This window comes from Malaclemys terrapin, chromosome 13 (assembly GCF_027887155.1).
Source record: "Malaclemys terrapin pileata isolate rMalTer1 chromosome 13, rMalTer1.hap1, whole genome shotgun sequence".
In the NCBI taxonomy this organism is placed as follows: Eukaryota; Metazoa; Chordata; order Testudines; family Emydidae; genus Malaclemys; species Malaclemys terrapin.
In genome coordinates, this window is record NC_071517.1 from 36,693,972 (window position 1) to 36,838,150 (window position 144,179).

Genomic DNA, 144,179 nt, shown 5'->3' on the forward strand with positions numbered 1-144,179 from the left:
CAGACCGACGCCTCCGGCGTAGGATTAGGGGCAGTCCTGTCCCAAGAAGTGGAGGGAAAGGACCACCCCGTAGTATATCTCAGCCGGAAGCTGTTCCCCCGGGAGAGGAATTACGCCGTGGTGGAAAAAGAGGCCCTCGCGGTGAAGTGGGCCTGCGATGCCCTGCGCTTCTACCTCCTCGGGGCCCCGTTCACCCTCGTCACAGACCACGCCCCCCTCCGGTGGCTAATGCGGATGAAAGATAATAATGCCCGCATTATGCGGTGGTACCTCGCCTTACAACCCTACGCATTTACGGTCCAGCATCGAGCAGGTAAGGACCATACGAATGCGGACTTCCTATCCCGCATGGGGGAGATGGCAGGACCTGGCCCCGACAGGCGGGAGCCAGTCTTAAGGGGGGGGGTGTGTAGTGAGTCGGTGTGGCTCCCCTCCTGCCCAGAAGAGGGAGCCCACGTGCCGGCACCAGAGTGGGTGGGACCACCACCGCCTGTCCCCGCCCCCCGGAAGTCAAGGGGCGGGACAGGAAGTATAAAGGCCGGCCGCCAGAGCTCAGTTGGCGGCCAGCCACCACAGGGAGCAGACGTGCGGCCGGGAGCTCCCGGCCAGGAGACCGTCGAAGACCCTAGCTGGCCTGAGCTACCCCGGGCCCGCTACGAGGAGGAGCCGCCGGAGCCCGTTCACGCCCGCCACTGGGAGAACCCCTGGGAACCGAACCCCGCTAACCCTGAGGGTGAGACTGGACCCGAACCCCTAAGCCCCTGCTGCTATCCAGAGGAGCCGCCTGAGGACCATTGGCCGGACTTCCCGGCAGAGCTACCAGACTTGCCGCCGAGCCCGGGCAGAGAGGAGCCCATGCAGGTGGACTGGCCCGATCCCGGCGCAACGACCGAGGTAGGCTGTGAGGGGGATCACGGAAGTAGCCCGGGGGTAGCCGACCCCGGTCCGGCTGCAACTGAGTGTGAGCCTATGTCAGTGTGTTGCGGTCTGGATACCCCACTGACCAGCAGCGGCAGCAACCGCTGTTAGGGCCCCGGGCTGGAACGCAGTGGAGTGGGTGGGCCTGCGTTCCCCCCTGCCACCCTCCGTACGGGTGGCAGGCTTCCCCCTCACCCAACGCTCGGCTACAGAAGCCTGGGCCTTGAACTATTTGCCTGCTCAGCCCCTGCAACAAGGGCCTGAGCCTAACTGTGTTTGCCCCGCCCTGATCCAGGGCCTGGCCTCTGAACTATTTGCTCGCTCAGCCCCTGCAACAAGGGCCTGAGCTAACTGTGTTTGCCCCGCCCTGATCCAGGGCCTGGGCTCTGAACTATTTGCTCGCTCAGCTCCCTGCAACAAGGGCCTGAGCTTAACTGTGTTTGCCCCGCCCTGATCCAGGGCCTGGCCTCTGAACTATTTGCTCGCTCAGCTCCCTGCAACAAGGGCCTGAGCTTAACTGTGTTTGCCCCGCCCTGATCCAGGGCCTGGCCTCTGAACTATTTGCTCGCTCAGCCCCTGCAAACAAGGGCCTGAGCTTAACTGTGTTTGCCCCGCCCTGATCCAGGGCCTGGGCTTTGAACTGTTTGCTCGCTCAGCCCCTGCAACAAGGGCCTGAGCCTAACAGTGTTTGCCCCGCCCTGATCCAGGGCCTGGGCTTGGAACTATTTGCTCGCTCAGCCCCTGCAACCAGGGCCTGAGCTAACTGTGTTTGCCCCGCCCTGATCCAGGGCCCGGGCTTTGAACTATTCACTCGCTCAGCTCCCTGCAAACAAGGGCCTGAGCTAACTGTGTTTGCCCCGCCCTGATCCAGGGCCTGGGCTCTGAACTGTCTGCTCGCTCAGCCCCTGCAACCAAGGGCCTGAGCCTAACTGTGTTTGCCCCGCCCTGATCCAGGGCCTGGGCTTTGAACTCTTTGCTCGCTCAGCCCCTGCAAACAAGGGCCTGAGCCTAACTGTGTTTGCCCCGCCCTGATCCAGGGCCTGGGCTCTGAACTATTTGCTCGCTCAGCCCCTGCAGTAAAGGGCCTGAACTTTAACTGTGGTTGCTCCGACTCTGCACTAAAGAGCCGGAGTTCCGGGACTAACTGACTACTTGTTCCCACAGTAGTGAGTCGGTGTGGCTCCCCTCCTGTCCGGAAGGGTCGAGCCCCGGCTAGGACCTACTACAGGGCCATTTGATCATAGTCTGACCTCCTGCGCAACTAGACTTGGGAGGATTTGATTTTTATCAATAAATATCAGTAAACATCAATTTTGCCACACAAATACAAACTGAGAAAAAAACATTTTAATTGATAATTATATATAGGCAAAGTAAGAAAAATGCTGCTTAAAAATTTTTAGTCAAAATCCAGTGATTGAGACTTGTGAATTAGGCTCATTACAAGCAAACAAATTGTAAAAATAGGTATGATTTGTTGATTTAAGGATATTCATTATATATTTTGACATGGGATGTTGACAATTTGTGTTTTAATGGTTTATAAACTTTAGCTCTTTGAACCTCAATGTCTATTGTCATTAAATACTTTCCCCCATAATTTCACACAACCATGAAAATTTAAATCAATAAAGCTAAAAAAAGCATTGATATTATCCATCAAAATTATTTGGAAAAATGAATTTTGCCAACCCTATGCACAGCACAGGCCAGAGATTCTCACCCCATGATTCCTGCATTAAGCATATCGCTTCTAGTTGTATCTTCTAGGAAGAAATGTCCAGTCTTGACTTAAAGACTCCAAGTGATGGAGAATTGTTCCCATGGTTACCTACTCTTCCTCTCCATCTCTTGTGACCTGGGCAGAGGAGAATGACTGACTCAGTGAAACACTCCTATGCAAACCTTTCACCCTGGCCCAATCAAAGGTTGCCAACTGGCCTACTGTAGTGGAACTTTGTTAATGGTGATGTAGAAAGGGGATACATATTCTTGGTCCCACAGAACCATGGCTCAAGATTTTTCCCGATGCACTTTTCTTTCACCCAATATTTTCATAAGTATTTTATTGTCTAAATTTCAGGAAGCTCATCCTTTCTTCGGTGGAGGTTGATGGGTGTGCAAATAAAATAAAATAAATAAAATATTCAATTGCAAGTTTTCCACTTTTGCACATTTGATTTCATGCATATTTATTTCCTCCCAGAATGGGGACCAAGACATAGCTCATATTAATTATTAGTATTAAAGGTGGAATAGAAATAAAATTGGGTTTGAATCCTTTCTGTGTGTGTGTGTGTGTGTGTGTGTGTGTGTGTGTGTGTGTGTGTGTGAGTAAAGATGGGGAAGATGTTGAAGGGGGATGTGTTATATACAGAAACCCTGGAAGATTTATTGTTGCTTTCCCTTTGAGAAAAGTTTTAGTTTAGTTTATTAATATATACTTTAGAAATTTGATAACAAGGTGTAAAGGCAAATCTTTCTTTTTTTGTTAGAGATCCCTTACTGGATCCAGAGATGTGCACTGTGAGCTTTCTCAACCCTTATTTGAAAGTTTTTGAATACTTAACAGAGAGAGCTTTCCTCCACAGTGTGCTTGGGCATTTGAGCTAAAACTAAGAGTCACGATTATAGGGCCAGCTGCACAGTTATCCACTTTCCAGTTTTTTTGAGAGCACCCTTGTAAGTGATGGGTCTGTTGGCCTTACTTTTCTGGGGGTGAAATTTCCCAATTTTTCCATTTTTATATGAGAACCTGGGAATACTACTCCACACTTTTGGGTTTTGGGTACCTGTGTTTTCTCCCTTCTGAAATCTGTAACTAGTGATATAGTGACCAAATGCTTACTTTTACTTAACAGTTGGACCAAAGCATTAGGATAAAAGGATTTAAAAACAGCAAACTGTCTACATACATAGTTAATTTTCCATTTTTCTTAGAAAGCTCACAAAGATTTGTGAGGTTGCAATCATAACAGAAAAGAATTTTGATTAGCAAAAGGGGCACATTGACTTGAAGACTACTTCAAACATTTTTTGTGCTTTTGCCATTGCTGAGTGTGACCATATGGGTCTGTTCTATTTTTTTTTTTTTCTATTCTAATTAGAATAGGTGGGTCCATTCTAGTCTATTAACTAGAACAGAAAGGTCTAGTCTAGTCTAGAACAGATTATATTCTATTCTAACCTAGAACACATGGATCTATTCAATCACAAACCCATGTCATTGTTTATCATTTAGAAGAGAAAGTGAACCTCCCTAGGCACCTCTGATGATTGGCATTGTAAATCAATGAGAGGGGAAAGTTAATAGCATATTTATTTTTAGACCATATGAACAATGGTGTTAAATAGAGTCAAACTTCTAACCCTCCCTCCCCCCCAAATGGCCAAAATCAAAAAACATTTTAATTTGGAAATGCTACCATGGATGCCTCATGGGAGCTGTAGTTTAGTTGCCTTATGACTCCATTCCTCTCTAAGTTTTGGGCTCCATAGGTGGACTACAGCTGCCATGCTGCACCAGCTCCTCTAAACAGGAGAGAGACCGTGGTGAATCATGGGAGATGTAGTCTGTCCAGAGAGTGTAACCCATGCAGTAGAATGGGTGAATGAAGCACCTGAGCCTCAACTCCCATGAGGCACTATGGCAACATTTCTGAACTGAACTGTTTTGGTTTTCAGACAAAAAGTTTCAGTTTCTGATTTTTCACGAAAAAGTCAAAATTTTCCATTGAGGAAAAATATATTTCCAACCAGCTCTACAAACAAAATGGCAGAAGGCAATTGTGGAATAACATGAGCTATTCAGTGATATGAGTCAACAGTGTGACTTTGTTGTCAAGAAGGCTAACGGTATTTTGGGCTGTATAAGTAGGAACATTGCCAGCAGATCAAGGACATGATCATTCCTCTCTATTCGACATTGGTGAGGCCTCATCTGGAGTACTGAGTCCAGTTTTGAGCCCCACACTACAAGAAGGATGTGGAAAAATTGGAAAGAGTCCTGCAGAGGGCAACAAAAATGGTTAGGGGGCTGGAGCACATGATTTATGAGGAGAGGTTGAGGGAACTGGGATTATTTTGTCTGCAGAATCTCCTTCCTTAGGGATTTTTAAGGTCAGGCTTGACAAAGCCCTGGCTGGGATGATTTAGTTAGGGATTGGTCCTGCTTTGAGCAGGGGGTTGGACTAGATGACCTCCTGAGCTCCCTTCCAACCCTGATATTCTATGCAGAAAATCCCCATTCACCCCGTATGGTAAGAAGTTGGTTTAATATGGGATGAGTGCTCAGAAACATTATTAACTGATCATTTGGAGCAGTAGGGATCAGAAGATATTAGCTATATTCCTCTCACCCAAATCGTCCATTGTCCAAGACTGGTGAGGAATTATTTACTATAATTTGGTACCCAATGTTACTCATGAGCTGGAAGGTCTAAGGCCAGATTTTTAAAGGCATTTAGGCATCTAGTGGTATTTTCAAAAGGACCTCCCATTGAAATCAGTGAGTTTTAGGAGTCCAGGTGCTTTTGAAAATCTCACTTGGCACTTAAATACCTTTAAAAATCTGGCCCCAGTGGCCTCACTAGAGTGTTTGGAAGGGAGGAAATGTCTGAGTTGGATTCCCATCTCTTCTTTTGAATTACCTTAATAATATTTTTCACTCCTCTCAGGGCCTCAAATATAATGGAGATAGTTTTATAGAAGGGGTATAACACTTGCCTAACATTGTACAGCTCTACACACAGAAGCAGGAATATTGCTATCCCTAGTTCTCTGATGAGGAACCTTAAACAGTAACTTTTCCACACCTTTGGGTGCTAAGCATTGGCACTTAAATAGCTGCTGAAAGGCCTAAATAAACAGAGTCTGATTTTCAAAGGTATCAAGCTCCTCAGCATTCATTTATGAAGTCTGCACATTTTGGCTATAAACTTTACGCCCTAGTTCTCCACTTCTGTAATGCGATGACTATTTCCCCCTATGACCTCTGAATTTATCTATTTGATACTCACTGAGGTTGTAGTTTTTGAAGGGGCTTAGGGGAGGTAGGTGCCAATTCCCTTTGGAAGTCTGAGCACTGGGCATATAACTCACATAGAACCCTATGGAAATCTCAGCGGGAGTGACCAATTCTGGTAATAACACAGAGGCAGCAGTAGGGGTTGATATGGACTGAGCTCTTGGGGGCATTGAGTCTCAATAGGGAAGTCCACATAATAAACTTCACCGTGCAATGCTCTATAATCATGTGGGCTCATTCCCTTCTCATCACCTCGGTGCAAATCAGGAGTAAAACAACTGGAATCAGTGGGGCTCATTCCCCTCTTACTCATCATGGTGTAAATTAGGAATAACTCCGTTGGTGTCGGTGGGGCTGATTCCCCTCTTGCTCACCCAACTATCAATCAGGAGTAACTCCATTGAAGTCAAAGGGCCAAATCTACTTCTCACTTATGCTGGAGTAAATTGAGTAACTCCAGTGAAGTCCTCAGTTACACTTGTGTAAAACTGTTGTAAGTAAGAGGAGCACCAGACCATCTCATAGAACTGGAAGGGACCCTAAAAGGTCATTGAGTCCAGCCCCCTGCCTTCACTAGCAGTACCAAGTACTGATCCCCCTCAAGGATTGAACTCTCAACACAGGATTTAGCAGGCCAATGCTCAAACCTCTGAGCTATCCCTCCCACTCATGGTGTGTGGGGTGGAAACTGCTTCTTCTTGACTCCTGTGAACAATTTCCTTACACCATGAAGGTTCATTACCTGGATAATGTTGTTATATGGTCTGATTCTCCTCCCACTTACTCTACTGTTGCATTGATTATCTCCACATTAGCACCAGTGTAATTCTACTGACTCAGTGTCCTTACCCTGGACTCCAGTGGGTGTAGTTGAAATATTCTCCATTCATGAGGAAAGGAAGATGCTCATATAATACCAACTCTAGATTTATTTCCAGCTATGCAGCTGCTACCAATCATATTACTTTTACACACCTTCATACAGTGAGCACAAATCATAACTGTTTGTGATTTTATACTGATGTAACCCCACTAAAATCTTTGCAGCAAGGTGTTGACTCATGGCCAGTAAGCTCAAAGTCCACTCTGTCTCATTATTTGTCATGACTCAGTCTCTCACAGATGAGATGGCAGGTGTCATGTATGTATCAGGAAGATGTAAGTCTGAGCTTCATAGGTCAGATACAGATTTTTAAAACAGTGGGTGTGTAGATCTCAGATATAGAAATTAGATGTATGAGCGCGGGGATGGTCAGATCTGGGGACCTGTCACAGACCTTAGTAAGTGCTCCTGCCAGCCAGCCACTAGGACTGCTGTTAGGCTCATCCGAGCCTCTGCTGTGCCGGATCCCTTGGACTGTGTTAAGCATCTAGATCCTCAGCAATCTGCAGCATTGGTTCCTCCCTTGGCCTCTCTAGAATATTTCCTGGATGCCAACTCTCAGTGGGGTCCTCAGCCCACCTGCCCTAGGCCTCCAGGACCAGTGCTGATCCCCAAGATACCTCAGTTACGTAAACACACCCCTCTCCCAGCACACCTTCCCAAAGGGGTGAAGCTTCTGATTTACACTTTAGATCTCTTAGGGGCACACAGCATTGGTGAAACAGTCAGTGCTCACACACTTGGTATAGAGTCTGACACCTTTATGCTCTTTTATACTTAATCATGTCAAAGCACAGTGAGTACAGCTCATACAAAACAATAAACACTAAATGCACAGTTTCCTCACCACTCCAGGCCATTCTTTGGGCTGGGGTCGGAGTCCCTTGGGTTGTCCACAGCTCTTGGGGCCATCTGGGCTCAGCAAAGTGGGCACGACCCCTCCCCCCCTTCCCCATGAGGCTGCTCCATGCTGAGTGACCTCTCCCTCTTGCAGTCTCTCACCCTGATTCTTTGACCTTGCTTTCCCGTGGCCCACGTTTCCATTTCCTGCTGCCTATTAATTTCATTGGGTGACCCCTGGTATTTGTATTGAGGGAAAGGATAAATAACACTTTATTCACTTTTTCCACACCATTCATGATTTTACACATCTGTCCTTTTCCCATTTTGTCTCTTTTCTAAGCTGAAAAGCCCTAATCTTTTTAGTCTCTCCTCATATGGAAGCTGTTCCATACCCTTGATCATCTTTGTTGCCCTTCTCTTAACTTTTCCAGTTGTAACATATCCTTTTTTTTTTTTTGAGATGGGTTCACCAGTATTCAAGGTGTGGGTGTATCATGGATTTATAAAATGGCATTATGATATTTTCTGTCTAATTCTCTCTTTTCTAATAGGTCCTAACGTTCTGTTAGCCTTCTTGACCACTGTTGATCATTGAGCTGAATTTTTCAGATAACTATCCATTGTGATTCCAAAATCTCTTTCTTGAGTGGTAAGAACAAATTTAGACCCATCATTTATATATGTGTAGTTGGGATTACCTTTTCCAATGTGCCTTACTTTGCTTTTATCAATGTTGAATTTCATCTTCCGTGTTCTTGCCCAGTCACCGCGTTTTGTGAGATACCTTTGTATCTCTTCAGTCATCTTTGGACTTATTTATCTTTGGTAATTTTGTATAGTCTGTAAATTTTGCCACCTCATTGTTTACCCCTTTTCCCAGATCATTTATGAATGTGTTGAACAGCATAGATCCCAGCACAGATCCTTGGGGGACCCCGCTATTTACCTCTCCATTCTGAAAATTGACCATTTATTTCTACCCTTTGTTTCCTGTCTTTTAACCAATTACTGATCCATGAGAGGACCTTCCCTGTTATCCTATTTCACATATATATGAAAGAGAAAGAAAATTAGATGTCCAAATCCCATGGAGCTGGGCACCTAACTCCCTTAGCCAGCACTGAAATTCCAAGCCTTAAGTGTAAAAACTTGCTCTCATTAAAATCAGTGGCAAAACTTCCCTTTAGTGGGTGAAGAATGTGTTAGGGCAACACAATTTTTTAGGTCTATAACCACCTGGGAAAGGTGTAATTTGAAAGGTATGAAATCCAGTTAATTACACTGCATTGCCAGTTAAATTTATGTTTTTGAAAGTATATTACAGAATTTGTTTTACTTAATTTGGGTAATTCCCATGGAAAAGACAGAACAGGGAAATCAAATGTTCATCATGGAATTTGCAGTTCTCATCCATGTCAATAGCAGTAGTTTGTTCAATGTGGATCCCTTACATTGGCTCTAAACCATTGCTACGCCATCTGTCTCCAAAGAGTTGTGTACTCTTGATTCACACTAGTGCAGATGAGAGGAAGATAACCCTCATTTGTTTACAGTGTCATTACTCAGTTTCACACTAGAATAATTGAAAGGTGAATCAACCCCATTGACCAATGGAATTACCCCTGATTTACACTGGGATGAGTGAGAAGATAATCAGCCCCATTGGTTTCAATGGAATTACTTCTAATCTATTCCAGTGTAATTGAGGTCAATATCAGGGCCTCAGAATTTACTCGGGCAAAACTCCCATTAAAATCAATGTGGTAAATCCTAAACGAATAACTCTGTTTTTTTTATTCGCAGCCCTTATAATACATTGGCTGCCTGTGTCAATCTTCCTCTATAGCCCTGAGCTATAAAGAGAATTCTAGAGAGGTCAGGAGGTCTGCTAATGCTATCAGTTAATGACACTACTTCTTTAACTAGACAAATTCAAGCTGGAAATAAGGCCTAAATTGTTAACGATGAGCATAATTAACCATTGGAACAATTTGCCAAAGGTCATGGTGGATTTTCTATCAGTGACAATTTTGAAATCAAGGTTGGACTTTTTCTAAAAGATCTTCTCTAGGAATTATGTTGGGGACATTCTCTGGTCTGTGTTAAACAGGAGGTCAGACTAGATGATCACAGTGTTCCCTTCTGGCCTTAGAATCTATGAATCTATGAACTAGAATGGTAGAAGTAAGAACATAAGAATGGCCATACTGGGTCAGAACAATGGTCCATTTAGACACATCCTGTCAATGCCAGATTCTTCAGAGGGAATGAAGAGAACAAGGCAATTTTGAGTGAGCCATCCCCTGTCTTCCAGTCCCAACTTTTGGCAGTTGGAGGTTTAGGGACAGCCAGAGCTTGGGGTTGCATCACTGACCATCTGGCTAATAGCCTTTGATGAACCTATCTTCCATGAACTTATCCAATTCTTTTTTTAAACAAGTTATATTACTGGCCTTTACAACTCATCCCATGGTTGAGTTCCACAGACTGATTGTGTTCTGTGGAAAAGTACTTCCTTTTGTTTGTTTAAATCCACAGCCTATTAATGACAGGTTTCAGAGTAGCAGCCGTGTTAGTCTGTATCTACAAAAAGAACAGGAGTACTTGTGGCACCTTAGAGACTAACAAATTTATTTGAGCATAAGCTTTTGTGGGCCACAAAAGCTTATGCTCAAATAAATTTGTTAGTCTCTAAGGTACCACAAGTACTCCTGTTCTTTTTACACCCTACTAACTTCATTGAGTGACCCCTAGTTCTTGTGTTATGTGAAGGAGTAAATCAGACTTCCTTACTCACTTTCTCCATGCCATTCATGATTTTATATACCTCTATCATACCCCCCTTAGTCATCTCTTTTCTAAATTGAACAGTTCCAGTCTTTTTAATCTCTCCTTGTATGGAAACTGTTCCATACCCCTAATCATTTTTGTTGCCCTTCTCTGCACCTTTTCTGATTCTAATATATATATTTTTTGACATGAGGCAATCAGAACTTTCTGAGCTATTCAAGATGTGGGCATACCATGGATTTATATAGTAGCATTATGATATTTTCTGTCTTATCATCTATCCTTTTCCTAATGGTTTCTAACATTCTGTTGGCTTTTTTGACTGATACTGCACACTGAGTGGATATTTTATTGGAACTATCCACAATGACTTCAAGATCCCTTTCTTGAGTGGAAACAGCTAATGTAGACCCCATCATTTTGGAAATATAGGTGGGATTATTTTTTTCCAGCGTGCATTACTTTGCATTTATCAACACTGAATTTCATTTGACACTTTGTCTCCCAGTCACCCAGTTTAATGAAATCCTTTTGCAGTCAGCTTTGGACTTAACAATCTTGGGTTCTTTTGTATCATCTTCAAGTTTTGCAATCTCACTGTAGATTAAATGACTAAAAATAAGAACACCATATCGCCCATTGGCAAACACTTTTCACAAACAATCATTCCATATCTGACCTTTCAGTCCTCATCCTCAAAGGAAAGCTGCACAGCACCTTCAAAAGAGAAGCCTGGGAGCTTAAATTCTTTACTTGGCTAGACACTAAAAATCATAGTCTTAATAAAGACACTGGATTTATGGCTTATTACGACAATTTGCAACACACTAGCCCCCCGCATTTGTCCTATTACTGCAGACGTGTTAATGGGACACTTCACCTTGAATAGCCCCTTTGAATGTGTGTTATCTACTTAAACTAAAAAATCTGTTGCACCTTGTATTTAGCTGTGACACTCTGAGCACCTTTTCCAGATCTGAACAAGTGCTCTGTGTAGCTCGAAAGTTTGTCGGTCATCAACAGAAGTTCATCCACTACAAAATATTACCTCACCCACCTTGTCTTTCTAATATCCTGGAACAGCTACAACAACACTGCAAGCAACAATCAAAGATATCAAATTTAGTTCTGCAGTCAGCTTAAAAGTGGGATCAACATAGTGGGGAAAAATGTATCTCTTAGATGTATCTCTGGTGCCCAACACCTTGGTATCTAAGTACCTTGATCGCTACCTGATCTACTGCCCATATGGATTTTGTAGTGGGCCGGCTGCCAGTAGTGTAGCTAGGGGGGTGCAGGGGAAGCAGCCGCTTCCCCTCAGCACATTTTCCAAAAGTGGGGCTTTAGTTAGGGTTTACCATGCCGCCAACAGGTGGGCCCCACGCTCCGCTCTGAAGCTTGGCCTGCTGGGCCGGCGCTGGGCTCCTGCAGGCAAGGGGGGGTGGTACAGCAAGAGAAGCTGGGGGGGCACGGCTGGAGCAGCCATGGGGAGGGATCGCGGCACGGCCGGAGGAGCCAGTCAAGGGGGGGAGTGTGGAGTGGCTGGAGGAGGAGCCAAGGGGACGTGGCCAGAGGAGGAGCCAAGGGGGGTGCCTTTTTAATGTTTGCTCCCCCTGCTCTTAGAACCTGGCTACACCACTGGTGGCTGCTCCACTTCAGCAGAATAGGGGTTAAAAGCAGCCCTGGAGAGGGAGTAAGAGTGAGAGCAGCTGAGGGAGTAGCTGACCACAGGTGTGGCCAGCTCAGTTATGGCCTAACTGGCCCTGATAAGAGGGCTGGGAGGCCAGGAGCTGAAAGGAGACTCATTCCAGCTCTGGAGTGAGAAAGGCCTATCTCCCTGGTAGCACAGGGTACCAGAAGCAGAGCAGTGCTGGGGAGCTCCAGCCTGGCAACTCCCCAGGCTGAGGCCTTGGTAAAGGCCTAAGCAGGCACTGGGGCTGCAGAGGTGCAGCCTGGGGATAGGCAGAGGCAGCTGGTCCAATCCCCTTGCGGATGATGAGTGGCCAATTACAGACTGCAGTCTACCCCAGAGAAAGGGGGCTAGATGATGACTGGCAGTAGCCACTGAGGCAAGGTGGGCATAGGGGGAGGAGGTTCCCCTGGGAAGGGAGCCCCAGAGGGAAAGGGGCACTGAGGTCTGGGAGGGATACAGAGGCCTGTAGCAGATGAGACACCGGCCAGCAGGAGGCGCTCTGGGGCTGGAAAAGAGCTAATTCCCGACTGACCTGCAGGAGGCTTCGTGGTGGGGAGTCAGCGATCTGCTACAACTTTTATTATAATAATGTTATTGAGCTATAACTTCTATCAATTTATCCCTTCAAAATTAAGCACTGCTCAGTAGTGAATAATGAAAGGATGTTACTATTAATGGGTCCCACTGGGCATTATTAAAAAGTCTTTGCCATGATCATGAAAAAGAGTTTCAACTTCAAACAGGCTGCAGAGAGGATTGTTAAAATTCAGTGGGCAGATTTGGTGTAGCACCATTGGAATTGACAGCATTACATTCAGGATGAATTTGGCCCATTTCATTCAATGCCTAGAGATGGGAGGTGCTTAAGGACTTCTCAGTGGTGGTTAAGGCTAATATGAAATTAATGTTAAATTATAACAACTAAAGGAGACCTTGCAGGATGGACCAAACAGGAGGAACAAAACTTGCTGGGCCATATCCTCAGCTGGTGTAAATTGGCATTGACTCACGCAAATCAATAGAACTATTTTATTTTTCACCAGCTGGGGATCTGGTCCCATTATGTGCAGCAGAATTGATGCATGACTTCATTCTCACAAGAGGAATATCCTCCAACACTCATCCCCCTTGGGTCCCAGAGTGGCAAGTAATGGAAATGTCTTTGGGGCCAAGGCAATTCTTCCTCAGTAGAAACAAAACAGCTATTAATTCCAAAGGGCAACAAGGGCAATCCAGCTAGCTCTGTGTAAACATCAGGGGGCCAGATTTGTTCCTGGACGAACTCCACTCTAGGCAGTGGAATTACACCATGGGTAAGTATGGTCTACATGCTATTATCAGAACCATCAGAACAATTATGTGCTGCACAGCTCAGGGATGCAGATTATTTTTCAAGTCTATGTCACACTGGTTAAAATCTGCCATCTCGGGTCCTAGTGACCAGTTCTGGGTGCTAACTGAGGATCCTTTTATGAACCCCTTGGTCACATTAGTGAATAATCGCACACACGAATAGTTCCACTGAAGTCAATAAATCTATGAGTGACTAATTGTTTACCAGTACGAGTGAAGGATTCACAATGTTGCCTTTACTTAGCACTCAAACCTCTGAGAATTTAAAGGGCCAATTCTTCCTTCCTCACTCACATGGAGTAGTACATATCAGAGGGGTAGCCGTGTTAGTCTGGATCTGTAAAAGCAGCAAAGAGTCCTGTGGCACCTTATAGACTAACAGACGTCTGTTAGTCTATAAGGTGCCACAGGACTCTTTGCTGCTTTTATGGAGTAGTACCTTACTCTGTGACTAGTCCCACTGATTTCAATAGATCTATTCAAATTTTTTTGACCAGCTCAATTTATGACATGAAGAGGCACAGTTAGGGCTGTCAATTAACCGCAGTTAACTCAAGCACTCTACACTTTGTATTCTGCATTGTAATTGAAATCAATATATTTGAAAATGTTGAAAAATATCCAAAAATATTTATAATAAATTTGAATTGGTATTCCATTATTTAACAGTGCGACTAAAACTGCGATTAATCGTAATTCATTTTTTTAAATCTTGCGATTAATTTTTTTAATCGTTTGACAGCCCTAGTCACAATCTTCCTTGTGGGTTGATCCTTGTTCCAAGGGGGACCATCCCTGTGCCAAGTCTATACCTGATACAATGTACTTCGCTTGGAGTGATGGAATAGCTGTGGTAGCCAGATCCTACCACTTACCCAGGGGACATATTGAATGTAGCAGCCCCACTAAGGTTGTGTTCCCTTTACCCCATGACCTGAAGTGTACCTCCCCCTTTCTCCCTTACACCACTGTGTAATCATGACACAAGCTGGCCCAGGGAAACGGCCTCTTGGCTTCAGTAGGACATTTTCCAGACTAAAGTTATGCTGAGTAAAACCTATCTTAGAACAATCTTATAACCCCCATTACCTTTCAGAAATGGAGGTTGAGAATTTCCAAGCTGTGTTCCCTTCCCTTGAGTTCTTTTCTGCCCACTGTTTCTTTCCTCCTATCTTGTCTCATTCTCTTGGCTTGTAATTGAATCCTGAAGTCAATCATATTGCATCTATCCAAACCTGCCTGGTCTAAAGAGAAATGATCCAACCAGATGATGGCCCGGACTGGATCATAACTAACCAGGGTCCAAGCATCAGGTGTCATGGTCAGCTTGCCAGTCAAAGCACCCACTAGTAACTAACCAGAGGTCCAGGGTTCCAAAAACATCAACAAAAGCCATATTTTACCCATCTTTTCTGTCCCATGTCTCCTCCACCTTCTGTCTGTTTGTTTGTTAAGAATAGGATAAGGGAATGCTCTTCACATCAGGACTGAGAGTAAAATTAACCTTTTCCTTTTTATCAAAGAAAGGTTGTTCTGAAAATAAGGAACTCTGGTATTTTGACTTCAAAAGGAGAGAGACTTTGATCAGGTTTGACCAAGTTTGTTTTGCATAATCACTCAACCACAGTTTTAATATAAAGGCTAGTTTTAATTTCTTGTTCTTTCTCATATTTAATCAATAAACTTTCAATTTGAAAGAATGCTTTTGGGAGTTTGCCAAGTAATGAAGTAAAACCAAGGCTTTTGTTTAAAAATAACCCTGAATCCGCCTATTACTGTTTAATGTTGGACAGTGAAAGAATTTATAAACATGGTTAGCTCTTTATGCCTTTATGGTCAATATCCATAAAACAGGGCCTTTCAATCTCTCATGTTGATGCTGTTCCAAAATGTATAAATAAATAAAGAGCCCTTGAAACAGGGACATGAACTTGAGTTGACTTTCCCAGCTCCCAAGCTTAACCACCAGGCTATAGCATCCCCCTCACCCAATGACTATTCAAGTATTTTGTCAAATTCACAACTAGTTTCAGGTTGACTGAAGCTTCATGTTTTGACAAATAAACTATTTGTCCCCCAAAAATTGCCCAGCTCTAATAATCAATTAAATAACTAACCAATGCAACACCAACAATTAAACATTCCCTCCCTTAATTACTCAGAAGACATAGTTACAAGACTGCACCTGAAGTGTCCCCACAGCCTGTAGCTGTTGAACTTCCATCTGCACCAAAGAGCTAAAGCCTGTGGGGAGACTTTTGAGTGTATTCTTGTTACTACTGTCCCTCCAAATTTACCCTAGTGCATCTCCTAGAGATGGACAGGAATCTGACAACAAAACTTTCTGTCAGAATATGCCTATTTATTAAAACCAAAACTGTTTTCAGGGAAGGGGTAGTTTTGACAGAACTCCTGATTCAAACAAACTTGAAAGAAAAGTTTTAAAAATGTCAGAATGTCCCATTTTGACATTTTTTAAATGAAACCTTCATTTTCTGCTTCAAAAATACTTCTTTTTATTTAGAAACTTTAGTTAATTTATACAAAAATAGCAGTTAAAAACATAAAAATGTCAAAATCAAAATATATATTTTTTGAATTTATCAAAATGAAATGTTTTAACTAATACAATCAATTTTACTTTTATTATTATTTAGTAGTAGTAGTTCACAAAATCTAAGGTGCCACAAGTACTCCTGTTCTTTTTGCAGATACAGACTAACACGGCTGCTACTCTGAAACCTGAAAAAAGAATAAGGATCATTGCGTTCGATTGAGTTATTGAGCTGATTTACTTTGGGATGAATGAGCATAGCAGCACGCCTTTTGACGTTAATTAAGTTATTCCTGATTCTCACCCAACTGAGTGTGAGACGAATCAGGTCCACTGATTCCATTGTAGTTACTCCTGATTCACATTGGGATGAGGAGAGGGAAATTAGCTCCATTGATCCCTGCAGAGTTTCCTTGGTTTACAATGCAGATTTTGCTGGGGCCAAATCCTCAGCTCCACTCTGAGGAACGCATGAAGAACACTTGCCTCACTTGTTGTGACTTTAAGCCCAGGAAAGGGTTCCAAAGCAGACAATGTGTAGGGATGTCGAGATATTGGAGTTTTGGTTTGGATCTTGTCAACCTACCTAAGGCCAAGACTACTTAGATCAATAGGAAGCCAGAACAATCAGCTTCTTGCAGTATTGGGACCTTTGTATGCAGCTGTGGAAGAATTTTTCTCTTTGCTAGGATGCAGATGGTTACATTTTCCTTCTTTCAGAGTAGCAGCCATGTTAGTCTGTATCCGCAAAAAGGAACAGGAGTACTTGTGGCACCTTAGATTTTGTTAGTCTCTAAGGCCTGGTGTACACTACGACTTTAATTCAGGTTTAGCAGCATTAAATCGAATTAACCCTGCACCCGTCCACACAATGAAGCCATTTAATTCGAAATAAACGGATCTTTAAATTGATTTCTGTACTCCACCCCGATGAGTGGAATAGCGCCAAAATCGATTTTATCATTTCGTTTTAGGGTTAGTGTGGCCGCAATTCGATGGTATTGGCCTCCGGGAGGTATCCCATTGTGACCACTCTGGACAGCAATCTGAACTCGGATGCACTGGCCAGGTAGACAGGAAAAGCCCCGTGAACATTTGAATTTCATTTTCTGTTTGCCCAGCATGGAGAGCACAGGTGACCACAGATAGCTCATCAGCACAGGTAACCATGCAGGCCAATAATCGAAAAAGAGCACCAGCATGGACCGTACAGGAGGTACTGGATCTGATCGCTATATGGGGAGAGGATTCAGTGCTAGCAGAACTTCTTTCAAAAAGACGAAATGCAAAAACTTTTGAAAAAATCTCCAAGGCCATGATGGAAAGAGGCCACAATAGGGACTCAGATCAGTGCCACGTGAAAGTCAAGGAGCTCAGACAAGCCTATCAAAAAACAAAGGAGGCAAATGGTCGCTCCGGGTCAGAGCCACGGACATGCCGCTTCTACGACGAGCTGCATGCAATTCTAGGGGGGGCCGCCACCACTACCCCACCTCTGACCGTGGATTCCGAGGTGGGGATAATCTCATCAGCTACACCTGAGGATTCTGCAGACGGGGAAGAGGAGGAGGACGAGCTTGCAGAGAGCACCCAGCACTCCGTTCTCCCCAACTGCCAGGATCTTTTTCTCAGCCTGATTGAAGTACCCTCCCAACCCTCCCAAGCCAGTATCCAAGACCACGACCCCATGGAAGGGACCTCAGGTGAGTTTACCTTTTAAAATATAAAACTTGTTTTAAAAGCAAGGGTTTTTAATGATTACTTTGCCCTGAGGACTTGGGATGCATTTGCAGCCAGTACAGCTACTGGAAAAGTCTGTTAACGTATCTGGGGATGGAGCAGAAATCCTCCAGGGACGTCTCTATGAAGCTCTCCTGGAGGTACTCCAAAAGCCTTGCCACAAGGTTTCTGGGCAGTGCAGCCTTATTCCGTCATCCATGGCAGGACACTTGACCGCGCCAAGCTTGCAGCAAGTAATCTGGTATCATTGCATGACAAAGCCTGGCAGCGTATGGTCCCGGTGTTTGCTGGCATTCAAGCAACATCCGTTCTTTATCTTGCTGTGTAATCCTCAGGAGAGTGATATCGCTCATGGTAACCTGGTTGAAATACAGGAATTTAATTAAGGGGACAGAGGTGGCAGTTCCTACTGGGCTGTTTGCCTGTGGCTGAAAAGAAATCCTTTCCTGCAGTTAGCCAAGTGCGGGGGGGTGGGGGGGAGGAATTGGCCCAGAGCTTTTCGCATTTGGCTAGCAGGGATCTTCCCTGATACCAGCCACGTGGTGGGGGGAGATGTAAAGCGATCATCCCAGAGAATTCATGGCGGGGTGGGGGGTGTTAGTTTGTTTTCTGCTGCTGAATGTTAACAGGAAAACCGCAGCACTCAACAGGCTTTGCTTGGTATGTGGGAAAGGAGGGCGCAGAAGCTGAAAGACAATGGCTTACCATGGCCGCATGCAAACCGAATTCTGTTGCCCGGACCTGCGTCTGTGATCTCTAGCAGCAAAGCCACAGGCACTGAATATTAAGAGGCAAAATGCGACCTTGCACAGAAATCACATGTGCTATGTAATGTGAATAGTGTTGGTCACCGTGAAAGAGTATAAGCATTGTTCTGCAAAATGTATCTTTTTAAAAAATTCTCTCTTTTTTCCCCTCCCTCCAGCAGCTGCAAATTCTTCAAGCCTCCCTCCTCCATCCCGAAGGCTATCACAGATAAGGCGTTGGAAAAAGAAAACGCGAGACGAGATGTTCGCAGAAATCATGGAATCCACCCGCAGTGACAGAGCTCATCTGAATGAGTGGAAGGACACAGTTTCAAAGTATAGGAAAGAAGCCAGTGAACATGAGGACAGGAGGGACCAACATGAGGAGAGGAGAGATGCTCGAGATGAGAGGCGGCAGCAGGAAGATCAGAGGAGGCAGGATGCAATGCTGGGGCTGCTGCGTGAGCAAACAGACATGCTCCGGCATCTGGTGGAGCTTCAGGAACGGCAGCAGGATAACAGAGTGCCGCTACAGCCCCTGTATAACCCCCCTCACCATGTTCCATAGCCTCCTCATCCAGATGTGTAAGAACGCGGGGAGGGAGGCTCCGTACACCTTTCCATTCCACCGCAGTGAACAGCCCAAGCAAAAGGCTGTCATTTTTTTAACCTTTTTTTAAGTGGCCTTTTCCTTCCCACCGATTCTCCTCCCAAACCCCACCCGGGTTCCTTCCCTCTTTTTATAATCTATTAATAAAGAATAAATGATTTTTAAATGATAGTGACTTTATTTGGTTTGAAAGCAAGGTGGGGGAAGGGGGAGGGTGGGTTCCTTACAGAGAATGAGTCAATAAAGGGGGCGGGTTTTCATGAAGGAGAAACAAACATATATTTCACACTGTAGCCTGGCCAGTCATGAAACTAGTTTTCAAAGCTTCTCTGATGCACAGCGCTTCCTGGTGTGCTCTTCTACTCGCCCTGGTGTCTGGCTGCGCGTAATCAGCAGCCAGGCGATTTGCCTCAGCCTCCCACCCCGCCATAAAGGTCTCCCCCTTACTTTCACAGAGATTGTGGAGCACACAGCAAGCAGAAATAACAATGGGGAGATTGGTTTGGCTGAGGTCTGAGCGAGTCAGTAACGATCGCCAGCGACCTTTTAAATGGCCAAATGCACATTCTACCACCATTCGGCACTTGCTCAGCCTGTAGTTGAACAGCTCCTGACTCCTGTCCAGGCTGCCTGTTTATGGCTTCATGAGCCATGGCATTAAGGGGTAGGCTGGGTCCCCAAGAATAACTATTGGCATTTCAACATCCCCAACGGTTATTTTCTGGTCCGGAAAGTAAGTCCCTTGCTGCAGCCCTTTAAACAGAGCAGTGTTTCTGAAGATGCGAGCGTCATGAACCCTTCCCGGCCAGCCCACGTTGATGTTGGTGAAACGTCCCTTGTGATCCACAAGTGCTTGCAGCACCATTGAAAAGTACCCCTTGTGCTTTATGTACTGGGTACCCTGGTGCTCCAGTGCCAAGATAGGGATATGGGTTCCATCTATCGCCCCACCACAGTTAGGGAATCCCATTGCAGTAAAGCCATCCACTATGGCCAGCACATTTCCCAGAGTCACTAACTTTCTTAGCAGCACCTGAGTGATTGCTTTGGCTACTTGCATCACAGCAGCCCCCACAGTAGATTTGCCCACTCCAAATTGATTCCCGACTGACCGGTAGCTGTCTGGCGTTGCAAGCTTCCACAGGGCTATCGCCACTCGCTTCTCAACTGTGAGGGCTGCTCTCATCTTGGTATTCTGGCGTTTCAGGGCAGGGGACAGCAAGTCACAAAGTTCCATGAAAGTGCCCTTACGCAGGCGAAAGTTCCGCAGCCACTGGGAATCATCCCACACCTGCAACACTATGCGGTCCCACCAGTCTGTGCTTGTTTCCCTTGCCCAGAATCGGCGTTCCATGGATAGAACCTGCCCCATTAACAACATGATCTCCAAAGCACCGGCGCACGCGGTTTAACACAATTCTGTGTCCATGTCCATGTCCATGTCCTCATCACGCTTGTCGCTGCGCTGCCACCACTGCTGTCTCCTCGCCTCGTTTTTCTGGTCCTGGCTCAGCATAAACTCCACGAGAATGCACAAGGTGTTTTCAATGTTCATGACTGCTGTCTTGAGCTGAGCGGGCTCCATGCTTGCCGTGGTATGGAGTCTGCAGTGTTCACGCAGGAAAAAAGGCACAAAATGGTTGTCTGCCGTCCGTTGCTTTCATGCAGGGAGGGAGGGAGGGGTGAGGCTGTACCCAGAACCACCTGCGACAATGTTTTTTGTCCCATCAGGCACTGGGATCTCACCCAGAATTCCAATGGGTGGGGGAGACTGCGGGAACTATGGGATAGCTATGGGACAGCTACCCACAGTGCAATGCTCCAGAAATCGACACTAGCCCCGGAACATGGACACACACCGCCGAATTAATGTGCTTAGCGTGGCCGCATACATTCGACTTTATACAATCTGTTTCCCAAATTCGAATTATATAAATTCGGATTAATCCTGTAGTGTAGACATACCCTGAGGTGCCACAAGTACTCCTGCTCCTTTTTCCTTCTTTGACCATTATCAGAGGGGTAGCCGTGTTATTCTGGATCTGTAAAAGCAGCAAAGAGTCCTGTGACACCTTATAGACTAACAGACATATTGGAGCATGAGCTTTCGTGGGTGAATACCCACTTTGTTGGATGCATGTAGTGGAAATTTCCAGAGGCAGGTATAAATATGCAAGCAAGAGTGAGTCAGGCTAGAGATAACGAGGTTAGTTCAATCAGGGAGGATGAGGCTCTCTTCTAGCAGTTGAGGTGTGAACACCAAGGGAGGAGAAACTGCTTTTGTAGTTGGCTAGCCATTCACAGTCTTTGTTTAATCCTGAGTTGATGGTGTCAAATTTGCAGATGAACTGAAGCTCATCAGTTTCTCTTTGAAGTCTGGTCCTGAAGTTTTTTTGCTGCAGGATGGCTACCTTTAAGTCTGCTATTGTGTGTCCAGGGAGATTGAAGTGTTTTCCTACAGGTTTTTGTATATTGCCATTCCTATTATCTGATTTGTGTCCATTTATCCTTTTACGTAGTGACTGTCCAGTTTGGCCGATGTACATAGCAGAGGGGAATTGCTGGCATATAATGGTGTATATTACATTGGTGGACGTGCAGGTGAATGACCCGGTGATGGTGTGGCTGATCTGGTTAGGTCCTGTGATGGTGTCGCTGGTGTAGATATGTGGGCAGAGTTGGTATCAAGGTTTGTTGCATGGATTGGTTCCTGAGTTAGGGTTATTATGGTGTGGTGTGTAGTTACTGGTGAGAATATGCTTCAGGTTGGTGGGTTGTCTGTGGGCGAGGACTGGCCTGCCACCCAAGGCCTGTGAAAGTGAGGGATCATTGTCCAGGATGGGTTGTAGATCACTGCTGATGCATTGGAGAGGTTTTAGCTGGGGACTGTATATGATGGCCAGTGGAGTTCTGTTGGTTTCTTTCTTGGGCTTGTCTTGCAGTAGGAGGCTTCTGGGTACACATCTGACTCTGTTGATCTGTTTCCTTATTTCCTCATGCGGGCATCGTAGTTTTGAGAATGCTATGTGAAGATTTTGTAGGTGTTGGTCTCTGTCTGAGGGGCTGGAGCAGATACGATTGTATCTCAGTGCTTGGTTGTAGACAATGGATCATGTGGTGTGTCCGGGATGGAAGCTGGAGGCATGGAGGTAAGCATAGCAGTCGGATCGGTGGGTTTTCGGTATAGGGTGGTATTAACGTGACCGTCACTTATTTGCAACGTGTTGTCTAGGAAGTGGACCTCCCATGTAGATTGGTCCAGGCTGAGGTTGATGATGGGGTGAAAGCTGTTGAAATCGTGGTGGAATTTTTCCAGAGTCTCCTTCCCATGGGTCCAGATGATGAAGATGTCATCAATGTAGCGTAGGTAGAGAAGGGGCAAGAGTGGACGAGAGCTGAGGAAGCGTTGTTCCAGGTCAGTCATAAAAATGTTGGCATATTGTGGGGCCATCCGGGTACCCATAGCGGTGCCACTGGTCTGGAGATATATATTGTCATCAAATTTGAAATAGTTGTGTGTGAGAATAAAGTCACAGAACTCAGCAACCAGTCGTACTGTGGCATCATCAGGGATACTGTTCCTGACAGCTTGTATTCCATCTGTGTGTGGGATGTTTGTGTAGAGAGCCTCTACATCCATGGTGGCTAGGATGGTGTTTTCTGGAAGGTCACCAATTCATTGTAGTTTTCTCTGGAAATCAGTGGTGTCACAGAGATAGCTGGGAGTGCTGGTGGTGTAGGGTCTGAGTAGAGAGTCCACATATCCAGACAGTCCTTCAGTGAGAGTGCCAATGCCCTAGATGATGGGGCGTCCAGGATTTCTGGGCTTGTGGGTCTTGGGTAGTAGATAGAATAACCCCGGTCGGGGCTTTAAGGTATGTTGATTTGTTCCTGTGTTAGTGTAGGGAGTGTCCTGAGTAGATGGTGCAGTTTCTTAGTGTATTCCTCAGTGGGATCTGAGGGAAGTGGCCTGTAGAATTTGGTATTGGAGAGATGTCTGGCAGCCTCCTTTTGGTAGTCAGACCTGTTCATGATGACAACAGCACCTCCTTTATCAGCCTCTTTGATTATAATGTCAGAGTGGTTTCTGAGACTGTGGATGGCATTGCGTTCTGCACGACTTAGGTTATGAGGCAAGCGATGTTGTTTGTCCACAATTTCTGCCTGTGCACATCAGCAGAAGCATTCTATGTATAGGTCCAGACTGTCATTTCGACCCTCAGGGGGAGTTCATGTGGAGTTCTTCTTGTGCTGTTGGTGGGAGGACACAGTATCAGTGTGCTGTTCAGTGTTATCTTGAAAGTATTCTTTGAGTCGGAGACGGCAACAGTAGGCTTCCAGATCACCGCAGAACTGTATCATGTTTGTGGGGGTGGCAGGGCAGAAAAAGTCCCTGAGATAGGACAGACTCTTCTGCCAGGTTGAGTGTGTAGTTGGATAGATTGACGATATTGCTGGATGGGTTGGGGTACCACTGTTGTGGCCCCATGTGGCAGGTAGGATTTTAGACACCTTACAGTCCTTTTTCCTTTGTAGAGAGGTGAAGTGTGTAATGTAGATCTCCTGTCTTATTTTAGTGAAGTCCGTTTGTATGGAAGTTTGGTTATTTATGAGATTCTCAAAGTTGGAGAGCTCTTTTTTGATGTTTTCCTGTTTGTTGTATAGGATGCTGATCAGATGGTTCCTCAGTTTCTTTGATAGAGTATGGCATAATCTCTCACTGTGGTCTGTGTAGTATGTAGATAGCAATGGATTTTTCACCTTCTGTCCATTTGGTATGATGTCCATCCATTTGTATTTGGAAAGGAAGCTGATATCTGTCTGTACTTGTGCAAGTTTCTTCATGAGGTTGATGGATTTCCACTCCATACGGCTAAATGCAGTGCCTTGCATGGTGTCAAGCTTACATGCATGATACAGTTCTGCGGTGATCAGAGGGGTAGCTGTGTTACTCTGGATCTGTAAAAGCAGCAAAGAGTCCTGTGGCACCTTATAGGCATATTGGAGCATGAGCTTTCGTGGGTGAATACCCACTTTGTCGGATGCATGTAGTGGAAATTTCCAGAAGCAGGTATAAATATGCAAGCAAGAGTGAGTCAGGCTAGAGATAACGAGGTTAGTTCCATCAGGGAGGATGAGGCACTCTTCTAGCAGTTGAGGTGTGAACCATGTGGTTCTCCTGATGTATAAAAATTGGTTCTAGAGAATAGTTTGGGAAAGGGGAATTATGAGAGATACTTACTCTTTCCGAGACTCTGCTGTTGCTTGTACTTTGTTTGGGTAGAAGGTAAAGACATATAAACCTGGACTGGATGAAATTTTCTATGATAAATCATGTATAACCTTAACTCTGCCCCCTTGTGTGATAGAATGTGATCCCTTATGTGATAAGGAATATGTAGCCTTAACTCTGACTTAGGCAAGGCACTATGTGCAACTTTAACTCTGCACTCATGTTGCTACAGTGATAAGTAGAGAAGAGACAGGGATCAGGGGTAATGGATATAAAACTGAATATTAAGTGTGTCTGCTGGACACGGATCCTGTGGTTCTCTAAGTCTCTCTAGGTCCCAGACCAACTCTCAAAACCTGTGCAGCCAAATTTCACCCCACAGGGTCTCCTTGAATCTTGGGATGGAGTACATATTAATGGGAAGGAGTGACCTCTGGTGGTGTGCACAATGCTGCATCTCCAGAATTAATGGATTCCCTCTTTTTGTCTCTCCAACTTAATCTTTAATGTGGTTTCATCACTATCCAGCTTTCACATCAACAGCTATGGTGTCACACCAGATTTACCCCACTTTCACTAATTGACTTCAGTGGCCTTACTCCAGAATTGTACAAGTCTACATAAGCTCAGAAGATGGACCAGAAAGGAAGTGTGGTGCAAGGGTTATGGTGTTAGCCTGGGACTCGGAAGACATGCATTCAACTCCCTGTTCTGCCACAGATATCTTGTGTGACAAATACTGTAGGCACAGGTTTTGAAAGGTATTCAGATATTGAAATCAATGGGTTTTACGTGCCCAGGGGCTTTTGAAAATCCCACTAGGCACCTAAATACCTTTAAAAATTTTGACCCTTGAGAAAAATTTTAAAAGGATATCAGGCCCTGGTTTTTAAAAGTATTTAGGCGTTGCATGCTCAGAATTGCAACACCTAACTGATTTAGGAGTCTCTCATTTTCAAAAGAGATTTAGGCACTTAGGAGACAAAATCTCATTTACAGTCAGAGGGATTTAGGCTCCTAAGTGCCTTACTCCATTTTGAAAATGAGACTTAGACTCCTAAATCAGTTAGGCTGACCACAGCATCATCCATACCTTTAACAATCTTAGGGACAGATTTTCAAAGGTATTTATTTAGGTACCTAAGGATGCAGATAGATGCCTACTGGGATTCACAAATGTAGCTAGGTCAATGGGAGTTAGGTGTCCAAACTGCTTAAACATTTCTGAAAGTCCCATTAAGCCATCTAATCTGGCCATTGTACCTCATTGCTCCTGGGACATTGCACCCCATAATGCTTTATGGGAATATGCTTATGAATGTATATATGACATAACTGGGATATGTTTTAAGCTACATATGCCATGTAACATATCTCTGCAAAGCTTATGATCTACTGAATACATCCATCCTATTTGTATGCATGTATCATATTTGTATTCAAAGTTATGAATATTGGCTGTGTACTTGTTTGATTTTAAGTACCCTTAGTAAGGCATTTGGGCAGCTTCTTTAGAAAGGAATTTGCAAGTTAAGAGCCCAATCAAGAAACACTTAATGGACAATGGATTTTGGAAGGCTCCAATCCACATAAGAAGTCTACCTGAAGACGTTCAAGGTAGCATGTTAACAATGGCCGCTACCTGTAAGTTCTGAGGCCTTGGCTACACTTGCAAGTTACAGCGCTGTAAAGCCTCCCCCAGCGCTGTAACTCACTCCCCGTCCACACTGGCAGGGCACTTACAGTGATATATCTCCCTGGGTACACCGCTGCAGGTACTCCACATCTCCAAGAGGAATAACAACTCCAGCGGAGTGGCTACGACTCACAGGTGTGAGTGTAAACGCTTGCAGCACTGTACTAATCACCTTGACAAGTGGCCAATCCTCTCCATTGTTGTGACCGGCTGCAGGAATGCAGAAGTGCCGGTTTCAAAGCTTGTACCACAGAGAAAAGCAAACAGTTTGCAGCTTGCTTTGAGTGAGTGAATGAATGAGCAGGGGGCCAGGAGTTCGGAACTTTCAAAATAGAGAGCCGACATGCTCCAAAAAGCACTCTCTCTCCCCCCACACTCCCTGTCACAATCCACCCCCCCTTTTGAAAAGCACGTTGCAGCCACATGAATGCTGGGATAGCTGCCCATAATGCATCACTCCCAACACAGCTGCAAATGTTGCAAGTGTGGCCACACCACTGCGCTGGCAGCTGTCAGTGTGGACAGACTGCAGCACTTTTCCCTACTCAGCTGTACGAACACAGGTTTACCTCACAGCGCTGTACAGCTGCAAGTGTAGCCAAGGCCTGAGTCATGCATGGACATGTGACTTGCCCATGTGTCTCTAAAATTCCATCTTGGAGCTGAATTCTGGATAGGAGAGAGGAGGGGGACCACCCATGAGAGAAAGTCTATTTAAGCCCCTGGAAACTCCTCCATTTTGTCTTCAGCTGGCTCAAGAGATAGCCTCTCCACCCCCAAAGGATACCTGAAAGAAACTGGAACAAAGGACAGTAACCACAAGGGGTGTGAGTGATTTCTGGACCCAGACTAGAAGTAGGCTAGTCTGTAAAAGAAGCTTACTGGGACATCTCTGAGGGTGAGATTTCATCTGTAATCATTTTCTTACTGTATTAGGCATAGACTTTTTTATTTTATTTTGCTTTGTAATTCACTTTTTTCTGTCTGTTATTACTTGGAACCAAGTAAATCCTACTTTTTGTATTTAATAAATCATTTTTATACTTATTAATTAACCCAGAGTATGTATTAATACCTGGGGCGGGGGAGGCAAACAGCTGTGCATATCTCTCTATCAGTGTTATAGAGGGCGAACAATTTATGATTTTACCATGTATAAGCTTTTACAGGGTAAAATGGATTTATTTAGGGTTTGGATCCCATTGGGAGTTGGGCATCTGAGTGTTGGAGACAGGAACACTTCTTAAGCTGTTTTCAATTAAGCCTGCTTTTCGGGGATATTGTTTAGATCTGGGTCTCTGTTTGCAGCAGGCAAGCGTGTCTGGCTCAAACCAGGCAGCGCACTGAAGTTCTTAGCTGCCAGGGGAAACAGGCACGGGATAGTCTCATCACATGTGGTGGCAGTCCCCAAGGGGGTTTCTGTGATCCAACCCATCACAGCTCCATCTTTAAAACTTAAATTATAGCATTTTCCTACTGCACAGAGGTAGTATGAGGTTAAGTCCATTAAAGATTGTGAGGTGCTCAGTTACCATGGTAATGGGGCCAGATAAGGTCCTAACATAGATATAAAGCCCTTAAAAGAATTGAGCTGGAGACAGTTACAGTCAATCAAATTCCTTTATTCAATGGAACATTCTTCTCCGCACCATTCTCCAAAATGCGCCCTTCACCTCCTTGTTCCTCAGGCTGTAGATGATGGGGTTTAGCATGGGCGTGATGACTGTGTAGAACAGAGAGAGAAACTTGTCTGTGTCTGGTGAGTAGGAGGAATTAGGCTTCAGATACATAATACAAGCGGCGCCATAGAACAGTGTCACTACCATGAGGTGTGAGGAGCAGGTGGAGAAGGACTTCCTCCTGCCCTCCCCCGATGGCATCCTCAGGATGGTGGAGATGATGCAGACGTAGGACATGAGGATTAGCATGAAGGGGAAGATGACAAAGAACAGAGCCATGATGAAGACAGCCATTTCATAGCGGGAGATGTCTCTACACGCCAGCTTCAGCAGTGGAGGGATGTCACAGAAGAAATGATTAATCTCATGGGATCTGCAGAAGGGTAGGGTGAATACCATGCTGGTGTGACCGAAGGACATGAGGAGACCACTGAGCCAGGATCCAGCAGCCAGTCCAATGGACACCTTCCTGTTCATAACCACGGGGTAATGCAGAGGCTTGCATATTGCAACATAGCGATCATAGGCCATGAACGCCAAGAGAAGACACTCTGACCCACCAAGGAAAAAAGAGAAATAGGTTTGCATAGCACAGCCAATGAAAGATATGGCTTTATCCCCAGAGAACAGATTCCCAAGCATCTTGGGGACATTGACTGATGTGTAGCACATCTCCAAGAAGGACAGGTTCCTGAGGAAGAAGTACATGGGGATGTGAAGGGCTGGGTCAGCCAATGTGAGGACAATGATTAGAAGGTTTCCAGCCAAGGTGACTATGTAGGTCACCAGAAACACTGAAAAAAATAAATGCTGCAGGCTGGGAATGTCAGAAAAGCCCAGGAGAATGAATCCAGTGATTGTCGTGCTGTTTCTTCCCACTGTTTCTTGGCTATTTTTCATCCTGAAAAAGAAAAGGAAAGAATAAGTTGGCACAAAATACTTTCCCCCACTCCGCCGCCCTCCACTGTCAAACAATTTCTCCAGATAATCTGAGTCTTCCAGTGAATTTTAGGAAGCTAAGAATTTTGTCTTTTTTACAATTTGCTGCAACCTGTGTCTCTAATTCACTAATGCTCAGAGCAACAGAGGGTCCTGTGGCACCTTTAAGACTTGTGTTGATGTTTTAGCAGCTACAACATCACCGGCTCATTCACCTGCACGTCCACCAATGTTATATATGCCATTATGTGCCAGCAATACCACTCTGCTATGTACATTGGCCAAACTGGACAGTCACTACGCAAGAGGATAAATGGACACAAGTCAGATATCAGGAATGGCAATATACAAAAACCTGTAGGAGAACACTTCAACCTCCCTGGACACACAAGAGCAGATGTAAAGGTAGCCATCTTACAGAAAAAAAAACTTCAGGACCAGAGTCCAAAGAGAAACTACTGAGCTCCAGTTCATTTGCAAATTTGACACCGTCAGATCAGAATTAAACAAAGACTGTGAATGGCTATCCAACTACAGAAGCAGTTTCTCCTCCCTAGGTGTTCACACCTCAACCGCTAGCAGAGCACCTCACCCTCCCTGATTGAACTAACCTCTTTATCTCCATACTGATTTATACCTGCCTCTGGAAATTTCCATTACTTGAAGAAGTGAGGTTCTTACCCACGAAAGCTTATGCTCCCAATACTTCTGTTAGTCTTAAAGGTGCCACAGGACCCTCTGTTTCTTTTTACAGATTCAGACTAACACAGCAACCCCTCTGATACTTAATGCTCAGAGCTGTCCTGTGCAACATTTCTTGGAACCTGAATGAATATCTCATAAAGTTTGAATTTCTGGGTACTCTGTGCTGGATCTTAGAGCAGTTCAGTGATGGATGTTTTATGTGGCTTTTACCCATGGATCTCTCCCCCCCCCCAGTTTTGTGACTAAAATGTGTTATGAGATGCAGCAAATTTTCAAACAAGGTTAATTTGGGAGTGAGCGGGGATGTATCTCATGAATCCTTTAACCAAATGACTCCAGTTTTAGAACACTATTTCTAACCTAGTCCATCCAATTTTCAAGTGGGTCTGCCTATGCATGTGGACTTTGGGCACTTTGAAAACTCACCTTTTAAACAGACAGCTCTATGTAATGTTAACTTTGGCGCAGTCCCATAAGGCCAAAACTGTAAAAGTGACCAGTGATTTTGTGTGATTCTTCACTTTCTCACGAGCTCAATGCAAATGTAATTGCTTTGGGTCTGATTCACCACTGAGTTTCTATAGCATTATGCCCATGTAGCTCCAATGGGCCAGAATCATCTGGTGTAAATCAGTTGATGGAGCTATGTGGATTTACACCACTCCTGAATTTCAAAGGAGCTACAATGGTCCTAAAACTGGTGTAGTGGAAAGTAATCAAGTAATCAAGACCTATAGGATGTCTGAAAATTAAGCTAAGTTGTCACAAGTTGGTCATCCAAAATTGGAGGCACTCAATATCAATACATTAGAAGCAAGAGGAAGACCAAAGACAGGGTAGGCCCACTGCTTAGTGAAGAGGGAGAAACAGTAACAGGAAACTTGGAAATGGCAGAGATGCTTAATGACTTCTTTGTTTTGGTCTTCACCGAGAAGTCTGAAGGAATGCTTACCATAGTGAATGCTAATGGGAAGGGGTTAGGTTTAGCAGATAAAATAAAAAAAGAACAAGTTAAAAATCACTTAGAAAAGTTAGATACCTGCAAGTCACCAGGGCCTGATGAAATGCATCCTAGAATACTCAAGGAGCTAATAGAGGAGGTATCTGAACCTCTAGCTATTATCTTTGGAAAATCATGGGAGACGGGAGAGATTCCAGAAGACTGGACAAGGGCAAATATAGTGCCCATCTATAAAAAGGGAAATAAAAACAACCCAGGAAACTACAGACCAGTTAGTTTAACTTCTGTGCCAGGGAAGATAATGGAGCAAGTAATTAAGGAAATCATCTGCAAACACTTGGAAGGTGGTAAGGTGATAGGGAACAGCCAGCATGGATTTGTAAAGAACAAATCATGTCAAACCAATCTGATAGCTTTCTTTGCTAGGATAACGAGCCTTGTGGATAAGGGTGAAGCTGTGGATGTGGTATACCTGGAATTTAGTAAGGCATTTGATACGGTCTCGCATGATATTCTTATCGATAAACTAGGCAAATACAATTTAGATGGGGCTACTATAAGGTGGGTGCATAACTGGCTGGATAACCGTACTCAGAGAGTTGTTATTAATGGTTCCCAATCCTGCTGGAAAGGCATAACGAGTGGGGTTCTGCAGGGGTCTGTTTTGGGACCGGCTCTGTTCAATATCTTCATCAACGACTTAGATATTGGCATAGAAAGTACGCTTATTAAGTTTGCGGATGATACCAAACTGGGAGGGATTGCAACTGCTTTGGAGGACAGGGTCATAATTCAAAATGGTCTGGACAAATTGGAGAAATGGTCTGAGTTAAACAGGATGAAGTTTAACAAAGGCAAATGCAAAGTGCTTCACTTAGGAAGAAAAAATCAGTTTCACACATGCAGAATGGGAAGAGACTGTCTAGGAAGGAGTACGGCAGAAAGGGATCTAGGGGTTATAGTGGACCACAAGCTAAATATGAGTCAACAGTGTGATGCTGTTGCAAAAAAAGCAAACATGATTCTGGGATGTATTAACAGGTGTGTTGTGAGCAAGACAGGAGAAGTCATTCTTCCGCTCTACTCTGCTCTGGTTAGGCCTCAGGTGAAGTATTGTGTCCAGTTCTGGGCACCGCATTTTAAAAAAGATGCGGAGAAATTGGAAAGGGTCCAGAGAAGAGCAACAAGAATGATTAAAGGTCTTGAGAACATGACCTATGAAGGAAGGCTGAAAGAATTGGGTTTGTTTAGTTTGGAAAAGAGAAGACTGAGAGGGGACATGATAGCAGTTTTCAGGTATTTAAAAGGGTGTCATAAGGAGGAGGGAGAAAACTTGTTCACCTTAGCCTCTAAGTATAGAACAAGAAGCAATGGGTTTAAACTGCAGCAAGGGAGGTCTAGGTTGGACATTAGGAAAAAGTTCCTAACTGTCAGGGTGGTTAAACACTGGAATAGATTGCCTAGGGAGGTTGTGGAATCTCCATCTCTGGAGATATTTAAGAGTAGGTTAGATAAATGTCTATCAGGGATGGTCTAGACAGTATTTGGTCCTGCCATGCGGGCAGGGGACTGGACTCGATGACCTCTCGAGGTCCCTTCCAGTCCTAGAATCTATGAATCTATGAATCTGTGGTAATTTGGGTCAGGGCTCATAAAGCATGGATTGCACAATGCATAGTAACTAATATATAGTAAAGGGAAATTACCACTGACCTGAATAGAAAAGGATGTGAATCAAACCCTGGATTGCAAAAAGCCCAAGATAAGATGAGTTTGAAATGATTTCTAATTCATTTTGTCCCCGTCTATACCCAAGATCCTACCACCCCCATATTTGAGGTGTCTGAAATTCAAATCCAACTTAAGTTCAAAATTTTGCAACTGCCCTCTATCTTCAAATGGCTGAAAAAGCAGCAATTTTGTTATGGAAAAATGACCTGCTAATATGGACATTCTTATTATTTATATATGTATTTGTTAAGGACCAACAATATGCTTGGTGCTGTGCACAACTAAATTACCGATATATGAATCACTGGAAGAACAACTCAAAAACAGCAACAATCCAGATGCCTACAGACCTCTGCATGGAATGATCACATTTGCAAACTCCTCACCATAGAGACATGTGCAAAGCTAAGGCAGACTTCTCACCAAATACAGAATTGGGGATCACAAACTAGAAGTGGAAACTGGGAGGCACAAAAAAGTTTAAATACAAAGATTAGTGATGAAAATTGGGGGAGGGGCAATTGGATTGACAGAAAACAAACAAAAAAACAATTTTTTTTCAGTGAAATGAAAAAGTCAAAAACATTCATTTTAGGTCAAACAAAACATTTAGTTTCAACCAAAATGAAACATTTCATTTCATTTTTGAGGAATCTTCTTTACTGTTTTAAAAACACAAATTGGAAGTAAAATTTGAAATTAAAAGTCATTCCAAATTGAAAAATCAAAATTTTTCATTTAGAAAATGTCAAAACAAAATGTTTTCAATTTTTCAGGATTTTTTTCAGCTACAAAAATTTGCTGAACTCAATATGAATTCATTAACAGTTTTGCTTGACCTGAATACACAGTTTTTAGTGGGAAGAAGTTCCATCTGAAAAAAATTCACCCAGCTCTGGCAGTGATTATGCAGCCAATGTGACAGAGGAAAGATTGTGATGGAGAGACACTTTCATCTCCAATGCACCAAATATGAGAGAGAGCAAGAGATTCTGCAAATTATCAAGAACTATAAAAGACATCCTATCAAAAGCAAGGTGGAAAAAGTGTTCCCGAACTCTGGGAGAAAGGCAGAGACAATATCATGCCACCTACCCAAGGAGCCGTGGGTCCGGAGCAGATGATTATGAGAAAGGGACACAGCGGATCATACTCCAAATCAAAGCTAATATGAAGATTTTTTTCCCCCGGTGGAAAATTTAGATAAAAACAAAGACACTTTTATTCCAGAATAAGAGCATCCACACCAGGAGTTAATCAGGAAAAACTATTCCAGAATAACCTTCTCCGTACACAACTGTGTAAATCTTTATGGGAGTGTGTGAATGAATAATCCCAGTGAAGGTTTCTTGTGCCAGTAAGCACTGCCCTCTGAAGTAAGGGATCGCAGGACTTGCTGCTTAAATGCTCCTAGAAGTAAGTGGCATTAAACAGTTGGAAGAAGAGCATGAACTTAAAATTGGAGAGTTTTGCACTTACTGAAATTCAGATCGTTTCTGTACAGTCCTCACCAACTAGCTACACCAAGGACCACTTCCTCATGCACATGGAACAGAGGGTGGTGATCTCTTCACACACTCCAAAGGATGCATTGCTTCATCAGGCACGATGGCAGTTTTTATTATTTATCTGCACTGTCCCCTTTGGGAGCTGATCTCCCGACCATTCCGTAGTCTGAATAGCTCCATGATGATGATAATGATTTGTAATGCAGTAGTATAAACACATAACAAAAAGACAGTCACTTTCCCAAAGACCTTACAACCTAATGCTTTGATTCAGTATGCAAGGGAACTCTCACAACAGAGCATGTGTATACTACTATATATTATTAATTCAAATTGTTTATTAATCATTAACTATTACTGATTTGCTGATTGCCACAAAATGAACGAGATCAGAACTCAGTTAGTTTTCTGGGAAGTGCTAGTGATGAGATAAGAACAGACCCAAAACCCCATTGCTGGTCAGTTTGGGGATTTGAAGATAAGTTTGTTTGACTTTTCTTGGGCCTTATTTAACATACTGTAGAACAGTAAATTGACTCCTTTGCTCCTGATTTACATTAGCGTAAGATGAAGGGCCCCAAGATTAGTGTCCCATTGTGCTAGGCACTGTACAGACACCCTGGAAGAGACACTTACAGTTCTCAAAGGTTTAAAATCTAAAGATGCAAGACAGACAAAAGTGGAGTGCGGGGAGGGGAGGTGGAGAAACAGATCAGTCGCTGGATAGATGAGTATGTATGGGGATAGATAGATAATCCATGAAAATTTTGTTCCAATTTTTCTGTTCATGATTGCCTATATCCAGATTAGAGGTGGTCAGATCATGCTGATACAGCAGAGCTGAAGCTATCTGTAGGAATGTGTCAATTCAGTCAAAACACTAAATGGAAACCAGGCTGGGAGGCAGACTGCCTGGCCAGCATGTCTCCCCCTGGCATCCTGCCAGTCCATCTGCCAGCCAGCTAGCCATCAGGCGGGCTCCCCAGGCCCCACAGCAGCCTACCTGGCTGGCTGCCAGGTTCCCAGGCTCACGGTTCCTCAGAAGCTCACCTGTTAGGGAGCTTGGTAGATGGGTCCTCCAGGCTCCACAGATCACCACACAGCTGCCTCCCCGGACTGCCCAACTGTCCAGCTAGCTGGGATTTGGATAGCCCAGGGAGGCAGCTGCCTGGGAAAAGCTGATCAGCAATTTTTCAAATAAACTTTTTTTTGTCCAAAAATGCTGATTCATTGAAACTGTACCTTTTCCCAGGAACAATTAAACTTTGATCGAGAATGTTTCTCAGGTGCAGGATAGAATTTCTGGTCAAAATTAGAAAAAGAGAGAGATGACCCCCCAAGTAGCGAATAGCCTAGGTGTTAGGGTACTCAACTGGGTTTCTCTGAATTAGGCAGAGCAGGGACTTGAACCTGTGTCTCCCCCAGTCTCGTTGAGTGTCCTACCCATTGGGTCAGAGTCACTGACTTTGGCCCAATGTATATTTAATAATTTATATCAAAAGGAACAGCTCCAACAGGACAAACCGAAAGAGAGAACTGTCTCTTTACAGGTTGCTTTTTAGGATACTCACCTAAAATGTGGGAGAGCCAGGTTCAAAGCCCTGCTCTGAATTACACATGACTGAAAATTATTTGCACCCTTGTGGTCTGTTGCTATCGAGTGATCCCGGGGCATGGAGAAGGAGAGTTCCTTTCATCTACAGAAAGGGTCCCTCCAGGGCAGGATAAAGACTCATACCCAGGGAGTTGTGAGTAGGGGAAGATTGCACAGCTGCCACCTGGACTTCTATTGAAAAATGTAAGACTACAGACCCTTGGGCTAATGATCTGGTCACACAGGATTATGGTGATGCAAATAAAAATAGGAAACAAAGGAACACAATAAAAAGCCTTGGGTATTATGGATGGGTTACTCAAAGAGGTCTAAGGGAGTAAAGTGCCTAACACCCATTGTTCAGTCAGAGGAGTGGAGCATCTAATTCCTTTCAGATGCTCTGAAAATCCCAGTGATAGCTAACATCCTGGATCAAAAATAGCCTGGATTGTTCCAGATTCTGCAGCATGCACACACCCCTTGCTCCTGCTCTAATTGCACCGAATGCTGCAGAATCAGCTATAGGTCCCTCCACAGGGCCAAACGCATGGAAATCAGTGGATTTGTACCCAGAATACATTGGACCCATTCTGTTGAGCTGTTTTCTATTCACTCCCCTGCTAATGCCCACTGGGAATAATCACAGCTCCGTGGCTCTCAAGGGGGTGTCCTAGGAGACTCCCCACACATTCTTATTGTAGTGGTTCCTATCACTACATGAATCCAGGGGCTGATTTTATGTTCTTGCAAACCGTGCTGAACTTAACATTGTGGCAGTGTCTGGGAATAGATTTTGTCCCAATAAGATTTCTGAGACAGCAGGACAGTCCCTGGCCTTAGCTCCCACTGGATGTTTGAAAGAAGAGGAGGGCTCAGTTCCATGTGGATGCTACAGACATCTCAGAGCAGGACAGGAAAGGCTGGCTGAGGAGATTAGAGATGAAGTAGCTGCTTTCATCTCTGTCACCTGTTCAAACTCAGGCCCAGTGAGTAGTGGCCCCATGTCCTCCCGCTTCTGACCTCTGTGAAATGGTTGGTTTTGTGCTTCAGCTGCTTGGAGATATCATGACAGCACCCACCAACCATCCCATCCATCCAAACTGGAACCACTTTACACGCTACAAGCAGCGTCAGCAGAGACCAAAGACCAGTCTTGACCTGAAGAGACCACCTCTACAGAGGGAAAGGGTAGTTCATTCTCCCAGTACTATTCACTTCATGGCTTCTCCATGGAGATTGTGATAGCCATCCAAGTCGACAATTGTTATCAATCAAAATAATAGGGTGTTCTGTAGGGATGGGCCGTGGGCCAAAACCAGAATCTCAGATCCTACGCCCCCTCACCCTCCTTCATTCATTTTATTAGCATGTGCCCCTGTAGCAGAGAGGGAATATTAACCTATACACATATGTTAAGAAGAAAATCTTCTCTTGCTGAAAACTATCTTATCTAAAATTTTGTTCAAAGCTTCTTTTATTTCCTTGTTTCTCAGATTATAAATGAGCAGATTTATTACTGGGGACACTGCAGAATATAACATAGTGGCCAGGATGCAGGGAAGACTTAGTATAAAATATCATTCCCTCGGTGAACTCGAGAGCCATGAAGAGCTGCTGTAACAAGGGCGTTTTGGAGGGAGCAGCTGCAGACTCCATGCTTGGAGGAAGCGGGACTTGGAGAATGATGTGTTTGGTCTTTTCTCTGGGTTCGCTGGTTGACTGTTTGTTTGTTCTCTGTGTGCAGGTTGAGTAGCTGACTCATGGGCCCCTGAATAAGCAGGATGCCTTGCTGAAGGCCACAAGACTCTAACCCTTGGAGCTTTGATCAGCTCAATAGGAACTGAAAAAGGTTGAGAGAAGGGCAACCAAGATGATCCAGATTGTGGAACAGCTTCCAAACGAGGAGAGACAAAAAAAGTTGAGGGCTGTTCAGCTTAGAAAAGAGATGACTAATGGGGGATAGGATAGATGTCTATAAGATTATGAATGGTATGGAAAAAGGGGAACATTATATATAGAACAAATGGAAGAAAAGGAAAGTTGATATTAATGAATATATATCAGAAGTTAGGAATTGCAGAAAATTGATAAGGGAAGTGAAGGGACACAAGGAGAAATCTATGGCTAGTAGAGGTGAAGACATTAAGATGGAGTTTTTTAAATATATTAGGCATAGGGCTCTGCCCCCTTGACCATGTGCCCCACGTGGAGTGTCAGTGGCGGGGGGACCCCTCAAAGAGAGGATGGGACAGTGGCATGGGACTCCTGCTCCCTCCCGGAAGATGCAGTAGGTGACTCACCCCTACCTCTTGGGATCAGCATGGTGCCCACATAGAGGCAGGGGGCAGTCGTGGTCCCCCCAGTCCTTACCTCCCCTCCCCCTGCACACAGAGCCCCCTGCTGGGGCAGAGTTGGTGGGGTCCTCCAAAGCAGTGGGCGGGAGTTCAAACCCCATGGAGTTACCTGGGGCAGTTTCCCTCTCCCAGAGCCATTGTCTTATGCCATCCGCAGACTCAGACAGATGATGCTGCAGCTGCTGCACTGGGTGCAGGTCTCCTCACACCCAAACTGTTGTTCCAGTCTGTGGGTGGTGTAGCATCTGGTGCTGGCCCCAGTCAGGTCAAGAGCACTGGCCTCTGGCAATTCCTACGTTCCTGTAGAAAATAGGCGATTTCGGCCTGAAAAAAAATGTGAAAGATGTAAGGGCTAGAACAAACTGAATCATCCATCAGGCCCTAAATAAATTATTCCTTATGAATTATCCATTCAGTCTCAGTTATTATCCCCTAGGTTACAGGTGTGGAAACTGAGGCACAGACAGTTGAGAACAATTAGTTGCATAGCGCTCCTGACATCCTCTCTCTAGACACTGCTGCCTGGCTGTCTTCATTATCGTTTAGTCTGGGATATTCAAGGGAGTGTAAGGGAGTGAGGCACCCATGCTGCAATCCCTGAGGCTCCTTTGCAAATCCCAGGCTTCTGTTTTTTTCTTCTGAAATTCAAGAGAAGTGCAGGGCTTGGAAATTAGCAAGGCCCAGGATTAGAAAGGGGTTTATGTACCTAAAGATGGCAATAGGTGCCTATTGGGATTCACAATATCTCCTAAGCAGGTTAGGCACCTAAATCCCATTAACATTCAATGGGAATTAGCCACCTAGCTCACTTAGGTTCATTCATAAATCCCCTAGGCATCTGCTACCATCTTTAGGTGCCTAAACCACTTGGTAATCCTGGTCCACAGATAACACAGAAGCTGGGCTAGATTCAGTAAACCCTGGGGGAGAGTCTAGGGCCTGTGCTATTCAGGAGGTCAGCCTAGAGGATTAGAATGACCTCTTTTGACTCTACAATCTATGAATCTATGTACTATAGCTTGTGGGCCTCCGCTTTTGAGCTATTCAGGGATCCAGGGAGTGAGTCCCTCAAGCTCTTAGAAAATAGACATGGATAAATAACCTTCCCGCAGCATTGGTCCTTTAGTGCCAGCGATGCTCAACGCCAGCTCCACACAGCTCCTCTGCAGAGAGGAACATATTTGAATCTAGTTCTGTCAGTTCAGTCTCAGAATGGAGGGTGAAAGGCCTCTTAAATAGTTGTGTGTTTGTCTTCTAGATACTACTAGATCGATAGATAGATAGAGTCTGACCAAAGAATCCTGGGGCTGGACGACTGAGTGCATTATGTGTTGTAAAAAATCCTCAGACAATGGTACAGTAAATTTACTAATTCAATTTAATATGTTTAAGGTTTAACATCCAGGGGAAATTTAAGAAAACAACAAAGAAACACAATCAGAATTCTTTTACATTTTTGCTATCAATTTACTCATCTACAGTTAGTCAGAATATAACAAAAAAATAAAAATTAAAAATTTTCTCCTACAGAAAAATACACCTTTTCATCAAAAACCTCCTGGTTTTCTTCTCAAAATGAGCACTTTTAAGCTAAAAGTTTTAAGTTGCCTAACTAGAGATTGGTTTCAGGTAGGCAAGTGAAAACAAATAAAGAGACCACAATGAGGTGAGGAAGACAGGTGGAGAAGGCTTTATGGCAACCCTGCTCAGAGGGGATTCTCAGCACTGTTTTGAAGATCTGAACATAAGAAAAAGTTATTAAAATAAAGCAGCTTAAGCCTAAGCATGCACTAAAGGTGAGAACCTGAACTTCACTGAGGTATGAGTCAGAGCAGGCGAGCTTTAGTAGCTTGGGGATTTCACAGAAGAACTGATCCACCATGTTGCCTCCACAGAAGGTTAATGCAAACGTGTTCCCAGTGTGCAGTGAAGAATTGAGACTACCATTGATCCAGGCACTTGCTGCCATTTGGACACAAGCTCTGCTGTTCATCACTCTCTCATAGTGCGGTGGTTGGCAGATGGTAACGTATCGGTAGTATGTCATGACCGTAAGAAGGAAAAAATTTGCTCCTAAGTGACACATCCAGCATAGGAAATTGACCTAGTGTGGGTTAGGGAATTAGCCATTGATTTGGGGATGTTGACAGAGATGGAGCCAAGGTCTATGACAGACAGATTCATCAAGAAGAAGTATATGGGAGTGTGAAGGTGGTGGTCAATTGCAATGGCTGTGATGATAAGAAGATTCTCCATCAGTGCTGCCAGGTAAATTACTAAGAACAGTATGAAGTATAAAATCTGCACCTCTGGAACATCAGAGAATCCCAGGAGAAGGAATGCGGTCACGGTGGTTTGGTTGGACATTTTCTTTCTCAGTACATTATGAACTGCCTGTAGAGGGAAGGACAATGGTCAGGATTAGACTAGTAAAATATCTCTCCTTTCGTGTAAACCACCATAATTTCCTTGAGTTAAGATCACATCCTTATCTTGTGAAGATTGATGTAATCTGGGAATGGGGGTGAGGGAATCAGCCCCATTGACTCCAGTGTAGTTACTCTTGATTTACATTATGCTGAATGAGAGAGAGGAGAATAAGTCCCATTGACTACAACGGAGTTACTCCTGATTTACACTGGCTGAGTGAGAGCATAATCAGGCCCATTGACTGAATGGGATTATAATCAAGACCAATAACTTTTTAGGTCCTTGTGTAACTTTTTCATTCAAAGATGTATAAAGTTAGGTAAATCTTATCCTCATTTTACAGAAGGGAAACTGCAGACCAGATAGCTAGCTTCTGCTGTTAGCACAGCAGTGTAAATCTGGAGTAATTTCATTGAAAGCAGTGGAATTACTCTGCATTTTCACTGCTATAAATGGGAGTAGCATCTCCCTCAGAGGTGAAAGGGCTCACTCATGGTCACATGATGACCCAGCTATAGAGTCAAGGAGCACAAGCCAGGAAGAGTCCTGAAACCCAGTTGGCTGTTCTAGTCATGACCCATCACTCAAAACCAAAATAAAAGAACCCTAGAGTTCTGACTGGTCTCCCACTTCTCTAACCTGCTAGACCCCACTCCTCTCCCAGAGCTGGGACTAGAACCCAGGAGTCCTGCTGCTGAACCCTTCCCTAATTACTAGATCACACTCTCAGGTGAGAGTTGGGAATAGAACCCAAGAACCTTGACTCCAACCCCCATAATCACTACACCATACTGTATGTCTGTTTAAAAATGTGGCAACACTGGACAGAATTTTCATTAGCAGTAAGAGCATTTGTAGTAGAACTGCTGCAAGATCAAGATCCAGTGATGATCAGGATACCATGTAGCTGGGCTCTCTTTATTTGTACTGCATTTCACTGCCATTGATCCCAATGATGGTCTGTCTTGAGTAAGAACTGCAGGATTTAGCATCATTGGTTTTTTCTATAAGAAATTAAAGATTGCAGGGACTAGGAAGAAGATAAATGACATTTGGATCTCATGCAGAAGGATTTATGATTTCTCATTCTGGAACACTCAAATTTAGGGTCAACCAATGCATACATGTCAAAGTCATTAGGGTGCACAAAGTTATTATTTGGCATTTGGGTACTGATTGATGTTATTCTAGGTGGGTTGATAACGCTACCTCTTATTAATGTTACCTGACACTTCCCATTACAAGGCCCTATTTTCTGTTGCTTATAACTTTACCAGACTTCAATCATTGGGGCTGATATTTTCTATGCCAGGTGTCTGCCTCAAAACAGTTGAGACATTTCCAAGAATGAACCAGGGGAAAATATATTGTTTTGCTCATGTTAAGCTCCAGTGAGACTATGCTTTGGAGCAGAGACATGACATTTGGCATGAGGAGTCATTTCCTAAAATGAAATATTTATTCTTCAAAAATATATGAACTAAAATAAAATAATCTAAAACAACATAAAAATATAGTCAACATTGAAACAAAATGCTTCATTTTTATTGAAATGTAATGTTCAAATTGACCCCCAAATTAAAAAGAAAATCATGGGAAATTTTGAAATTCAATTTTTCATTACAATTTAAATGAAAATAAATTTTGAAATCACAGCCTATCCCATGAAATGGACATGCGGGTTCTTGCCGAGCCCGTTCATGAAGCACTCATATATTATAGTGATGAGCACCATAGAAAAGCCCTTCAAGATACAATGGATTATTTTGTCTTCAGAGCAGAGTAGAACAATGTGCAGTGAATAAGGCCTGGAAGCACACAGTGAAAAATGAGGAGAAAACAAAGTACTGAAGAGATGCTCACTAAGTCCATCCTGTGCACTGAATGAGCCAGGGGTCCTATGGAAAAAGCAATATGTGATTGTGTAATTAAAGACTGCATTATAATTTCATTGAAGATAAACCAAACTAGATCTAATTGGTGGACAATATAATTGTAAGGGGACTGTTGCCCTTACTAACATTCAGTGGAGGTGTTTTGGTTGGCTAGCTCCCAGGACTAAAAGGAGAGGGGTCGATGGGGAATCAGGACACTGAGACTAAGGCCTGGTCTACACTACGGGTTTAGGTCAACTTTAGCAGCTTTAAATCGAATTAAGCCTGAACACGTTCACACGACGAAGCCCTTTCTTTCGACTTAAAGGGCCCTTTAAACCGGTTTCTTTACACCACCTTCGACGAGGGGATTAGCGATAAAATCGGCCTTAGCGGGTTGGAATTGGGGTAGTGTGGACGGAATTCAACGTTATTGGCCTCCAGGAGCTATCCCACAGTGCTTCATTGTGACCGCTCTGGACAGCACTCTCAACTCAGATGCACTGACAAGGTAGACAGGAAAAGCCCCGCGAACGTTTGAATTTCATTTCCTGTTTGCCCAGCATGGAGAGCACAGGTAACCACGCAGAGCTCATCAGCACAGCTAACCATGATGGAGTCCCAGGATCGCAAAAGAGCTCCAGCATGGATGGAACGGGAGGTACGGGATCTGCTCGCCATATGGGGAGATGAATCAGTGCTAGCTGAACTCCGTAGCAATAAAAGAAATGGCAAAGTATTAGAAAAGGTCTCCAAGGCCATGAAGGACCGAGGCCATAACAGGGACACACAGCAGTGCCACGTGAAAATTAAGGAGCTACGGCAAGCCTACCACAAAGCCAGAGAAGCAAATGGAAGGTCCGGGGCAGAGCCGCAAACTTGCCGCTTCTACGTGGAGCTGCATGCCATTCTAGGGGGTGCAGCCACCACTACCCCAACCGTGTGCTATGACTCCGTCAATGGAGAAACACACAGGGAAGAGGGTTCGGGGAACGAGGAAGATGAGGATGGAGGTAATGTAGGTAGCTCACAGCAGCAAGGAAGCGGAGAAACTGGTTTCCCCAACAGCCAGGATATGTTTGTCACTCTGGACCTGGAACCAGTAACCCCCGAACTCACCCAAGACCCTGAGGGCACACAGGAGACCTCTGGTGAGTGTACCTTTGTAAATATTACACATGGTTTAAAAGCAAGCGTGTTTAATGATTAATGATTAATTTGCCCTGGCAATCGCGGCCAGCACAGCTACTGGAAAAGTCTGTTAACGTGTATGGGGATGGAGCGGAAATCCTCCAGGGACATCTCCAGAAAGCTCTCCTTCATGTACTCCCAAAGCCTTTGCAAAAGGTTTCTGGGGAGGGCTGCCTTATCCCGTCTGCCATGGTAGGACACTTTATCACGCCAGGCCAGTAGCACGTAGTCTGGAATAATTGCATAACAAAGCATGGCAGCGTATGGTCCCGGTGTTTGCTGGCTTGCAGGCAACATCCATTCCTTATCGTTCTTTGTTATCCTCAGGAAAGTGATATCATTCACGGTCACCTGGTTGAAATGGGGTGATTTTATTAAGGGGACATTCAGAGGTGCCCGTTCCTGCTCTTCTGAACAGAAATGTTCCCCGCTGTTAGCCACGCAGTGGGGGGAGGGGTGAAGTGATCATCCCAGAGAATCGGGCGTGTGTGGGGGGGGTGGTTTACTTGGGTTTGTGCTGCATGTTAACCCGGAAACCGCAGCCCCTCCTTTTACATTGAAAACCCATTTTAAATGGCCAACCCAATTCATCCTTGATATGGGAAATGAGGGCGCTGCTGTTTGAAACCATTCCCACATGTTAAGAAGGTTAAAAAAGCCAAAACACTGTGGCTTACCATGGCTGCCTGCAAGCCGAAATCTGTTGCCTGGCACTGCGTGAGTGATCTCTCATACCAAACCGGCAGGCCCTCACTATAAGAGGAAAAATGCGACCTTGTAACAAAAGAGTGTACCCATTGTTCTCTAAAATGTGTATTTTTAACCACCTCTCCCTTCTCCTCCACCAGCTGCAAATGTTTCTCCTTCACAGAGGCTAGTGAACATTAGAAAGAGAAAAAGGAGAACGTGGGACGATATGTTCACGGAGCTCCAGATGTCCTCCCATGCTGATAGAGCACAGCAGAATGTGTGGAGGCAGTCAATGTCAGACTACAGAAAAGCGCAGTATGAACGAGAGGAGAGGTGGCGGGCTGAATCGCGGGATGAACAGAGCAAGTGGCGGGCTGAAGATGATAGGTGGCGTCAGCTTGCAGCCAGAAGGCAAGAGTCGATGCTCCGGCTGCTGAAGCATCAAACTGATATGCTCCAGCGTATGGTTGAGCTGCAGGAAAGGCAGCAGGAGCAGAGACTGCCGCTACAGCCCCTGTGTAACCAACAGCCCTCCTCCCCAAGTTCCATAGCCTCCTCACCCAGACGCCCAAGAACACGGTGGGGGGCCTCTGGCCACGCAGTCACTCCACCCCAGATGATTGCCAGTGTGTCCTTTTCCATCCCTCCTCCCCCACCCATCCCAGGCTACATTGGCAATTATCCCCCTACTTGTGCGAGGAATTAATAAAGAATGCATGAATGTGAAATAACAATGACTTTATTGCCCCTGCAAGCGGTGCTCGAAGTGGGGAGGGTAGGGTAGGGTGGTTGGTTTACAGGAAAGTAGAGTGAACCAGATGGAGGGGGCAGAGGGTTCATCGAGGAGAAACAAACAGAAGTTTCACACCGTAGCCTGGCCAGTCACAAAACTCATTTTCAAAGCTTCTCTGATGCGCACCGCGCCCTGCTGTGCTCCTCTAACCGCCCTGGTGTCTGGCTGCGTATAATCAGCGGCCAGGCGAGTTGCCTCAACCTCCCACACCGCCATAAATGTCTCCCCCTTACTCTCACAGATATTGTGGAGCGCACAGCAAGCAGCAGTAACAATGGGGATATTCTTTTCGCTGAGGTCTGAGTGAGTCAGTAAGCTGCGCCAGTGCACTTTTAAACATCCAAATGCACATTCCACCACCATTCGGCACTTGCTCAGCCTATAGTTGAACAGGTCCTGACTCCTGTCCAGGCTGCCTGTGTACGGCTTCATGAGCCATGGCATTAAGGGGTAGGCTGGGTCCCCAAGGATCACGATAGGCATTTCAACATCCCCAATGGTTACTTTCTGGTCCGGGAAGAAAGTCCCTTCCTCCAGCTTTCGAAACAGACCAGAGTGCCTGAAGACGCAAGCATCATGTACGTTTCCCAGCCATCCCACGTTGATGTTGGCGAAACGTCCCTTGTGATCCACCAGGGCTTGCAGCAGCATTGAAAAGTACCCCTTGCGGTTTATGTACTCGGTGGCTTGGTGCTCCGGTGCCAAGATAGGGATATGGGTTCCGTCTATGGCCCCACCACAGTTTGGGAATCCCATTTCAGCAAAACCATCCACTATTGCCTGCACGTTGCCCAGAGTCACTACCCTTGATATCACCAGGTCTTTCATTGCCCTGGCAACTTGGATCACAGTAGCCCCCACAGTAAATTTGCCCACTCCAAATTGATTCCCGACTGACCGGTAGCTGTCTGGCGTTGCAAGCTTCCACAGGGCTATCGCCACTTGCTTCTCAACTGTGAGGGCTGCTCTCATCCTGGTATTCCGGCGCTTCAGGGCAGGGGAAAGCAAGTCACAAAGTTCCATGAAAGTGCCCTTACGCATGCGAAAGTTTCGCAGCCACTGGGAATCGTCCCACACCTGCAGCACGATGCGGTCCCACCAGTCTGTACTTGTTTCCCGGGCCCAGAATCGGCGTTCCACGCCATGAACCTGCCCCAGTAACACCATGATTTGCACATTGCTGGGGCCTGTGCCTTGTGAGAGGTCTATGTCCATGTCAATTTCCTCATCACTCTCTTCACCGCGCTGCAATCGCCTCCTTGGCTTGTCCAGGTTTCGCCTTGGCATGTCCTGGCTCTGCATATACTCCAGGACAATGCGCGTGGTGTTCATAGTGCTCATAATTGCCGCGGTGATCTGAGCGGGCTCCATGATCCCAGTGCTAGCTATGGCGCCTGGTCCGAAAAAAGGCGCGAAACTAGTATCTGACGGACCAGGAGAAGGAGGGAGGGCGGGAGGGAGGGAGGGCCAAGTGACGACATGGTGTACAGGTACAGGGAATTAAAATCAAGAAAGGTGGCTGTGCCTCAGGGAGAAACACAAACAACTGTCACACAGAATGGTCCCCCGAAAGATTAAACTAAAAACCCTGGGTTTAGTAGGCCATTGATTTCATGGAGGGAGGGGAAGCAAACGAATACAGAACAAATCTATTTTTTACATCTTAATCTGGCAGCCAAAGGTGCAGCATGACTGATAGCCTCTGCAGTACGACAACAATGGATACCATTTGTAATATACCATCTTCTACCAAAAGGCAAGGGGCTGCTGCTGTGTAGCAATGCAGCCCCACGTCTGCCAGCCCCACGTCTGCCAGCACCCAGATCGCCCTCGGCCTCTGGGTGCTTAGCAGACAATACTGGGCAATTGGCAGAAAATAGCATACTACGACTGATAGCCATCACCATCGAGACAGTAGCATGTCTGCCCAGGTGCCCATGATTGACAGCCACTGCAGTACGATGACAACGGATACCCATCGTAATATACCATCTTCTACCAAAAGGCAAGGGGCTGGTGCAATGCAGCCCTACGGCTGCCAGCACCACAGCTATTAGTCATGCTACACCATCTACCGCCAAAAGGCAGTTAGCAGCTGCTGCAGTGTAGCAATGCAGTCCCACGTCTGCCGGCACCCAGAGGACATATGGTGACGGTGAGCTGAGCTGAGCGGGCTCCATGCTTGCCATGGTATGTTGTCTGCACAGGTAACCCAGGTAAAAAGGCGCGAATCTATTGTCTGCCGGTGCTCTGACGGAGGGGGAGGGGCTTGATGACATGTACCCAGAACCCCCCGCGACACTGTTTTGCATCATTCAGGCACTGGGATTTCAACCCAGAATTCCAATGGGCTGCGGAGACTGGGGGAACTGTGGGATAGCTACCCATAGTGCAATGCTCCGGAAGTCGACGCTAGCCTCGGTACTGTGGACGCGGTCCGCCGACTAGAGCACTTAGAGCATTTTATGTGGGGACACACACAATCGGCTGTATACAACCAATTTCTATAAAACCGGCTTCTATAAATTCGACCTAATTTCGTAGTGTAGACATACCCTCACAGTCCCCAGGAACAATGGCGAGAGGCCAATGCTCCAGGTCAGCCTGATTGACAGGGCGGGCAGGCTAATCAGCATGACAGGAGGCCAGGGTGGATCCCGTCCTCCGTGTGAGTTGGAATTGCCTGGGTCAGACTGAGTGGGGCCGAGCTAAGGAGAAAGCAGGGGCCCAAGCTGAGCTGGAGAGCAGAACCGTGCCAGATCCAGAGGGGCCAGAGACGCAGCCACAGAGCCAGAGACGCAGCCCAGGGAGAGCAGATCCTGTTCTGGGAGCAGAGCTGCAGCCACAGAGCCAGGTGTGGTGAGCAAGTGGGGCCAGCCGAGGGGGGACCTTGGGCAAAGGTCCCAGCACAGAAAGACACCCCCAGACAAAGGGCCCTTGCAGGCCAGACCGGGAGGGGGACCATAACCTGATGGGGGGCTGACGCTGGGAAGAAGAGTCCCACCACTCAAAGCCTGGAGGTGTGTGTCCACCACCATTGCAAGTGTCCAACCCGCAGCATACCTGCAGCACAGCCAGGGCCTGAGAAGAAAATCTGGGACCTACAAGGAACACACTGCAAAGTGCCCTGATGTCCAGAGACACCGTTTGTGATGTTCCCTGCCACAGAGCGGGGTGATGTGTTTTCCTTTAACCTCTCCCATTTTTCCTTATTCTTTTCTTTAGATGAATTGTTAATTAAACAACTTGTATTTGTTTTAAATTGTATGGAATAATCAGTGGATCAGGGAGGTGCCCAGTGCAGAGAGAGTACCCCGAAGTGGTGACACCCTAGCCCCTGTCCTAGGTGACCACAGCAGGGTTGGGGGCTGAGCCCCCCAGGAATCCTGGGCCCAGCCTTGTTGGGGTTACGAGGACTCTGCCAGACAGGAAAGTGGAAGGGGAGCCCTCAAGGGCAGGGAGGCCTCTGGGTAAAGGAAGTGGGAGCGAGGACTCAAATCCTTTCACTAGCCCATTTCACCGGGGTAGTGCAGAAGCCAGGAAAGTTCCCCACAATAGCGGGACCATTCCCCCGCTTACATAATGAGCGGATGGGCTAGTCCGCCCATCACCCCCTTTTGTGGTACTTAAAATGATGGAGAGGATCAAACAGGGAGCAGACTCTCGTGAGATTCTCAGGTGAAAACTCGACAGGCTTCCCCTTCGCTCTGGAGACTCTGTCCTTTGCTCATGAGCTCTGAGGATCATTGATTCATCATACACCCAAATCATAGGTCACCGGTGTGCATGCCTGGACATCACTGCTGGACCACTGAGGACCACAGACTGATATATGTGAGATCCTGTTCTGGTTTCCGTTCTCTTTCCAGCCCCACTATCTTCCTCTCTGTTGGCTTTTCACTGGATCCTGAGACCAGCTGCACCATACAGCATGAGCAAATGCAGGGACAGGGGCCCTGATGCCAGTACTTGGAAATGAGAGAGAAAGAGACACCATTCCCCTCTCCTTGCCTCTCACCAATCTGCTACTCCTATAAAACACAAGGCCTCTTTCTTTGACCTGTTGCATTCCAAAATTTCTCTCTGTCACAGAGTGCTACTTTGATAGGAAATTCATGCAAAAATAAAATAAAATTAGTTTACACAAAAGGCTGCATTTTCATGGAGTTTGTGCATAAAAATCTTGCTTAGTGTCATTAAAAACATATTTTCAGAGAAAGTCACAACCTGCAGTGGACTTCAGTGGGATTCAGCTGGAGACAGACAGGTTGCGGGGAATGACTAGAGAAGTTTTTCCATCATGGTGTATTTAGATAAATACAAACTTGTGTAGAGACTCAAATCTCTTACACTTCAAACTATAACCATAGTCATGAGATGAAAAAATTGAATTTCACCCCAAGGGGGTGCTGTCCATTATCCCAAGCCTACTAGCATGAGGATGGAGAACACTGGACATAACCCCTTCCTCTTCTTTCCTGTCATCAGGCCACACAGCAGGTAGGTGGCAGAGCTAGATAACAAATCCATTTTTCCAGTGCCTGATCCACCAGACCTTCGTGCCTCAGCCTGGGAAGGAAATAGATAAGGGCAGCATGCTGGCTTAATTCTGCTGCCAACTGCATATGGTTACTGAAGAGAACTTAGCATGTACTGTACTGAAGGATTGATCTGAGAGAGGATATGACAAAAGAGCAGCTACATTGCATAATGCTGCCTAGATGTCAGGAAAAAGTTTGGGGCGGAAAAAGGCAGCTGTACTATATAAACCCCTCTATATGGCTGCAGAAAATAAGGGATAAGAAAGGGGGCAGCTATAGGGCTAGATTCTGAGTCCTAGTAAACTCATAGCCCTATTTACTTTAATGGGGCTACACCAATTTGAATCAGCTGGGAATTTGGCCCATTGACGCCAATGGGGCAACATTAATTTACATCAGATGAGCATGTTGTCCATTGACTCCAATGGAGCTACACTGGTTTACACCAGCTGGGGATCGGGCCTATTGATGCCAATGGAGTTACATCAATGTAAATCAGCAGGCAATCTGGTCCACTGTCATCGCTCCGAAAGGTAAACTAGTGCTTCATCACCATGTGCAAGATTTCTTCCCCTCCCCCCCCCCGCCCCACGCCTGCAAGAGACTCATTAGGCTGTTTCACTAAATGCAATTACATTTGGGAAAAACAAGTAAAATGGCACCAGTAATTGTTAAAAACAAAGCTTTGGAGACACAAAGCTTAATGGTGAAGGGTTGACATAAGACTGTATTAAAAAAAATTGGGACTTGATTGTACTTTTTAAAAACTTTGAACTGGACTGGGAATAACAATCTGCCTGTGTACCCATCTACACAAACCACTGTCCTCTTCTGCATGGTTTTAGATCTTCTAAAGTCTGCTCTTTTTTACACTTTGTAGAACTGATTTTCTTGAGCTCAGTTAATGGCCAGTACTTATAAATCCATGATAACCTTGGTGTGTGGCAACCAGGAAGGCTGGGATTTGCAAAGGAAGCTAAGGGAATGAAGCACCCATATCACATTTGGATATGGGTGCCTAGATCCCTTAGGCTCCTTCAAGAATCCCAGTCAAAGTTCATATTTGGTCAAGGATTAGTTTTGATATTAGCTCCTCAACTATGCAGTCCCATGATATTTAGGATTGAGAAGAAAACAATTCTTCACAGCTGCTTTACTCTCCCTGAAGCCTTGAATAATTCGTCATGCACAAAGTTGTATACCTGAGTGTTCTAACTTTTTGGGAGCAATGCCATGCAGGTAAAGTTAGGGGGCAGGAGTGGCCCGGGGAGGGGGGTTGCGAGAGCTATAGCCACCCCCAATTTTGCAGTAGCCACCCCGTAGCAGCTGCCACTCGCCAACCACCCAGCTCTGAATGCAGAGTGGTGGCTGCTGGCCAGACGCCCAGCTCTGAAGGCAGCTGTGGCTGTGCAGGAGTAAGCCCAGGCAGAGGGCCGGGGGGGGGCATCAGAGCAGCCCCCAGTCCATGTTCCTGCTGGCCAGGGTGCACTACCCAGGGCAGATGGAGTGACCAGGGCTCCCCACAGTGGGTTGGACTGACCAGCATGGGCTCCTGTTTCCTGCCCCCCATGGTCACTGCTCCCTGAGGGCTCTGACGGCCTTAGATCTGGGTCCCCCCGCCTGGGCAGCTGTTACAGGCTGCAACAGTTGAAGGGGAGCTGAAGAGCAGCCACATCCCTGGACAGGGGTGGGTTAAACAGAAAATAGCGGGGCCTGTATCTCCCCCTTGCCACAAGGCCCCGCCCCTCTCTGTGGCCCCTTCCCCTGCTTCTCCTCAGGTAAATTCTGGCCCTGTTTCCTCCTCTCCCCACGTCGAGCCTACAGCCTGCTGGCCAGGTTGGAGGCCGGAAACCGAAGCCAGGCAGTGCGGGGACGATGCTGTACTGGTTGGTGTCACGGTGCGGGTGACAGCGGCGCTCTCCCGTCTCCTCCTCCTGCTGGTGCCCGGGGCCCCAGGGCACTGACTGCTGCTCAGCTCCTTGCCATCCTTCGACTTTTGCATCCCATAACAGCCGCCCGGGTGGGGGGACCCGGCACTCAGGCCAGCAGAGCTCTTGAGGAGCAGCGAACATGGGGGGTGCAGGGCCCAGAAGTGGGTCAGTCTGGGCTGCTGTGGGAGCCCTGGACCCTCCCCCTGGCCTGGGCAGCGCTGGTGGGTGGAGACATGGACTGGGGAATGCTTTGGGGCCCCCGTTCTCTCCACTCTGCCTTCAGAGCTGGGTATCTGGAGAACGGTGGTGGCTATGGGGCGGGGGTAAGGAAAATAGCCCCTGCAAGCTTCCCCTGGCCCAGGGGGCATGGGCACAAACAGCAGGAGGAGACAGGGGAGTGTTATGGCAGCCTGCACCATGGCACCAGCCAACCTGCACTGCCCAGATTTGGCTTCCAGCCTCTGGCCAGGGGGTGGGGCCTGGGGGGAGGAGGAGGCAGGACTGGCACTTACCTGAGGAGGAGCACAGGGTGGTGCCACAAAGAGGGGCAGGGCCTCATGACGAGGGGGCACAGCCCCCCTTACAATTTTCTGTTTTGCCCACCTCAGCCTCCCACCGGGAAGAGGCTGGCACGGCCCCTGGGCTTATCTAAATCTGATCACTTCCCCTACTCGGCTGAGAGAGTCCTGAACAGGCAGGGCAGGGTGCTCCTTAGTCATTGTCAGACAGCCCCTCCATCGCCATCACTGCTGCATTCCCACACTCACATTTCTGCTCCCTTTCCACCCAGTGGTCAGTTCAGATCATAGCCTCTTTGCAGGTATAATTCCAGTGTCAGACACTAGGTTTGCTGCATGGGCAATTTCACCTCCTCTCAGTGTGTGCAGGCTCTCATTCATGAGACAGGCCTGCCTCTCCCTAAGGTACTTACCTGTGCGCCATCTGTGTAGTATGTGGGTGACCCACAGTCTTTAGTGTATTTCTCCTCACAATACCCCCAGGGGGTGGGGAACATCTGTTATCTCCATTATACAGCTGGGGAACTGAGGCCCAGAGATCACCTTGGTCAAACAGGCAGTCTTTGGTGGAGCCAGAACTGGAATACAGGGCTCCCAAGGGCTGGAATACCTCCCTAAGTGCTACACCATCCATCCGCTCTTCCCCCTACATTCCTTCCAGCTTCCTACTAGTCCTCACAACTCCTCCCTTCAACGTAGCCCCTCACTAATTTTGTCTTTCTATTTAGCCAGTCTCTGATAACACATCCTCTCAGCCACAATAACGTTCAGCAAGCCTGTGCCAAATCGATATGGATTGTTGTACTATTGTCTGCAAGTACTACAGCTCTTACCCCTCCAGGACCTGGGATAGAACCCAGGAGTCCTGACTCCCAACATTCCTCTGATGTCTAGCAAATAGTTGTGTAACTCACTGGCACAATGTGTCTCCTCCCTTTCTAGTGGTTTACATCTCTCAACCTTCAGACCTGTGCATGTGTGAGAAGGGACCGAAAGGGGGAACATCTCTGTGTTGTTGGTTGTCATATTTCCTCACTGTGTGAATCAAATTGCCAGAGTGGCATATTTGGCTCAGTTACAAAGCAGGTTTCATAGTTAAAATGTTTCCATCTGCTTTATTTGTACTTTCCTGTGTCCACCCTCCACCCCCACGAAGACTGGCGTTCTCAAAAGAGCCTAAAGGAGTTAGGCATCCAGATTCATTTTACTTTTCATGGTGGTGAAGTGCCTAATTCCTTGAGACTGATTTGAAAATCCTGATTGAAATATCTAATTTGCAAACTCGGGAGCAAGTAGACAATATTTCACAGAAATCTTACTGTCCAATTACTATGCTCCCCACTTTGAGAGCCCAGCCATCATACTTGACCAATGTGGACAACCCTTATGGGGGCATGTTGTCTCGCAGAAGGGGATGGGACTGCTCACATAAGAGAGGATTGTTCATCTGCTTTGGGACAGCAGGAGGAGGCCCTTGCTAGGTACAGCAGGACCTCTCAGTCATGCAACTCAATCATCTCTCAGAGGTTTATGTGATTGGGGACTCCTTACTGAGGAGGTTGGATAGGCCTGTGACCAGGGCGGACCCAGAGAACAGAAGGGTGTGCTGTCTACCGGGCGCAAAGATACGGGATGTGGACCTGCGGTTGAAAAGGATACTAAAAGGAGCAGGTAAGAACCCTTGATAATCCTTCATGTAGGAACAAATGACACGGCTAGGTTCTTGTTAGAAAGAATCAAGGGAGATTATGCCAGTCTGGGGAAGACACTCAAGGAAATCGAGGCTCAGATCATCTTTAGTGGAATTCTGCCTGTTCCTAGAGAAGGGCAGCAAAGGGCTGATAGGATTGTGAGAATAAATAGTTGGCTAAGGGAGTGGTGCTATAAGGAGGGCTTTGGGATGTATGGCCACTGGGAGGCTTTCGGGGACAGACAACTGTTCTCATGGGATGGACTTCACCTGAGTAGAGAAGGAAATAGACTTCTGGGAGGGAGGCTGGCTCATCTCATCAAAAGAGCTTTAAACTAGGAAGTTGGGGGAGACGGTTGGGAGATGTACAGTTAATCTCCACGCCAGATTCCAACATTGAAAATGTGAGTGATGAGATAAGAAGAGATATAGCCGGGGGGACGGGATTGGACATAAGAACGAGAGGGGGGATGAACAGTAAGGGGTCCGTAACAAATTGCATAACTAATGGGAGACAGGCTAAACGGCATACATTAGGATGTTTATACACCAATGCGAGAAGCCAAGGTAACAAAATGGAGGAATTGGAGCTCCTGGTCCGAGAAATGAAACCGGATATCGTAGGAATAACTGAAACATGGTGGAACGGCAGTCATGACTGGAGTACAGGTATGGAAGGGTATGTGCTGTTTAGGAACGACCGGAACAAAGGTAAAGGTGTGGGGGGGGTGGCATTGTATGTCAATAATGAGGTAAGCTGTAAACAAATAATAACTGATGGAATGGATAAGACAGAGTCCGTCTGGGCAATACTCACACTGGGTAAAAGAACTACTAGAGCCTCCCCTGGGATAGTGCTTGGGGTGTGCTATAGACCGCCGGGATCTACCCAGGATATGGATAAAGAACTATGTAATGTGTTTAGGGAAGTAAATACTAATAGGAACTGTGTAATTATGGGGGACTTTAACTTCCCAGATATAGATTGGGGAACAAATGCTAGTAGCAATAATAGGGCTCAGATGTTCCTAGATGTGCTTGCTGATCAATTCCTTCATCAAGTAGTAGCTGAACCGATGAGGGGGGAGGCCATTTTGGATTTGGTTTTGGTGAGTAGTGAGGACCTCGTTGAGGAAATGGTTGTAGGGGACAACCTTGGCTCCAGTGATCATGAGCTAATTCGATTTAAACTAAATGGAAGGATTAACAGAATTAAATCAAAGACTAGGGTATACAATTTTAAAAAGGCTTAATTTATTAAAAGAAGAGGACTGGTAAGAGAAGTGGATTGGGCAAACATATTAATGGATCTAAAGGCAGAAGGTGCCTGGGATTATTTTAAGTTAAAGCTGCAGGAGCTGTCGGAGGCCTGTATTCCAAAACAGGGAAAACGGTTAGTAAGCAAGAGATTTAGACCGAGCTGGATGACCGACCATCTCAAAGGGGCGATTAGGAAAAAACAGAAAGCGTACAAAGAGTGGAAGAGGGGAGGGAACAGTAAGGAAACTTACCTTATTGAGGTCAGAGCATGTAGAGATGGAGTGAGAAAGGCCAAAAGCCGTGTAGAGTTGGACCTTGCGAGGGGAATTAAAAGCAATAGTAAGAGGTTTTATAGCCATATAAATAGGAAGAAAGCAAAGAAAGAATAAGTGGGACCGCTGAAGTCTATAGCTGGAGTGAAGATTAAGGATAATCTAGGCATGGCACAATATCTAAATGAATATTTTGCATCGGTGTTCAATGAGGCCAATGAAGGGATTAGGAATATTGGCAGCGTGACAGACAGGGATACAGGAGGGGGGATTACCATATCCGAGGTAGAAACCAAACTTGAACACCTTAAGGGGACTAAGTCGGGTGGACCGGATGATCTTCATCCAAGAATATTGAAGGAACTGGCGCGAGAAATAGCAGGCCCCTTAGCGATAATTCTTAATGAATCTTTAAACTCGGGGGTGGTACCGTTGGACTGGAGAATAGCTAATGTGGTTCCTATTTTCAAAAAAGGGAAAAAAAGTGACCCGGGTAACTACAGGCCTGTCAGTTTAACATCTGTAGTGTGCAAGGTCCTGGAGAAAATTCTGAAGGAGAAAGTAGTTAAGGACCTTGAGGTCAATGGCAATTGCGACAAATTACAACATGGTTTTACCAAGGGCAGATCGTGCCAAACCAATCTGATCTCCTTCTTTGAGAAAGTAACGGACTTATTAGATAAGGGAAATGCGGTGGACCTAATATACCTTGATTTCAGTAAAGCGTTTGATACTGTACCGCACGAGCAATTATTGGTTAAATTGGAAAAGATGGGGATCGATATGAAAATCCAGAGGTGGATAAGGAACTGATTAATGGGGAGACTGCAGCGGGTCGTACTGAAAGGTGAACTGTCAGGTTGGAGGGAGGTCACCAGTGGAGTTCCTCAAGGTTCGGTTTTGGGACCGATTTTATTTAATCTATTTATTACTGACCTCGGAACCAATTGTAGGAGTGGGCTGATAAAGTTTGCGGATGACACAAAGTTGGGATGTATTGCCAATTCGGAGGAGGATCGGGATATTCTGCAGGGAGACTTGAATGACCTTGTAAATTGGAGTAACAGAAATAGGATGAAATTTAATAGTGAAAAGTGTAAGGTGATGCACTTAGGGATGACTAACAACAATTGTAGTTACAAGCTGGGGACGCATCAGTTAGAAGTAACGGAGGAGGAGAAAGACCTTGGAGTCCTGGTAGACCGCAAGATGACTATGAGTCGACAATGTGACGTGGCGGTGAAAAAAGCCAATGCGGTCTTGGGATGCATTAGGCGAGGTATATCTAGTAGGGATAAGGAGGTGCTGCTTCCGTTGTACAAGGCACTGGTGAGACCTCATTTGGAGTACTGTGTGCAGTTCTTGTCTCCGATGTTTAAAAAAGATGAACTCAAATTTGAACGGGTACAGAGAAGGGCCACTAGGATGATCAGAGGAATGGAAAACCTGTCGTATGAAAGGAGACTCAAGGAGCTCGGGTTATTTAGCCTAACCAAACGAAGGCTGAGGGGGGATATGATTGCTCTATTTAAATATATTAGAGGAATAAATACCAGGGAGGGAGAGGAATTATTTCAGCTCAGTACTAATGTGGACACGAGAACAAATGGATATAAACTGGCCGTGGGGAAGTTTAGGCTTGAAATTAGACAAAGGTTTCTGACCGTCAGAGGGGTGAAATATTGGAACAACCTTCCGAGGGAAACGGTGGGGGCGAAGGACCTGTCTGGTTTTAAGATTAAGCTAGATAAGTTTATGGAGGGAATGGTTTAATGGGATAACATGATTTTAGTCAAATGAACAGTGTGCCATCGCTGGTAAATAGTATAATGGCCAATGAGGGTCTAGCTGGGAGAATCTTGCCTACATGCTCGGGGTTCTACTTGATCGCCATATTTGGGGTCGGGAAGGAATTTTCCTCCAGGGTAGATTGGCAGAGGCCCTGGAGGTTTTTCACCTTCCTCTGCAGCATGGGGCAGGGGTCACTAGCTGGAGGATTCTCTGCTACTTGAAGTCTCTAAACCACAGGATTTGGGGACTTCAACAGCAGAGTCAAGGGAAAGGGCTGGGACAGCTTTGTGGCCTGCATCATGCGGGAGGTCAGACTAGATGATCATAATGGTCCCTTCTGACCTTAAAGTCTATGAGTCTATGAGGAGAGAAATCTTTTGAGCTAAGCAGGCTGATTGCATCAGGACCGGTTTTCATGCTGTGTGTGTTGCAAACAGCAGGAACTCCCCAGAGTCAGCCGATGGAAACCCCCCCTCAGAAGTGGCATCAGGGGAGACACAACCTTCTCCTGCAAAGGATACAAATAGTAAATTGAAGGTAGGACAAGAAGGAATCGGTTCAAATTGCATCAAGGCAGATTTAGGTTAGATATTAGGAAAAACTTTCTAACTCTAAGGGTAGTTAAGCACTGGAACAGGTTACCAAGAGAGGTTGTGAAATACTCATTTTCAGAGGTTTTTAAGAACAGGTTAGGGATGATCTAGGTTTACTTGGTCCTGCCTCAGCATCAGGGGCTGGACTAGATGACCTCTTGAGGTCCCTTCCAGCCCTACATTTCTATGAGGAGGCAAACACACCCCATCAACAGAGGTAAGAGAACATGGTCCAAGTGAGATCTCGGCACCTGCTCATCCCATCAGGGGGACCCAGATCTCTTTACTGAGAGAACCACATTTCTAGGGAGATATGAGAGAGAGAAGAGTCTGAATCCTGGTCACCAAATCCTGAGAGATCCAAGCTAGACTGTAGGCTGAATATGCTGTGGTTGAAGGTGAGTGTTATCCCTCATACTGCTGCTGCCACACACTAAGATAGAACCTGCCATGCCGTGCAGTCAAAGGGCTGTGCAATCAGTGGTGATTCAGTCTCGCCTTCCCCCAGAGATGCCAGTCAGTGTTAATATTGCCATGTAATCGACGGGGGGGACTGAGGCAGAGAGAGGGGAAATGTCTTCCTATTGCTCACCACCATTGGCAGAACCTGGAACAGAATTATAGAATCTAGAGACAAGAAAGGAAAACTCTGTCCCCTCCAGCCCATCTCTCTGCCAGGACTGGCCCCAATAGTACATATATTAGTGTCTGTTCCACTTTACTTTTAAATAACCCAATCAGTGAAGAACATAGGGATTTCCAGACTGGACCAGATCCCAGGTCCATTTATCCCAGTCTCCTGTCTCTGACAATGGCAGCTCCAGAGACTGCAGAGGAATGTGTAATAACGCTGCAGTAACACTTGTGGAATGATCTGCCCCCCACATCAGATCTCATCCTGATCTCTAATAGTTAGAGATGGGCTTAAACCGTTAACTCCAATGTATAAGATCCCTTCCAGAACTATTGTTAAACTCCAGATAGAATCATAGAAATGTAGGGCTGCAGGGGACCTACATTTAAACGTTTTTTTTCCTGTTTACCACTGGGTGTAATAAAATGAATAATGACATTTCCCCCAAATCTTCCCCTGCTATTTTTTTTACCATGCAATACATTTAAAAAGAAATCCTCAAATCTTTAAAAATTACCAAATGGCAAAGTATCAGACTTTAATTTTTCCTTTTAACTCTCAGTAAATTTTTCAAAGTTGTGGAAGTTCAGAGTGGGAAATGGAAAAAAAAAAGATAAAAAGGAATCGTGAACAAAACATAAAATACATCAGACATGATGGATGGCATATTTTCTGAATCATGTGAGTTTATATCTCTTGTAAACGTACAGCTTTACTAGTGTAGATGACAATGGGGATTTTGATCATTCAATTTTCAGAATGTTGCTAAGCAGTTTGAATCAACAATATTCCTTAGTAGAGAAATCCTAAAGTTAATATGTGATGATCACATAGCAGCATAAGCACTGATCTACATGGTACAGCATAAATGAAATCAAACATTGACTACCTACAAAGGCTTAGGAGGTGAGGGCTTGGACTAGCACAACCACATTCATAGAGCGTTGGTTTCTGTCGGGGACAAAGGAAGTTTCTGAAGTCCAAACAAGCCGATTCTCAGCCAGCAAAATTGTGGGGTGTTTTACCAGCCCAAACAAGTCAGTATTAATTCAGGGAATCCAGTGCCTTCACCTTCATTTGCCAGACTCCTCCTGGTGAACTGGTTTCCTCACTACACACCACTAGTGTCAATTTTTGGAGCAAAATCAAGGGAGCAAGGCTTAGTCTGCTGTTAGTCAGATAAATCAGGGTCTTTACACAAAACTGAGCTTGCTTTAGCAGCATGTTTGTGTGTCAGTTTTTCTCACTCACTCTCAGATATCATCAGCCTCCATTGTCTCACTCCCAGCCTACCAGCCTATGTGCTCAGCCCAGTATTTGGGCGGGTGACATGAAGGAGAGGGAGCATTTGAACATTAATGCTTTTAAATTGATAATGTGATATTGACATTTAACAGATTCTGTTCTTGTTGTATTGTAGAGTTTGGTTCATTTCCCCCATGGCAGACACGGAACAGGGAAATCAAACCTCCCTCACAGAATTCATCCTCCTGGGATTTGGGTCTGTCCCCGAACTGAAGATCCTTCTCTTTCTACTGATCCTTGTGATTTACAGTGTGACCATGGCCGGGAACATCCTCATTGTTGTGCTAGTTGTGACTGATCAGCACCTTCACACCCCCATGTACTTCTTCCTCGGGAACTTGTCCTGCTTGGAGACCTGCTACACCTCGACCGTCCTGCCAAGGATGATGGCCAGTTTGCTGACCGGGACAGAACCATTTCTATTGGTGGCTGCATCACACAATTTTACTTTGTTGGTTTCCTTGCAGCCACGGAGTGTTGTCTCCTTGCAGCGATGTCTTATGATCGGTATCTAGCGATATGCAAACCACTGCATTATGCAGCCATTATGAATGGCAGTTTCTGCCTCCAGCTAGCAGCAGGGTCTTGGATAAGTGGATTTCTTGGTATTATCATCATAGTTTCTCTTATGTTACAATTAACTTTCTGTGGCGCCAATGAAATTGATCATTTCTTCTGTGAATCTACACAAATAATAAATCTCTACTGCAATGACATCTACCAGGTGGAGCTTGTAATCACCATTGTGGCTGCTTCAATTACCCTGCCCCCATTTGCTTTAACTGGGACATCCTACATTTGTATCATCTCCACCATCCTGCGAATCCCTTCCACCACTGGGAGGCAAAAGGCCTTTTCTACTTGCTCTTCTCACCTCATCGTGGTGACAATTTTCTATGGGACCCTGATCATTCTGTATCTGCTACCAAAAACCAACACACTCAGAGACCTCAACAAAGTGTTCTCTGTCTTCTACACAATTCTGACTCCTATGGCCAATCCCTTCATATACAGCCTGAGAAACAAAGAGGTGAAAGAGGCTCTGAAAAAAATTGTCAGTAAATGTGTAGATTTTAAAAGAATTCAGAAATGCTACTGAATTTTTTGAAAGACAATATAATGATGAGTGCAGCTGATTTACACTTTAAAGCTCAGAGGTTGCGTAGCCCTTACTTCATTCTAGGTCTTTGGTAGTGTGAACTTGTAACGCTTGAGGATGTGCAAAGATTTGAAACTTTAAGATCAATCAGAACCAGGATCTTTGTCTTCAAAATAAAATTGAACTTTATTTTCTTTGTTGAATGTGGGTAGATAATGTTTTGGTGAATTCCATAGGCTAAAACAAAGTAAGAATGTAAAATAATGAGTTAGGGCTGGATCCACAAAAGGACTTAGGCATTGCAAGGTCTAACTTCTAGTGCCTTGCTAGCCAGTGGAATCGACACCCAGGCTGGTGGGAGCAAGGAGCATGTCTACATTGAAATAAAAAGGCCCACGGGAAGGCTGTTGCTTGCCCAGGTCAGCTGATTTGGGCTCGTGGGGCTTGGGCCATAGGGCTAAAAGTGGCAGTGTAGATATTTGGGCTCAGGCTGGATCCTGGGCTCTGAAACCCTGTGATGCAGGTGGGTCTCAGAGCCCCGGCTGCAGTCGAAGCCCAGACATCTACACGGCTACATTTAGCCCCTCAGCCCAAGCCCTGTGAGCTTGAGTCAAATGACCCAAGCTCTGAGACTCGGTGCCATGGGATTTTTATTGCAGTGTAGATGAACTAATACAGTTTAAGGCCAGAAGGGATGGCCAGATCATCTAGTCCAACAGCACACAGTCAACCTGTGGAACTCCTTTCCTGAAGAGGTTGTTGATGCTAGGACTATAACAGGGTTTAAAAGAGAACTGGATAAATTCATTAATGACTATTAGCCAAGATGGGTAAGGAATTGTGTCTCTAGACTCTGTTTGTCAGAGGGGGGTGATGGATGGCAGGAGAGAGATCACTTGATCATTACCTGTTAGGTTCACTCACTCCAGGGCACCTGGCATTGGCCACTGTCGGTAAACAGGATACTGGGCTGGAGGACCTTTGGTCTGATCCAGTACGGCCATTCTTATGTTCTCCCTGTATAGCACAGACCACCAGCACCCCCCACCCCGCACCCGCAAACTAAACCCAGCAACCAAAATGAGACCAAATTATCACAGCCCTCAGGAGATGAGATTAGGATGTGCCACAGGCAAAGAACAGGGGGGACCAAGCGGCACCAGTGCCTCAGGCCCCCACAATGGCAGGGAGATGATTAAGTGAGATACATTCAGATAATCCTGGCAAGTGACCCGTACCCCCCACACTGCAAAAGAAAGTGACCCCCTCCTCCCCCGCCAAGGTCACTGCCAGTCTCACCAGGGGAAAATTATTCCCAACCCCACATATGGCAATCAGTTAGACCCTGGTCATGTGAGCAAGAATCAGCCAGTCCAGCACCTGAGAGAAAGAAAATACTTGGTGTCCCCTCAGAGCCCTGGACCTTTATGCCAATGTCCCATCTCCAGCTGTGGCCATCCCTGATGCTTCAGAGGAAGATGAGAAAAAAATACTTCAAGGTACAAAAAAAAAAAAAATCCCTTCCTGACCCCTGCAGGTGGCCAGCTGAAATCCTGAAACATGAATTTTAAGGAACATAAGACATAAACCGGAAGTTAACCTCAAGGCTGCCGATTCCTGCCCCACACTGTCACAAGCACTTCTATTCCTGCCCCTGCGTGTTGAGCACATGAGGTAACCCTTTCCCTTTCCCCTCACTGCAGTCTGGCAGAGAAAGATGTTTGACTCCATCATAAGTTGTCTCCATATTGGCCACATCCTTTTTGGTCTGGCCTAGGAATAGTGTCATTGACTGCTGAAGTCTCATTTTCACTTTTGTTCTGATTATATTATATAACAGCCAAAACTTTTCAACTTTTATATAATATAATATAATTAATAGTTAAAAATAATAAAGTCAAAACAAAACATTTAAATAATTCTCCCTCAAAAATTTCAAGTAAATCGATACATTCCCATAAAACACTTCAGTTGCATTGAATAAGGGTTTTTAAATGGAAACCTGTTCAACTGGAGAAATTTCAACCACGTCTAATGATGATGATTGTCTACACTGCCCTCTTACTAGGGGCTGTGTCTTAACGATGCCATCCAGTGCTATAGTTGGAAGGCAGAACTGTCCATCATCCGAAAATCTTTCCATAAGGACCACAAAGGAGAGGAAAAGGGGAAGCCCTCCCAGGAAACTCAGAAGGATCTGTGTGTGTTTGGGTGGGAATATGTTGTTCAGAGGATCCATTTTTGCTTTTCTTTCTCTGCTACAACAACTCTGCTGTGAGTTTTTACAAATCCAATACTTCAGAGATTCATAGGTTTTAAGACAAGAAGTGTCCATTTTGATCATCCAGTCTGACCTCCTGTGCAACTAGACTTGGGAGGATTTGATTTTTATCAATAAATATCAGTAAACATCAATTTTGCCACACAAATACAAACTGGGAAAATATTTCCATTGATAACAATTATAGATAGGCAAAGTAAGGAAAATGCTGCTTAAAAATGTTTAGAGTCAAAATCCAGTGATTAAGACTTGTGAATTAGGTTTATTACAAGCAAACAAATAGTAAAAACAGGTATGATTTGTTGATTTAAGGATATTCATTGTATATTTTGACATGGGATGTTGACAATTTGTGTTTTAATGGTTTATAAAGCTTCAGCTTTTTGAATCTCAATGTCTATTGTCATTAAATACTTCCCCCCCATAATTTTACAGAACCATGAAAATTTAAATCAATAAAACCCTAAAATTGCTTTAACATAAACATTTATATTATCCATCAAAATTATTTAGAAAAATGAATTCTGCCAACCCTATGCATAGCACAGGCCAGAGATTCTCACCCCATGATTCCTGCATTAAGCATATCGCTTCTAGTTGTATCTTCTAGGAAGAAATGTCCAGTCTTGACTTAAAGACTCCAAGTGATGGAGAATTGTTCCCATGGTTACCTACTCTTCTTCTCCATCTCTTGTGACCTGGGCAGAGGAGAAGGACGGACTCAGTGAAACACCCCTATGCAAACCTTTCACTGGTCCAATCAGAGGTTGCCAGCTGGTCTGCTGTAGTGGAACTTTGTTAACGGTGATGTAGAAAGGGGATACATATTCTTGGTCCCACAGAACCATGGCTCAAGACTTTGCCCAATGAACTGTTCTTTCACCCAATATTTTCATAAGTATTTTGTCTAAATTTCGGGATTCTCATCCTTTCTTCGGTTGGGGTTGATGGGTGTGCAAATAAAATAAAATGGAGTAAAATAAAATAAAATATTAAATTGCAAGTTTTCCACATTTGCACATTGATTTTCCATGTTTGCACATTTGATTTTATGCATATTTTTTCCTACCAGAATGGGACCCAAGACATAGCTAATATGAATTTTTAATATTAAAGGTGGAATAGAAATAAAATTGGGTTTCAATCCTTTCTCTCTCTGTGTGTATGTGTGTGTTGGGAAAGATGGGGAAGATGTTGAAGGGGGATGTGTTATATACAGAAACCCTGAATGATTTATTGTTGTCGCTTTCCCTTTGAGAAAAGTTTTATTTTATTTTATTCTACTAATGTATACTTTAGAAATTTGATGATGTCAAGCTGTAAAGCCACATCTTTTTTTTGTTGGAGGCTTCCCTTACTGGATGCAGAGATGTGCACTGTGAGCTTTCTCAACCCTTATTTGAAAGTTTATGAATATTTAACAGAGAGAGCGTTCCTCCACAGTGTACTTGGGCACTTGAGCTAAAATTAAAAGTCACAATTATAGGGCTAGCTGCACAGCTGTTCACTTTCTACTTTCTTTGAGAGCACCCTCACAGGTGATTGGTCTGTTGGCCTTACTTTTCTGGGGGTGAAATTTCCCAATCTTTCCATTTTTATATGAGGACCTGGGAACACTGCCCCACACTTTTGGGCTTGGGGCACCTGTGTTTCCTCCCTCTGGAAATATGTGACCAGTGATATAGTGACCAAATGCTTACTTTTATTTAGCAGTTGGACCAAAGCATTAGGGTAAAACGATTTGAAAACAGCAAACTGTCTACACACATAGACAGATTTAGTTCGTGTTGGTCCGGCTTTGAGCAGGCGGTTGGACTAGATGACCTCCTGAGGTCTCTTCCAATCCTAATATTCTATGATTGTATGATAGTTAGCGTCCCAGTTTCCTTAGAAAGCTCACAATAGAGATTTGTGAGGTTGCAATCATCACTGAAAAGAATTTTGATTAGCAAAAGGGGCATATTGACTTGAAGATCATTTCAAACGTTTTTTTCTGTTTTTGCCATTGCTGAGTGTGACCAAATGTGACCGTATATACCTGTAATAATTGCATACTCAGAATTGTGTACTCAGATAATATTGATTTTCCCACTGCAAATGTCTTCCATGCTTTTCTGATCTCCAGGGTAGAACGCTGTAGAGATCTCCTCAGAATTCATCATGGAAAAGCAACAGAGAGTCCTGTGACACCTTTAAAACTAACAGATGTATTGGAGCATAAGCTTTCATGGGTGAATTCCCACTTCGTCGGATGCATGCTGTCGAAATGGGCATTCACCCACGAAAGCTTATGCTCCAGTACATCTGTTAGTCTTAAAGGTGCCACAGGACTCTCTGTTGCTTTTTACAGATCCAGACTAACACGGCTACCCCTCTGGTACTTGACATCATGGAAAAGATTTCCCTCTTACAGCACAACAACCTGGAGAAGTATTTGCCCTAGGTTCTTCTACAATATATACTATAGACTATTAACGTCACCTACCAAGCATAACTCCATTGCTTCAATCTCTGGACATCCAAGAAAGAGGATTCATAGAAATATTGTGGTTGATAGTCCATCACCTTGCACCTTGTGCTGTCATCTATTCTATTCTCATTCTATTCTGTTCTGAACTAGAACCGATTCTATTCTAAACTAGAATGGATGGGTCTATTCTATTCATTTCTACAAACTGGTACAGATGGGTCTATTCTATTCTATTCTATTCTATTCTATTCTATTCTAGAACAGATTATATTCTAGTCTAAATTAGAGCACATGGGTCTATTCAATCACAATCCCATGTCATTGTTTATCATTTAGAGGAGAAAGTGAATCTCTCTAGTCACCTCTGATGATTGGCATTGTAAATTAATGAAAAGGGAAAGTTAATAGCATATTTAGTTTTAGACCATATGAACAATGGCGTTAAATAGAGTCAAACATCTAACCCAACCCCTTCCTACCCAGCCCCCCCAAAATGGCCAAAATCAAAAATATTTTAATTTGGAAATGCTACTATGGGTGCCTCATGGGAGCTGTAGTTTAGTTGCCTTATGACCCCATTCCTCTCTAAGTTTTGGGCTCCATAGGTGGACTACAGCTGCCATGCTGCACCAGCTCCTCTAAACAGGAGAGAGACCGTGGTGAATCATGGGAGATGTAGTCTGTCCAGAGAGTGTAACCCATGCAGTAGAATGGGTGAATGAAGCACCTGAGCCTCAACTCCCATGAGGCACTATGGCAACATTTCTGAACTGAACTGTTTTGGTTTTCAAACAAAATATTTCAGTTTCTGATTTTTCAGGAAAAAGTAAAAATTTTCCATTGAGGAAAAAAATATTTCCAACCAGCTCTACAAACAAAACTGCAGAAGGTAATTGTGGAATAACATGGCCATGCAGAAAATCCCCATTCACCCCGTATTGTAAGAAGTTGGTTTAATATGGGATGAGTGCTCAGAAACATTATTAACTGATCATTTGGAACAGTAGGGATCAGAAGATATTTCCTATATCCTTGCTCACCCTAATCTTCCATTGGCCAAGACTGGTGAGGAATTATTTACTATACTTTGGTACCCAATGTTACACATGAGCTGGAAGGCCTAAGGCCAGACGTTTAAAGGTATTTAGGCATCTAGTGGTATTTTCAAAGGCATCTCCCATTGAAATCAGTGAGTTTTAGGAGTCTAGGTGCTTTTGAAAATTTCACTAGGCACCTAAATACCTTTAAAAATCTGGCCACAGTGGCCTTACTAGAGTGTTTGGAAGGCAGGAAATCTCTGAGTTGGATCCCCATCTCTTCTTTTGAATGGTCTTAATAATATTTTTCACTCCTGTCAGGGCCTCAATTATAATGGCGAAGGTTTTACAGAAGGGGTATAATACTTGCCTAACATTGTACAGCATCATCAGCTCTACAAACAGAAGCAGGAATATTGCTATCCCTAGTTCTCTGATGAGGAACCTTATACAGCAACTTTTCCACACCTTTGGTTACTAAGCATTGGTACCTAAATAGCTGCTGAAAGGCCTAAATAAATGGAGTCTGATAGATAGATAGCATCTACTTTGAAATTCCTTTGGGAAATGATTTCTATGGACTTCTAGTAAATGTATTAATTAACTAACAATTGATTGCATTTAACATTGCATTTGTTTTACTATATATTGACTAAGCTCTCTAATATTTGAGAGTCCAATCCTTCGAGCCTGACTTTCTGGACTACATCTTACCTAGGCAAAGTTAGCATATCAAAGGGGAGGGCACTGTTTTTGGCCCCAGTTCAGCAAAAATGTTAGGTTAGGTCAGTACTACAGAGCCTATGCTGGTATAGCTAGACTGGCATAGCCCTGGAGCATAGACGCAACATGCTCTGAGAGAAGGAGTTTTTTCTGCTGGTGTAGGAACACCACCTCCCTGAATCTCATTTGCTATGTCCACAGAAACGCTCTTCCATTGACATAGATGCATATACACTGAGAGGTTTTTACATAGCTATGTTCCTGGGGTGTGTGGATTTTTCATATTGCTGTGCCAGTATAAGTCCCATATTAGACTAGTCCCATATTTAATCAAGTGAGGAAGGGCCAGATTTTTAAGGTATTTAGGTGCCTAGTCAGATTTTCAAAAGCATCCAGACACCTAATACCCACTGAAATCAATTAGTTTTAGGCACGTAGGTGCTTTTGAAAATCCCACTAAATAAAATACTTTAAAAATCTGTCCCTAAGTGTTTCCAGGATGGGAGCCAAAGTGAGTCAGGTGGTGAAGGTTCAATTGTAGATGGGCAGTGCATTGCATTTCATTCCTGAAGAGCAATCGTTCCACACAAGTGGGATACGAAAAGAGATTTCCTCTGAGTGATGAAACGTCCATCATGATTTCATATGTCTGAACTGTCCTTACAAAGAAAACCCCAAACAATGGCACAGCTGTAACTCCCTAGACTGAGTAATTCCCCAGAATTGGCACCAGGAGAGACACAATGCTCTATAAAGGATGTAAATATGTGGTGACATCTTCACTATCATACAAAGAGGAGAAATAACATGTTCTGCATGAGATGTGGCCTGCTTCCCTTCAGTGGCATGCTGATATTTTAATGAATTATTTTGGAAGAAAAAGCAGGAGGACCTGACCCATGCAGCCAGGGCCGGCTCTGGTTTTTTGGCCACCCCAAGCAAAAAGAAACAAAACAAAAAACGAAAAAACCCTGCGGCGTGGCCAGAGCGTGGGTGCAGGGGGCCCAGGGGAGGGGGGGAAGCGGGCGGGAGAGAGAGAGAAGGGGGCGGCCAGGGCTACAGCAGGGGCGCTGCCACGCGGCCCCTCCCGCGGCGCCGCCTCATGCCGCCTGCCGCGAGGGCTCCGCTCTGGTCGGCGGGGAGGGAAGGAAGAGAACTGCACTGCAGAGCGCTCTGGTTCTCCGCGCTGCCGCCCCCTACAGGGCGGCCGGAGCGGAACAAGAACCAAAAAAAAAAAAGCAGCCGTACCGCCCTAGGATTGGGCAGAATGCCGCCTCCAACAATCGGCCGCCCAAGCACCAGCTTGCTCAGCTGGTGCCTGGAGCCGGCCCTGCATGCAGCCAGAATCCTGCTCACAGAACCCCTGAGAAATATGCAGTCTTTGCTTCAAATCTGAAATAGACCCTGGTCTCAGGTAAGCCTTATCCCCGCACAACACTCTGGCTTTGCATTGAAATAACACCTTCCATCCAGGGGAATCAAGGTGTTTTATAGACCTTTAATTAATTCAGCTTCACATTCTCCAAGAAATGTCAGCCAGTTTTTAGTATTGCCTTTTGTACAGATATGGAGAAGGAGGCAAAGAGCAGGGAAATGTCCTACCAAAGGTGCCTAGAATGGACCCTGATATGGAGTCCATCTTTCTGCCAGTTCACAATTGTACCCTACTGTAGTTTTGGTGGAGTTACAGCACTTCCCTTGGATTTTATTCCACAGCCTAGTCTAAGGTGTGCTAAGGAACTATTTAGCAAAGTAAAAGGAGGAAAGTTAGGATCAATGGGATCCCATGAATATTTTTAAAAATCCTGACAATTAGCTCTAACGTCATCCAAAGTAAGTGGTGGGAGCTCTCCAGCTGGTCATGCTTTTAATTAATCTGGTCACAGCACTCATAAATGTACATAAGAACTGCAATTCTGTGTCAGACCCACGGTTCACCTAACCCAGTATCCTGTGGCCAGTACCAGACCTTCAGGGGAAGTGCACAGAACAGGGCAATTGGAGTGATCCACCCCACCTTCCCCTTCCAGCTTCTGGCAGTCAGAGGTTTAGGGTCACCCCGAGCATGGGGTTACATCCCTGACCAACTTGGCTAATAGCCATTGAATGACTTATGCTTCATGAACCTATCTAATTCTTTTCTGAACCCAGTTATACTTTTCACCAGCCTGTGGCAATGAGTTCCACAGGTTAATTGTGTGTTATATGAAAAAAAATACTTCCTCATGTTTGTATTAAACCTCTTGCCTATTAATTTCATTGGGTGACCCCTGGTTTTTGTATTGTGGGAAAGGGTAAATAACACTTCTCTATTGACTTTTTCCACACCATTCATGATTTACACACCTCCGTCCTGTCCCCCTTTTGTTCTCTCTTTTCTAAGCTGAACAGCCCTAATTTTTTTTAGTCTCTTCTCATATGAAAGCTGTTCCATACACTTGATCATCTTTGTTTCCCTTCTCTTAACCTTTTCCAATTGTAACATATCCTTTTTTGAGATGGGTTGACCAGAACTGGACACAGTATTCAAGGTGTGGGCGTATCATAAGTTTATAAAATGGCATTATGATATTTTCTGTCTAATTCTATCCCTTTCCTAATAGGTCCTAACATTCTGTTAGCCTTTTTGACCACTGCTGATCACTGAGCTGTATTTTTCAGAGAACTATCCATTGTGATTCCAAAATCTCTTTCTTGAGTGGTAACAGCGAATTTAGACCCATCATTATATATGTGTAGTTGGGATTACTTTTTCCAATGTACCTTACTTTGCTTTTATCAATGTTGAATTTCATCTTCCATTTTCTTGCCCAGTCACCCAGTTTTGTGAGATCCCTTTGTAATTCTTCACAGTCATCTTTGGACTTATTTATCTTGAGTAATTTTGTATGGTCTGCAAATTTTGCCACCTCACTGTTTACCATTTTATGGTACCATAATAGGTTCCTAGATACCTTTGAAAATCCCATTAGGTGCCTGAATACTTCTAAAAATCTGGCCTGAGTGACTAAAAAACTTTTGAAAATGGGACTTTGGCTTCTAAGTCACTTAACTGATTTTGAAAATTTTACCTCTCACCTTTTTCACAATTTCCCCTCTTAGAAACTCACTGGGGTTCCTTGAAGGAATACAGCTTCCTCTCGAGGGTGTCTCTCAGGGTCTCTTTAATCTTCTAGTTCCTCAGGCTGTAGATGAATGGGTTCAGCAAGTGTGTCACCACTGTGTTCAGGTGCTGGCCACTTTGTTGAGGTCCAAGGAGTGGCTTATCCTGGGTCGAACATAGATGAAGATGGAGCTCCCATAAAAGAGCATCACCACGATAATGTGATTATCAATGATGGAAAAAAAATTCCTCAATTTGTGTTCGTATAATGAAATCAGCGTTTACTGTCAAAACTCTAATCATAGAATCATAGAACTGGAAAGGACCTCGAGAGGTCATCTAGTCCAGTCCCCTGTACTCAAGGTAGGACTAAGTATTATCTGGACCATCCCTGAAAAGGGTTTGCCAACCTGCTCTTAAAAATCTCCAATGATGGAGATTCCACAACCTCCCTAGGCAACTTATTCCAGTGCTTAGCCACTCTGACAGTTAGGAAGTTTTTCCTAATGTCCAACCTAAACCTCCCTTGCTGCAGTTTAAGCCCATTGCTTCTTGTCCTATCCTCAGAGGTTAAGAAGAACAATTTTTCTCCCTCCTCCTTATAACAACCTTTTATGTACTTGAAAACTGTTATCATGTCACCACTCGGTCTTCTCTTCTCCAGACTAAACAAATCCAATTTTTTTTCAATCTTCCCTCATAGATCATGTTTTATAGATATTTTATCATTTTTGTTGCTCTTCTCTGGACTTTCTCCAATTTGTCCACATCTTTTCTGAAATTTGGCACCCAGAACTGGACACGATATTCCAGTTGAGGCCTAATCAGTTTGGAGTAGAGTGGAAGAATTACTTCTCGTGTCTTGCTTACTACACTCCTGCTAATACATCCCAGATTTATGTTTGCTTTTTTTGCAACAGCATTACACTGTTGACTCATATTTAGCTTGTGATACACTATGACCCCCAAATCCCTTTCCGCAGTACTCCTTCTAGGCAGTCCTTTCCCATTTTGTATGTGTGCAACTGATTGTTCCTTCCTAAGTGGAGTACTTTGCATTTGTCCTTATTGAATTTTATACTATTTACTTCAGACCATTTCTCCAGTTTGTCAAGATCATTTTGAATTATAATCCTATCCTTCAAAACACTTGCAACCCCTCCCAGCTTGGTATTGTCTGCAAAGTTTATAACTGTACTTTCTATGCCATTATCTAAATTATTGATGAAGATATTGAACAGAACCAGACACAGAAATGATCCCTGTGGGACCCCCACTTGTTATGCCCTTCCAGCATGACTGTGAACCACTGATAATCACTCAGTGACAGTAAACATCTCAGCTTGAGTGCATGGATGGAAATCTTTATGTGGTCAGTTTTCCAGTGCTGGTGCTTTAATGTAAGTACCAGAATCTGTAGGCACCAAACTACAGCAAATTGGTTCCAGTGGTTCTGAACACCGACTCCTCCCTGATCAGTCAGTCAGAGTCACCTTCTTCACTGGATGAGCCACTACAAAGGGACAATGTTCCTCAATGGGTTCTCAATGGGGGTTACAGGTGCTACAAATCTCTGATAGCCAGTCCAAGAATTAAAATCCATGAAATCAGTGGTTCTCAAGCTTTTCCATTCCAATTCCCCTCCCTTCTAGCAAGAATCTAACTGGGACCTCCCTCCCATTCAGCAATGTCGGTAGGTAGGTTTAGTCATTGTGACTTCCTAGCAGCCCCTGGTTGAGAACTCCTGGACTCTGAGACTCTCTGGCTATATGTACCCCTGCAACCCACATCCTTCCCATCCCAGAATCTCTAGGCCCCAAGAAGACTCTATGGACCTTTGGAAGACTGCACCATCCAGGCTGCATGTACATGAATGCAGACTGTGACTAGCAAGGGCCTCTTTTGGTGAGCAGACCACTCCTCTTCTCTCACAAGCATCACATGATTGCAGCTCCCCACTGGTGAAGTTCCTAGGGTCAGCTGAAGCACGGTTTCCTGTAGCAGATCTGAGAACACAGTGTTGAATTTAGAAAACTAAAGAAATTTTCAAATCCAATGTCTTTGTGAAGGTGGAGTTAACACTGATTTAATATCAGTAAATTTCTGGGTTTTTTTCTTGGTAGATTTTAAGAACACAAAATGGAAGAGCAGAACCTCACCACCCCACTGACAGAATTTTTCCTCTTGGGGCTCACCCAGAATCCTGAGTTGCAGCGCTTCCTCTTTGTGGTTTTCCTCATAGTTTACGTGAACACCTGGGTGCGAAACTTCATCATCATCACCACCGTGATCACCAACCACAGTTTCCATACCTGCATGTACGTCCTGAACTTGGCTTTCCTGGATGTCAGTGAATCATCAGGAAATGCTCCAAATATGCAGGTTGACTTTCTCAGTGTAAAAGCATCTTGTTCAGTGAGTGCATCCTCCAGATGTTCTTCTACCACTTAATTTGTTTTGTGGGAATGGCGATCGCAAGGTATGTGGCCATCTATAAACCACGGCGGTACTTTAGTATCATGAACCAGGATGTGTGCATGGGGCTAGTTTCGCTGGCATGGCTGGGTGCATTGGCTCACTCTACTGTTCAGCTTGGACTGCTCCTCCAGCTACAATTCTGTCATCCAAATGTCCTGGACAATTTCTACTGTGATGTCCCACAGGTCATCAAACTGGCCTGCACTGACACCCACATGGTAGAACTGCAGATGGTCTTCAATGGTGGAGTGCTGCTCATAATAGTATTAATTGTTCTGCTTATTTCCTATACCATCATCTTAGTGAAGATCAGGACACACATCACAGAAGGGAAATGCAAGGCTCTGTCCAAATGAAGATCCCAGATTTTCATGGTATGTTTACACTTCATACCCAGCAGCTTCATCTATGCTGAGTGATTTTTAAGTGTCTAAAAGCCAAAGTCCATTGTGAATCTAGCCCTAAGATCTGTAACTCTTTAAAATCAGCTTCCTTCACACAGATCAACGTGTAGCAAAACCTAATGTGTCTCTTTGTTCCCTTCTATTGGCTGTACCTCAGATAGCCATTTATGGGGCTGCTCCAGGCCTTTAAGCTAAGGCCTCTGTTCCATTAGTGCAACTACCTTTTAGATGACGAGTTCAATCCTCACAGACGTCCTGCTAGAACTTCTGCAACTTAAGCACTCCACAAGTCTAGGGAATCTCTGAGGTGGTCTCAATGAGGCCATGGGGGGCATCTGCATTGGCTTTCCTCAAAGCTCTCTGCATATGTGCTGATACCACATCTGTCACCATTGTACTTGAGCACCTCACGATCCTTAAAGCATTTAACCTCACCACACTCCTGCAAAGTAGGGAAACTATGTTACCCTATTTCAGAGATGGGGAACCAAAACAGGGAGGCTGGGATATTCAAAGGATCCGGGGGGGCTCAGACATCAAACTCCCAGTGAAGTTCTATGGGAATTGGGCACCTATCTTCCTCTCTCTTCAAAATCCCAGAATGCGGGGTGTGGGGGATAAGTTACCCATGGTCAGAGGACGTCCACAGCAGGGCAGAAATGAAATTCATCTCCCCTCAACTTTTTCTTCTGTCAAAAGAAATGTCATTGTCAAAAAAGAGGTTTTGCTGGAATCAAAACGTTTGATGGGAAAATGGTTTTGTTGATGAAAATGTGGGATGTTGCATGAAAAAATTTCAAACTAAAATGAAACATCAAACTCCCAGTGAAGTTCTGTGGGAATTGGGCACCTATCTTCCTCTCTCTTGAAAACCCTGAGGGTAAATGGGCCAGTTCCCCAGCTGGCAGAGGTGGTTGCATCTTATTACACGGCTTCCATCAGTTGGGTCTTTGGCAGCAAGAATCGCTAGTCAAAATTATTCTAAGAATGATTTCAACTAATGAGGATAAAATATACAATTATAAATAGAGGTTGCAAAGATTTTTTTCTAAACTGGCTTTTTTATTGGTAATAGATAAATAACATCTTCTAAAAAATCCCTTAGCATATTTTCCAGATCTTAAATTTCCAGAAAAATAAAAGAACAAATAACTTTCCTAAATAGATTTTGATTTTGTTTTTTTTTAGAGTTACTCCTTTTTTCTCCATAAGAAAAAAAATTAGATAAAAAGAAAAAATGTTTATGAAATTTTACTACAAGAGAAAAAAAAAAGTTCTTTTCAAAAATTTGAAAATAGAAATATTTTGGTAAATATTCAAAAATATTGTGATTCTTTTTTCTTTCCCAACAAGTTCTATATTTCCAAAGTTTAAGTACTAATGAGGCTCTTCTACACTGACAAATATGTCAATAAAAATGGATACGTCTTCCTGAACAGATCTATACTCCCTGTGTATCAGAATTGGATTTTCAGATCCAAAAATAAACTATAACTCTCTATAGTCCTGTAAGATCTCCTGAACCAACACTACTTTGACAGAAGAGTGAAAAGCTAGTTCTGACAGTATTTTTTTAATAATATTCTCAATGAATTTCAGATCAGTTACACCTATATATAATGAATGAAGTCAACAGGAATATAAAAAATAAAAGGAATGGTATTCAACAGACGTGAGTGGGGACAGAGAGTGATGTGGAGGGGCTAGACTTGGGTCAGCGAGGGCAGGATATGAAGGGTACATGACTGCACAAAGGTCACTGAAGGCAGAGTCTGAAAGGCACGTGGTTGTAGAGGGGTCACTGAGGGCAGAGGTTGAAGGGTAAGAGGATGCCCAGGGTTTAAAATGGGCAGAGAGCTATAAGGACGCCTCACTCTCTTTCCCTTCCCCAATGACTATCCAGTGTCATCATGAAAGACTGTGAATTGCCACTATGAATTGCAATATATAGTCTTTGGCCTGGGTGATAGTGAGTATTGCTCTACTGCGTTTCTGCCAGGGGGTCACCTGAGATTTCTGAGACCCAAGCTCAAGTTCCTTCTCTATTGACTGTTCAATTATTTATTTAAAAGTTTAACATCTTCAAGAGGAGAGACTGAGAAGAACTCAACCCAGACTATCCCATAGTCCAATGTCAGGGATGTTTTCCTGTAATGGGGGAGACCAACATTCAATTTCTTTATCCTCATCAGATGGCAGCTGCGGGGAATGAATCCAGGTTTCTTACATCTTTGGTGAATGCCCTGACCACTGGGAAAGGCTCATCTGGGAGTACCATACCACTACCATCATGGAGTTCGCCTTCTGTGGCTTTGGGAATCTTTACTTGGCTTTTTGCAAACTGCCTGAAAGTCTAAACAATTTTTTTTCAGGATGATACAGAATGAAACACTTAGCCTTGACATTATCAATGTATTGGCTCATTTCAAGGTCAACATTTCTTTGACTTTTTAATCACTAAAAATTGTTTTAAAAATGTTATTTTCAATTTGACCTGAAACTAAACATTAGTTTCATTTTTTTTTAAATAGCCATTGAACCAGAAAAAGTCCATTATTCAGCCAACTCTACCCATAATGACTTGGCCAGTCAGACCCTAACAGATTAGATCTCTATTCTATTCTATTCTATTCTATTCTATTCTATTCTATTCTTAGCACTAAAAAAGATCCCATCCCTGTTGTTGCTGAAGTGCCTGATAAAATTAGGAAGAAGGATGTTCTAAATGAGATGTTATACGTCGTTGATACATTAAGTTCCCAGGTGCCTGCTGAGTGTCAGTGTTGAAGTTTCAGGTCTCTGATTGTATATTGGCTGCTGACTCCTAAAGCAAACCAACATTTATCTTTTAATCATATCGCGCCAAAAAGTTGAAGTCTTTCAGTAGAGTTATTGGACAATATATGTCAAAGGTGCGCATGAGGGATCCAAAAATACAATTATCCCCTGTTTTAATCATTGTGTTTGCTCCCCACCTAGAATTGACATGGAACCAAGAAGCCCTGAATATTTCTCTCCTGCTCTAACTCCTGGCTTAGCTCTTCCATTTCAGTGCCAGAACCAAAAATCCAGCAGTCATGGGATTTAATCTGCTTTGGAGATGAGTCAAATGTCCACATCTTCCTCTCTTTCCCAAATAGTCTCCTTGTGCCATCTCAGCACAGGAAGGAATTTTCAAAGCCTCTAATGTTTGCATGGCTATAATAAAGACAAAGAGATTGAAACACTCTATGAAGTTTTTAATGACTCCTCTTGTGATAGAATCCCCAAATCTCCAAAGCAGCAACTATATTGATCAGGGGTGGGCAAACTAGGCCCCCCACCCCTCTGTTTTTATCCGGTCGGGGAAGGGGGACGGGGGTCTGGCCTCGCTCCGCCGGGGAAGGTGTGCTTGGGGTCTGGCCGCGCTCTGCCTGGCGCTCCGGCCGTGGGTCTGGGGCTGACGGTCTGGCCATGCTCATCCAGGCGCTCTGGCCAGGGGAGCGGGGTCAGGGGTCTGGCTGCGCTCTGGCGTGCGCTGGAAAGGGGGAGCGGGTTCTGGGGGTTTTGCTGCCCTCCGCCTGGGGCTGTGGCCATGGGAGTGGGTCCGGGGGTCTGGCTGTGCTCCAGCCGGCGCTCCATGGCTCCATGGCTCATTGCATTAGGGCCAACATTTCCAGAAGTGACCAGAGATTTGGAGTATCTCCATTTTTCGACACCCAACTTGAGACAAGCTTAGTGTTAGCAGTTCATAATGTGCGCTCAGATCCCTTCCTTTCTTATGGAAAAAAAACCTTGAGAAATGACACAGGCACAAGAGTTTTCTCCAGAGCTTTTTGCCAGGAAGACAGGCTGCCCCAATCTCCATCCCTGTCCCCATGGGAGGATAGGGGGTTTGGCCTCTGAACTCAGGAGCTTTGCTGAAAGCGCATCCATGAATAGATTCAGGCTGCCTCAAGTTGAGCACCAAAAACTAACAATGTCTTTGGGAACGTCATGCTCTAATTCCTGGGAAGACCCTTATATACAGACACCAAGACTCAGGAGCATTGGCAAAAATTGGGACACAAAACATTTTAACTGCTCTATTAAACACACTTGTCCATTGTTGGCTTATAAATTCATTCAACCACTAAGGCTGGTGATTTTCAAAGGAGTCAAAGGAGTTTGGCTAAAAATAAGGCATGGCTGAGGCCCAAAGGTCGTCCACAGGGGTTTGCAGAAATAAATATGTATTTTTAGCACAGACGTGTGACCTACAATAGCTAAGAGCCCAGTGGTACCAGAACCTCAGCTGGCCTGTAATAGCCTACCTGAGGGTCTGATGGAATTCACAAAGGAAGGGATCACCATTAAAAGGACAGGGAATGAATGGCTTGACCCCTTTCACTTTAACCATCGGCGGCTACTTGACATAGGAACAGGCCCACCCCTTCCTTTGTCTAACTTTAATCAATGCTTCTGACTTTATTTTCTAATCAGACGTGATGGGACTGCCACTAAGATCTGTATTTCCCAGCACTTTTGCATTCTAATGGCCCTCGATGGGACACATTAAAATAATAAGTAACTTTGTTTCTTCCACTGGCCTATAATTCCTTGAGAGGTCAGTATAACAGGATACACCTGTGGGAAGTTAGATGCTCTTGTCAGGCAGAAGATGGAAGATGAAGGTTTACTTTGTGAGTTTCAGAGTCCTAAGAGTCTTCGGAACCACACTTGACTTGCAGTTGAAATCAGAGCATCCATAATAACTCCCCATCTAAGGCTAGGTTTACACTACCCCCCTGAATCAACGGGTATAAATCGATCTCTCGGGGATCGAATTATCGCGTCTCATCGGGACGCAACAATCGGTCCCCGAATCGACGCTCTTACTCCACCAGCGGAGGTGGGAGTAAGTGCCATCAACTGGAGCCGCGGAGGTCGATTTTGCTGACGTCCTCACAGCGGGGTAAGTTGGCTCCGATACGTCGAATTCAGCTACGCTATTCACGTAGCTGAATTTGCGTATCTTAAATCGACCCCCCTCCGTTGTGAAGACCTACCCTAAGGGTATATCTATACTACCCTCCAGATTGGCGGGTAGTGTTTGCTGTATCGGGGATTGATTTATCGTGTCTTGTCTAGACATGATAAATCGATGCCCGAACACGCTCCCCATCGACTCCGGAACTCCAGCTCCGCAAGAGGAGTAAGCGGAGTCGACGGGGGAGCCACCGTGGTTGACTCGCCGCCGTGAGGACGTCCAGGAAAGTTGAACTAAGATATTTCGACTTCAGCTACATGAATAGCATAGCAAAAGTTGTGTATCTGAGTTCGAACCCCCACACCAGTGTAGTCTAAGCAAGGCCTTATTGCCTGCAGCCCATTTTTGAAAGTCCCTGGTTTAGGACTTATTGCAATGTAAATTGTACTTATTTCTTTGAAGTTCTGAAAATTGATACTTAAAACTTCTTCTGCCAGCTAAGGAAGTTGAATTTCACGCTGTCTTTCTGTGCCAAGTTCTAGTCTAATTTATATCACTGAATAACTGTGGAGTAAGTCCATTGAAGTCAATGGAGGTTCTCTAGTTTTAACCGAATGCAAGTGAGTGGCATCTCTGACTTGAACTCTATGTAATTAGTTTTTTATCTCTTTTCTTGTTTGTGTGTATTATACCTTATTATTTTTAATATTTGGTACTAAATTCATCCCCAGTGTCTCTTTTTAGCTACACTGGATAAACATCAGGATGAATTTGTTCCATTTAGGCTCTGCAGCAAAATATTTAATTTATATGGTATTATTATTAATATTGGTAACACCAGTTATGGATCAGGAATCTATTGCACCAAGTTCTGTACAAACACAAAACAAAAAGATGGTCCCTGCTTCAAACAGCTTAGAGTCTAATTAAAAGGTTTGCGACAGCTGATGGAGACAGACAGACATGGTAGGACAAGGAAGCAATGAGACGATGCTGGTCAGCATGATGGGCAGTTTCTCCAGCACACCTGCTCCCTGACTGCCGGTGAGTATTTTGTAGGTATCATGGCAAAGGGGAGTTTTAAAGAGGGATTTGGAAGAGGTAACTCTGTGGATGTTTACACATGGCTCTTCCCATGTAATGGGGCAAATTGGAATTAAGCAAGAAGGTGCATTACTCAAAAGCTTAAAGGTGGGTTTGTGTTTAAGCACTTTGCTGAACTAGGGCTGACATTTATTCCTTAAAAAAAGCAACTTTAGATACTACTTTTCAAAATAAAATGTAAATAAGACTCCTGACCATAGACAATACTATCTTATACATTGGCTTGGCAGTATTTAATTTTTATATATATAATTTTGACTGATAATATTGATGTTTATAAATAAGCAGTTTTTATTTTTATCAGTTTAAATGTTCACATGTGCAGAAAATTTTGGAAGGGTCAGACAATAGTTATTTAATGACAGTACATGTTGAGATTCAAAAAGTTTAACTTGAGAACTGTGAAAGCACAATGTTTCAACATGACGTGAAGATATACAAAGTCAATATCCTTAAATCAAACACTCATAAGTTCTCAAGCAGCATTTTTCTTACTTTGTCTAGTTGGAAATGTTGATTGTTGATGGAAATATTTTTACATTGGTTTGTGTGCGCATGGTGAAATCAACATTTGCCAATATTTACAGATAAAATCTAATCCTTCCAAGACTACTTATAGAGGTTGCAATGGAAAGAGCATTGCATAGGCAAGACAAGACCATAACAATGAACTATTAGTTTAGTTTTCCTAAAAGATTGAAGCAGCGGTCTACCTTGTGTATAATTCTCATTCAAATGTTGCATGTGAATAAGAAAAAATAACCAGAGTGTTTTTTTTTTAATCTTGAAGTCCTTGAGCTATACTGTCCTCTCTATTATACCAGTTTTATGCCACCATAACCCCCTGATTTCAGTGGGGTTACACAACTGCAAACATGGTACAATGGGATGGACAGGTTTTACTCTGTCTTTAGTCAGGCATAACTCACAGTGGAGGAAATTCTGATCTCGGGGATGAAGCCAAAATAACTCCAATGACTTCAGCTTTACTCTGGTGCTATTCAGATCCCAGTCTGGTTCAAACAGAGTCTTGCTTCATTAAACACTTATAAGGGTATGTCTACACTTACCGGAGGGTCCGGCGGCAGGCAATCGATGTTCTGGGATCAATTTATCGCGTCTGGTTAAGACGCGATAAATCGATCCCGGATCGATCCCGGAAGTGCTCGTGGTCGACGCCGGTACTCCAGCTCGGCGAGAGGAGTACGCTGCATCGACGGGGGAGCCTCCCTGCTGCATCTGGACCCGCGGTAAGTTCAGACTAAGGTACTTCGAATTCAGCTACGTTATTAACGTAGCTGAATTTGCGTACCTTAGTCCGAAGTGGGGGCTTAGTGGGGACCAGGCCTTAGTATCTCAAAATTTGGCTTCTAAATAGGCTTGTTCAGCAATTTATAATGATAGATCAATACATCAGCTGCATCTATTCCAAACCCAATTGTCTTCTCTCACGTACCTTGCAGAAAGGCAAAAATGCTACCCAGAAATAAGGACCTGGAGACAATACATGATATGAATATTCCTCTCATTCACAACATGCATCTGACCCCAAAGCATCTCAAAGGTGGTAAGAAAAATAAGCCACCACACTGCTTTGGCCTCACTCTCGGAGAAGCAGACCCTGTGCAGATTCTGAAGAGCTGCCACTTTTTCACCAAAGATAGGTAATAATAATATTGGGTGTGTTCCGAGGGCAATATAAATAAATACTCTCATGTAGGAGAAATGGCAGCAGCCCTACACATTCCTCAAATGTCACAGTGATGGATAAAGTTCAAACAGAAGGTTCAAGACAGAGGGGGAACAGATTATGTACGGCAATAAAGAGATAGATCATGCAAGTGCCTCAGCACCAAGAAGTCAGCAGATTTCCGATGGGTTCCCATGTTTCCATTTCAGTGATCAGGAGCTGGTTGTGGGAGGGGTTTGTAGACACCCCCTCCACTCTGTGTATTGCCAATTCTCAGCCCATATTCCCAAGTCCCCCTCCACTCTGTGTATTGCCAATTCTCAGCCCATATTCCCAAGTGTGGGAACTGATGCCTTGGCCCAGAAAGTGTTTTGTTCTCATTGCCAAACTCAGATCTGGTTCCTTGTTTTGTAACATGACTATACACAGTATACCATCTAAACTGGGACATAAAGGTGTTGTGTTTGTGTGTGAGAGCCAGTGACTGTGTGTCTATGATTGTTTTTGTGCTGGGGGAAAGAGTGTGTTTGGTGCATTTAGGCTGATGTGATAGAGTGAGTGTTTGCATGTTGGATGGTGTATGTGTGCCTCCTTGTGTGAAGAGTGAGTGAGCATCATGGTGTGTGTGTGTGCATCAGTCTATGGACGATACTGCGTGGATGTTTGTGTGAGTGTTTGCCTGTGTGTTTAAATAGCAACAATTGAACACAATAAAAGTTATCTTCCTCCTTCCTTATTGCTCTAGCAAATCAAATTCCCCTGATATGCGGGAGGCAAAATTCAAATACAGCTGGGCGAATAATAGATTTTTCTTTTCACTGGCCATTTTGAAAAAAAATGGAAAAAATAATTGTGGGTCAAAATGAAAATGTTTTTTTTCCCCAAATTTCTGGTGAATCAAAAAGTGAAAAACAATTTTGTATCAGGTTTCATTTTGACAAAATCTATACATTTTGTTTCAATGTAGATCATGTTTAAAGTAAAAGTTGTTTTGTACTGGAAAATCAAAATGTTTCATTCCAAAAAGGTCAATTGTTTAACACTTCAGCTGACAATGTCACTTTTTTAACCTCTGACCAGTGCAAATTTTGTGGTCCATTTTAAGAATGGGCTTAATTTTTCTCTCACACTGATATAAATCCTGATTATTTCAATTGAATCCACTTTAGTGTCAGTGGATTTACTGCAAACTTATATCAGTCTAAACGAGCAGCTGAACTTTTCTCTGGCAGCTTGATCAACATGCCCAGTTTTTTTAACTGTTTATTTAGGATGTTTTAGCAAGTTTACAAATCCTTGCCATATAAATATCAGAAACAAAACAATCATTACAACAGTGAACTTTGGTTTAAAGAGACATCAGACAGGAATATAGTCACCAGATCTTTCTGTTTAACAGGGTGTTAGCATAGTACAGAGTGAGGATCATTACAACTCCTATGTCATTTCTGGTGATTTTATTAAAGTGAGTGAAATCTCTGTATTCACATATTAACAGACTAGTTATGTCTATCAAATGTTAATATGCAAAGCAATTGGACAGGTGATTATACTTTGAGCACTGAATAAGAGGTAACCAACAAATCTCTAAGTATCTATCTATCCTCTATCTATTTTGCTGAAAACATAATTGTAGTATTAATTTTTCCATAACCCCAACCTCCCATATTCTTTTTAATCATTCCTCCATGGTTGGACTATTTTTCTTTTCCCACTGAGAGGTTGTTAATAGCTGAGCAGTTACTAGCAGATCAGAGGTTAATTTTTCATTTCCTTTTGCGTTACCATTTCCACCAGGAAGGCCCACAAGGATCACCAGAAGGTTATTAGATAATAAATAGCCAACAATTGGGTCATTTTGTTACCGATTGCTTCCAATACTCTCTAATGACTAGAGAGGTCCAATGCATCAAATCTCCTCTTTCTTGTATTGTGCTACAGACTGAAGTTGCTGGTCCTCTTTTCCAGATCAAACCCCTTTCCTCTGCATGCCTGTTTTTTTGACTGTTCCTCATAGGTCAGATTATCTAAAACTTTGATTATTTTTGTTGGTCTTCTCTGAATTCTCTCCAATCTGTCCACATCTTTCTTAAAGTGTGACACCCAGAACCGGACACAGTACTCCAGCTGAGGCCTCACCATGCCAAGTAGAGTGAGACAATTATCTCCCGTGTCTTACATACAACACTCTTTTTAATACACCCCAAATGATATTAACCTTTTTTGCAACCACATCACATTGTTGACTCATATTCAATTTGTGATCCACTCTAGCCCCAAGATCCTTTTCAGCAATGCCATGACCTAGCCAGTGATTCCCCATTTTGTACATTTCATTTTTCCTTGGTAAGAGAAGAACTTTGCACTTGTCTTTATTGAATTTCCTCTTATTGATTTTAGACCTGTTCTCCAATTTGTCAAGGTCATTTTGAATTCTGATCCTGTCCTCCAGAGTGTTTGCAACCCCTCCCAGCTTGGTGTCATCTGCAAGTTTTATAAGCATATTCTCTCCTCCGTTATCCAAGTCATTATTGAATAATGGCCTTAAAAATGACATCAGAAAAGAGTTGCAGGTTTTGATCATAAAACTATGCATGGATTTTCACCTAGGGGACTGGGATGACCAATTCACTTTAAAACTATTTTGGTGACCAAATATGTATGGGCGACCTTGAAAATCCCATCATTGGTCATGTTTGCCTGTCCATGAAAACAAATAGCCTACATCGCCAAGAGACAGGTAGAGTTGTATGACTCTGAGGTGTTCCAGCTAAAAGCTCCTGGAATTAATTTGAATAGATCTGGTAAAAAAAACAGGGGAGATGATCAGGATCATCTTACACACTTTAAAAAAATAAATTTTTCATTAAAAAATTCATAGAAATTTAGAATTTCTTTTTTAAATCTACCATTTTGTGAGGTTTTTGGAGAAAATTTGTTCTCATTTTTGGTGGAGTTCAAATTAGATTAATAGATTCCAAGGCCAGAAGGGACCATAGTGACTGTCTATTCTGACCTCCTGTATAACCCGGCCCATAGAACATCCCCAAAATAATACCTAGAGCAGATCCTTTAGAAAAACATCCAATCTTGATTTGAAAGTTGTCAGTGTTGGAATCTACAAAAAAGTAATTAATAATAAACTAAGTGAGATATTCAAAGAGGGTTAATGGAGCCGGGCACTCCTCTCCTGTTGAAAGTGAATGGGATTTAAAAACACAAATCCACTTGGTTCCTTTGAGCACTGCAGCCTATCTGGATAATGAGAGCATGCAGTTACTTTGTAGCAGATAAAACTCTATGAGGGGTAGAAACTCACCTTCCTGACGGCATAGACTATACACTAGCTGATCATGATGATGAGAGTCCACCATGGACAGGTTATTCTGGAATTGTCCTCTATAAGGCCTCTTAGACTTTCCTCTGACTCAGGTAGTACTGGCCACTGTCAGGGACAGAATACTGAATTACATGATCGAAAGGTCTGACTCAGTTAGACAGTTCCTATGATCTATAACAAGTAGATGTTGTCAAATAAAATTGCAATGAATGTTGCACCCACATGAACTCATATGCATTTAATTGAGTATAATTACTCATTATTAAAACTGGTCAAAAATGAAAATTGTATTTTTGTGGGAAATGTCAATTTTTTTTGTTTTCATAGAAACATCGCATAATATTGCTTTTGGATGGACAAAAGAATGAAACTGAAGACTGAAAAGCGTTTGGTTTTCAATAAACTTCTCTTGTAACACAGCACGTTTATGGTAAATATTTTCTAGTTTTGGAAAAAAAGATTTCTGATATTGAACACTTTCCCCCCCAAAACCTGAAAAAAATATACAAAAACCTTTTCCATCTCCAGGTTTTCAGAAAAACAAAAAGAAAAACAACTTCCCACCACTGAAAAAACAAAAACCCATAGAAAAAAAGAGTTCAAAATGAGTTTTTTCCACGCTAAAATATTTTCAATGACAACCAATTTTTCTTCAAAAAGTTGTTTTGCCAGGAAGATTTTTTGAGCATCTCCACTCATTATGAATTATCCTCCAAGTTGTAAGTAGTATCCCAATTGGATGGATGACAAACTGAGGAATGGAGTGGCGAAGAGACGGAACAAAGCCAGAGGAATAGTTGGGATCAGATCTCAGGACACCTTGGACCTTAGCTTTTACATAATAATTAATTAATTATCTGATAGTTGCATCTGATACGAGAGGTCCATTTTATTAGATAAGAGGCAGTCTCCACCCCAAGGAGCTTACAGTAGAAAAGACCTGCAAAGGGTGGGAGGGCAAAGACAGCCCTAGGGAATGATTTTCCCAAGGTAACACAGCAGGTCAGTGGCAGGGCTAGGAATTGCTGTCAGATCTCTGGAGTACAGTCCTGTGTGCCCTCAGTGTTCGCCTCACAATCTTTGCTTTAGACCCTGCTGCCTCGTTGTAATTGTGATTATTTTAGTTTCTGAAAACTCTTCAGGGAAGTAGAAGGCAAGATAAAATATTGTTGGCTCTGGACCGTTGAGGGCTCCAGGGAGTGAGTCCCTCAAGCCCGTAGAAAACAGACATGGATAAATCACCTCCCCTCAGCACCAAAGTTTTTGACAGGCAGCTCATCTGCAGACAGCACAGATCTCAGTGTATTTCCAGCAGCTCAGCCTCAGTGTGGTGGGGGAAAGGCCTCATAATACAGTGATCGGGGCATTAGATAGAGAGATAGATCGATAGAGGGGTGTGCATGGGGCTAGAGAGAGAGGGGTAACCAATTGCAGTCTGTAGCTGGAGGAGAAAAGACATCTCAGAGACCGGCATCGTAAGTTTGCTCTTGCAATTAAATATATTTGGGGGTGACAGAGAGGCACTTTAAGGATGAAATTGTAAGTGACATTAGATTTTTTTTCATACTTTCAGTCTTAGCTCAATTTGGGCATGGAAAACTGAGGCAGTCCAAAGCAGTTATCTTAGGAAAGAGGGGGCAGAATATTCATGCCTCAGTTTCCTTCTATTGGGAGTGGGGGAATTGATCAAATTGACACACATATTTTTTAGAATGGATTGAAGAGTTCACATTAAAGTTGTCCAAATATTGTGACAAACACTATCAGCTCGTTGTTACTTTTCTGTCTGTATACATTAGTTTGTTGTTACTGCTCTCTGTTTGTTTTTACTTTTCTCTATTAGTTTGTTTTTACTTCTCTATCTACCTGTTAGTTTTTGTTAGTTCTGTGTTTCTCTCTCACTCTCTGAATCTTGTATCTATCTATCAGTTTGTGTCTAGTTCTCAGTTTTTTGTTTCTTCTGTCTATTAAATTGCTGAAAGGGGACTTGTGGAACAGGCACTCCTCATAAGTTGAAGCTGAGTGGTTAGGGCACTTGGCTGGCCTGTGACAGACTCAGGTTCAATCTCTCCCTCTGACTGATGATGAGAAGGGATTTGAATTTCCAACATACAGGAGAGTGCCTGAGCAGCTAGGCTATGGGTTGTTCTGAAATGAGTCTCAGTCTCTCCTGTTGAAGCTGCTCCACTTTGTATCAAGAATTATATAGTCATTTGAGCAGGGACTTGAACTTGGATCTTCCAGACACCAGGTGAGTGCCCCAAGGACCACGCTGGAGAATCACTCTCCTGCCCCTACCCTGGCACAATGACTCTCCATTGTCACTCGCAACAGTCGTTCCTGATGGCAATGGAGAGTCACTGGGACAAAAGCTGAGATGCAGTCTGATGTAGTCGTTAGAGGAGGGGACTGGCAGTCATGACACCTCATCTGTGTTCTAAGCTCTGGGAGGGAGTTGAGTCCAGTGTGTAGAGTCAGAACTCCTGGCCTGTATTTCCAGCTCTGGGAGGGGTACTGGATTTAGTAGGTTAGCGCAGGGGGTGAACTGGGACTCAGGACTCCTGGGTTCTCTTCCAACCTCTGGGAGGGTGTTTAGTTGAGTGGTTAGAGAAGCAGGAAGGGAGCCGTATTCATGACTTGAGTTTTCTGTTTATTTATGGCTCTGTTTGGTCACCTCCATTTGAGATGCTGCTCCCGTTTAGAGCAGTGTAAATGGGGAGTAATTCCATGGCATGCTGTGAAATTATCCCACATTTGCAGCATGTCCCTTACAGCAGAATTTGGCCAGACAGACCCCCTATTCTGCTCAGAAAACTGAGGATAGCAACATTTAAACACCATTATCCAGAGTTCACCCACCTCTGGGTAATAGAGGTATACAAATTTCTCAAAAGCAATTGTTCCAATTTCTCCACTTTATAACCCTGGTGTAAATTATGAGTAACCGCTGTGGAGTCCATTGAGCTGATTCTATTTTCTCTCACCCCAGTGTAAAACAGGAGTAACTCCATTGGAGTCACTGGGGCTGTTTTCTCCATCCTCATTCCCATATTACACCAATCTTCACAAGCTAAGGGTCTGACTCAAGGAAATTAAGGTGGTTTTCACAAAAGGAGAGTTATTTTTACTGATCTAATCCTGGCCCTTGCTCTTGTCCCTCTCTCTGTAACCATCTAACGATGTCCTGAGAAAGAAAATGTCCAACCGAACCACCCTGACCGAGTTCCTTCTCCTCGGATTCTCTGATGTTCGGAAGCTGCAGATTTTGCACTTTGTGGTGTTTCTTGTGATTTACCTGGTAGCCCTGGTGGGGAATCTTCTTATCTTCATGGCCATAGCCTTTGACCACCACCTTCACACCCCCATGTACTTCTTCCTGATGAATCTGTCCATCATAGACCTTGGCTCCATCTCTGTCACTGTCCCGAAATCCATGGCAAACGCCCTCATGAACACCAAGTCCATTTCCTATGCTGGATGTGTTGCCCAAGTCTTTTTCCTCTTCTTCTTGTTGGGAGCAGATTTTTCCCTTCTCACCATCATGGCGTACGACCGATATGTCGCTATCTGCCAACCACTGCACTATGACACAATGATGAACAGCAAAGCTTGTGTCCAAATGGCAGCTAGTGCCTGGATCAGTGGGATTCTCAACTCTGTACTACACACAGGGAACACGTTTGCATTGACCTTCTGTGGAGGCAACATGGTGGATCAGTTCTTCTGTGAGATCCCCCAGCTACTCAAGCTCTCCTGCTCTGAGTCTTATCTGAGTGAATTTGGGGTTTTTGCATTCAGTGTGTGTTTACTCTTAGGCTGCTTTGTATTTATCATTGTGTCGTATATTCAGATCTTCAAATCAGTGCTCAGAATCCCCTCTGAGCAGGGACGGCATAAAGCCTTCTCCACCTGCCTTCCTCACCTCACTGTGGTCTCCTTGTTTGTCTTCACTGGGTCCTTTGCCTACCTGAAACCCACCTCCAGCTCCCCATCTGCTCTGGATCTTGCGGTGGCAGTTCTCTATTCCGTATTGCCACAAATCATGAATCCAGTTATCTACAGCCTGAGGAACAAGGAGATGAAAGCTTCCCTGAGAAGACTGACTGGGTGTAGGTAATTCACCAAGAATTAATTTTTATGTCTTTATCTAATTAAAGTTTGCTCACATAGTATCTGTTCATTAATGTCAGTTATTTCCATGACCACAGAGCTTGAACACAAACAGGTCTGATTCTGATCTCAGTTGCACCAATGCAAATCCAGATTAACTCCGTTGATGTCACTGCCACTGCAGTGATTTACACCAGGAGAAAATCTGGTCCAGTTGTGGAGTAAATGAGTGTAAAGTGTGTGCATGCGAGGAATCAAACTTTCATTCTGTGCCAAAACAATATCCGTTACACTGCTTGGCCACATGCACCCATTCCATGGCCACTGAAAACAATGATGGGAGTTGTCTTGCTTGTGTGCATAAATCAGGAGAGGCTTTGTTGGAACCAAAGGAGTCAGACTGGTGTAAGACTGGGGTAGGTGAGAAGAGATTTCGGGTAGATCTGTAACACATCAGTGTAGTTCCATTGACTCTGGTGGCGCTAAAGCAATTTTCAGCATCTGTACATCTGAACTACTGCCTCCAATGGGGCTGTATATCCATTGCCACAAGCTGGGGACTAGGCCTATTGTCTTATAAACCACCATTTGTGGCCTAACCACTAGCGGTGGACAAGGAGCCAGACTGTGTTAGCCTGGCTCAGGTGTACATTTGGGATTGTGAGAGATGGAGAGACAGGTTACAAATTACAGGAGGTTTCTAACAGTCAGTGGAGTGATGTTCTGGAGCAGCCTCCCAATAGGAGTTGTGGGAGGCAAACGACTGAATTAGTTTGAAGAGCGAGATGGACACATAGCTGAATGGGATTGTATGATGGGTCTGCTTGTGATGGTGGGGGGCCGGGCTCAACAGCCCTGGGGCTCATTTGCTGCATATGTCTTTTGGTCCTAAAAGCTTCAGGGTTTCATCTGGCCACTGACATGGGTCAGGAAGGGATTTCTCCCCCCCCGCGACCCAAGTGTATTCTGAGAGATTTTTTTTTTATCTCTAACATCGGGGTGGCCCTAGCTGCAGATGGGCCATTGGGTGGGATGTGCCAGGGCTCTGACATGGCACTGAGCCATTCTCTCTCACTCGGGAGCTTGGCTGGCTTGGTCTTGCCCACATGCTCTAACTGATTGCCATGTGGGGGTCAGGAAGGAATTTTCCCCCCAGTTAGATTGGCAGATACCCTGAGGGGAGTGGGAGTAAAGGTTTCGCATTCTTCTGCAGCGTGTGGTGTGGGTCACTTGCCAGGATTTTCTGGGTGTATCACAATTATTTCCTTGCCATTGCAGGGGTCTTGGGCACTGGTGGCCTTCGGTCTCTCCTATTGTTTGCCAGTGGCACAGAACTGTCTAGTCTCCTGAGGGCTGTGGCACTTTAGTCTAATTTCAGTTGTTGGGTTTGGTCTGCGGGTGCCAGGTGGTGTTGGCATAGAGCAAGTCAGACTGGATGATCTGGTCATTCCTTCTGGCCTTTAACTCTATGACTTTATGGATGTTCATAGAGGGGAAGAGGAGAAGGGGCCACACAGAGAATAAACTCCGGTAGAGTCCATGGTTTTGCATTAGTACAACTGTCTGTGACGCCCTGTCCTCCTGGCTGAAGGAGGTGACTCAAGCGCAGATGAAGCCTTTGACCCCTGCAGCTGTGCAGTGTCACTGTATAAACACCACCGATGGGCAGTGCATGTTATAAGACCCCTCTGTGCCCCACCTAGAGGATAGGGGGCTATTCCAGTGGCTGTCGGGCAGCCTGGCTGTTCAGCTCAAGCTGTTGAAACTCATACTTTGGGCCCTAGACGTCTCTGGTTGAGTCCCCCTGGTGCCAGCATAGATTAGATGGTGATCCTCGCATATGTGCAAGTGGCCTGAGAACTTCAGGGGACCTTATTCCTGCACTCATCAGAGGCTGATGTTGCCTACCAAGCTACTGGAGAACAGCAGTGGGAGTCAGACCTAAGAAGGGAGTATCTCCTTAGTGAGAGCAGTGGCAGGTTTATTCCCGGATCATCTCAGACATGCTCATTCCTAGTCCCTCTGAACCCTGGAGACCAAAGGTGCATGGCATGGGAAGGGGTGTTTGTGTTGCTCTCAGCTCAGGTTGGTAGAGTTGATCAAAGTAACTTGTCATTTGGAAATGGTTTCCTGAGGCTATTCATGACAAATGCTCCTATGTTTTTAGCTGAGTTATACAATCTGCCAATGGCTTGGAAAAATCTTGCTCCGCTCCTCCCTGAACTTGGTTGGCCACTGACGCATTCGCAGAATACTGGACATTCTGGTACTTCTGGGAAAGCTGTGGCCTCACCCACCATTGTGACCTTGCATGCCTCCCTAGTTCGTGATACTGGACAAAACCATGTCTGGTTTTCTCTCAATACCAGACGGGACAAGCCACACCAAAAGGGTATTATCCGTCTTAAAACCAAATCAATGGCCAGCTACCTCAACCCACCATGCTCACCCCTCCCGAACAGCTTCTGCACGGTTTCGTAGATACCTCCTCTACCAGAAATATTTTCCAACTAACCAAATCTCTCGCATTCTGACCCAGAGACACTGGTGGCGGGTATATTGTCCAACAGGGAACATTGTGGCTCCCTTCTGGAGTAGGGCCTAATGGAATTAAAGGAGTCCTTGGGAACTTGCGTTTAGCACCTCAGGACTCTTACAAAACCGCATCTCTGGTATTAGACCAACCTCCTGTCTTTTTTCTAGACATGTCACTTCCAGGTTACATGTCAGACACATTGCCTTGGACAAGTGCACTTACTTGATAGGTGAAAAGAAGGACTTAGGGATTTGGACACAATTATAAAAACAAAGCAGTTTAAGGCAAAGTAAACGCTAACGGCAATAGTCCCAGTTTCACTGAGATATGAGTCATAGAAAGTTATTTTCTGGAGCTGGGGGATTTCACAGAAGAACTGGTCCATCTCATTGTCTCCACATAAGATGTTTCCAGTGTGCAGTGCAGAATTGAAAACCCCACTCATCCAGGTACTGGCTTCCATTTGGACACAAGGTCTCCTGTTCTTCATATCCTTGAAGTCCACCTGTCCTCCATGTCAGGATAGGTTTTGGCTGCTTGGTTCAACTCTCAACCTGAATTTAAAGGCACTAGTCTACAAGACAAATTCAGTGGGCTATCACCTTTCCTACTTACTCAGTTTTACTATCTGGCAGCTACCCCTCTGAAACAAAAATAAAAAGGGATGCAATAGAGTGTATGGGTTTGAAATGATCGTATTATTGGACAATATTTGCGTTCCCCAGTCTTTCTTAAAGCTCAGTTTCCAATTAAGGTTGGTCAGAAATTTTCTGCTTAAATTATTTTCAAAGGAAAATTGTGTTTTCAATTAATCAAATTTTCACAGAATGTCTCAGGCATCCTCAAATATATTTCACTGCTACTTCATATAAATACATAGTAAAACTGAAAACCCATGGGTTTTTTGGGTGGATATAGGCAGAAAAAAAGCAGTTTTCTGCAATTTTTAGCTGAAAATGTTTGTTTTCTCACTTGCCAAAACATGAACAATCACAGATTTTGGGGAATTCTATGAAAGCCCAAATTTTTTTTTGATAAAAAAAAATCTGATAGGCTCTAGATGTTTGATTGACCTGATAGCAAAGGTCTTAAAGAGTTCCAAACATAATTCAAATTTATGTTCTTAAATTAGCCCTGTATATTAATACTCTAACATATTTAATTGAAATGGCAAACTTACTGTGCTGTTCTTTCAGGAATTTTCCCAGCTTGCAATGCATTCCAGCCTCCAATATCTGCAATCATTGGTGATATCTATCTATCTATCTATCTATCTATCTATCTATCTATCTATCTATCTATCTATCTATCTATCTATCCACCCACTGCTAGGATTGTTTGGTTATCCCTCTCTCTGATGCCCCCATCACTGTATTCTCCAACAGCCATTGTCGTGTCCCTTTGCTGGATGTCTTGAGTTACTGGGTCTCTCTGCAGTTCCTAGCAGACAGAGATCTACTCCACAGATGAGAGCTCCCTACTCCCCTCCTTGGGCAGGCTTGGCTGAGAGGTGATGGACTAAATGGGATGAGGGACTGAAAGCTCCCTTCCCCCAGCTTTAGAGAGGGCCAGGCAGAGGAAGGAGGAGAATGGTGTGGGAAGGAAGTGGTGGCCAGGGTTGGCCTCAGGGGAGAATGTCTGGTGTTTGGAGGTGGGACTGAAGGAAGTAGTGGAGGGTTCCCTGAGGCTGGGGTCATATCAGAGGAGTAGGGCTGAGCAGAGGAGGGGACTGGTGAGCAGAGGGGTTCAGCAGGGATTTCTGAGGAAGCTGAGTCAGGAAGTCTGGGTGGGGAATTGCCTCTGGGCCATGGGAGGAGGAATCTCAGAGAACGGGGCCCGGGAGCATTTGTGAGGTGGAGGGCTGTGAGACGGGAGGGGGATGTTTGGGGTTCTGGGCTGTGTAAGGCAGAGGGAAGGAGACACCTGGGGACTAGTGTAAGAGCATTCAGGGGATGGAGAATGTGGCAGAGGCTGGAGTCAAAGGGCCTGAATCTCCTCTCCCTGAAACCAGACACACTCCACTGTAACACCATGGACTTACCCTGAGATGAGTGACTGGGAAATCAGCCCTATTGATTCCAGTGGGTTTACTCCTGATTTACACCAGGATGAGTGAGAGGGAAATCAGTTGACTGCAGTGGAGTATTTCTAACTTTTCTTGAAGTTGGTACATTTTGGTGCTGATTTTATTGTGCACAGCTAGAGATCAAACCGGGGTTCAGATCCTCACACCAGGGACCCCAAAGCTCAGCAGAGTGCAATCCACCCACTGGCCCTCATGGGGAAATAAAGTGACAGCATTATCACCACAGTGTTTAGTTCTCAGTTAGGCGCGTCAGCCTTTGAAGTGGTTGGAGTCACGCCAAACAAATTGCACTGTGCATATGCCTGGCGAAAGGAGGAGCTGGTTGAAAGCTGTTTCTGACTCGCAGCCACATAGCTGCTGAAAGGAGAATGTTCTGGCCAACAAACCTAGGCCCTGTGAATTAAAATCTAACCCTGGGCAGAAATCTGTGACTAAAAGCAGGTGACATCTGCCTCTGTTGAAGGGTTTCTAATCTTGGGGAATTGTCCCTTGAGCACAGTCAAATATTTAGAAGGTGCTGAAACTATTTTTGAAATGAAAATAAATAACCCATGCACACGCTCACTGGGAGATGGGATTATTGGGGAAGGAAGAGTTGGTGGGAAAGGGAAAGAGGTATTTTGAGGGGCCGTGAGAGGAGGGGTGATTTCGGGGAGGAGGATAAATGAGGAGGGTGTATAGGAGATGGGTTGGGTGTGAGGAGATGGGGAGGGGTGGGGCACTGGGAAGGGGGCCCTACCCTCCCTGCTCCCTTCATGTGATCTCGGAGGCTTTGTCCTTGCCCTTCTGGGGGGCTGAACCCGTCTCCTTTAACCCTTTACCATGTGTGCTGGGTCTAGGGAAGCACCACCCCTTGAGTTGTGAAGCTGAGAAGAGGCACATGTGGAGCGTGCACCAACAACACCATGAAACCCTCCTGGCACTGGCGAGGCTGGCACGAGTGAAACAGTTCCCACCTCTCTGAGCACTTGTTTCAGGCTGTACCATCTCCCGGAGCAATTCTCACTCAGCTCACAATAGCTCATTAAGCTGAACAGGCCATTTCACTGAGCCTCCTATGTGCCAGATGGATGCGTCCGTCTTTGTGCTGCATTTATGGAGAGGTTCTGGGGGTGAATGTGAGGGGAACCCAGACAGGCACAGAATACAGCTCCTGTCCTAAAAAAAACATGGTGGTTCTGAAAAGATCCGTTTGCTTCTCTCATCATCCATATCCACTGCTATCTACAGCTGATGCCCATGGGCGTCCCCAGGGTTTTGTTGAAATAAATATTTGTTTGTGGCACAGACATGTGACCTAGAATAGCTAAGAGCCCAGTGGCACCAGACCCCCAGCATGAACGTGCCATAGTGCAGAGGATGACAGATGACAACGTAGCGGTCATAGGCCATGACCCCCAGCAGCAGGCACTCGATCCCCCCGAAGGAGATGAAGAAGAACATCTGAGTGAGGCAGAAAGCCCATGAGATGGACTTGTCCTGCAACAGGTAATTGGCCAACATCTTGGGCATGGTGGAGCTGATGTAGCCAATGTCCACCACTGAAAGGTTGCCCAGGAGGAAATACATGAGTGTGTGGAGCCTGGAGTCCAGACTGATCAGTGGTAAGATGAGCACGTTGTCCATCAGGGCCACCATGTAGATGGCTGTGAAGACCCCAAAGAGGATGAGTTGCTCCTGCAGGTTGCTGGAGAGACCAAGGAGGATGAATTTAGTCACCGAGGTGCTGTTCTCCCCCCTCATCGGCTCCAGGAGGTCCATCTCCTACAAGCAGAGGAAGGGCAGTGGTGTGATAAGTGGATCGACAAATTCACCCTCTTTGTGAGCTCAATTGTAAAAAGCATTTGCAAGTTCCTAAGTTGTCACAACAACCTACAATAACAAAGGTTGATGGGAAAAGGTGGGAAAGAGAGACAGAAAGACTGAATTAGTCCAACAGGACTAATATCCTCCTGATATCACTCAAGGTCTATGTTAAGATCATGCCTGGTAAACAAGAGAAGTGTGGGGCCGGAAATCAGTGAACCCAAATTGTGTGTTGGAAACTAGGCCTAATTGGTGGACAAAATAGCGAGCGGATGGGCTATTCTGCCCATCACTCCCTTTGGGGTCCTTCAAGAAAAAGACTTTGGGGGGGAAATGAGGAAGAACAACAGAGGCTACTGGAGCCAGATTCACCATCAGATCTGCCACACATCCCATCCCTGCAATTCCAGCTATTCGTCCTCCTGATCCTGAGAGATGTCCTGGCCAGACCGGGCCAGAGAGAGGGACCCAGAGGACATCGTCACCCCCCACCTACTCCAGATGAATCCCAAACCCCACCCGAGATTAAATGGGATCGAACTTCAATAGCAGCATCTACGACGACAGCAGCTCCAGCCCATCTCAGCTAACGTCTCTTTCCCCCACAAGGACAGTTATTACCATCTCTGATACCATCTAAAAGACTGTCTGATGAGGGGGATTTTCCTTCTAAAACTCTCCCAGCTCAAGGCCAGAGGAATGAGGGATGTTGTTCAAATGAAGCCTTATTGAATGCTTTACATTTCAAATGCTTTAGCTGCTTTTCCTCCTTTTCCTTGTCTTTGATAACAGGTTAAAGGCATGTTTCATGGTGTGTTTGCCATGGCACTGAGCAGGCTGAGATCTCTGGATACCAAACCTGTACGTTGCTTAACATGTCTAATGCTAGACAGTGACTGGGGTCTGTTAGCACCTTTAGCCCATTTATTCCATCTACATTAGTACAACCTGGTCCAATAGGGAGGGAGCTAGCGGGGTGCTGAGCAGACCCAGGCTGCATTCTCTGCTCTACCACACGGTGACTTAGCACCAGATTTTCCGAGATGTTTAAGGGGCAGATTTCAAAGGTATTTAGGCATCTAGTGGGATTTTCAATATCATCTAGGCACCAACACCCATTGAAAACAAAGGGAGTTGGGCACCTGAATGGATGGGATAACACAGGCCATGAGCCCTGGGCTCCCAACACCAACAGCTCTGCCGGTACCCCTCAGTCCTGACTCGCAGCCCCTCCTGAGCCTCCATGGCAGCCAGTGTGAAATGGTGCTCCAGGGATGCATGTCTAACACAGGCCCGATAGGTGGCTGCAATATCCAGACTACGGTTCTGTTCTGGTGCAACAGATACCTGGGGGTTACCAGATTAGCCGGGTTTAGTGGGCTGGATGGGCCCAGAGGTCTGATCTGGGGTGGAAGGGAAAGGGTGGGAGATAGCAGGCTTGATGGACCCAGAGGTGTGACTGGGGCAGCAAGGAGTGGCTAGAGGGGCCGATGAGCCAGCCTGGTATGTACGTTCCTACTGAAGGAATTCAATCTGAGATATGAGCTTGAAATCCTCAGCCCATTCGCTGTAGGAATTGCCTTCTTGTCATCTGGTGCCTGCCTCGCTGTCTCCCTCCAGAGCACTTCAGCCGTCCTGTCCTGAGGAAAGCTGTGGAAAGCAAGTGTCTCCCTGTCCCTCTCCCACCAACACCCCGGCCCCTGATCTGTGCCTAGCTGAGAGGCACAAGCCAGCTGAGGGTGCCAGGCTGGGCAAATAATGTAGACTCGTCTCCTAGGGGAATCATCATTTGTGCCTTACAGACATCACCTTAAGCCAGCCCGGGGGTACCAATTTGCCTTGTACAACCCGCATCCTTTGCGGAGGAAGAGGGAGATATAGGATCAACACCCGTCTGAAACCAAAACAGGAGCCAAGCCATGGAGAACTGCGGTGTTTCACTCTCAAGTCCTCTATTTTGGGGACCAGGAACTCCTAGACCAAGTGACTCCAAATTTGCCCCACTTACACTACCTCAGACATCAAAGAGACACAGCAATTTTCAAGACAATGTGATTCAGTACATGGATTTTAGAGCACCTAGAAAACTTGGCTGCTAAGCAGTGAGCTTCTATCAGCCCCTAACTAACTCACTCGGTTGGCTCCTCAGCTGGTGGGAATTGAGATTTCAGAGGTTTCCATTTAATCACTTTCCACATTGCAGAGGGTCACAAGGCAGCAGTGGGCACCCTGAGCTCTGCCTTAGTCAAGCTGTAGGGCATGTCACAATTTTTATGGTCCGACCTTCTGCTGGTGGGGATTGGGGTCATTTCAATTAAACCGGTGGGAATTGGGTGTCTAAAGCCACTGGGCACCTCTGAAAAACCTCAACCAGCTTTTTTAAAACCCATCCAGCAAAAATAAACTTTTTCTCTGGACTTTCTCCAATTTGTACACATCTTTTCTGAAATTTGGCACCCAGAACTGGACACGGTATTCCAATTGAGGCCTAATCAGTTTGGAGTAGAGTGGAAGAATTACTTCTCGTGTCTTGCTTACTACACTCCTGCTAATACATACCAGATTTATGTTTGTTATCAAAGAAATGATCCCTGTGGGATCCCACTCATTATGCCCTTCCAGCATGACTGTGAACCACTCATAATCACTCAGTGGCAGTGAACATCTCAATTTGAGTGCATGGATGGAAATCTTTATGTGGTCAGTTTTCCAGTGCTGGTGCTTATATGTAAATACCAGAATCTGTAGGCACCAAACTACAGCAAATTGGTTCCAGTGGTTCTGAGCACCGACTCCTCCCTGATCAGTCAGTCAGAGTCACCCTCTTCACTGGATGAGCCACTACAAAGGGCCAATTTTCCTCTATGTGTTCATGGGGGTTACAGGTGCTACACATCTCTGATAGCCAGTCCAAGAATTCAAATCCATGAAATCAGTGGTTCTCAAGCTTTTCCATTCCAATTCCCCTCCCTTCTAGCAAGGATCTAACTGAGACCTCCCTCCCATTCAGCAATGTCGGTAGGTAGGTTTAGTCATCGTGACTTCCTAGCAGCCAATTGTTGAGAACTCCTGGACTCTGAGAATCTCTGGCTATATGTACCCCCTGTAACCCACATCCTTCCCATCCCAGAATCTCTAGGCCCCAAGAGGACTCTATGGACCTTTGGAAGACTGCAACATCCGGGCTGCATGTACATGAATGCAGACTGTGACTAGCAAGGGCCCCTTTTGGTGAGCAGACCACTCCTCTTCTCTCACAAGCACCCAATGGTTGCAGCTCCCCACTGGTGGAGTTCCTAGGGTCAGCTGAAGCAGGGTTTCCTGTAGCAGAACTGAAAACACAGTGTTGAATTTAGAAAACTAAAGACATTTCGAAATCCAATGTTTTTGTGAAGGTGGAGTTAACACTGATTTAATATCAATAAATTTCCGTTTTTTTTTCTTTGTAGATTTTAAGAACACAAAATGTAAGAGCAGAACGTCACCACCCCAGTGATGGAATTTGTCCTCTGGGGGCTCACCCAGAATCCTGAGTTGCAGCGCTTCCTCTTTGTGGTTTTCCTCATAGTTGGCTCGGAAACTTCATCATCATCACCACCATGATCACCAACCACAGGTTCCATACCCCCATGTACGTCTTGAACTTGGCTTTCCTGGATGTCAGTGAATCATCAGGAAATGCTCCAAATATGCAGGTCGACTTTCCCAGTGTAAAAGCATCTTGTTCAGTGAGTGCATCCTCCAGATGTTCTTCTACCACTTAATTTATTTTGTGGGAATGGCGAAGGCTCGGTATGTGGCCATCTATAAACCACTGTGGTACTTGAGTATCATGAACCAGGATATGTGAATGGGGCTAGTGGCACTGGCATAGCTGGGTGGATTGTCTCACTCTTCTGTTCAGCTTGGACTGCTCCTCCAGCTACCCTTCTGTCGTCCAAATATCCTGGACAATTTCTACTGTGATGTCCCACAGGTCATCAAACTGGCCTGCACTGACACCCACATGGTAGAACTGCAGATGGTCTTCAATGGTGGAGTGCTGCTCATAATAGTATTAATTGTTCTGCTTATTTCCTATACCATCATCTTAGTGAAGATCAGGACACACATTACAAAAGGGAAATACAAGGCTCTGTCCAAATGAAGAGCCCAGATTTTCATGGTATGTTTACACTTCATACCCAGCATCTTCATCTATGCTGAGTGATTTTTAAGTGTCTAAAAGCCAAAGTCCATTGTGAATCTAGCCCTAAGATCCACAAATCAGCTTCTGTCACGCAGATCGACGTGTAGCAAAACATAATGTGTCTCTTTGTTCCCTTCTATTGGCTGTACCTCAGATAGCCATTTATGGGGCTGCTCCAGGCCTTTAAGCTAAGGCCTCTTTTCCATTAGTGCAACTACCTTTTAAATGACAAGTTCAATGCTCACAGATGTCCTGGTAGAACTTCTGCAACTTAAGCACTCCACAAGTCTGGGGAATCTCTGAGGTGGTCTCAATGAGGCCATGAATCATAGAATCATAGAATCATAGAATATCAGAGTTGGAAGGGACCTCAAGAGGTCATCTAGTCCAACCCCCTGCTCAAAGCAGGACCAATTCCCAGCTAAATCATCCCAGCCAGGGCTTTGTCAAGCTGGGCCTTAAAAACCTCCAAGGAAGGAGACTCCACCACCTCCCTAGGTAACGCATTCCAGTGTTTCACCACCCTCCTAGTGAAATAGTTTTTCCTGATATCCAACCTGGACCTCCCCCACTGCAACTTGAGACCATTGCTCCTTGTTCTGTCATCTGCCACCACTGAGAACAGCCGAGCTCCATCCTCTTTGGAACCCCCCTTCAGGTAGTTGAAGGCTGCTATCAAATCCCCCCTCATTCTTCTCTTCTGGAGACTAAACAATCCCAGTTCTCTCAGCCTCTCCTCATAAGTCATGTGCTCCAGACCCCTAATCATTTTTGTTGCCCTCCGCTGGACTCTTTCCAATTTTTCCACATCCTTCTTGTAGTGTGGGGACCAAAACTGGACACAGTATTCCAGATGAGGCCTCACCAATGTCGAATAAAGGGGAACGATCACGTTCCTCGATCTGCTGGCAATGCCCCTACTTATACAGCCCAAAATGCCGTTAGCCTTCTTGGCAACAAGAGCACACTGTTGACTCATATCCAGCTTCATATCCACTGTGACCCCTAGGTCCTTTTCAGCAGAACTGCTACCTAGCCATTCGGTCCCTAGTCTGTAGCAGTGCATGGGATTCTTCCGTCCTAAGTGCAGGACTCTGCATTTGTCCTTGTTGAACCTCACCAGGTTTTTTTCGGCCCAATCCTCTAATTTGTCTAGGTCCCTCTGTATCCGATCCCTACCCTCTAGTGTATCTACCACGCCTCCTAGTTTAGTGTCATCTGCAAACTTGCTGAGAGTGCAGTCCACACCATCCTCCAGATCATTAATAAAGATATTAAACAAAACCGGCCCCAGGACCGACCCTTGGGGCACTCCACTTGAAACCGGCTGCCAACTAGACATGGAGCCATTGATCACTACCCGTTGAGCCCGACGATCTAGCCAGCTTTCTATCCACCTTACAGTCCATTCATCCAGCCCATACTTCTTTAACTTGGTGGCAAGAATACTGTGGGAGACAGTATCAAAAGCTTTGCTAAAGTCAAGAAATAACACATCCACTGCTTTCCCCTCATCCACAGAGCCAGTTATCTCATCATAGAAGGCAATTAGGTTAGTCAGGCACGACTTCCCCTTCGTGAATCCATGCTGACTGTTCCTGATCACTTTCCTCTCCTCTAAATGTTTCATAATTGATTCCTTGAGGACCTGCTCCATGATTTTTCCAGGGACTGAGGTGAGGCTGACTGGCCTGTAGTTCCCCGGATCCTCCTTCTTCCCTTTTTTAAAGATGGGCACTACATTAGCCTTTTTCCAGTCATCTGGGACCTCCCCCGATCGCCATGAGTTTTCAAAAATAATGGCTAATGGCTCTGCAATCTCACCCGCCAACTCCTTTAGCACCCTCGGATGCAGCGCATCCGGCCCCATGGACTTGTGCACGTCCAGTTTTTCTAAATAGTCCCAAACCACTTCTTTCTCCACAGAGGGTTGGTCACCTTCTCCCCATGCTGTACTGCCCAGTGCAGCAATCTGGGAGCTGACCTTGTGCGTGAAGACAGAGGCAAAAAAATCATTGAGTACATTAGCTTTTTCCACATCCTCGGTCACTAGGTTGCCTCCCTCATTCAGTAAGGGGCCCACACTTTCCTTGATTTTCTTCTTGTTGCTAACATACCTGAAGAAACCCTTCTTGTTATTCTTAACATCTCTTGCTAACTGCAACTCCAAGTGTGATTTGGCCTTCCTGATTTCACTCCTGCACGCCTGAGCAATATTTTTATACTCCTCCCTGGTCATTTGTCCAATCTTCCACTCCTTATAAGCCTCTTTTTTGCGTTTAAGATCAGCAAGGGTTTCACTGTTTAGCCAAGCTGGTCGCCTGCCATATTTACTATTCTTTCTACACATCGGGATGGTTTGTTCCTGCAACCTCAATAAGGATTCTTTAAAATACAGCCAGGTCTCCTGGACCCCTTTGCCCTTCATGTTATTCTCCCAGGGGATCCTGCCCATCTGTTCCCTGAGGGAGTCAAAGTCTGCTTTTCTGAAGTCCAGGGTCCGTATTCTGCTGCTCTCCTTTCTTCCTTGTGTCAGGATCCTGAACTCGACTATCTCATGGTCACTGCCTCCCAGGTTCCCATCCACTTTTGCTTCCCCTACTAGTTCTTCCCTGTTTGTGAGCAGCAGGTCAAGAAAAGCTTTGCCCCTAGTTGGTTCCTCCAGCACTTGCACCAGGAAATTGTCCCCTACACTTTCCAAAAATTTCCTGGATTGCCTGTGCACCGCTGTATTGCTCTCCCATGGGGGGCATCTGCAATGGCTTTCCTCCAAGCTCTCTGCATAAGTGCTGATACCACATCTGTCACCATTGTACTTGAGCACCTTACGATCCTTAAAGCATTTAACCTCACCACACTCCTGCAAAGTAGGGAAACTATGTTACCCTATTTCAGAGATGGGGAATCAAAACAGGGAGGCTGTGATATTCAAAGGATCCGGGGGGGCTCAGACATCAAACTCCCAGTGAAGTTCTATGGGAATTGGGCACCTATCTTCCTCTCTCTTGAAAATCCTGAGGGTAAATGGGCCAGTTCCCCAGCTGGCAGAAGTGGTTGCATTTTACTACATGGCTCCCATCAGTTGGGACTTTGGCACCAAGAATCGCTAGTCAAAATTATTCTAAGAATGATTTCAACTAATGAGGATAAAATATACAATTATAAATAGAGGTTGCAAAGATTTTTTTTCTAAACTGGCTTTTTTATTGGTAATAGATAAATAACATCTTCTAAAAAATCCCTTAGCATATTTTCCAGATCTTAAATTTCCAGAAAAATAAAAGAACAAATAACTTTCCTAAATAGATTTTGATTTTGTTTTTTTTAGACTTACTCCTTTTTTCTCCATAAGAAAAAAAATTAGATAAAAAGAAAAAATGTTTATGAAATTTTACTACAAGAGTAAAAAAAGTTCTTTTCAAAAATTTGAAAATAGAAATATTTTGGTAAATATTCAAAAATATTGTGATTCTTTTTTCTTTCCCAAGAAGTTCTATATTTCCAAAGTTTAAGTACTAATGAGGCTCTTCTACACTGACAAAATATGTCAATAAAAATGGATACGTCTTCCTGAACAGATCTATACTCCCTGTGTATCAGAATTGGATTTTCAGATCCAAAAATAAACTATAACTCTCTATAGTCCTGTAAGATCTCCTGAACCAACACTACTTTGACAGAAGAGTGAAAAGCTAGGTCTGACAGTATTTTTTAATAATATTATCAATGAATTTCAGATCAGTTACACCTATATATAATGAATGAATATATATATAAAAAATAAAAGGAATGGTATTCAACAGACATAAGTGGGGACAGAGAGTGATGCGGAGGGGCTGGACTTGGGTCAGCGAGGGCAGGATATGAAGGGTACATGACTGCACAGGGATAACTGAAGGCAGAGTCTGAAAGGCACGTGGTTGTAGAGGGGTCACTGAGGGCAGAGGTTGAAGGGTAAGAGGATGCCCAGTGTTTAAAATGGGCAGAGAGCTATAAGGACGCCTCACTCTCTTTCCCTTCCCCAATGACTATCCAGTGTCATCATGAAAGACTGTGAATTGCCACTATGAATTGCAATATATAGTCTTTGGCCTGGGTGATAGTGAGTATTGCTCTACTGCGTTTCTGCCAGGGGGTCACCTGAGATTTCTGAGACCCAAGCTCAAGTTCCTTCTCTATTGACTGTTCAATTATTTATTTAAAAGTTTAACATCTTCAAGAGGAGAGACTGAGAAGAACTCAACCCAGACTATCCCATAGTCCAATGTCAGGGATGTTTTCCTGTAATGGGGGAGACCAACATTCAATTTCTTTATCCTCATCAGATGGCAGCTGAGGGGAATGAATCCAGGTTTCTTACATTTTTGGTGAATGCCCTTACCACTGGGTAAGGTTCATGAGGGAGCACCCTACCACTACCATCATGGAGTTCGCCTTCTGTGGCTTTGGGAATCTTTACTTGGCTTTTTGCAAACTGCCTGAAAATCTAAACAATTTTTTTCAGGATGATACAGAATGAAACACTTAGCCTTGACATTACCAATGTATTGGCTCATTTCAAGGTCAACATTTCTTTGACTTTTTAATCACTAAAAATTGTTTTAAAAAATGTTATTTTCAATTTGACCTGAAACTAAACATTAGTTTCAATTTTTTTTTAAATAGCCATTGAACCAGAAAAAGTCCATTATTCAGACAACTCTACCCATAATGACTAGGCCAGTCAGAACCTAACAGATTAGATCTCTATTCTATTCTATTCTATTCTATTCTATTCTATTCTAAGCACTAAAAAAGATCCCATCCCTGTTGTTGCTGAAGTGCCTGATAAAATTAGGAAGAAGGATGTTCTAAATGAGATGTTATACGTCGTTGATATATTAAGTCCCCAGGTGCCTGCTGAGTGTCAGTGTTGAAGTTTCAGGTCTCTGATTGTATATTGGCTGCTGACTCCTAAAGCAAACCAACGTTGATCTTTTAATCATATTGCGCCAAAAAGTTGAAGTCTTTCAGCAGAGTTCTTGGACAATATATGTCAAAGGTGCGCATGAGGGATCCAAAAATACAATTATCCACTGTTTTAATCATTGTGTTTGCTCCTCACCTAGAATTGACATGGAACCAAGAAGCCCTGAGTATTTCTCTCCTGCTCTAACTCCTGGCTTAGCTCTTCCATCTCAGTGCCAGAACCAAAAATCCAGCAGTCATGGGGTTTAATCTGCTTTGGAGACGAGTCAAATGTCCACATCTTCCTCTCTTTCCCAAATAGTCTCCTTGTGTCATCTCAGCACAGGAAGGAATTTTCAAAGCCTCTAATGTTTGCATGGCTAGAATAAACACAAAAAGACTGAAACACTCTATGAAGTTTTTAATGACTCCTCTTGCGAAAGAATCCCCAAATCTCCAAAGTAGCAACTATATTGATCAGGGGTGGGCAAACTTGGCCCCCCACCCCTCCATTTTTATCTGGTCGGCGAAGGGGGACGGGAGTCTGGCCTCCCTCCACCGGGGAAGGTGTGCTTGGGGTCTGGCCGCGCTCTGCCCGGCGCTCTGGCCGTGGGTCTGGGGCCGACGGTCTGGCCGTGCTCCTCCAGGCGCTCTGGCCAGGGGAGGGGGGTCAGGGGTCTGGCTGCGCTCTGGCATGCGCTGGAAATGGGGAGCGGGTTCCGGGGGTTTTGCTGCCCTCCGCCCGGAGCTCTGGCCATGGGAGTGGGTCCGGGGGTCTGGCTGTGCTCCAGCCGGCGCTCCATGGCTCCATGGCTTATTGCATTAGGGCCAACTTTCCAGAAGTGACCAGAGATTTGGAGTATCTCCATTTTTCAGCACCCAACTTGAGACAAGCCTGGTGTTAGCAGTTCATAATGTGGGCTCAGATCCCTTCCTCTCTTATGGAAAAAAAAACTTGGGAAATGACACAGTTACAAGAGTTTTCTCTAGAGCTTTTTGCCAGGAAGACATGCTGCCCCAATCTCCATCCCTGTCCCCATGGGAGGATAGGGGGTTTGGCCTCTGAACTCAGGAGCTTTGCTGAAAGCGCATCCATGAATAGATTCAGGCTGCCTCAAGTTGAGCACCAAAAACTAACATTGTCTTTGGAAACGTCATGCTCAAATTCCTGGGAAGACCCTTATATACAGACACCAAGACTCAGGAGCATTGGCAAAAATTGGGACACAAAATATTTTAACTGCTCTATTAAACACACTTGTCCATTGCTGGCTTACAAATTCATTCAACCACTAAGGCTGGTGATTTTCAAAGGAGTCAAAGGAGTTTGGCTAAAAATAAGGCATGGCTGAGGCCCAAAGGGGGTCCAAAGGGGTTTGCAGAAATAAATATGTATTTGTAGCACAGACATGTGACATACAATAGCTAAGAGCCCAGTGGCCAGAACCTCAGCTGGCCTGTAATAGCCTACCTGAGGGTCTGATGGAATTCACGAAGGAAGGGATCACCATTAAAAGGGCAGGGAATGAATGGCTTGACCCCTTTCACTTTAACCATCTGGGGCTACTTGACATAGGAACAGGCCCACCCCTTCCTTTGTCTAACTTTAATCAATGCCTCTGACTTTATTTTCTAATCAGACGTGATGGCACTGCCACTGAGACCTGTATTTCCCAGCACTTTTGCATTGTAATGGCCCTCGATGGGACACATTAAAATAATAAGTAACTTTGTTTCTTCCACTGGCCTATAATTCCTTGAGAGGTCAGTATAACAGGATACACCTGTGGGAAGTTAGATGCTCTTGTCAGGCAGAAGATGGAAGGTGAAGGTTTACTTTATGAGTTTCAGAGTCCTAAGGGTCTTCGGCACCACACTTGACTTGCAGTTGGAGTCAGAGCATCCATAATAACTCCCCATCTAAGGCTAGGTCTACACTACCCACCTGAATCGACGGGTATAAATCGATCTCTCGGGGATCGAATTATCGCGTCTCATCGGGACGCAACAATTGGTCCCCGAATCGACGCTCTTACTCCACCAGCGGAGGTGGGAGTAAGCGCCGTCGACGGGAGCCGCGGAGGTCGATTTTGCCGCCGTCCTCACAGCAGGGTAAGTCGGCTCCGATACGTCGAATTCAGCTATGCTATTCACGTAGCTGAATTTGCGTAACTTAAATCGACACCCACCCCCCCCCCGTAGTGAAGACCTGCCCTAAGGGTATATCTATACTACCCTCCAGGGGTATCGGGGATTGATTTATCGCATCTTGTCTAGACGTGATAAATCGATGCCCGAACACGCTCCCCGTCGACTCCGGAACTCCAGCTCCGCAAGAGGATTAAGCAGAGTCGACGGGGGAGCCACCGTGATTGACTCGCCGCCGTGAGGACGTCCAGGAAAGTTGAACTAAGGTATTTTGACTTCAGCTACATGAATAGCATAGCAAAAGTTGTGTATCTGAGTTCGAACCCCCACACCAGTGTAGTCTAAGCAAGGCCTTATTGCCTGCAGCCCATTTTTGAAAGTCCCTGGTTTAGGGCTTATTGCAATGTAAATTTTACTTATTTCTTTGAAGTTCTGAAAATTGATACTTAAAACTTCTTCTGCCAGCTAAGGAAGTTGAATTTCACGCTGTCTCTCTGTGCCAAGTTCTAGTCTAATTTATATCACTGAATAACTGTGGAGTAAGTCCATTGAAGTCAATGGAGGTTCTCTAGTTTTAACCAAATGCAAGTGAGTGGCATCTCTGACTTGAACTCTATGTAATTAATTCTTTATCTCTTTTCTTGTTTGTGTGTATTATACCTTATTATTTTTAATATTTGGTACTAAATTCATCCCCAGTGTCTCTTTTTAGCTACACTGGATAAACATCAGGATGAATTTGTTCCATTTAGGCTCTGATACAGCAAAATATTTAATTTATATGGTATTATTATTAATATTGGTAACACCAGTTATGGATCAGGAATCTATTGCACCAAGTTCTGTACAAACACAAAACAAAAAGATGGTCCCTGCTTCAAACAGCTTAGAGTCTAATTAAAAGTTTTACGACAGCTGATGGAGACAGACAGACATGGTAGGACAAGGAAGCAATGAGACAATGCTGGTCAGCATGATGGGCAGTTTTTCCAGCACACCTGCTCCCTGACTGCGGGTGAGTATTTTGTAGGTATCATGGCAAAGGGGAGTTTTAAAGAGTGATTTCAAAGAGGTAACTCTGTGGATGTTTACACATGGCTCTTCCCATGTAATGGGGCAAATTGGAAGAAAGCAAGAAGGTGCATTACTCAAAAACTTAAAGGTGGGTTTGTGTTTAAGCACTTTGCTGAACTAGGGCTGACATTTATTCCTTTAAAAAAGCAACTTTAGATACTACTTTTCAAAATAAAATACAAATAGGACTCCTGACCATAGACAATACTATCTTATACATTGGCTTGGCACTATTTAATTTTTATATATATAATTTTGACTTATAATATTGATGTTTATAAATAAGCATTTTTTTATTTTTATCAGTTTAAATGTTCACAGATGCAGAAAATTATGGAAGGGTTAGACAATAGTTGAGAGTGCATGTTGAGATTCAAAAAGTTTAACTTGAGAACTGTGAAAGCACAATGTTTCAACATGACGTGAAGATATACAAAGTCAATATCCTTAAATTAAACACTCATAAGTTCTCAAGCAGCATTTTTTTACTTTGTCTAGTTGGAAATGTTGATTGTTGATGGAAATATTTTTTCATTGGTTTGTGTGTGCATGGTGAAATCAACATTTGCCAATATTTACAGATAAAATCTAATCCTTCCAAGACTGCTTATAGAGTTTGCAATGGAAAGAGCATTGCATAGGCAAGACAAGACCATAAAAATGAACTATTAGTTTAGTTTTCCTAAAAGATTGAAGCAGCGGTCTACATTGTGTATAATTCTCATTCAAATGTTGCATGTGAATAAGAAAAAATAACCAGAGTGTTTTTTTTTAATCTTGAAGTCCTTGAGCTATACTGTCCTCTCTATTATACCAGTTTTATGCCACCATAACTCCACTGATTTCAGTGAGGTTACACCACTGCAAACATGGTACAATGGGATGGACAGTTTTTACTCTGTCTTTAGTCAGGCTTAACTCACAGTGGAGAAAATTCTGATCTCGGGGATGAAGCCAAAATAACTCCAATGACTTCAGCTTTACTCTGGTGCTATTGAGATTCCAGTCTGGTTCAAACAGAGTCTTGCTTCAATAAACACTTATAAGTATCTGAAAATTTGGCTTCTAAATAGGCTTTTTCAGCAATTTATAATGATGGATCAATACATCAGCTGCATCTATTCCAAACCCTTTTGTCTTCTCTCACATACCTTGGAGAAAGGCAAAAATGCTACCCAGAAATAAGGACCTGGAGACAATACATGATGTGAATATTCCTCTCATTCACAACATGCATCTGACCCCAAAGCATCTCAAAGTTGGTAAGAAAAATAAGCCACCACAGTGCTTTGGCCTCACTCTAGGAGAAGCAGACCCTGTGCAGATTTCGAAGAGCTGCCACTTTTTCACCAAAGATAGAGAATAATAATATTGGGTGTGTTCCAAGGGCAATATAAATAAATACTCTCATGTAGGAGAAATGGCAGCAGCCCTACACATTCCTCAAATGTCACAGTGATGGATAAAGTTCAAACAGAAGGTTCAAGACAGAGGGGGAACAGATTATGTACGGGAATAAAGAGATAGATCATGCAAGTGCCTCAGCACCAAGAAGTCAGCAGATTTCTGATGGGTTCCCATGTTTCCATTTCAGTGATCAGGAGCTGGTTGTGGGAGGGGTTTGTAGACACTCCCTCCACTCTGTGTATTGCCAATTCTCAGCCCATATTCCCAAGTGTGGGAACTGATGTCTTGGCCCAGAAAGTGTTTTGCTCTCATTGCCAAACTCAGATCTGGTTCCTTGTTTTGTAACATCACTATAAACAGTATACCATCTAAACTGGGACATAAAGGTGTTGTGTTTGTGTGTGAGAGCCAGTGAGTGTGTGTCTATGATAGTTTTTGTGCTGGGGGAAAGAGTGTGTTTGGTGTATTTAGGCTGTTGTGTTAGAGTGATTGTTTGCATGTTGGATAGTGTACGTGTGCCTGCTTCTGTGAAGACTGAGTGAGCATCATGGTGTGTGTGTGTGCATCAGACTATGGAAGATACTGCATGGATGTTTGTGTGAGTGTTTGCCTGTGTGTTTAAATAGCAACAATTGAACACAATAAAAGTTATCTTCCGCCTTCATTATTGCTCTAGCAAATCAAATTCCCCATGATATGCGGGAGGCAAAATTCAAATACAGCTGGGCGAATAATAGATTTTTCTTTTCACTGGCAATTTTGAAAAAAAATGGAAAAAATAATTGTGGGTCAAACTGAAAATGGTATTTTTTTCCAAATTTCAGGTGAATCAAAAAGTCAAAAACAATTTTGTATCAGGTTTCATTTTGACAAAATCTAAACATTGTGTTTCAATGTAGACCACCTTTAAAGTAAAATTAAGGACAAATTAAAAAAAAAAGTTGTTTGTTACTGGAAAATCAAAATGTTTCATTCTAAAAAGGTCAATTGTTTAACACTTCAACTGACAATGTCACTTTTGTAACCTCTGACCAGTGCAAATTTTGTTGTCCATTTTAAGAATGGGCTTAATTTTTCTCTCACACCGATATAAATCCTGATTATTTCAATTGAATCCACTTTAGTGTCAGTGGATTTACTGCAAACTTATATCAGTCTAAACGAGGAGCTGAACTTTTCTCTGGCAGCTTGATCAACATACCCAGTTTTTTTAACTGTTTATTTAGGATGTTTTAGCAAGTTTACAAATCCTTGCCATATAAATATCAGAAACAAGACAATCATTACAACAGTGAACTTTGGTTTAAAGAGACATCAGACAGGAATATAGTCACCAGATCTTTCTGTTTAACAGGGTGTTAGCATAGTACAGAGTGAGGATCATTACAACTCCTATGTCATTTCTGGTGATTTTATTAAAGTGAGTGAAATCTCTGTATTCACATATTAACAGACCAGTTATGTCTATCAAATGTTAATATGCAAAGCAATTGGACAGGTGTGGTGGGATTTTTTTTTTTGCAGGTGAATATACTTTGAGCATTGAATAAGAGGTAACCAAATATCTAAGTATCTATCTATCCTCTGGCTATTTTACTGAACACATAATTGTAGTATTAATTTTTCCATAACCAACCTCCCATATTCTTTTTAATCATTCCTCCATGGTTGGACTATTTTTCTTTTCCCATTGAGAGGTTATTAATAGCTGAGCAGTTACTAGCAGATCAGAGGTTAATTTTTCATTTCCTTTTGTGTGACCATTTCCACCAGGAAGGCCCAGAAGGATCACCAGAAGGTTATTAGATAATAAATATCCAACAATTGGGTCATTTTGTTACAGATTGCTTCCAATACTCTCTAATGACTAGACATGTCCAATGCATCAAATCTCCTCTTTCTTGTATTGTGCTACAGACTGAAGTTGCTGGTCCTCTTTTCCAGATCAAACCCCATTCCTCTGCATGCCTGTTTTTTTGACTGTTCCTCATAGGTCAGATTATCTAAAACTTTGATTATTTTTATTGGTCTTCTCTGAATTCTCTCCAATCTGTCCACATCTTTCTTAAAGTGTGACACCCAGAACCGGACACAGTACTCCAGCTGAGGCCTCACCAGTGCCAAGTAGAGGGAGACAATTAGCTCCCGTGTCTTACATACAACACTCTTTTTAATACACCCCAAATGATATTAACCTTTTTTGCAACCACATCACATTGTTGACTCATATTCAATTTGTGATCCACTCTAGCCCCAAGATCCTTTTCAGCAATGCCATGACCTAGCCAGTGATTCCCCATTTTGTACATTTCATTTTTCCTTGGTAAGAGAAGAACTTTGCACTTGTCTTTATTGAATTTCCTCTTATTGATTTTAGACCTGTTCTCCAATTTGTCAAGGTCATTTTGAATTCTGATCCTGTCCTCCAGAGTGTTTGCAACCCCTCCCAGCTTGGTGTCATCTGCAAGTTTTATAAGCATATTCTCTCCTCCGTTATCCAAGGCATTATTGAATAATGGCCTTAAAAATGACATCAGAAAAGAGTTGCAGGTTTTGATCATAAAACTATGGGTGGATTTTCACCTAGGGGACTGGGATGACCAATTTCCTTTAAAACTACTTTGGTGACCAAATATGTATGGGTGACCTTGAAAATCCCATCATTGGTCATGTTGGCCCGTCCATGAACACAAATAGCCTACATCGCCAAGAGACAGGTAGAGTTGTATGACTCTGAGGTGTTCCAGCTAAAAGCTCCTGGAATTAATTTTAATAGATCTGGTAAAAAAACAGGAGAGATGATCAGGATCATCTTACACACTTTAAAAAAATAAATTTTTCATTTAAAAAATTCATAGAAATTTAGAATTTCTTTTTTAAATCTACCATTTTGTGAGGTTTTTGGAGAAAATTTGTTCTCATTTTTGGTGGAGTTCAAATTAGTTTAATAGATTCCAAGGCCAGAAGGGACCATAGTGACTGTCTATTCTGACCTCCTGTATAACCCGGCCCATAGAACATCCCCAAAATAATACCTAGAGCAGATCCTTTAGAAAAACATCCAATCTTGATTTGAAAGTTGTCAGTGTTGGAATCTACAAAAAAGTAATTAATAATAAACTAAGTGAGATATTCAAAGAGGGTTAATGGAGCCGGGCACTCCTCTCCTGTTGAAAGTGAATGGGATTTAAAAACACAAATCCACTTGGTTCCTTTGAGCACTGCAGCCTATCTGGATAATGAGAGCATGCAGTTACTTTGTAGCAGATAAAACTCTATGAGGGGTAGAAACTCACCTTCCTCACGGCATAGACTATTCACTAGCTGATGATGATGATGAGAGTCCACCATGGACAGGTTATTCTAGAATTGTCCTCTATAGGGCCTCTTAGACTTTCCTCTGACTCAGGTTGTACTGGCCACTGTCAGGGACAGAATACTGGACTGCATGATCGAAAGGTCTGACTCAGTTAGACACTTCCTATGATCTATAACAAGCAGATGTTGTCAAATAAAATTGCAATGAATGTTGCACCCACATGAACTCATATGCATTTAATTGAGTATAATTACTCATTATTAAAACTGGTCAAAAATGAAAATTGTATTTTTGTGGGAAATGTCAATTTTTTTTGTTTTCATAGAAACATCGCATAATATTGCTTTTGGATGGGCAAAACAATGAAACTGAAGACTGAAAAGCGTTTGGTTTTCAATAAACTTCTCTTGTAAAACAGCACGTTTATGGTAAATATTTTCTAGTTTTGGAAAAAAAGATTTCTGATATTGAAAACTTTCCCCCCCAAAACCTGAAAAAAATATACAAAAACCTTTTACATCTCCAGGTTTTCAGAAAAACAAAAAGAAAAACAACTTCCCACCACTGAAAAAACAAAAACCCATAGAAAAAAGAGTTCAAAATGAGTCTTTTCCACTCTAAAATATTTTCAATGACAACCAATTTTTCTTCAAAAAGTTGTTTTGCCAGGAAGATTTTTTGAGCATCTCCACTCATTATGAATTATCCTCCAAGTTGTAAGTAGTATCCCAATTGGATGGATGACAAACTGAGGAATGGAGTGGCGAAGAGACGGAACAAAGCCAGAGGAATAGTTGGGATCAGATCTCAGGACACCTTGGACCTTAGCTTTTAAATAATAATTAATTAATTATCTGATAGTTGCATCTCATATGAGAGGTTCATTTTATTAGATAAGAGGCAGTCTCCACCCCAAGGAGCTTACAGTAGAAAAGACAGGCAAAGGGTGTGAGGGCTGTCTTTTCCAAAGGTAACACAGCAGGTCAGCAGCAGGGCTAGGAATTGATGTCAGATCTCTGGAGTACAGTCCTGTGTGCCCTCAGTGTTTGCCTCACAATCTTTGCTTTAGACCCTGCTGCCTCGTTGTAATTGTGATTATTTTAGTTTCTGAAAACTCTTCAGGGAAGTAGAAGGCAAGATAAAATATTGTTGGCTCTGGACCGTTGAGGGCTCCAGGGAGTGAGTCCCTCAAGCCTGTAGAAAACAGACATGGATAAATCACCTCCCCTCAGCACCAAAGTTTTTGACAGGCAGCTCATCTGCAGACAGCACAGATCTCAGTGTATTTCCAGCAGCTCAGCCTCAGTGTGGTGGGGGAAAGGCCTCATAATACAGTGATCGGGGCATTAGATAGAGAGATAGATCGATAGAGGGGTGTGCATGGGGCTAGAGAGAGAGGGGTAACCAATTGCAGTCTGTAGCTGGAGGAGAAAAGACATCTCAGAGACCGGCATCGTAAGTTTGCTCTTACAATTAAATATATTTGGGGGTGACAGAGAGGCACTTTAAGGATGAAATTGTAAGTGACATTAGATTTTTTTTTCATACTTTCAGTCTTAGCTCAATTTGGGCATGGAAAACTGAGGCAGTCCAAAGCAGTTATCTTAGGAAAGAGGGGGCAGAATATTCATGCCTCAGTTTCCTTCTATTGGGAGTGGGGGAATTGATCAAATTGACACACATATTTTTTAGAATGGATTGAAGAGTTCACATTAAAGTTGTCCAAATATTGTGACAAACACTATCAGCTCGTTGTTACTTTTCTCTCTGTATACATTAGTTTGTTGTTACTGCTCTCTGTTTGTTTTTACTTTTCTCTATTAGTTTGTTTTTACTTCTCTATCTACCTGTTAGTTTTTGTTAGTTCTGTGTTTCTCTCTCACTCTCTGAATCTTGTATCTATCTATCAGTTTGTGTCTAGTTCTCAGTTTTTTGTTTCTTCTGTCTATTAAATTGCTGAAAGGGGACTTGTGGGACAGACACTCCTCATAAGTTGAAGCTGAGTGGTTAGGGCACTTGGCTGGCCTGTGACAAACTCAGGTTCAATCTCTCCCTCTGACTGATGATGAGAAGGGATTTGAATTTCCAACATACAGGAGAGTGCCTGAGCAGCTAGGCTATGGGTTGTTCTGAAATGAGTCTCAGTCTCTCCTGTTGAAGCTGCTCCACTTTGTATCAAGAATTATATAGTCATTTGAGCAGGGACTTGAACTTGGATCTTCCAGACACCAGGTGAGTGCCCCAAGTACCACGCTGGAGAATCACTCTCCTGCCCCTACCCTGGCACAATGACTCTCCATTGTCACTTGCAACAGTCGTTCCTGATGGCAATGGAGAGTCACTGGCACAGAAGCTGAGATGCAGTCTGATGTAGTCGTTAGAGGAGGGGACTGGCAGTCATGACACCTCATTTGTGTTCCCAGCTCTGGGAGGGAGTTGAGTCCAGTGTATAGAGCAGGGGTTAGGAACCTACAGCACGCGTGCGAAGGTGGCACGCGAGACGATATTTGGTGGCCCGCGGCACTGTCTGAGCCGCTCAGCCCGCCCCTGCTCTGGGATTCCCGCTGCCAGCTCCTGTCAGCCGGGGTCCCACCGCCAGTGCAACTCAGCACCCTCTGCCAGCCTGGGAGAAGGAACCCCAGGCTGGCAGCGGGCTGAGACCCCGGCTGGCAGGAGCCGGTGGCCAAAACCCCAGATCTGGCCGCTGGCCCCTAGAGAATCACTCTCACGCACCTACCCTAGCCCAATGACTCTCCATTGTCACTCGCAACAGTTGTTCCTGATGGCAATGGAGAGTCACTGGGACAAAAGCTGAGATTCAGTCTGATATAGTCGTTAGAGGAGGGGACTGGCAGTCATGACACCTCATTTGTGTTCTCAGCTGTGGGAGGGAGGTGAGTCCAGTGTGTAGAGCCAGAACTCCTGCCCTGTATTTCCAGCTCTGGGAGGGGTGTTGGATTTAGTGGGTTAAATGATGGAGCGAACTGGGAGTCAGGACTCCTGGGTTCTCTTCCAAGCTCTGGGAGGGTGTTTAGTTGAGTGGTTAGGGAAGCAGGAATTCTCCACTTCATCACCCTGGTGTAAATTATGAGTAACCGCTGTGGAGTCCATTGAGCTGATTCTATTTTCTCTCACCCCAGTGTAAATCAGGAGTAACTCCATTGGAGTCACTGGGGCTGTTTTCTCCGTCCTCATTCCCATATTAAACCAATCTTCACAAGCTAAGGGTCTGACTCAAGGAAATTAAGGTGGTTTTCACAAAAGGAGAGTTATTTTAATGATCTAATCCTGTCCTTTGCTCTTGTCTCTCTCTCTGCAACCATCACACGATCTCCTGAGAAAGAAAATGTCCAACCGAACCACCATGACCGAGTTCCTTCTCCTCGGATTCTCTGATGTTCAGGAGCTGCAGATTTTGCACTTTGTGGTGTTTCTTGTGATTTACCTGGTAGCCCTGGTGGGGAATCTTCTTATCTTCATGGCCATAGCCTTTGACCACCACCTTCACACCCCCATGTACTTCTTCCTGATGAATCTGTCCATCCTAGACCTTGGCTCCATCTCTGTCACAGTTCCCAAATCCATGGCAAACTCCCTCATGAACAGCAAGTCCATTTCCTATGCTGGATGTGTTGCCCAAGTCTTTTTCCTCTTATTCTTGTTGGGAGCAGATATTTCCCTTCTCACCATCATGGCGTACGACCGATATGTTGCCATCTGCCAACCACTGCACTATGAGAGAATGATGAACAGCAGGGCTTGTGTCCAAATGGCAGCCAGTGCCTGGATCACTGGGATTCTCAACTCTGTACTACACACCAGGAACACGTTTGCATTGACCTTCTGTGAAGGCAACATGGTGGATCAGTTCTTCTGTGAGATCCCGCAGCTACTCAAACTCTCCTGCTCTGACTCATATCTGAATGAATTTGGGGGTCTTGCCTTTAGTGCGTGTTTAGTCTTAGGCTGCTTTGTTTTTATCATTGTGTCATATGTTCAGATCTTCAAATCAGTGCTCAGAATCCCCTCTGAGCAGGGCCGGCATAAAGCCTTCTCCACCTGCCTTCCTCACCTCACTGTGGTCTCCTTGGTTGTTTTCACTGGGGCCTTTGCCTACCTAAAACCCACCTCCAGCTCCCCATCTGCTCTGGATCTTGTGGTGGCAGTTCTCTATTCCGTATTGCCACAAATCATGAATCCAATTGTCTACAGCCTGAGGAACAAGGAGATGAACGCTGCCCTGAGAAGACTGACTGGATGTAGGTAATTCACCAAGAATTAATTTTTATGTCTTTATCTAATTAAAGTTTGCTCACATAGTATCTGTTCATTAATGTCAGTTATTTCCATGACCACACAGCTTGCACACAAACAGGTCTGATTCTGATCTCAGTTGCACCAATGCAAATCCAGATTAACTCCATTGATGTCACTGCCACTGCAGTGATTTACACCAGAGGAAAATCTGGTCCAGTTGTGGAGTTAAATGGGTGTAAATTGTGTTCACAAGAGGAATCAGACTTTCATTCTGTGCCAAAACAATATCCGTTACAGTGCTTAGCCACATGCACCCATTCCATGGCCACTGAAAACAATGATGGGCGTTGTCTTGCTTGTGTGCATAAATCGGGAGTGGCTTTGTTGGAACCAAAGGAGTCAGACTGGTGTAAGACTGGGGTAGGTGAGAAGAGATTTTGGGTAGATCTGCAACACATCAGTGTAGTTCGGGGCATCCCTAGCTGCAGATGGGCCATTAGTGGGCTGGATGGGCCCAGAGGTCTGATCTGGGGTGGAAGGGAAATGGGGGGAGACAGCAGGCTTGATGGACCCAGAAGTGTGAACGGGGCAGAAAGGAGTGGCTAGAGGGGCCGATGAGCCAGCCTGGTATGTACGTTCCTACTGAAGGAAATCAATCTGAGATATGAGCTTGAAATCCTCAGCCCATTCGCTGTAGAGATTGCCTTCTTGTCACCTGGTGCCTGCCTCGCTGTCTCCCTCCAGAGCACTTCTGACGTCCTGTCCTGAGGAAAGCTATGGAAAGCAAGCGTCTCCCTGCCCGTCTCCCACCAACACCCCGGCCCCTGCTCTGTGCCTAGCTGAGAAGCACAGCCCAGCTGGTCTAACCTTGGTGTAAAAGTGCCTTTAGGGGCACTGACCTGGCATTCCATACACCATCCAGTGTAAATCTGGTCACATCCCAGCTGAAAATGAATCTCAGAATTTGGCTGATTACTCTTATTCTTCCCTCTCTGTGCATGGTTGTGTACAGTACATATATAACAGATAAAAGGAGATTATGTGATTAAACGGACAGACAGATAGGACCAATCCTTCTCTGAATACATAAGCTCATTTTGCCATAATGATACATTTCTGATTGATTGTTAATATGTTGATAGACAGAGAGCTAGATAGAAGGTTATGATGATGATGCTGAACATAGATAGATAGATAGAGAGATAGATAGAGAGATAGAGAGATAGAAATGGTGAGAGATAGAGAGATAGATACAGAATGTATGCAACTATTGTGATCTTTTTCCTGGTCAAAGCTGTCTATGTCCAGATCATGATTTTCTTATAAGTATTCATTATGAAACATTATTCACCAAAGCATGTCTATGAATATTCCTTATTCCACAACTCCTTTACAATCAGCTCATCATAAGCACTCGGTGTTTGAAATTTTAGCTCTTCTGACTGGATACATTTTTTGTAAGACACTCTGTTTCTTTTCTCTGATTGGATACATTGACGTGTTAGAAAGTTTAAAGTGAAGGGGTCAAAGCTCAGCTGGTGTGGATTGTCATAGCTCCATTAAAGTCAATACTGCTCTGATAATTCACACCACCAGGGAACCACCCTGAACACACATGAGTATGACTCAATCCTCTCCCTTCCTCCCTTGAATATTCTGTACCAGGGCCCTGATTCAGGAAACCACTTTATCATGTGCTAAACTTTAAGTTTTCAATGGGAGTACTCAACTGGTTAAAGTCAAACTCATGCTTAAGTTCTTTGTTGAATTAGGGGCAAAGTCAGGGTTAGTGCCAAAGGATGCATATAACAGGGTCTTACTTGAACTGCTGTCACACCCAGATACTTCCTCAATTCCTCTCCTTCCCCAGTTAAACGTCCCACTGCAATTGGTGAGTTGGAATTACACTCCCCTCTGGGGTTTGGTTTATTAACAGAGAATAACACTTAAAAGCCAGAATCTCTGGGCTCCATTCCCCAGGCTCACCAGGCCATCGTGCCCCTCCTGGGATCCTAATCCCCTCTGGCTGCTGTGATGAGCTTCTTCCCACGTCATCCCTGAACCTGGGTCCCGTTTGGATCCCCCGCTGGAGTCTCCTGATCCCTGAAATTCTTCTAGCCTTTACTCTTGGATCAGGGCGTCAGGCCCAGTTCTCTGTGCTCTTAGATCTCTGAGCAATGGCACTCTCCCAGGCCCACCCCAGTCCTGGGCCTGTCCACAGAGACCTCCCCTAGGTCTTTCCAACCCATTGGTTCCCCTCACTGTGATGGATCAGGCTCCCTCCTGAGCCTGGTCACTGACCTAGCCCAGCCCCAAGCCCAAGCCCATCACCTGGGAAGAGATGACAAGGCACAGGTGTGGATGAGCCCATCTCCCCTTAAAGGGCCAGCACACCCTGAGGAAAGGGAAATTCAAATGGGCCTAAGGTATTTGGGCACCCAACTCCTATTGACTTGCAATGGGAGTTCAGCACCTAATTCCCTTTGGCTCCATTGAAAATTTTATCCCAATTGCTTATTCATTTCATCCCATCATCTTTTATATCTTTGTTGATGGACTATTCACACAGGGGCCATGGACTTGGATGAATCAAATTAATAGAAAAAGTAACATTGCTATTCACACAGGGATGATTTTGCTGTATTTACTCAATTCGTCAAATGATACAGGGAAGGAGCTCACTCTACCTTCTGGCCAAGATAAATGACAAGGTAGCTCATAAGTAGAACTGGATGCAAAGTTCTGATGAAACAATTTTGTCCAAAAATACTGATTGATAGAACCTGAAATGATTCACAAAATGCTTCCCACCCATAAGGACTAGAAAATTAGTTTTATTTAAAAAATGAAAGCTGAGATTCTGCTGTAATGTCATGACTCCTGCAGCTAGGGCCCTGCACACTGGCCTGTAGTGCTCAAACCTTAATCCAGCTCCAAATGTTTTCCTACTCTCATATTGCCATATGCACAATTGCAGTAGCTTATGCTGGGATGTTATGTGAACTCGAATGGGCTGGTGGAAGTTATACCAGCAAAAGCACTAGGACATTCACACTAGGAGAGTTCGCTGCTATAGCTCTATTGGCAAAGCTTTTTCTAGTGTAGACCTGGCTGTAGAGTGTTGGCAGTACATTGTCTCTCTCTCTCTCATGTAAACAAGTGTAAGCATACATGCATGTGCACGTGCATACACACACACACACACACACAGCCAGTCTCCTCCATTTACTGCCATTGGGAAAACTTCTCAAATTTTCTAAGTGATTTAGGAGCTTAAGTCTCATTTTCAAAAGTGACCTAAGCCCTTATGAGTCTAATAGCATCATGTTTAAGGGTATTTAGAAACTTAGGGTACGTCTTCACTACCTGCCGTATCAGCGGGTAGCAATCAATTAATCCAGGACCAATATATCGCGTCTCGTTAAGACGCGATATATCGATCCCCGAACGCGCTCAGCGTCGACTCCAGAACTCCAGAGCGAGTGGCGGTAGCGCAGTCGATGGGGGAGCTGCAGCTGTCGATCCCACGCCATGTGGACCCGAGGTAATTGGATCGATTCCCACCCCTCCCAGTGTAGACTAGCCCTTAATGGTGTTTTCTAAACAACCTAGGTGCTTAACACCCATTGAAATCAAAGAGTGTTAGGTGTCTAGATACCTCTAAAAATCTGGCCTAAAAAACTTTTGAAAATGGGACTTTGGCTTCTAAGTCACTTAGCTGATTTTGAAAATTGTACCTCTCACCTTTTACACAATTTCCCCTCTTAGAAACTCACTGGGGTTCCTTGAAGGAATACAGCTTCCTCTCGAGTGTGTCTCTCAGGGTCTTTTTGACCTACTAGTTCCTCAGGTTGTAGATGAAAGGGTTCAGCAAGGGTGTCACCACTGCGTTCAGGTGCTGGCCACATTGTTGAGGTCCAAGGAGCGGCTTATCCTGGGTCGAACACAGATGAAGATGGAGCTCCCGTAAAAGAGCATCACCACAATAATGTGATTATCATTGATGGAAAAAAAATTCCTCAATGTGTGTGCATATAGTGAAATCAGCGTTTACTGTCAAAACTCTAATCATAGAATCATAGAAATGGAAGGGACCTCGAGAGGTTATCTAGTCCAGTTCCCTGTACTCAAGGCAGGACTAAGTATTATCTGGACCATCCCTGACAAGTGTTTGCCAACCTGCTCTTAAAAATCTCCAATGATGGAGATTCCACAACCTCCCTAAGCAACTTATTCCAGTGCTTAGCCACTTTGACAATAGGAAGTTTTTCCTAATGTCCAACCTAAACCTCCCTTGCTGCAGTTTAAGCCCTTTGCTTCGTGTCCTATCCTCAAAGGTTAAGAAGAACAATTTTTCTCCCTCCTCCTTATAACAACCTTTTATGTACTTGAAAACTGTTATCAGGTCCCCACTCGGTCTTCTCTTCTCCAGACTAAACAAATCCATTTTTTTTGCAATCTTCCCACATAGGTCATGTTTTCTAGAGCTTTCATCATTTTTGTTGCTCTTCTCTGGACTTTCTCCAATTTGTCCACATCTTTTCTGAAATTTGGCACCCAGAACTGGACACGGTATTCCAATTGAGGCCTAATCAGTTTGGAGTAGAGTGGAAGAATTACTTCTCGTGTCTTGCTTACTACACTCCTGCTAATACATCCCAGATTCAGGTTGACTCATATTTAGCTTGTGATACACTATAACCCCAAAATCCCTTTCCGCAGTACTCCTTCTAGGCAGTCCTTTCCCATTTTCTATGTGTGCAACTGATTGTTCCTTCCTAAGTGGAGTACTTTGCATTTGTCCTTATTGAATTTTATACTATTTACTTCAAACCATTTCTCCAGTTTGTCAAGATCATTTTGAATTATAATCCTATCCTTCAAAGCACTTGCAACCTCTCCTAGCTTGGTATCCTCTGCAAAGTTTATAAATGTACTTTCTCTGCCATTATCTATATTATTGATGAAGATATTGAACAGAACCGGACACAGAAATGATCCCTGTGGGACCCCACTCATTATACCCTTCCAGCATGACTGTGAACCACTGATAATCACTCAGTGGCAGTGAACATCTCAACTTGAGTGCATGGATGGAAATCTTTATGTGGTCAGTTTTCCAGTGCTGGTGCTTATATGTAAATACCAGAATCTGTCGGCACCAAACTACAGCAAATTGGTTCCAGTGGTTCTGAGCACCAACTCCTCCCTGATCAGTCAGTCAGAGTCACCTTCTTCACTGGATGAGCCACTACAAAGGGACAATGTTCCTCAAAGTGTTCATGGGGGTTACAGGTGCTACACATCTCTGATAGCCAGTCCAAGAATTCCAATCCATTAAATCAGTGGTTCTCAAGCTTTTCCATTCCAATTCCCCTCCCTTCTACCAAGGATCTAACTGGGACCTCCCTCCCATTCAGCAATGTCGGTAGGTAGGTTTAGTCGTCGTGACTTCCTAGCAGCCCCTTGTTGAGAACTCCTGGACTCTGAGAATCTCTGGCTATATGTACCCCTGCAACCCACATCCTTCCCATCCCAGAATCTCTAGGTCCCAAGAGGACTCTATGGACTTTTGGAAGACTGCACCATCCAGCCTGCATGTAGATGAATGCAGACTGTGACTAGCAAGGGCCCCTTTTGGTGAGCAGACCACTCCTCTTCTCTCACAAGCACCCAATGGTTGCAGCTCCCCACTGGTGGAGTTCCTAGGGTCAGCTGAAGCAGGGTTTCCTGTAGCAGAACTGAAAACACAGTGTTGAATTTAGAAAACTAAAGAAATTTTGAAATCCAATGTCTTTGTGAAGGTGGAGTTAACACTGATTTAATATCAGTAAATTTCTGTTTTTTTTTTTCTTTGTAGATTTTAAGAACACAAAATGTAAGAGCAGAACGTCACCACCCCAGTGATGGAATTTGTCCTCTTGGGGCTCACCCAGAATCCTGAGTTGCAGCGCTTCCTCTTTGTGGTTTTCCTCATAGTTAGCTGGGAAACTTCATCATCATCACCACCGTGATCACCAACCACAGGTTCCATACCCCCATGTACGTTTTGAACTTGGCTTTCCTGGGTGTCAGTGAATCATCAGAAAATGCTCCAAATATGGATGTCGACTTTCCCAGTGTAAAAGCATCTTGTTCAGTGAGTGCATCCTGCAGATGTTCTTCTACCACTTAATTTGTTTTGTGGGAATGGTGATCGCTCGGAATGTGGCCATCTATAAACCACGGAGGTACTTGAGTATCATGAACCAGGATGTGTGCATGGGGCTAGTTTCGCTGGCAAAGCTGGGTGGATTGGCTCACTCTGCTGTTCAGCTTGGACTGCTCCTCCAGCTACCGTTCTGTCGTCCAAATGTCCTGGACAATTTCTACTGTGATGTCCCACAGGTCATCAAACTGGCCTGCACTGACACCCACATGGTAGAACTGCAGATGGTCTTCAATGGTGGAGTGCTGCTCATAATAGTATTAATTGTTCTGCTTATTTCCTACACCATCATCTTAGTGAAGATCAGGACACACATCACAGAAGGGAAATGCAAGGTTCTGTCCAAATGAAGAGCCCAGATTTCCATGGTATGTTTACACTTCATACCCAGCATCTTCATCTACGCTGAGTGATTTTTAAGTGTCTAAAAGCCAAAGTCCATTGTGAATCTAGCCCTAAGAGCCGTATCTCTTTAAAATCAGCTTCCGTCACACAGATCGACGTGTAGCAAAACCTAATGTGTCTCTTTGTTCCCTTCTATTGGCTGTACCTCAGATAGCCATTTAAGGGGCTGCTCCATGCCTTTAAGCTAAGGCCTCTGTTCCATTAGTGCAACTACCTTTTAAATGACGAGTTCAATCCTCACAGATGTCCTGCTAGAACTTCTGCAACTTAAGCACTCCACAAGTCTAGGGAATCTCTGAGGTGGTCTCAATGAGGCCATGGGGGGCATCTGCAATGGCTTTCCTCCAAGCTCTCTGCATAAGTGCTGATACCACATCTGTCACCATTGTACTTGAGCACCTCACGATCCTTAAAGCATTTAACCTCACCACACTCCTGCAAAGTAGGGAAACTATGTTACCCTATTTCAGAGATGGGGAACCAAAACAGGGAGGCTGTGATATTCAAAGGATCCGGGGGGGCTCAGACATCAAACTCCCAGTGAAGTTCTATGGGAATTGGGCACCTATCTTCCTCACTCTTGAAAATCCTGAGGGTAAATGGGCCAGTTCCCCAGCTGGCAGAAGTGGTTGCATCTTACTTCACGGCTTCCATCAGTTGGGGCTTTGGCACCAAGAATTGCTAGTCAAAATTATTCTAAGAATGATTTCAACTAATGAGGATAAAATATACAATTATAAATAGAGGTTGCAAAGATTTCTTTCTAAACTGGCTTTTTTATTGATAATAGATAAATAACATCTTCTAAAAAATTCCTTAGTATATTTTCCAGATCTTAAATTTCAAGAAAAATAAAAGAACAAATAACTTTCCTAAATAGATTTTGATTTTGTATTTTTCAGACTTACTCCTTTTTTCTCCATAAGAAAAAAAATTAGATAAAAAGAAAAAATGTTTATGAAATTTTACTATAAGTGAAAGTTCTTTTCAAAAATTTGAAAATAGAAATATATTTGTAAATACTGTGATTCTTTTTTCTTTTCCAACAAGTTCTATATTTCCAAAGTTTAAGTACTAATGAGGTTCTTCTACACTGACAAATATTTCAATAAAAATGGATACGTCTTCCTGAACAGATCTACACTCCCTGTGTATCAGAATTGGATTTTCAGATCCAAAAATAAACTATAACTCTCTATAGTCCTGTAAGATCTCCTGAACCAACACTACTTTGACAGAAGAGTGAAAAGCTAGTTCTGACAGTAATATTTAAAAAAAAATAATATTCTCAATGAATTTCAGATCAGTTAAACCTATGTATAATGAATGAAGTCAACAGGAATATAAAAAATAAAAGGAATGGTAATCAACAGAGGTGAGTGGGGACAGAGAATGAAGGGGAGGAGCTGCACTGGGGTCAGTGAGGGCAGGATATGAAGGGTACATGACTGCACAGGGGTCACTGAAGACAGAGTCTGAAAGGCACGTGGTTGTAGAGGGGTCACTGAGGGCAGAGGTTGAAGGGTAAGAGGATGCCCAGTGTTTAAAATGGCAGAGAGCTATAAGGACACCTCACTCTCTTTCCCTTGCCCAATGACTATCCAGTGTCATCATGAAAGACTGTGAATTGCCACTATGAATTGCAATATATAGTCTTCGGCCTGGGTGATAGTGATATTGCTCTACTGTGTGTCTGCCAGGGTGTCACCTGAGATGTTGGAGACCCAAGCTCAAGTTCCTTCTCTATTGCCTGTTTAATTATTTATATAAAGTTTAACATCTTCAAGAGGAGAGACTGAGAAGAACTCAACCCAGACTATCCCATAGTCCAATGTCAGGGATGTTCTCCTGTAATGGGGGAGACCAACATTCAATTTCTTTATCCTCATCAGATGGCAGCTGCGGGGAATGAATCCAGGTTTCTTACATCTTTGGTGAATGCCCTGACCACTGGTTAAGGCTCATGTGGGAGTACCCTACCACTACCATCATGGAGTTCACCTTCTGTGGCTTTGGGAATCTTTACTTGGCTTTTTGCAAACTGCCTGAAAATCTAAACAATTTTTTTCAGGATGATACAGAATGAAACACTTAGCCTTGACATTACCAATGTATTGGCTCATTTCAAGGTCAACATTTCTTTGACTTTTTAATCACTAAAAATTGTTTTAAAAAAAAATTGTTATTTTCAATTTGACCTGAAACTAAACATTAGTTTCAATTTTTTTTAAATAGCCATTGAACCAGAAAAAGTCCATTATTCAGCCAACTCTACCCATAATGACTTGGCCAGTCAGAACCTAACAGATTAGATCTCTATTTTATTCTATTCTATTCTATTCTATTCTATTCTAAGCACTAAAAAAGATCCCATCCCTGTTGTTGCTGAAGTGCCTGATAAAATTAGGAAGAAGGATTTTCTAAATGAGATGTTTTACGTTGTTGATACATTAAGTCCCCAGGTGCCTGCTGAGTGTCAGTGTTGAAGTTTCAGGTCTCTGATTGTATATTGGCTGTTGACTCCTAAAGCAAACCAACCTTGATCTTTTAATCATATCTCACCAAAAAGTTGAAGTCTTTCAGTAGAATTCATAGACAATATATGTCAAAGATGCGCATGAGGGATCCAAAAATACAATTATCCCATTTTAATCGTTGTGTTTGTTCTCCACCTAGAATTGAAATGGAACCAAGAAGCCCTGACTATTTCTCTCCTGCTCTAACTCCAGCTTAGCTCCTCCATCTTAGTGCCAGAACCAAAATCCAGCAGTCATGGGATTTCATCTGCTTTGGAGATGAGTCAAATGTCCACATCTTCCTCTCTTTCCCAAATAGTCTCCTTGAGCCATCTCATCACAGGAAGGAATTTTCAAAGCCTCTAATGTTTGCATGGCTAGAATAAACACAAAGAGACTGAGGCCTGGTCTACACTATGAGTTTAAGTCAACTTTAGCAGCATTAAATCGAATTAAGCCTGGACACGTTCACACGACGAAGCCTTTTCTTTCGACTTAAGGGGCCCTTTAAACCGGTTTCTTTACTCCTCCTCCGACGAAGGGATTAGCGATAAAATCGGCCTTAGCGGGTCGGAATTGGGGTAGTGTGGATGGAATTCAACGTTATTGGCCTCCGAGAGCTATCCCACGTGCTTCCTTGTGACCGCTCTGGACAGCACTCTCAACTCAGATGCACTGACCAGATAGACAGGAAAAGCCCCGCGAACGTTTATATTTCATTTCCTGTTTTCCAGCGTGGACAGCACAGGTGACCACGCAGAGCTCATCAGCACAGGTAACCGTGATGGAGTCCCAGGATCTCAAAAGAGCTCCAGCATGGACCGAACGGGAGGTACGGGATCTGCTCACCATATGGGGAGATGAATCAGTTCTAGCTGAACACCGTAGCAGTAAACGAAATGGCAAAATATTAGAAAAGGTCCCCAAGGCCATGAAGGACAGAGGCCATAACAGGGATGCACAGCAGTTCCGCGTGAAAATTAAGGAGCTAAGGCAAGCCTACCACAAGCCAGAGAGGCAAACGGAAGGTCCGGGGCAGAGCCGCAAACATGCTGCTTCTACGCGGATCTGCATGCCATGCTAGGGGGTGCAGCCACCACTATCCCAACCATGTGCTATGACTCCCTCACTGGAGAAACACACAGGGAAGAGGGTTCAGGGTACGAGGAAGAGGAGGATGAAGATAATGTAAATAGCTCACAGCAGCAAGGAAGCAGACAAACCGGTTTCCCCAACAGCCAGGATATGTTTATCACTCTGGACCTGGAGCCAGTAACCCTTGGACTCACCCAAGGCATGCTCCCAGACCCTGAGGGCACACAGGGAACCTCTGGTGAGTGTACCTTTGTAAATATTACACATGGTTTAAAAGCAAGCATGTTTAATGATTAATGATTAATTTGCCCTGCAAATGGCAGCCAGTACAGCTACTGGAAAAGTCTGTTAACGTGTATGGGGATGGAGCAGAAATCCTCCAGGGACATCTCCAGAAAACTCTCCTTCATGTACTCCCAAAGCCTTTGAAAAAAGTTTCTGGTGAGGGCTGCCTTATCCCGTCCGCCACGGTAGCACACTTTACCACGCCAGGCCAGTAGCACATAGTCTGGAATCATTGCATAACAAAGCATGGCAGCGTATGGTCCTGGTGTTTTCTGGCATGCAGACAACATCCATTCCTTATCGCTCTTTGTTATCCTCAGGAGAGTGATATCATTCACGGTCACCTGGTTGAAATGGGGTGATTTTATTAAGGGGACATTCAGAGGTGCCCATTCCTGCTTGGCTGAAAAGAAATGTTCCCCACTGTTAGCCATGCAGTGGGGGGGAGGGGTGAAGTGATCATCCCAGAGAATTGGGTGTGGGGGGGAGGGAGGTTAGTTGGGTTTGTGCTGCATGTTAACCCAGGAACCGCAGCCCCTCCTTTTACATTGAAAACCCATTTTAAATGGCCAACCCAATGGGTGGTTGGTATGGGAAATGAGGGCACTACTGTTTGAAACCATTCCCATATGTTAAGAAGGTTAAAAAAGCCAAAAGACTGTGGCTTACCATGGCTGCCTGCAAGCCGAAATCTGTTGCCTGGCACTGCGTGAGTGATCTCTCACACCAAACTGGCAGGCCATCAATATAAGAGGAAAAATGCGATCTTGTAACGAAAGCACATGTGCTGTGTAATGTCAACAGCAAAATTTAACGTGAAAGAGTGTACCCATTGTTCTCTAAAATGTGTCTTTTTTAACCATCTCTCCCTTCTCTTCCACCAGCTGCAAATGTCTCTCCTTCACAGAGGCTAGTGAAGATTAAAAGGAGAAAACGGTGGACTCGGGATGACATGTTCACGGAGCTCCAGATTTCCTCCCACGCTGAAAGAGCACAGAAGAATGCGTGGAGGCAGTCAATGTAAGACTACAGAAAAGCACAGTAAGAACGAGAGGAGAGGTGGTGGGCTGAATCGCGGGATGAACAGAGAAAGTGGCGGGCTGAAGAGGATAGGTGGCATCAGCTTGCAGACAGAAGGCAAGAGTCGATGCTCTGGCTGCTGGAGCATCAAATTGATATGCTCCAGCATATGGTTGAGCTGCACAAAAGGCAGCAGGAGCAGAGACCACCGCTACAGCCCCTGTGTAACCAACAGCCCTCCTCCCCAAGTTCCATAGCCTCCTCACCCTGACGCCTCCGGCCACCCAGTCACTCCACCCCAGATCATTGCCCGAGCATCAGAAGGCTGGCCTTCAATAAGAGTTAAAGTTTTAAACTGCAGTGTGTCTTTTCCTTCCCTCCTCCCCCACCCATCCCGGGTTACCTTGGCAATTATGCCCCTAGTTGTGTGATGAATTAATAAAGAATGCATCAATGTGAAGCAACAATGACTTTATTGCCTCTGCAAGCGGTGCTCGAAGGTGGAGAGGAGGGGAAGGTGGTTGGTTTACAGGGAAGTAGAGTGAACCGCGTGGTGGGGTGGGGTGGAGGTTTCATCAAGGAGAAACAAACAGAAGTTACACACTGTAGCCTGGCCAGTCACAAAACTCATTTTCAAAGCTTCTCTGATGTTCACCATGTCCTGCTGTGCTCTTCTAACCGCCCTGGTGTCTGGCTGCGCATAATCAGTGGCCAGGCAATGGGCCTCAACCTCCCACCCCACCATTGTTGTCTCCCCCTTACTCTCACAGATATTGTGGAGCGCACAGCAAGCAGCAATAACAATGGGGATATTCTTTTTGCTGAGGTCTGAGCGAGTCAGTAAGTTGCGCCAGCGCGCTTTTAAACGTCCAAATGAACATTCCACCACCATTCGGCACTTGCTCAGCCTGTAGTTGAACAGGTCCTGACTACTGTCCAGGCTGCCTGTGTACGGCTTCATGAGCCATGGCATTAAGGGGTAGGCTGGGTCCCCAAGGATAACTATAGGCATTTCAACATCCCCAATGGTTATTTTCTGGTCCGGGAAGAAAGTCACTTCCTCCAGCTTTCGAACAGACCAGAGTGCCTGAAGACGCGAGCGTCATGCATCTTTCCCAGCCATTGCAAGTTGATGATGGTGAAACGTCCCTTGTGATCCACCAGGGCTTGCAGCAGCATTGAAAAGTACCCCTTGTGGTTTATGTACTCGGTGGCTTGGTGCTCCGGTGACAAGATAGGGATATGGGTTCCATCTATCGCCCCACCACAGTTTGGCAATCCCATTGCAGCAAAGACATCCACTATGGCCTGCACGTTTCCCAGAGTTACTACCCTTGATAGCAGGTCTTTCATTGCCCTGGCAACTTGGATCACAGCAGCCCCCACAGTAGATTTGCCCACTCCAAATTGATTCCCGACTGACCGGTAGCTGTCTGGCATTGGAAGCTTCCACAGGGCTATTGCCACTCGCTTCTCAACTGTGAGGGCTGCTCTCATCCTGGTATTCTTGCACTTCAGGACAGGGGAAAGCAAGTCACAAAGTTCCATGAAAGTGCCCTTACACATAGAAAAGTTTCGCAGCCACTGGGAATCGTCCCACACCTGCAGCACAATGCCTCCCACAAGTCTGTACTAGTTTCCCGGGCCCATAATTGGCGTTCCACAGCATGAACCTGCCCCAGTAACACCATGATTTGCACATTTGTGGGGCCTGTTCTTTGTGAGAGGTCTATGTCCATATCAATTTCCTAATCACTCTCGTTGCCGCACTGCAATCGCCTCATCGGCTGGTCCTGGTTTTGCTTTGGCATGTCCTGGCTGTGCATATATTCCAGGACAATGCGCGTGGTGTTCATAGTGCTCATAATTGCCGCGGTGATCTGAGCGGGCTCCATGATCCCAGTGCTATGGCATCTGGTCTGAAAAAAGACACGAAACTAGTATCTGATGTAGGGAGGCAGGGAGGGAGGGGCGTGTGACGACATGGCGTATAGGTAAAGGGAATTAAAATCAACAAAGGTGGCTGTGCATCAGGGAGAAGCACAAACAACTGTCACACAGAATGGCCCCTCACAAAGATTGAACTCAAAACCCTGGGTTTAGCAGGCCGTTGATTTCACAGAGGGAGGGGGATGCAAATGAATACAGAACAAATCTATTTTTTACATATTAAGCTGGCAGACGACGGTGCAGCATGACTAATAGCCCTCGGCATCTTCTGGGTGCTTGGCAGAAAATACTGGGTGCTTGACAGAAAATAGCATACTACAACTGAGAGCCATCATCGTTGAGACTGTTCAATAGGACTGAGCATGTCTGCCCAGGTGACCATGATTGACAGCCACTGCAGTACGACGACGACGGATATCAATCAATCTTCTACCAAAAGGCAAGGGGCTGCTGCTGTGTAGCAATGCAGCCCCGCGTTTGCCAGTCCCACGTCTGCCAGCACCCAGATCGCCGATGAAGGCTGCTAGTCAAACTGCACCATCTACTGCCAAAAGGAAATTAGCTGCTGCTGTGTAGCAATGTAGTACCACGTCTGCCGGCACCCAGAGGACATATGGTGACGGTGAGCTGAGCTGAGCGGGCTCCGTGCTCGGTGTGGTATGTTGTCTGCACAGGTAACCCAGGTAAAAAGGCACAAATTGATTGTCTGCTGTTGCTCTGACGGAAGGGGAGGGGCCTGACGACATGTACCCAGAACCCCCCATGACAATGTTTTGCATCATTCAGGCATTGGGATCTCAACCCAGAATTCCAATGGGCGGCGGAGACTGCGGGAACTGTGGGATAGCTATCCAGAGTGCAACGCTCCGGAAGTCGATGCTAGCCTCGGTACTGTAGACGCGGTCCGCCGACTTTATGCACTTAGAGTATTTTATGTGGGGACACACACAATCGGCTGTAGATAACCAATTTCTATAAAACCGGCTTCTATAAATTTGACCTAATTTCATAGTGTAGACATACCCTGAAACACTCTATGAAGTTTTTAATGACTCCTCTTGCGAAAGAATCCCCAAATCTCCAAAGCAGCAACTATATTGATCAGGGGTGGGCAAACTAGGATTCCCACCCCTCCGTTTTTATCCGGTCAGCGAAGGGGGACGGGGGTCTGGCCTCGCTCCGCCGGGGAAGGTGTGCCAGGGGTCTGGCCGCACTCTGCCCGGAGCTCCGGCCGTGGGTCTGGTGCCGATGGTCTGGCCACGCTACTCCAGGCGCTCAGTCCAGGGGAGCGGGGTCGGGGGTCTGGCTGCGCTCTGGCGGGTGCTGGAAAGGGAGAGCGGGTTCCGGGGGTTTTGCTGCCCTCCGCCCGTGGCTCTGGCCATGGGAGCGGGTCCGGGGGTCTGGCCGAGCTCCAGCCGGCGCTCCATGGCTCCATGGCTCATTGCATTAGGGCCAACATTTCCAGAAGAGACCAGAGATTTGGGGTATCTCCATTTTTCGGCACCCGACTTGAGACAAGCTTGGTGTTAGCATTTCATAATGTGGGCTCAGATCCATTCCTTTCTTATAAAAAAAAACCCCTTGGGAAATGACACAGGCACAAGAGTTTTCTCCAGAGCTTTTTGCCAGGAAGACAGGCTGCCCCAATCTCCATCCCTGTCCCCATGGGAGGATAGGGGGTTTGGCCTCTGAACTCAGGAGCTTTGCTGAAAGCGCATCCATGAATAGATTCAGGCTGCCTCAAGTTGAGCACCAAAAACTAACAATGTCTTTGGAAACGTCATGCTCAAATTCCTGGGAAGACCCTTATATACAGTCACCAAGACTCAGGAGCATTGGCAAAAATTGGGACACAAAACATTTTAACTGCTCTATTAAACACACTTGTCCATTGTTGGCTTATAAATTCATTCAACCACTAATGCTGGTGATTTTCAAAGGAGTCAAAGGAGTTTGGCTAAAAATAAGGCATGGCTGAGGCCCAAAGGGCGTCCACAGGGGTTTGCAGAAATAAATATGTATTTGTAGCACAGACATGTGACCTACAATAGCTAAGAGCCCAGTGATACCAGAACCTTAGCTGGCTTGTAATAGCCTACCTGAGGGTCTGATGGAATTCACAAAGGAAGGGATCACCATTAAAAGGACAGGGAATGAATGGCTTGACCCCTTTCACTTTAACCATTGGGGGCTACTTGACATAGGAACAGGCCCACCCCTTCCTTTGTCTAACTTTAATCAATGCCTCTGACTTTATTTTCTAATCTGACGTGATGGGACTGCAACTGAGACCTGTATTTCCCAGCACTTTTGCATTCTAATGGCCCTCGATGGGACACATTAAAATAATAAGTAACTTTGTTTCTTCCACTGGCCTATAATTCCTTGAGAGGTCAGTATAACAGGATACACCTGTGGGAAGTTAGATGCTCTTGTCAGGCAGAAGATGGAAGGTGAAGGTTTACTTTGTGAGTTTCAGAGTCCTAAGGGTCTTCGGCACCACACTTGATTTGCAGTTGGAGTCAGAGCATCCATAATAACTCCCCATCTAAGGCTAGGTTTACACTACCCCCCTGAATCAACGGGTATAAATCGATCTCTCGGGGATCGAATTATCGCGTCTCATCGGGACGCAACAATCGGTCCCCGAATCGACGCTCTTACTCCACCAGCGGAGGTGGGAGTAAGCGCCGTCGACGGGAAGCCGCAGAGGTCGATTTTGCCGCCGTCCTCACAGCGGGGTAAGTCGGCTCCGATACGTTGAATTCAGCTACGCTATTCACGTAGCTGAATTTTCGTATCTTAAATCGACCCCCCTCGGTAATGAAAACCTGCCCTAAGTGTATATCGATACTACCCTCCAGATTGGCGGGTAGTGTTTGCTGTATCGGGGATTGATTTATTGCGTCTTGTCTAGACGTGATAAATCAATGCCCGAACACGCTCCCCGTTGACTCCGGAACTCCAGTTCCGCAAGAGGAGTAAGTGGAGTTGACGGGGGAGCTGCCGTGGTTGACTCGCCGCCGTGAGGATGTCCAGGAAAGTTGAATTAAGATATTTCGACTTCAGCTACATGAATAGCATAGCAAAAGTTGTGTATCTGAGTTCGAACCCCCACACCAGCGTAGTCCAGGTCTAAGCAAGGCCTTATTGCCTGCAGCCCATTTTTGAAAGTCCCTGGTTTAGGGCTTATTTCAATGTAAATTTTACTTATTTCTTTGTAGTTCTGAAAAATGATACTTAAACTTCTTCTGCCAGCTAAGGAAGTTGAATTTCACGCTGTCTCTCTGTCCCAAGTTCTAGTCTAATTTATATCACTGAATAACTGTGGAGTAAGTCCATTGAAGTCAATGGAGGTTCTCTAGTTTTAACCGAATGCAAGTGAGTGGCATCTCTGACTTGAACTCTATGTAATTAGTTCTTTATCTCTTTTCTTGTTTGTGTGTATTATACCTTATTATTTTTAATATTTGGTACTAAATTCATCCCCAGTGTCTTTTTTTAGCTACACTGGATAAACATCAGGATGAATTTGTTCCATTTAGGCTCTGATGCAGCAAAATATTTAATTTATATGGTATTATTATTAACATTGGTAACACCAGTTATGGATCAGGAATCTATTGCACCAAGTTCTGTACAAACACAAAACAAAAAGATGGTCCCTGCTTCAAACAGCTTAGAGTCTAATTAAAAGGTTTGCGACAGCTGATGGAGACAGACAGACATGGTAGGACAAGGAAGCAATGAGACAATGCTGGTCAGTATGATGGGCAGTTTTTCCAGCACACCTGCTCCCTGACTGCGGGTGAGTATTTTGTAGGTATCATGGCAAAGGGGAGTTTTAAAGAGGGATTTGAAAGAGGTAACTTTGTGGATGTTTACACATGGCTCTTCCCATGTAATGGGGCAAATTGGAATAAAGCAAGAAGGTGCATTACTCAAAAGCTTAAAGGTGGGTTTGTGTTTAAGCACTTTGCTGAACTAGGGCTGACATTTATTCCTTAAAAAAAGCAACTTTAGATACTACTTTTCAAAATAAAATGCAAATAGGACTCCTGACCATAGACAATACTATCTTATACATTGGCTTGGCAGTATTTAATTTTTATATATATAATTTTGACTGATAATATTGATGTTTATAAATAAGCATTCTTTATTTTGATCAGTTTAAATGTTCACATCTTCAGAACCTCACATCCTCAGCACCAAGAAGTCAGCAGATTTCCAATGGGTTCCCATGTTTCCATTTCAGTTATCAGGAGCTGGTTGTGGGAGGGGTTTGTAGACACCCCCTCCACTCTGTGCATTGCCAAATCTCAGCCCATATTCCCAAGCGTGGGAACTGACGCCTTGGCCCAGAAAGTGTTTGTTCTCATTGCCAAACTCAGATCTGGGTAGAGTTGTATGACTCTGAGGTGTTCCAGCTAAAAGCTCCTGGAATTAATTTGAATAGATCTGGTAAAAAAAACAGGGGAGATGATCAGGATCATCTTACACACTTTAAAAATATAAAATTTTCATTAAAAAATTCATAGAAATTTAGAATTTCTTTTTTAAATCTACCATTTTGTGAGGTTTTTGGAGAAAATTTGTTCTCATTTTTGGTGGAGTTCAAATTAGATTAATAGATTCCAAGGCCAGAAGGGACCATAGTGACTGTCTATTCTGACCTCCTGTATAACCCGACCCATAGAACATCCCCAAAATAATACCTAGAGCAGATTCTTTAGAAAAACATCCAATCTTGATTTGAAAGTTGTCAGTGTTGGAATCTACAAAATAAGTAATTAATAATAAACTAAGTGAGATATTCAAAGAGGGTTAATGGAGCCGGGCACTCCTCTCCAGTTGAAAGCCAATGGGATTTAGACACACAAATCCAGTTGGTTCCTTTGAGCACTGCAGCCTATCTGGATAATGAGAGCATGCAGTTACTTTGTAGCAGATAAAACTCTATGAGGGGTAGAAACTCACCTTCCTCACGCCATAGACTATACACTAGCTGATGATGATGATGAGAGTCCACCATGGACAGGTTATTCTAGAATTGTCCTCTATAGGGCCTCTTAGACTTTCCTCTGACTCAGGTAGTACTGGCCACTGTCAGGAACAGAATACTGGACTGCATGATCCAAGGGTCAGTTAGACACTTCCTATGATCTATAACAAGCAGATGTTGTCAAATAAAATTGCAATGAATGTTGCACCCACATGAACTCATATGCATTTAATTGCGTTTAATTAATCATTATTAAAACTGGTCAAAAATGAAAATTGTATTTTTGTGGGAAATGTCAATTTTTTTTGTTTTCATAGAAACATCGCATAATATTGCTTTTGGATGGGCAAAACAATGAAACTGAAGACTGAAAAGCGTTTGGTTTTCAATAAACTTCTCTTGTAAAACAGCACGTTTATGGTAAATATTTTCTAGTTTTGGAAAAAAAGATTTCTGATATTGAACACTTTCCCCCCCAAAACCTGAAAAAAATATACAAAAATCTTTTCCATCTCCAGGTTTTCAGAAAAACAAAACTAAAAACAACTTCCCACCACTAAAAAAAAAAAAAAATACCCGTAGAAAAAAGAGTTCAAAATGATTTTTTTCCATGCTAAAATATTTTCAATGACAACCAATTTTTCTTCAAAAAGTTGTTTTGCCAGGAAGATTTTTTGAGCATCTCCACTCATTATGAATTATCCTCCAAGTTGTAAGTAGTATCCCAATTGGATGGATGACAAACTGAGGAATGGAGTGGCGAAGAGACGGAACAAAGCCGGAGGAATAGTTGGGATCAGATCTCAGGACACCTTGGACCTTAGCTTTTAAATAATAATTAATTAGTTATCTGATAGTTGCATCTGATATGAGAGGTCCATTTTATTAGGTAAGAGGCAATCTCCACCCCAAGGAGCTTACAGTAGAAAAGACAGGCAAAGGGTGCGAGGGGAAAGATAGCCCTAGGGAATGATTTTCCCAAGGTAACACAGCAGGTCAGTGGCAGGGCTAGGAATTGATGTCAGATCTCTGGAGTACAGTCCTGTGTGCCCTCAGTGTGCGCCTCACAATCTTTGCTTTAGACCCTGCTACCTCGTTGTAATTGTGATTATTTTAGTTTCTGAAAACTCTTCAGGGAAGTAGAAGGCAAGATAAAATATTGTTGGCTCTGGACTGTTGAGGGCTCCAGGGAGTGAGTCCCTCAAGCCCGTAGAAAACAGACATGGATAAATAACCTCCCCTCAGCACCAAAGTTTTTGACACACAGCTCATCTGCAGACAGCACAGATCTCAGTGTATTTCCAGAAGCTCAGCCTCAGTGTGGTGGGGGAAAGGCTTCATAATACAGTGATCGGAGCATTAGATAGAGAGAGAGATCGATAGAGGGATGTGCATGGGGCTAGAGAGAGAGGGGTAACCAATTGCAATCTGTAGCTGGAGGAGAAAAGACATCTCAGAGACTGGCATTGTAAGTTTGCTCTTGCAATGAAATATATTTCGGGGTGACAGAGAGGCTCTTTAAGGATGAAATTGTAAGTGACATTAGATTCTTTTTCATACTTTCAGTCTTAGCTCAATTTGGACATGGGAAACTGAGGCAGTCCAAAGAGTTATCTTTGGAAAAAGGGGGCAGAATATTCGTGCCTCAGTTTCCTTCTATTGGGAGTGGGGGAATTGATCAAATTGACACACATATTTTTTAGAAAGGATTGAAGAGTTTACATTAAAGTTATCCAAAAATTGTGACAAACACTATCAGCTCATTGTTACTTTTCTGTCTGTATACATTAGTTTGTTGTTACTGTTGTCTGTCGGTTTTTACTTTTCTCTATTAGTTTGTTTTTACTTCTCTATCTACCTTTTAGTTTGTGTTAGTTCTGTGTTTCTGTCTGACTCTCTGAATCTTGTATCTCTCTGTTAGTTTGTTATTAGATCTATCTATCTATCTATCAGTTTGTGTCTAGTTCTCAGATTTTTGTTTCTTCTATTAAATTGCTGAAAGGGTACTTGTGGGACAGGCACTCCTCATAAGTTGAAGCTGAGTGGTTAGGGCACTTGGCTGGCCTGTGACAGACTCAGGTTCAATATCTCCCTCTGACTGATGATGAGAAGGGATTTGAATTCCCACTTTACAGGACAGTGCCTGCGCTGCTGGGCTACGGGCTGTTCTGAAATGAGACTGTCTCAATCTCTCCTGTTTAAGATGCTCCACTTTGTATCAAGAATTATATAGTCATTTGAGCAGGGACTTGAACGTGGCTCTTCCAGACACCAGGTGAGTGCCCCAAGGACCACGCTGGAGAAGCACTCTCACGTCCCTCCGCTGGCCCAATGACTCTCCACTGTCACACGCAACAGTTGTTCCTGATGGCAATGGAGAGAGTCACTGGGACAGAAGCTGAGATGCAGTCTGATGTAGTCGTTAGAGGAGGGGACTGGCAGTCATGACACCTCATTTGTGTTCCCAGCTCTGGGAGGGAGTTGATTCCAGTGTGTAGAGCAGGGGTGGACAACCTATGGCATGCGTGCCAAAGGTGGCACGCAAGCCAATTTTTGGTGGCCCATGGCACTGGCTGAACCGCTCAGCCTGCCCCCGCTCTGGGGTTCCCGCTGCTAGACCCTTGTCAGCCGGGGTCCAGCCGCCCTATACTGGACTGGGAGAAGAAACCCTAGGCTGGCAGTGGGCTGAGACCCCATCTGGCAGGAGCCTGCGGCGGAAACGCTAGAGTAGCAGGTGTGCTGAGCTGCTCAGTCGATGCTCTGGGGTTCCGGCTGCTGGCCCCTTGCCAGCGGGGTGCTGCTGATGGCGCAACTCAGCACCCGCTGCTGGCCTGGGAGAAGGAACCCCAGGCTGGCAGCAGGGTGAGACCCCGGCTGGCAGGAGCCGGCGGCCGAAACCCCAGATCTGGCCGCTGACCCCTGGAGAATCACTCTCACGCACCTACCCTGGACCAATGACTCTTCGTTGTCAGTCGCAACAGTTGTTCCTGATGGCAATGGAGAGTCACTGGCACAGAAGCTGAGATGCAGTCTGATGTAGTCGTTAGAGGAGGGGACTGGCAGTCATGACACCTCATTTGTGTTTTAAGCTCTGGGAGGGGTGTTGGATTATGGCTTGGTCTACACTACCCGCCTGAATCGGCGGGTAGAAATCGACCTCTCGGCCCGTGGGGACGCGACAATCGATCCCCGAATTGACGCTCTTACTCCACCAGCGGAGGTGGGAGTAAGCGCCGTTGACAGGAAGCTGCAGAGGTCGATTTTGCCGCCGTCCTCACAGCGGGGTAAGTCGGCTGAGATACGTTGAATTCAGCTACGCTATTCACGTAGCTGAATTTGCGTATCTTAAATCGACTCCCCCCTGTAGTGTAGATGTACCCTTAGTGGGTTAGAGCAGGGAGCGAACTGGCAGTCAGGAATCCTGGGTTCTCTTCCAAGCTCTGGGAGGGTGTTTAGTTGAGTGGTTAGAGAAGCAGGAAGGGAGCCGTATTCAGGACTCGAGTTTTCTGTGTATTTATGGCTGGGTTTGGTCACCTCCATGTGAAAAGCTGCTCCCGTTTAGAGTAGTATAAATGGGGAGTAATTCCATGGCGTGCAGTGAAATTATCCCACATTCGCAGCATGTCCCTGACAGCAGAATCTGACCAGACAGGCCCCCAATTTCGCTTGGAAAACTGAGGATAGTAACACTTATACACCGTTATCCAGAGTTCACCCACCTCTGGGTAATAGAGGTATACAAATTTCTCAAAAGCAATTGTTCCAATTTCTCCACTTTATCACCCTGGTGCAAATTATGAGTAACCGCTGTGGAGTCCATTGAGCTGATTCTATTTTCTCTCACCCCAGTGTAAAACAGGAGTAACTCCATTGGAGTCAGTGGAGCTGTTTTCTCCATCTTCATTCCCATATTACACCAATCTTCACAAGCTAAGGGTCTGACTCAAGGAAATTAAGGTGGTTTTCACAAAAGGAGAATTATTTTAATGATCTAATCCTGTCCATTGCTCTTGTCCCTCTCTCTGCAACCATCACATGATCTCCTGATAAAGAAAATGTCCAACCGAACCACCGTGACCGAGTTCCTTCTCCTCGGATTCTCTGATGTTCGGGAGCTGCAGATTTTGCACTTTGTGGTGTTTCTTGTGATTTACCTTGTAGCCCTGGTGGGGAATCTTCTTATCTTCATGGCCATAGCCTTTGACCACCACCTTCACACCCCCATGTACTTCTTCCTGATGAATCTGTCCATCCTAGACATTGGCTCCATCTCTGTCACCGTCCCCAAATCCATGGCAAACTCCCTCATGAACACCAAGTCCATATCCTATGCTGGATGTGTTGCCCAAGTCTTTTTCGTCTTCTTCTTGTTGAGAGCAGATTTTTCCCTTCTCACCATCATGGCGTACGACCGATATGTTGCCATCTGCCAACCACTGCACTATGACACAATGATGAACAGCAGAGCTTGTGTCCAAATGGCAGCTAGTGCCTGGATCACCGGGATTCTCTTCTCTGCACTACACACCGGGAACTCGTTTGCATTGACCTTCTGTGGAGGCAACATGGTGGATCAGTTCTTCTGTGAAATCCCCCAGCTACTCAAGCTCTCCTGCTCTGACTCATATCTGAGTGAATTTGGGGTTCTTGCATTCAGTGCATGTTTACTCTTAGGCTGCTTTATTTTTATCATTGTGTCGTATATTCAGATCTTCAAATCAGTGCTCAGAATCCCTTCTGAGCAGGGACGACATAAAGCCTTCTCCACCTGCCTTCCTCACCTCACTGTGGTCTCCTTGGTTGTTTTCACTGGGGCCTTTGCCTACCTAAAACCCACCTCCAGCTCCCCATCTGCTCTAGATCTTGTGGTGGCAGTTCTGTATTCCGTATTGCCACCAATCATGAATCCAATTGTCTACAGCCTGAGGAACAAGGAGATCAAAGCTGCCCTGAGGAGACTGACTGGGTGTAGGTAATTCACCAAGAATTAATTTTTATGTCTTTATCTAATTAAAGTTTGCTCACATAGTATCTGTTCATTAATGTCAGTTATTTCCATGACCACACAGCTTGAACACAAACAGGTCTGATTCTGATCTCAGTTGCACCAATGCAAATCCAGATTAACTCCGTTGATGTCACTGCCACTGCAGTGATTTACACCAGGAGAAAATCTAGTCCAGTTGTGGAGTAAATGAGTGTAAAGTGTGTGCACAAGAGGAATCAGACTTTCATTCTGTGCCAAAACAATATCCGTTACACTGCTTGGCCACATGCACCCATTCCATGGCCACTGAAAACAATGATGGGAGTTGTCTTGCTTGTGTGCATAAATCAGGAGTGGCTTTGTTGGAACCAAAGGAGTCAGACTGGTGTAAGACTGGGGTAGGTGAGAAGAGATTTCGGGTAGATCTGCAACACATCAGTGTAGTTCCATTGACTCTGGTGGCGCTAAAGCAATTTTCAGCATCTGTGCATCTGAACTACTGCCTCCAGTGGAGCTGTATATTCATTGCCACAGGCTGGGGACTGGGCCCATTGTCTTATAAACCACCATTTGTGGCCGAAGCACTAGCGGGGGACAAGGAGCCAGACTGTGTTAGCCTGGCTCAGTTGTACATTTGGGCTTGTGAGAGATGAAGAGATTGGCTAGAAATTACAGGAGGTTTCTAACCATCAGCGGGGTGATGTTCTCGAGCAGCCTCCCAATAGGAGTTGTGGGAGGCAAACGACTGAATGTGACAGCATTATCAGCCACAGTGTTTAGTTCTCAGTTAGGCGTGTCAGCCTTTGAAGTGGTTGGAGTCGCGCCAAACAAATTGCACTGTGCATGTGCCTGGCGAAAGGAGGAGCTGGTTGCAAACTGTTTCTGACTCACAGCCCCATAGCTGCTGAAAGGAGAATGTTCTGGCCAACAAACCTAGGCCCTGTGAGTTAAAATCTAACCCTGGGCAGAAATCTGTGACTAAAAGCAGGTGACATCTGCCTCTGTTGAAGGGTTTCTAATCTTGGGGAACTGTCCCTTGAGCACAGCCGAATATTGAGAAGGTGATGAAACTATTTTTGAAATGAAAATAAATAACCCATGCACACGTTTACTGGGAGGTGGGATTATTGGGGGTGGAAGAGTTGGTGGGAAAGGGAGAGAGGTGTTTTGGGGGCCGTGAAAGGAGGGGTGATTATGGGGAGGAGGATAAATGAGGAGGGAGTATAGGAGACGGGTTGGGTGTGAGGAGATGAGGAGGGGTGGGGCACTGGGAAGGGGAACATGAGGGTGAGTGACAGCAGCCTGGGGGAAAATGGGGACGGGGCACCTGACAATCCCACATTCCCCTCCCATGTCTGTACCAATATCTGGGGGTTCCCAACCCATCTATGGGGGTCCTACCCTCCCTGCACCCCTCACGTGATCTCAGAGGCTTTGTCCTTGCCCTTCTGGGGGGCTGAACCCGTCTCCTTAAACCCTTCCCCTTGTGTGCCGGGTCTAGGGAAGCAGCACCCGTTGAGGTGTGAAGCTGAGAAGAGGCACATGTGGAGCGTGCACCGACAACACCATGAAACCCTGCTGGCACTGGCGTGGCTGGTACGAGTGAAACAGTTCACACCTCTCTGAATGATTGTTTCAGGCTGTACCACCTCCCGGAGGGATTCTCACTCAGCTCAGAATAGCTCATTAAGATGAAGAGGCCATTTCACTGAGCCTCCTATGTGGCAAATTGATGCGTCCATCTTTGTGCTGCACTTATGGAGAGGTTCTAGGGGTGAATGTGAGGGGAACCCAGACAGGCACAGAATACAGCTCCTGTCCAGAAAAAACATGGTGGTTCTGAACAGATCCTTTTGCTTCTCTTGTCATCCATATCCACTGCTATCTACAGCTGATGCCCAATGGGCGTCCCCAGGGCTTTGTTGAAATAAATATGTGTTTGTGGCACAGACATGTGACCTACAATACCTAAGAGCCCAGTGGCACCAGACCCCCAGCATGAACGTGCCGTAGTGTAGAGGATGACAGATGACAACGTAGCGGTCATAGGCCATGATCCCCAGCAGTAGGCACTCGATCCCCCCGAAGGAGATGAAGAAGAGCATTTGAGTGAGGCAGAAAGCCCATGAGATGGACTTGTCCTGTGACAGGTAATTGGCCAACATCTTGGGCATGGTGGAGCTGATGTAGCCAATGTCCACCACTGAAAGGTTGCCCAGGAGGAAATACATGAGTGTGTGGAGCCTGGAGTCCAGACCGATCAGCGGTAAAATGAGCACGTTGCCCATCAGGGCCACCAGGTAGATGGCTGTGAAGACCCCAAAGAGGATGAGCTGCTCCTGCAGGTTGCTGGAGAGATCTAGGAGGATGAATTTGGTCACCGAGGTGCTGTTCTCCCCCCTCATCGGCTCCAGGAGGTCCATCTCCTACAAGCAGAGGAAGGGCAGTGGTGTGATAAGTGGATTGACAAATTCACCCTCTTTGTGAGCTCAACTGTAAAAAGCATATGAAAGTTCCTAAGTTGTCACAACAACCTACAGTAACAAAGGTTGATGGGAAAAGGTGGGAAAGAGAGACAGAAAGACTGAATTAGCCCAACAGGACTAATATCCTCCTGATATCACTCAAGGTCTATGTTAAGATCATGCCTGGTAAACAAGAGAAGTGTGGGGCCGGAAATCAGTGAACCAAAATTGTGTGTTGGAAACTAGGCCTAATTAGTGGACGAAATAGCGAGGGGATGGGCTATTCCTCCCATCACTCCCTTTGGGGTCCTTCAAGAAAAAGACTTTGGGGGGGAAATGAGGAAGAACAACAGAGGCTACTGGAGCCAGATTCACCATCAGATCTGCCGCACACCCCATCCCTACGACTCCAGCTCTTCATCCTCCTGATCCTGAGAGATGTCCTGGCCAGACCGGGCCAGAGAGAGGGACCCAGAGGACATCGTCACCCCCCACCTACTTCAGATGAATCCCAAACCCCACCCGAGATTAAATGGGATCGAACTTCAATAGCAGCATCTACGACAAGAGCAGCTCCAGCCCATCTCAGCTAACTTCTCTTTCTCCCACAAGGACAGTTATTACCATCTCTGATATCATCTAAAAGACTGTCTGATGAGGAGGATTTTCCTTCTAAAACTCTCCCAGCTCAAGGCCAGAGGAATGAGGGATGTTGTTCAAATGAAGCCTTTTTGAATGCTTTACATTTCAAATGCTTTAGTGCTTTTCCTCCTTTTCCTTGTCTTTGATAACAGGTTAAAGGCATGTTTCATGGTGTGTTTGCCATGGCACTGAGCAGGCTGAGGTCTCTGGATACCAAACCTGTACGTCGCTTAACATGTCTAATGCTCGACAGTGACTGGGGTCTGTTAGCACCTTTGGTCTATTTATTCCATCTACATTAGTACAACCTGGTCCAACAGGGAGGGAGCTAGCGGGGTGCTGAGCAGACCCAGGCTGCATTCTCTGCTCTACCACACAGTGACTTAGCACCAGATTTTATGTACTTGAAAACTGTTATCACGTCCCCTCTCAGTCTTCTCTTCTCCAGACTAAACATATCCAACTTTTTTTCAATCTTCCCTCATAGATCATGTTTTATAGATCTTTCATCATTTTTGTTGCTCTTCTCTGGACTTTCTCCAATTTGTCCACATCTTTTCTGAAATTTGGCAACCAGAACTGGACACAGTATTCCAATTGAGGCCTAATCAGTGTAGAGTAGAGTGGAAGAGAATTACTTCTCGTGTCTTGCTTACTACAGTCCTGCTAATACATCCCAGATTTATGTTTGCTTTTTTTCCAACAGCATTACACTGTTGACTCATATTTAGCTTGTGATACACTATGACCCCCAAATCCCTTTCCGCAGTACTCCTTCCTAGGCAGTCCTTTCCCATTTTCTATGTGTGCAACTGATTGTTTCTTCTTAAGTGGAGTACGTTGCATTTGTCCTTATTGAATTTTATACTATTTACTTTCATACTATTTATTTCTCCAGTTTGTCAAGATCATTTTGAATTATAATCCTATCCTTCAAAGCATTTGCAACCCATCCCAGCTTGGTATTGTCTGCAAAGTTTATAACTATACTTTCTATGCAATTATCTAAATTATTGATGAAGATATTGAACAGAACCGGACACAGAAATGATCCCTGTGGGACCCCCACTCGTTATGCCCTTCCAGCATGACTGTGAACCACCGATAATCACTCAGTGGCAGTAAACATCTCAGCTTGAGTGCATGGATGGAAATCTTTATGCCACTATGAATTGCAATGTATAGTCTTCGGCCTGGGTGATAGGAAGTATTGCTCTACTGCGTGTTGGCCAGGGGGTCACCTGAGATGTTGGAGACTCAAGCTCAAATTTCTTCTCTATTGACTGTTTAATTATTTATTTAAAAGTTGAACATCTTCAAGAGGAGAGACTGAGAAGAACTCAACTCAGACTAACGCACAGTCCAATGTCAGGGACGTTTTCCTGTAACGGGGAAGACCAACATTCAATTTCTTTATCCTAATCAGATGGCAGCTGCGGTGAATTAATCCAGGTTTCTTACATCTTTGGTGAATGCCCTGACCACTGGGTAAGGCTTATGAGGGAGAACCCTACCACTACCATCATGGAGTTCGCCTTCTGTGGCTTTGGGAATCTTTAATTGGCTCTTTGCAAACTACCTGAAAGTCTAAACAAAATTTTTCAGGATGATACAGAATAAAACACTTTGCCTTGACATTACAAATGCAATGGCTCATTTCGAGGTCAAAACTTCTTTGACTTTTCAATCACCAAAAATTGTTTTTAAAAATGTTATTTTCAATTTGACCTGAAACTAAACATTAGTTTCAATTTTTTTAAATAGCCAGTGAACCAAAAAAAGTCTATTATTCAGCCAACTCTACCCATAATGACTTAGCCAGTCAGAGCCTAACAGATTAGATCTCTATTCTATTCTATTCTATTCTATTCTATTCTAAGCACTAAAAAAAGATCCCATCTCTGTTGTTGCTGAAGTGCCTGATAAAATGAGGAAGAAGGATGTTCTAAATGAGATGTTTATACTTCGTTGACACA

General features: G+C 44.5%; 5 protein-coding genes across 5 annotated transcripts; 3 read left to right on the forward strand and 2 right to left on the reverse strand.

The window, feature by feature from the left end:
• Positions 1–27,710: 27,710 nt before the first annotated feature.
• On the reverse strand, positions 27,711–28,664 carry LOC128848475 (olfactory receptor 10A7-like). Its single transcript, XM_054048488.1, has one exon. The coding sequence runs from the start codon at positions 28,662–28,664 to the stop codon at positions 27,711–27,713; it is 954 nt and encodes a 317-aa protein (XP_053904463.1).
• A 7,950-nt stretch (positions 28,665–36,614) lies between these two features.
• LOC128847345 (olfactory receptor 1G1-like) lies at positions 36,615–94,239 on the reverse strand. Its single transcript, XM_054046737.1, has 5 exons — positions 93,821–94,239; positions 39,202–39,553; positions 38,659–38,719; positions 38,173–38,194; positions 36,615–36,744 (listed from the first exon to the last, which is right to left on the reverse strand). The coding sequence occupies exons 1-5, from the start codon at positions 94,237–94,239 to the stop codon at positions 36,615–36,617; spliced, it is 984 nt and encodes a 327-aa protein (XP_053902712.1).
• On the forward strand, positions 86,943–87,863 carry LOC128848476 (olfactory receptor 14A16-like). Its single transcript, XM_054048489.1, has one exon. It carries the CDS (start codon positions 86,943–86,945, stop codon positions 87,861–87,863), a length of 921 nt encoding a protein of 306 aa, XP_053904464.1.
• Positions 94,240–114,714: 20,475 nt separating the features above from the next.
• LOC128847839 (olfactory receptor 14A16-like) lies at positions 114,715–115,635 on the forward strand. Its single transcript, XM_054047565.1, has one exon. It carries the CDS (start codon positions 114,715–114,717, stop codon positions 115,633–115,635), a length of 921 nt encoding a protein of 306 aa, XP_053903540.1.
• Positions 115,636–138,158: 22,523 nt separating this feature from the next.
• Positions 138,159–139,085, forward strand: LOC128847316 (olfactory receptor 14A16-like). The gene has a single exon (XM_054046711.1). The coding sequence runs from the start codon at positions 138,165–138,167 to the stop codon at positions 139,083–139,085; it is 921 nt and encodes a 306-aa protein (XP_053902686.1). The 5' UTR covers positions 138,159–138,164.
• Positions 139,086–144,179: the final 5,094 nt, after the last annotated feature.

Bases quoted from the DNA above. Each gene is read 5' to 3' on its own strand.
- LOC128847839 (XM_054047565.1), top strand. From the start codon at position 114,715: ATGTCCAACCGAACCACCATGACCGAGTTCCTTCTCCTCGGATTCTCT.
- LOC128847316 (XM_054046711.1), top strand. From the start codon at position 138,165: ATGTCCAACCGAACCACCGTGACCGAGTTCCTTCTCCTCGGATTCTCT.
- LOC128848476 (XM_054048489.1), top strand. From the start codon at position 86,943: ATGTCCAACCGAACCACCCTGACCGAGTTCCTTCTCCTCGGATTCTCT.
- LOC128848475 (XM_054048488.1), bottom strand. From the start codon at position 28,664: ATGAAAAATAGCCAAGAAACAGTGGGAAGAAACAGCACGACAATCACT.
- LOC128847345 (XM_054046737.1), bottom strand. From the start codon at position 94,239: ATGGACCTCCTGGAGCCGATGAGGGGGGAGAACAGCACCTCGGTGACT. The intron at 38,720-39,201 runs GTTTTCACTTGC...TCCTCTCTGCAG, and splicing joins TCATTGTGGTCTCTTTATTT to AGGAGCTGTGTGGAGCTGGC. The intron at 38,195-38,658 runs GTTATTTATCCA...CTTGAATTTCAG, and splicing joins AGGACCAATGCTGCGGGAAG to AAGAAAAAAACAGAAGCCTG.